This window comes from Buteo buteo, chromosome 12 (assembly GCF_964188355.1).
Source record: "Buteo buteo chromosome 12, bButBut1.hap1.1, whole genome shotgun sequence".
In the NCBI taxonomy this organism is placed as follows: Eukaryota; Metazoa; Chordata; class Aves; order Accipitriformes; family Accipitridae; genus Buteo; species Buteo buteo.
Window position 1 is genome coordinate 7,505,359 of NC_134182.1, and position 142,319 is coordinate 7,647,677.

Sequence of the window (142,319 nt, forward strand, 5' to 3'; positions counted from 1 at the left end):
ACCTCTTTTCTAGTTGACTTTTATCTAACCATTTCCAGGCTTATTTTACAGGCTTAGAAATTGTTATTGTAATATTCTAATTAGTATTAGAAATAATTTGTGTCTGTATTTGGGGAATACATGCAAAGGTCGTACCCCTTATTTTATCCCTTACCAGCTAGATGCTCCTACAAATTCAGCAGAGACTTGCAGAAGAATTTTGGTTCTCTGCTGCCACGTGCTTTGGCCTGTAACGTTTTTAACTTGTAAAATAAATTCAACGTTTGAGTTAAACTACCCTAGGAAAACCGGGGCTATAAAGCCTCTGTGGGTAGGCTGACCAATGTGTCCGGGCAGTGGACAAGTGGGGCCACGGGAAAAAGCCGGTGTTCACAGGGCGTGCTCCACCGGTAATAATACCCAGGCAGCGTTTCGGGAGGGCGCAGCGTGGCGGGAGCAGCGACGCTGGGCTCTCCTCGTGGTTGAGGGCGGGTGTTTCCAGTCCTGAAGTCCACCAACGGCGTGGAGACAAAGCGGCAGCGGCTGGCGCTCCTCGGAGGCGCGGGTTGTTCCCGGGAGAGCCGCTCGGAGCAGCCGCCCGCGGGGCTGCAGGGCCGGGGGGGGGGGCGGCCGCGGCTCGGCCGCCGCGGGGAGCGAAGGGTTACGTGGCGGCGCCGTGACGCCACGGCGTTGCCGGGAGACGGCGCGCTGTTTTCGCGAGGTGCCCAATAGGCGTCGGGGGAGGTGATGTCATGCCGCCCGCCGCTCCTTCTCATTGGCCGGCCCTGGTAGCGGGGCGGGGCCCGGCCCGGCCGGGGCCCGGGGGCGAGGTCCGCGGGAGCGGCCCCCGGCGGCGTGGGGCCCCACACCGCGGGAGGACGGGCTCGGGCTGCGCCGGGGCTTGTGCCGTCGCAGCGGCCGCCTCGCTTGGAAGAAACACATAGCGGGGGGTGGGGGTGTTTAAAGCTGGTCACGGCCGCGGGGAAATGGCCGGGCTGGTCCGTTCCGTGTCGTGTCCCCCCCCCACCCCGGCCCGGTCCCCGCCGCCTCTGCAGGTGGCTCTTCCGAAAGCGAAGCGCTCCCCGAGGCTTGAGCCGGGGGCGGGGAGACTTGGTCCAGCAGGTTTAAAACATGCGAGACACTTCTGGGACATGTTTTAAATATTGATGTATTTCAAAGCGCTGTAGCAAAAAAAAAAAAAGTGTCTTTTGTTTTTCTTTGCTGGAATTAGACAACTATAAAAATAGCTTTCTGACCTTTTTTTAGCTCCCTCCCCCCAACTGCAACAGTATTGTATTAAACAATACTTATTATTGCATAGGAGTTCCCATTTTTTTTAATCAATGCTGTTAAGGTTCCTTCACTGCTTTAGAAAAAGATATGCTTATATACAAATTAGGTCTGAGTTTTGCTCTCCCTTCATCTGGGAACTTCTAATCCTCTTCCCTTTTATCCTTTTTAATTACTGTAAAGATTTTAATACGAGTAGGAAAAACAGATGGAGCTGGTTTTGCTGCAGAGAGCGCCCTGTAACGGTGCTGATTTAGCATACTTTCTTTCCAAGCCTGCCCTGAGCTTCTGAAGTGCTGCTAGCAAAGTACCTGCGTTTGAAATGTGAATCCTGCACTCCGGTTCAGGGAAGGGAAAACTTTTTTTCTTCCCCCCCTCCTCTTAAGCGGGTCTAAAAGATTTATGGGGTTGTTTTTTGGACAGCCCATCCTTAACGTGGTTTCTCTGAGACTTGGCTCTGGCACCTCAGGGTTGTTCTGTGAGGTTTGACTTGGGCACTGTAGCTCAGCTGCTAGGTCCAACTAAGAACAGCAAAAAAAAAAAAACCGAAAAAACAAAAGATACCTTGAGCAGCGATGCTAAATTGGCTAAAAGGGAATTATCGGTAGGACCATCCGTTTGAGGCAGCAGGGAAGGCGGGACTCGCGGATCAGACTCGGGGAGGCTCCAGTGCCGGAGCCTGACCTTGCCCAGCCTCTTTCCCCCGCGCTTCCCTGCTGCCGTCGCGGGAGGAGGTGACCCCCGCGGACGTACACGGATCTCGTACCGCACAGCCCCCACCCCACCCCCGCTGAGTCCCGGGCCCCGGGGGCGCTGACCCCCGCCGCACCGGCCGTGGAAGCTGCACCCCCCGCTCGGCCGGGGCCAGGCGCGGCGCGGCGGCTCCCCGGGGCCGCGCACCCCCCGGCGGGGAGCAGAAGGCGGGCCGTCCCCCGGCGGGAGCCGCGCCGGCCCCTCCCGGGGGTGGGCGGCGGGCGGGGCGCGGCGGCTCCTCCTCGCCGGGCAGGGGTTAGTTTCGGAGCGGAGCCGGGGGCGACGGTAGCGGCGGGAGAGCGGCGCCCGGTGGGAAACAAAGCGGAGGCCGGGCGGCGAGGCCGGGCACCTCCCCGCAACAGGTCTCCCCGCGCGTCCCGGCGCTAGCGCAGGCCCTCCGCCTCCCGGGTCGCCGGTCTCCCGCTCCGGGCGGCGGGGCCGGCACCGGCCGCCCCCATGCGGTTCGGCTCCAAGATGATGCCGGTGAGTCCCGGGGCAAGCAGGGCCGCGAGGGCTCGGCGCGGAGCGGCGGGAGGCGCCCGGGGGCCGCCCCCGGGGTGCGGAAAGTTGGAGCGGGGCAGCGGGAGGGAAAATGGATCCTGCGGACGTGGAGGGGGGCGGGAGGGCGACCCTCCTTCCCCCCGGCCTTCCCCGCCTGCCTCCCTCCCTCTGCCCGGCGTCGGGCTCCGGTGCGGCCGCGCAGGGGCTTCCCCTCCCCCTCCCGGCTTTTTTTTTTTTTTTCCTCCCCTCTCTCCTCCTCTCAGCCTTTCCTTTTCTTCCTTTTTCACGCCGGGATCAACTTGTTAGACGGGCCCGCTGGAGCAGAGCCAGGGCGGGGGAAGGGGGGGGGGGGGCGCGGGGCCCTGGTAGCACCGCGGCGGGGCCGGGGGGGCGGCGGCAGCGGAGGGGGGCTCGCAGCGCCCGGGACCTTCGTCCCGCTCCGGGGGGTGGGGGGGGCAAATATAGGTCTGTCCCGCTGGGACTGCTCGCTCCGCTCCCCGCGGGGTAAACAGGCACCTCCTCTGAATCCTGCTTTTTTAAATAATGGTATGAAGTTCTTAAAGTTGCCTTGAAACGAGCCGTATCTGCTGCTTCTGGGGGGTAGTTTTGTTTTCGAGTGCTCGGACTCAAGGGGAAGATGGTGTCCATGTTGTTTACGGTTTAAAGTGATTAGGAGCTCTGGGGGGTAGGTATTCCCATTGCCGGCTGGGAGAGTTTCAGGAGTTGTTCGAGTCTGTGTGTGTTAAACCTGCCCTGCTCTGGGAGGTGTCTCTGGTTTAACACTGTCAAAAGGGACAGGGAGGACCACCTCCTATCGGTGTTTTAACGTGGATTTTAAAACTGCACCGGTTTTGTCAGCTGAAGTTGGATGAAAGCATAGCACAGCAGCTTTGCTTAGTTTTCAGCACAAAACACATGAAGGTGAAGACATAAAACACTTGGCTTCCTTAAAAAGCATGCCTGCCCCTGAACACCTGGTTTTACCAGCAGGGATGCCCCATGAAATCCATAATCTGTTGTTCCGAGAGACTGGAATATGTACAGAAAATCCCAGCAAGCTTAATACCTGCTTAGTCCGAGTTGAGGGTGCCTTAAAACATTCTCTCCGCCATCCTCCCCCCGGCGATATGGCCTGCCTTACCGCGCTTGATACCGAGTAGCTTTGCACGCATAGGTAGTCCTTTCAACAGCACTCTTCTATTAAAGATTATTTCCAGTTTAACTCTTCCAGGAGCTGACTTGAATCAAGCAAGGAACTGTACTGGGAGGTGAAACTGGGAATCCGTGCTGGAAGGATATGGGTGTTTCGGGGATGCTTGTTTTGCTGTCGGTGTGAGGTTCTTCCTCTGCAATTAGGAGGAAATAATGAGTGATAATTTGATCTCGCAAAACACTAGAGAAGGCTGGGTGACTATTGCTGCAACTAATGAGGGAGGAACAGAAGGAATATGAGCCCAACTACAGATTAAATAGTCAATGTGTTGTGCAACTGTGGTGTTGTCTACCCATGAAAAACTAAGAAAAACAAGCAGTAAATATAATAAGGTGTTAATTCAACCCATGTCAAAACACAGCTAGGTAAGCACCCTCATGTAACAGTGAAATCTCTAAGAGATGCTATTGCTGTCCAGTTCCTTGTCACCGAGTTCAAATAAAGCAGAAAACAAGCAGGAGCAGTCTTATCCCATCAGCATGTGCAGGTGACAAGTTCTAGAGTATGCATTGCCCTGGTGGCTCAGACTTTTCTTTGGCCGATGACTTGACTCATTAGTAATTTTGGTTTTTAACCCATAAATAAAGGGATGGATACAGCATTTTCACATTGTGTTTACTGTTAATAATGAAAGATTTGTGAAGGTTGAATGTGGCTAAAGGAATTAAAAATATGAGTATTAGAACTTTAATTCAGCTTTAAAAAAAAACAAAACCAAAAAAGCTGAGTTTTGGTATAGTCTTCAGAGGGATAAGATTTCCAGCAGTGCAAAAGAGTGTTAACAGAAGTGCTCTGGTCCATTGGCTGTAGGGCACATAAACAGCTACTTGCCACTTTGAAAACATTTTATAGTAATATACTCACATGAATGTGAATATGGAAGTGTGGAAAATGCAGTGACAAAAGTAATTCTTACTATTATTTTTTTTTGAAGTATTTCTACAACTTCATCATTGTCTTCTAGTTAATGTAAAAAAAATAAAGGTAATCTCGCTTATCTTTATAGAAAGAGATTGAAAGAGTTTGGGGTGGGAAGAGGAGGGTTTGAGGAAAGTCAGGAGGGAGCAGGACATCTGACTGCTCTTTTATTTATGCAGTAATGAGGTATTCATGGTCTCGAGTATCTTTATCTGCCTTGTTTGAATGAGTAGTAGGCTGGCCCTAAACCATCTGCAAAATGTTTTGTTTCTGGCCTAACGTTTCTTACAGTGTCTCTTTCTCTTCCCCACCATCCAAATAAAATTGCCTGTATGAGATTTTTAACTCTCTACTCCGGATCCATCTCTCCCCCACTCCAGAAGGTAGCGTGTACAAGGGATTAAACAATACAGGAGGGCTTGTGACCCCAAGCGGGGAATACAGCAAGCGTGAGCCCAGCCAGGAATTCACCTCTGAGCAGCTGCCAGTGAAAAGCTTGGAAACTGCTGTAGCAGCATAACTACTTGTGCTCTTGGTAGACTACCCTGAAATGGGAATGTTTTCCTTGTGGTGATGACAGATAGGAGCTAAACTGCTGCTGTAACCATATGTCAGGACAATGTGATTAGAAGTCTGCATAAGGGTGTAATATGAAGTAATTTGTGTGTAGCTGTACTGATGAAGGTAGTAACAGGGTTAATGCTGGCAAGCTGTGTGAAGTTGTCTCAACTTTCATCTGCGAAGGCTTGTGGGAGTGTGACTGGTACTGTTAAGTAGTGAAAAGGAGCTGGAAACACTTTCTAAAATAGCATATTTTTCTGCAGCATAATTGGTCTCTCTCCCTTATTTTACGTTATTACCCTAAAGAAGAGCGTGTATTGAGAAATAATTTGCATCATTATGCATACTGGGTAAATGGCTTTTCGCAGATAGTAGGAGGTAACACAGATTGAGCTACCCTTTAAAGCCCAAAGAAGTTTTTGGATCAAAACCCCTTGATCTAGATGAGGTCCATTTTGCAATTTGTCTTGCATGCAGTAGTTATTGGGAGCCGCCTTGAAATCAGGATGGATCCAGACATGCAGATATATTGTTATGGTTAGGGACTCACTTGGCAAACTGGAGAGTGCTTAAATTCCTAAATTAGTTTTGCCTTCTATAATCAGAAATGACTTAAATTTCTGAAACTGAAGTCTCCTGATAGGATGTTCTTTTCTAATCAAGTTAAACTAAGCTTTAAGTGTAACCCTGCAACTTTGATACCGTAACGAGTTGTGGTTTCCTTCTAAAGTCTGTTGAATGCCTTGTTCCAAGTGGTCTTCTCTGAGCTGTTATGTCCAGTGAGCACTGGACTTAAAGTACGTATTTTCATTGCAGAATGCTCACTTCTTTGTGGATGTGTGTATGTTTTTAAAATGTATTTTTAACCTTTAAAAAACCCCTACAATTAAAGTTGGTTTGCTTGTTCTGTTAGGCAGTTAATTGGAATTGCCATATGGATTCTGAATTACTGTAGTAGTGGAGTCGTAGCCCATCTTGGGCAATTTTCTTAGGAAACACTTCTTGCAGCTTAACTAAAGAAACTTTAACAGAAATGAATCTCTTGCACTTTGTAAGATGAGCAGCTATAAGTTTATAAACAAACTGATGCCCAGTAGGGTTTAACAGCTTGTTATGATACCAATAAGTGATCTGTAGGATCTCAGCTCCATTTCCTGTAGTCTTTTAATTATTTAAGCTCCGATCAGGTTTATCGGTCACTAACTGTTTTTCTTGTCTGCCTGCATGAATTTCAGTGCATGAATGGGGCTTCAGACTGAGCTCTTCTGAGCACATGCCTCCTGTCTTCACCTGATCAAAGTATTTAGTATCTATTGTGTGTTCTTTTAACTGAATTTCCATTTAATGTTAACCATTTAAAAGTTTTAATACTGTGATTGTATTCAGACATTTTAATGTGGTATTCAGTGTTTAAAGTATTTTGTCTAGAATGCTGAATAAAGCTTAGGTGATTGTTTTGCTGAGCTTTTTTACCACTAAACTTCGCCTACCTCTTGCACTTCTCTTATAGACTGTGACCTGTCATTATGCACAATAGGAAATATTGCCTTGAGGTTCCCAGACTACTGTTGCCCCCCTTCCCCGCCCCTTCATGTTGTTACAAGATCTTTTTTTTTTTCTTTTTTTCTGTCCCATGAATAATTGTTCCAGGAATAGTTTTAAATGCACTTAATTTCTTAAATGACTTTTTTTTTAATACCTTAGCCCTCTGTCTGCAATTTGTGTTATATTATGCTGCGGTATGTTAAATATCTTTCTTTGTGTGGCTTTTATCAGAAATGGAGGAAGGGCAATATTACAAATTCATACCAGATCAAGCTGTGGAGGCCATGGGAATAGCTAATTATGCTGCTTCTGATCTATTCAACAGTTCAGGGTGTGAGTGCCTCGTGGGGCTCCTGCATTTACTGTTTCAAGGGCTGCTATGCAGTGATGAAGTTTGGGGTGGGTGGATAATTCACAGGATTTCTTTTTTTTTTTTTTTCTTTCTTCCTAGTGTTGCCAGATGAGATCTCTGCTTTAATAGCGAGCAGGTCTGCTTTGTGGGATTAATTTACATGCAAGTCAGTTGGAGTTTAAAAGAGGCAGGTATAAAGGTTATTTCAGCAGAATAAACTAGCAGAATGGCAGTGTGCCTAGCATTCCTTTCAAATTATTGATTAAGAAACTGTCTTGAAAATGCTCCATTTGTCTAGCCATTGTCCTTGTTAGTAGTCTGCCTCGGGGACTCTCCTTGCTCTCCCACTGTGCGTGTTATTGAGCTTGTTTAATTATGGGCAGAGTTGTGCCTTGCTGCCGCACAGTTTCTCTGAAGAGGGAGTTGGATAACCCTGGCGAGACTGACTTAAGCTGCCTCCCATAGCTTGGTGGCACAGCTGGAGGAGGACTTCTTGCTGCCCTCTGCGTGGGCCCACTGATAACAAAGGAATCCCCAGATCCTTTTAATCTGTGGGCTGTCGACTTCTTGTGAAGTGTGAAAACTTACTTAATGTTTTGGAAACTGGAAGGTGCTCCTATTCACGAGGTGTAACAAGCAGATAAAACTCTTCTCTTTGCTCTCAGTTTTATTATCTTTAGGCCTGGTTTCTCTCAGCTTAGTCACTTGTGAGTCAGGCTAAGTCTTTTTGATCTTCAGTTCTTAAACAGTTGTATGATACTGTGTATAAAGGTCACTAGAAATCCTGGACATCATGTGAAGTATACTTAATGATCTTAGTCACTGTTGCTTAACTGTTTTAGAGGTTTCAGGCTTTTCTGTGGAACATGAAAGACCTGAAACATTGTCTGAAATGGTGTTAGATTGCTGTAGTTTGGGATAAATGTTCATGGAGGAGGAATGGTGAGTGAATCGGGGACAGAAGAGCAATCATCGCTCTGTCATGATGCTGGACATGTGAAAAGGCAGAAACTAGTCTTCTGCTTGCTTTTGCTATTTGCTTTTTGTTAATCATTAATATTCTGGATCTTGCTGCTGGTGTTCAGAGTTAGTCATGCATGTGTCCTCACCAGTTGTTTCACCATAGTGATGGCATTACGTGGATGTTGAACCTAGTTGTGTCTAAAGGATGAGCCCTTTGGGATTTTGTTGCTGTGGCGTTAATACCAAAAATTTTATTACTGAGATGGTACCATTGTTTCTGTAACAATTTCTTCTATGCTACAGTGATGCTGCTAGGTCTTAATATGATATGATTCTATGACGTGTGCAGTGCCCTAGCTTTTATTGGCATCTATTTTAAAAAGGAGGATTAGGGGAACACTTCTTGCTTTTTTTTTTTTTAATTTTAAATCCTACTCTTACATCTTTATTTAATCCTTTTGCAAAGTAAAGCACCTACATTTTAAAATCAAATGTACTGCAATTATCCCTTGTTCTGCACCGTTCTCTTGATTATGAAATGATTCAGGAAAACCTTTATCTGCAACGTATCTGGGTTATAGTTGTAGTACCCAAACTCAAGTGAAAACACAGACACATTCAATTGCTGACTTGAAAGCTTCTGACTTTCAATATCAAACATCTGGCCTGTAAAATACTAACTGCTACAGATCAGAGCAATTAATAAAGTGAGTGGAAGGTGCAGAGAGGTTAAGCCGTTTGTTAAAGCACATGCAGTGAGTTCAGCCTGGTATTTGGGAGACCTGTAGAGTCAAACCAACTGGTACATTGTGGTGCAGCTGGAATACAAGTTTGTCATATCCAACGTAAGCATTAAATGATCTTGCTTAAAGTAATTACATTGCTTGCACCCCTGCTTCTGTAGGGTTAATCATGAATGGGGAGAGAACCTTAATGGTAGTTTATTCTGTTCCACACTTGAGAACAGTCCCCAGAAGAAGTGCTTATTCATAAATCCTTTACATGTGTGTAAAGGCAGTGTTCCTGTTTCACTGTTTAAGGCATATCTTGGATATAACAAGCAGCATGTGGGTTTTGTTTTTTGTTGAATAATTCAGGAGAGTTTCCTTGTCTTTTGATACTTTTCTTTTGTGAAGCTTAACTGTGTAAGGAGCAATTTAGATCTAAGCTTAGATTACTAGTTTTCCTCTATTGGAATAGAGTGTTAAATCCCATTGTTTGTTTAAATTGAAAGCTAAGGAAGAGTCTCTGGAATCGTGTATTTTTCTAACCTTCAGTTTCCTTCTGTCATTTAAAAGAGGAAAAAATCCATATTTTCTTAGATCTTCTTCAGGTTCTTTTTTTAATGCTGTCATTGTTATTCCATTTGAGCTCTATGCTGCACCAAACCACCAATGTGCTCTGGTACTTCAGCGGAGCAGCGGCCTGCTGGTCTGTGAACATGTTGCAGCCTTGCAGTGTGCAAATAAGGAGCTGGAAGACTACACATAAGCACTGGTGTAGAGTACCCGTCTTGCATTCTCAAGGTGCGGAGGCCTGGCCTTCTGCAAGGTGACTGTCCTCTTTCTGGGTTTCAGTAGCCACTTCAGCAAGACACACAGGGATCTCATCCCCCTATTCCTTAGTTTTGCTGGACAAAGTTGAAGTTGTGCAAATTGGCTGGGCTAGCAAATCACACAGAAATGTACAGGAACGCTCTTACTCCCTGTGGCTGGGGCTCGTAGTCAGTTGTTTCTGTCATACCTGTGCAGTTGTAACGCGGTGGTAATTTCCTTGCTGCTTGAGAGTGTGGCTTGTCTGGTGTGCCTTTTTTTTTTTTTTTTTTTTAAAAGTGTGTGCAAACACCTTTTTTTACCCTCCTCTCCATCCTACATAAGTGTATGCTGCCCTGAATCTACAACCTCACCCAGATCAGTATCTGGGCCATGCAGAGCAGTGATTGATGGCTCCTGCCCTGACTTCCCCAGGAAAGTGAAATCCATTCTTGCCATCTTTGGGCATCCCAGGGCTCGGAAGACCCTCTAGAGGATGGGATTCCCAGAATTTGTTCGAAGTTTTCTGATTTCAGCTGTAGCTAAGACTGTGTGTGTCTCAACATAATGAAGTGTTCAGGAAAAGCTGACGTAGCAGGGAATATGACTGATTTCTGGGTGCAAAAGAGAGAGGGAGGGAGGGAGGTGTCGCTGAGTTGTGAAAGGCAGGGTGTGTAGGGGCCAGGCAAAATACTCCAGACCTCCTTGGAGAATGCCACGAAGCTCTTTAGTGAAACACCAAAAATGACAAAGCCATGGGTCATAAGCCGTGTTTCTGAAGAGCATTTCCTACTTGTCGTGCCGTCCCATAGCCACTTTATCACCAATAGCCATGCTGTGTCTTCCAGCCTTTCGAGAACATGTTTTACTACAAGTAAAGGTCTGTGTGGGGAAGCTATGGAAATGGCACTGTGTGCTTCTTGCCTCTGCATCGTTATTCCTATGCTATTTACGTAGGCCTTGCCCGTGAGGCCTTGCTACAGTGTGGTTTCCAAGTGTTGCACAAAACCATCGTTACTTAGAGTGCTTTTCTTGCAAATAGCATTTAGTGAGGTTGGGTTAGAGAAAAAGTTTTCTACTTCCAGGGAAGCTGAATGAATAGTAACAGGCTGAGGGGGACAATTTCTGGAGTTCTTGGGGCAAAAGAAGCCTGTTGAGAAGCCCGGCATAATATAAATGTTGATTTGATTAAACTCTACTTTGTTTAATTCATTTAAAATAGCTGTGACATCACCTCAGTGACCACCATCTCATACAAGGCCGTCTGTGAAGGTGACAGTCATGACTTTGCTGGTGACAACATGCAGAGCCACCCAGCAAGCCTGCTGCCTCCTTCTGATGAACTGCTCTCCCTTCCTTCACTTCTCAGCTGGCATGTCTATGTAGAGCGCCGTATTGCCTAGAATGAGCTCTGGGGAGTGAGCGGCACTTAAATAAAACCTGTCAGACAGTGATCAACTGTACAATCTGCCACCCTTCTGCAGCTTCTGTTACAGTAGCTGAATGTTTCCTGATGAAAGTTAAAGAATGTAGAGCTCCATGTTACAGGAGCAAAGGTTAGATCAAGCGGGGTGCTTGGTGGGCTAACGGGCTGACTGACGGGGCAAGATTTGTCCTTCCCAGTTCTGCTGTAGTTGTTGTACATATCCCATTATAATGTGGTTGACTAAGAACATCTGACCATCCATCGTTTCCAGTGTTGGAATAGCCCCAGTGGTCCCTTTTAACTTGCAAAGTAACAAAAAAGATCCATCTGCTTTGGTGCGAAAGCTCAATGTGTCTTCTGTGCCAATTGAGTGCGTGTTGTTGTAGTATAGTATTCTTCAGTATCTGCACAGTTACTAATGACTTCCTGTGTGTTTGCAGCCCAGAAGTGGTAGGATAAAACCCCTTCTTTATGGCTTTGAAAAATAACTTCAGCTGTTATCAAATAGATGTGATAACCAGCGCAAAATGCCTGTGCTTGATTGTCTTTGGCATTCTTAAAGGTACACTTCCATTACAACAGGAGTGCGTTCCCACCCAGAACTGGTGGTGAATCGGAAAGAGCTACCCTTCTGCAGAGGTATGGTGTGACATTACACCTAATTAATTTAATAGTAGGATGCTGCTCAAATGGATGGTCTTGTTCCTTTGGTTTCCATCCCCACCCAAAGCCATGTGTCTTTTGTAGCTTCCCCTTAAATTTAGTAAGGAGTTGGGTAACAGCTGGTTGGGAGGAAATGCTATCTACACTAAAGACAAAAAGCAACTAAAAGGCTTATATGGTGGAAGTGATTTGCCATGTGGCTGCATAATCAGACATAATGGAGGGGATTTGAGGAGAGCATGGCTTGCCTCTGTCAGCTCACTGTTTAGGTCAGCTAAGCTGTAGGAGTCAGATGATACCTTATGCTTTCCTTAACCTCCATGTCATCTTGAGAGATGGTAATAGAGGGGAATTTCTCCACCACCTTTGGGTATTCTTGCTCACTGTGAGGATTAAGTTGGACTAATGCAAACATATATTTATCCTGGTGAGATTGAGAAGCTCATATAGCAGGAAGCCTCTGCTTCCTGGAGGCAAGTATATGGGAAGCTGGAGCTGACCTTGAAAGCAGTAAAGCACACAGACTGTTGTGCTACATGGTCTGACATTCCTAGTTTGGGTTTGTTTCTTTTTTGCTTGTCCTGAAGGTAGATGACTGAACAGCATGTTCTAGGGTCACAGCATAGAAGAGATGTCAATCTGTGGTGTGCTAAAAGGCCCCTGAATTTCACATTGTAGTAATGCACTTCAGGATACCAGACTGGTCAGCCTGTATCACAGAACAGCCCAAACAGTATATCCTGTGACTTTCCCCATACTGGAATTACCCATGTGGTTAAACATGCGTCATTGTTTCAGGTGCCAGAAATGGCGTGTCCTCTGACCTACCTGTGCGTGTCATAAGCGTTTTGGTTTGTCATAGATCTGTTTTATGGAGGTAGGACACAGATTTTGGCAGCTGTTTTCCTGGAGGGGTGACTAACATGATGTCAGGAGTAGTACTTTCAAAGGTGTTTGACACTAACCTCTATGAAGTTGCTGGGATTGGAGTAAACCAATGTTCTACGCTTCTTTTTTTTCTGACTTGCTACATGATTTGTTTTGTGTTGTTATTAAATCACAAAGGTTATGCTCTCTTATTCATTTTTTTTAAAAACTGTTTGAGGTAGACACTAACTCACAAACAAAAAAAAAAAAGAGTACTCTTTTCTACTTAAATACTCTGCCTCCCCAAGGGGTGCTCCCAGGAGCACAGCCCCCTGTTGCTAGTAAATAGAAGGTAATAAATTTGCTTGATGTGTGGGTCAGGCACTTGGTTCATGATAAATGTGGATTTGACGTGCATGTTCTGGTGGGCTGAGGTTGAGTGCTTCCTGGTGTGAATGTTGATTGTCTCTTTATTGGTGAGGTTATTATGTTGGCTGGAAAAGCAGAAAATGAGTATTTTTAAACCCAGTAAAGAGTTGGTGTCTTAGGCAGTGGGCGGTGTGGTGTGGGTGGTATAGGTGCCAGTTTACTGTGATAGCCTGTTTTGTTTAGGTGTAGGTTGTGTTTAAATATGCTTTCATCCCTGATGCGGGTGTAACTTTGCTTTTCTCTATGAAGGGTGCTGGCTTGTACAAAATCTTTTTTGATTACCAGGAAAAATACTAGGCTTTCTTTTCATTGTAAGAATACACATGCATCTTAAGGGACAATTTTGAGAGGTGCAATTCTCAAGTGTCCTGACAGGCAGCACTTAGTGTGGCTTTTTATTGGCCTCTAGCTGTCTAGGAGGCTAAGAAAACACTTGCTGCTAATGGGGGGGATGCAAAGCTCTAGAGCAGCAAGAGCAGCTTAGCTTCTTTTTTTATTTTCCTTTATTTAGGTGGGGTGTTTTTTGTTGTTTTGAGGTTTGTTTTTTTTTTTTTTTTCTTAGCACAAAGACTGCCTCTGGGTTTGACGCAAGTACAGAAAATTGAGATGATTCAGGCTTAAGCTTGAGTTCATAACCCCATTCATTATACTTGGATGTTGCTTTGGCTTTAGGCTCTTGTTAGGTGCAGTGTGTGTTGCGATACTGAAGAATGGGAGGAGGACCAGCTGTAAACCCCTGTGGTTATGTTGTATGAGTTAGACTGTTATCCTTTTCCAGAGCGTAGCACCTATTGTAAGAATTATGTGGTACCATTTTTTTATCTGCCTGAAAATAGTATTAATTGCTTTCTCCTTGTGTACCAAGTGTTTATAACTCAGTGCTGAACTCAGAAGATGAGGCAGAGTCTGCCTGAAGGGGCAAGCCTCCAAAGACCCAATTCTCCTTTGCTGACTCCAGGAGGAGGAGGAGCAAGCTCCAAGTAGGACACCAACTGTGCAAGTCCAAACACCATGTGTAGGCTTGCTTTTCTGCCAGTCAACTCGCAGCAGGTTTTGGTGAAGTGTCCAACAGTGCAAAAGTGTGGCTCTAGGGAGCCACGAGGAAGGATCTGGGGAGAAGGGGGAAGAGTACGAGGAGGGGGAAATGTGTGGAGGAGAGGAACTTCACAGGTGGCAATGGGAAGAGATCTGTGAGCATGCTGCCGTGTGGTACAATATGAAGAATATATTCAGGGTTTGTTTACCCTTAATTCCTGCAGTTATTTAACTAAATTGATGCAAATCCAAGTGTGGATTCAGGTCCGAGCAGAATGAGCTGTATGTGATGTGTTGGGAAATGTGGGTGCTCAGTAAAAGGTTGTGGTTTCCTACATATGTTACTGAAACCAATTTAGTTTATGTATCTTAAAACCCAAACAAACTGGCCTGTATCTTTTAGAATGTTTTCTTCTATTTAATGCTGATGTTAGAATAGATACCGGTAGTACAAAAGTGTAAGTGGCTTTAAAAGCCACACTTGATTTGAAACATTCTTGCCTTCAGTGATATGTGGTAGCTCAACCAAGGAGGTGGAGTGTGTTGCACCTGTGCTTAGTGTTCATCCAAAATAGTAAGCTTCATTCGCATAGACCTTTCTGATGTCTGGTTTATGGGAGGATGTTTGCTCTCTTCTTGTGTATGAGGATGACTGAAGAAAAGTGTCAAGTCGGAAAATATAACTTGGGTACAAAGTAAAAGTCTTTGTTCAGAAAGCTGTCTTAATGACCTTGTGCATAATACTCTGCTGAAAGAGGGGGGTTGTAGGTTAGGAAACATCTATTTACCAGTCCTGAGCTACGCTTGACAGATTTCACAAAATCAAAATGGCTAAACTAAGATGATGATGATGATTTTCTATAAGGCTTAGCAGGAAGGTTGTAATTGCATCTTCCTCGTTTGTAAGTCTGAACTGAAGCACTGAGCTCTGTCTTTGAGTTTGTAGTCCATGAAAGTAGGAAGGTTGCAAACCTACATCCGTTAATTTCAGCTGGTAACAATGCTTGGCCAGAACTTGGACTGTTTTCCTTGAAGCTCTTCAGATTCCCCTAATGATGATTCGGATGCATGCCTGATAGTGAGATGTAATGTGGTGTTTGTGCTATAGCATTTGCCCAGTGTAACTAGTGTATACCAAAAGCAGATGGCTTTCATTCTGCTCTCTCTGCATTAAGGATAAGAGGGAGGAAAAAAAGGAAGAGGAGTGGAAAGCTTCCTCTTTGCTGTTTGTAGCTCTTTTTCCCCATACCTCCCAAAGTGCACATAGATGTACATTGTATTTTAAGTCCTGGAAAAAATTGACATTTTTACCAAAGATAAAATACAAATACATAATAAACTTATCTTTAAAATAATCTATGCAAGCAGAAACTACCAGGCCTTTGAGATTAAAGGCTCAGTCTTGTTTTCTTCTGTGATACAATTGAAAGGGAAAAGGGCTGTGCTTTATATAGACTGGGAATAATCTGAACAGTCCCATGGTGCTTCCTACTGTACTCCACCTACCTTGCATCATAACTTCCTTTCTCTTATTTATGGCCAAAAGCCAGTACAATATAAATGGAGTAGTGTGTGCAGTGGGTGAGACGGCAAGAACCTAACTCTATGCATTTGGGTGTGGCCATAGGCAAATACTAAACTTTACTCTGCATTTCTGTTGAACCTAACTTTATTAAACAGCTGAATATGAAAAGGATCGGGGATAGCAATCATCCTGTGTGCCTGTCTTCTAGTAAGTCTATTATCTTTTGCTTACCTTAATCTTTGGGTACAATAAGTGAGGATGCTGCCTCCTGAAGGGCTGTTTTCAGGTTCTGAGGAACTTGATGCGAAAGAATCACTGAATTACTTTATTATCGTGGTATACTTTGCATTAAGCGGAGACTTGTAACTATGCACCAGCTCAGAATGCTGCTTATCAGAACAGGAGAATGTGCTGTTGTGCAGGCTGTCTTCTGTTGTTTAGAAAGTTGCATCAAGTCAGCAAAAATACCATTTTAGCAGCTGATTTCTTTATGGCTATCTGGGAAGGTGCAGCATCAGTGTTCCCACTAGGTAAGATGCAAGACTTCCATTTAAACCTCTTTGTTTGGAGGGGTTGTATATTTATCAGGGAAGACTCATTTGTGATTGAAACCGTAGGTATCAGGTCTGTGGGTGGAAGCAGTTATTTCTCATTTCTGTCATCTGTACCTGAAATCTGATAGTTAATCTATTCATTCTAAAAATTTTATGTTGCTAGTATTTCAGCTAACTAAAATTAACTTCTACAAATATGTTTTAGTTCAGGATGTAAATTAAATTCTTGTAATTATTTTCCATCCCACACAGTGTTTAAAAAAAGCTGTTTCACATAATCGTGAAATACATTTTCTGTATTGATGTATATTGCTGCTGTGTAACCACACTGTGTAGAAAAGTCATTGAAGGGTGTACTATGAGCTCCTTTTTGGAGGCTTGTTTATACAGAACATCGGGTGTACATGCTTTCCATGTTGTAGGAAGATACATTGTCTATGTTGAAACATTTGCAGTGTAATTTAATAGGTATAACTCGGATAACAATAGAGAGAATATTACTGCAAAGCATTGCATAATCAACCTTAAGAATGACTTCCAATGCCTCCTTAAAAATGAGAGCTAAGAAAATTTGTTACACAAGCTAAGACCATTACTTAGCTGTCTTACAGAAATTTAAAAACTCCCAACACTAGTATTGTGTGGTTCAAGGGTATTGAGTTTTGGTCTAAAATGCAGAGAATATGGAAGGTGGTACAGAATTATATTACGAGCTCTAATGCAAAGTAATGAAATAAACGACTATTTCGAGAGACAGTGTGCTTGTTTGGCTACCAAATAATGTTCTTGTCTCTGTCATTGCCTTCTTGTATGCCTCAAGTTTCCCTGTCTATAAAGTAGGAAACGGCTTGCTTGTGTCACAGCTTCCTGGTCATAAGATGCTTTGAAGATGAAAAATGCTGTATGAATAGATGCCACAGTTTGTATTGTATATTATATGCTGTACAGGAAGACTGCATAAAGTTAGGAATTCAGCAAATAGTGAAAACCAGCGTTAAGTTTGTTTGTTTGTGGTTTTTGTTTGTTTGCTTGTTTTAATAAATTCTCTACTTGATTATAATATTTTATAAAGGACTGAGTTTTGCCCTGGAAGATTGTTGTCCGTTGTTGAAATTTGATCATCTGAATTAGATCTTTCACTAGAAACTGTTGGGGGAAAAAAAGTATGTTCATCCTTTGAAGTTGGGTAGTTTCAGGGATTAATGAAGTCCTTGTATTTTAATTTGCATCATGCACAATAATAGAGTTTTCCCCTGAATAATTGCATCCTGAATAATCGAGTATTAGTATTATATTAATTAGAAAATGTCCAATTTAACAGCCTTTTAATACCCAAGAAGTGTGGTACCAGTTTCATAATAAGTAAAGAGTAAAAGAAGTCTGATCCTTACAGAAACACCATCAAAGCTGAAAAGTAAATTGCATTTCTATTTTTCCCCCCCCTTTTAATGACTAATTGAGGTCTTCTGATCTAAAGAGAAGATTGATATCAGGTCTTTGATAAGAAACAATATCTCATTGGATGAATGTAAATTATAAGGCATGTGTTTGCTCAGGTTTGTATTCCAAACAGGTTTGAAAGCTGTTTGGGGGGGGAGGGGGGGTTAGTATAACAAAGCAGGAGCCAAAATGTAGTGTGGTCATAGCCTAGCACTTTTGTAGAACTAGTTATTCTTAAATATTTTACTTTCAGTTGAAGAAAACTTATTTACAGATGTTGAGACCTGTTATGTCGTATTTAATATCAGTGCAATTGTATGAAATGATCCTGTTGGTGAGCTTAGCAACAAATGGATCAGATTTGTGGGCAAACGTAAGGCTATTTGGGACTGACGTGCAGAAGAGAGATGGAGGGTTATAAAGTCGGGTGTGACTTGCTTTAATTGATGCCGCCTTCTCTCCTCCTGTTTGTTTGCTTTTTTGCTACATTCTCTTCCTGTTCCGGGGTGTGTTACAGTCCAGACTTAGTGGCTGTAGTTGGAGGTGATGCATAAGTAACATGGTTTGGAACAAAATTATATATTTCATGCTGAGAGGACTCGAAGTTGTAATTCATACCAATTTGGATTTTCTTAGATCTGTGTCTCAAGTGGCAGGCTTTTTTGAGACATAAAGTCCTTTATGTTTGGTACTCTGTTTTGCCATTCAGTTGTTTATAAGTCATATATCAGAGTCATTCCTTGCAAAAACTATCTCTTGCTTTAGCTCATGTGTCCTTGGTAATCCCTTTGATGCCCTTGGTGCATTCGATCGAACTGCCTCATTTGGTGGCTCCATAACTGCAAACTTTTATTTTCTAAGCTGTAGCAGAGTCAGCTGAAATCTGTGATGTGATTTTAAAAGGAACTGCTTCAGTAGGTACACAACACATCCCTGGTTTCTTGCAAGTATGCCACAGTACTGGAATGCTTTTACATTTTAAAGCTCTTCAGTACCCACAAACAGTGAGTACATCTTGGCAGTGGGGAATGAAGGGGAAATCTTTAGTTTAGAACTTAGGGACCTGACTCCTGTTTAAAAGTGCTCAGCCTGTATGTTGGGCATTCCTAAAACTGAATCTTTAAAAGTCTTTAGAGGAAAAAACCCTCATCCAAGGTTATATGGAATTGTCAGATATTTCAGTATTTGCCTGGATGCTGTCTTTAAAAGTAGTGCAAGGTCTGACTGAGATTTGTCTTCCTCTCTTTTTTTTATCAACTCTTCCACTTACACCTAGCTTGAAACTGAATTTTTTGCATGTTGTTTCTTCTTTTTTCCTTCTATCTTAACTCCTTGATGCCTGTATGTAACTGTCTTAACATCTTTGGTTTCAGGGAGGAGTAAAAGACCGCTTTATGCTCTAGCTTGATGCAATCTACAGGATTCAAACTTCTGAACAAGGCGTCATGAGAGTATTCCTGTTTCCTTTGGTTTTTGCTGCCGCGCAGTGATCAAACAGCAATATAAACTAGCTGGTAGGGTAGTTAATAAATGTTGCATTTGAACCATTCCCAGTGGAAGGATGACTTCTTGGGATCCTAATGTGAGGTGGTGCAAGCAACAGCAGTCACTGATGGATATGAGCAGTGCCAAGAAGCCATAGCGGGCTTCTGGTTCACACCAGCCTTCTTTACCTTTCCCAGCCCTCTCTGGGGAGAGGGACATCTCTGTGATGGATACTCTCTGGTCAGTGCTTGCCCTAGGCTCTGATGCAGCCAAGTGGGGAGCAGGCTACCCCAGGGGACCTCGCAAATGTGCAGGCAGTGGAGCAGGCAGGGCTAGCGCCTTGCCTCTCTCCTGCAAGGTAGTAAATGTGACCACCATTTGGGTGGGAGAGGAGGGACACAGCTACTTAGAGGACTTCTGAATCATCTCAGCATTGTCGTTGCATCTAAAGGGAAGTGGAATGAGGTAACTATGAAGGTCATGTTAATTTTGTAGCCTTTTAGTTCCTTTAGACTTGTAAGACTGTGAGGTATGCTTTTAAGGAACTTGCAGAATTTGGTTGCTTTTTTTCCCCCAGTTCATAGAATACGTGGGATAGAGGTAATGCAGACACTACCAAGTCTCAGAAATGGCCCCCACACACCAGGTTTGAGTGCTCTTGGCTTAATGTATTAGTAATTATCCTAAGCATTGTGGATAGAAATGGCAACTTGTGATCCTTCCTGTGTAGTTGTCTGTATTGGTAAATCCTAAGGATTAACAACTGGATATAAACAGGCACACTGAAGAGTGAACAGCCCTGTTAGGGTCAAATTAGGTCTGCTTTGTGTATCATGCCATGTTTTTTATAATTTTCTCTTAATGCCCATCTGTGAGCTCATATTTTAAAACCAACAAAGGTTACTGCAGATACGCAGCCTGTGCAATTTTAGTGTTGCTCTGAATACAAGGTTGTACTGCATTAAATGTGAAATGTTGATGTGTTTTACATACCTATATAACCCTGCTCTACAGCTATTTGGGAGCCTCTTTTTTATTTTACACTTTTCTGCCCCAATTTTTGTGATGAAGTGATATTCTTACCTCGTTGCACGTGGCATCCCTCACTGTCAGTCTCCTCTAGAAACACTACATCCAAAAGATAGCATGTTCAGTGACAAAAGATTAAAGCTGAGTATCAGAGTTCCTGCTTGGAAAGCTTTGTCTCTTAATTTAGGTCAGTACTTCAGTGCACTATGCTGTAAACAGCGCAATGGTTGCGCCCGTCTTTGCTATGTAATGAGTGGATGTAGTAAGCTGATCCTACCTGACTGCCTGCCACACAGCTCTGGTCCACACAAAGCATACCAGAGAGGGAGCAGCGTTAAAACAAATTCCCTGCCACCCATGGGTGATCAGCTGTGACCCCAGCCTTGATTCAAACTAAAATCCTGAAGTGCTGGGTGTCCTGCTCCATCTGCCTGCCTGCCCTCCACGGGATTCACCAGCTTCCATCGGTCAGTAACTGGAATTTTGTTGCTGCCTTTGCATTTTCCACGTTTTCTCTCCTAATTTCTCCCCTTACAAGCTCCAAGTGTGTGTGTGTGTTTGTTTTTTTGCCATAATGTGACAACGAAATGGTTGGGGCGTCTGAACATTTTCCTAAGGATTACAGACAGTCTTGAGCTCTCTTTCACCAGGCTTTTTTTGCTACGTGAATATGTGTAGAAGGTCTTTAGGAACTTAACAGAAATGTTGTCTTGGGGAGCTGGGCAAAACCAGAGATCAGAAACTGATGCTAAATCTGGTGCAGTGCCAGGGCCCGAAATATTATTTGCAAGTGTTTATACTGCCACAAGTGGGACAAATACTTATACTCTGTATATCAAGACATGCTGCATGTGAATGTTTTTGTAGAAGTTTTTAAAAGAATAAAGACAGCTTCTCTCATAGGGGTGGAGGGGCTCTCAACACTTGAAGAGCCCTGAAAAACCTTTGGAGATGTTAGGGATGTGTGTGCATGGTTCTGTTCTGGGGGAATCTCCAAGACGGGGTTTCTAAAACTGTGAAGAAGATGAGGCTAAATTTCACTTTGCAGTGGTATCAAAAATACTTGTTCCAGAGTATTCACACAGTGTGAACACAGATTGCTGCATGTGACTAGCAGCCATTTGATACTGAAGTTGAGAATAGGTCTCAGAAGAGAATTGACATAAATTTTTAGCTAGGAGCTAAGCTTTGATAGCAGTTTAATATTAATAGCATATAGCGAGGTGGTGTTCAGAGGCAGTAATCATCAATATTTTGTATCAAATAAGGCAACTAATTCTTAAAATGCTCATTTTCTAGTTGTGGCAGGAAAGACATGAGCAGGAATAATGTCTAGCTGTGTGGTGTGTTTGTACAGAATAATAACCAAAGATCAAGGATCATTCTGCAGCTGTGAAGAGGTAGCCAAGTAAAATATCCTTGCTTTCCTGTGAATGGTGTTTGGGGGGAACCTTGTATTCAGACTGAGACTAAGGGCGTAGCAAGTCAACTTGTGCTTCTAAGAAACCTTCCGATAAAATGTGTTATGGAAATGCAAATTATGTTTCCACTTCACTGCCTATGTAGTAAGCTCCAGTCTTTTTTTTTTTTTTTCCAGATATAATTGCCATTGTTTTTCACTGTAAAGAATATTTCTGAATTCTAGATGACTGTTTTTCCTGCTGTGTCAAATGGGTGCAGTATATACGTATAGTAAGGTGGGAGGAGTTCTGGCACATCACCAGAGAGAAGGAAGGAGCAGTAGGACCAGGTTTAAAACCAAACAATTCTCCAGCAATGTAATTTAGTTGAGCAGAGAATTACTTCCATAGTGTCTCACTTGCTTGTACCTTAAAAAGAAGTTTGGTTTTGTTTTGAAATTCTGTATGCACAGTAGTTAAATGATACAATTGTGTTGAAAATAATGCATTTAATGAGAGGATTGTGACTCTGATGTGCAGTCTGGCTTTGTGTTATAAAGTAACTGTGTGCTCTTGCCTTTGTCTTTTCCAGATGTTTCTGACAGTGTACCTCAGTAACAATGAGCAGCACTTCACTGAGGTGCCAGTCACCCCTGAAACGACCTGCAGAGATGTGGTGGAGCTGTGCAAGGAGCCTGGTGAGACTGAGTGCCACCTGGCTGAAGTGTGGTGTGGCTCAGGTAGGTTAGGCTTGCACTTTGTAAATTACTGGGCATTCGCTACTTCTAATAAGGTAGCGCACAGAGACCTTGACAGATGTGGTCCTGTCCCAGAGGGTTTCTGCCTTAGTTTTGTTAATATCTTCATCAGACCTGCTGTGTGATAATGCATCTACGGGAAGGCTCACACATGCAAAAATGAGTTAAAAGAATGGGAATCAAGCATGCAGGATGTTCTTCTGTGTATGCAGCTCTTCTCTGACTCAAATGAGTCTCTGAAGGGTGTGGGGGAGTTGTTTTCTCTTCCTTCTTCTCCCCACAGTGGGATCCCAGTGGCCTGTGTGAGGTTTTTGAAGTAGTAAGTTGTTGTGGTTTAACTCCACCCAGGAACTAAGCACCACACAGCCACTCATTCACTTTCCCCCCACCCAGTGGGATGGGGGAGAGTCAGGGGGAAAAAAGTAAAACTTGTGGGTTGAGATAAGAACAGATTAATAGAACAGAAAGGAAGAAACTAGTAATGATGACAATAACAATAATAAAATGACAATAATAATAATAATAAAATAATTGGAATATACAGAACAAGTGATGCACAATGCAATTGCTCACCACTCACTGACGGATGCCCAGTTAGTTCCTGAGCAGCGATCTCTCCCAGGCCAACTCCCCCCAGTTTATATACTGGGCATGATGTCACATGGTGTGGAATACCCCTTTGGCCAGTTTGGGTCAGCTCTCCTGGCTGTGTCCCCTCCCTACTTCTTGTGCCCCTCCAGCCTTCTCGCTGGCTGGGCATGAGAAGCTGAAAAATCCTTGACTTAGTCTAAACACTACATAGCAACAACTGAAAACATCAGTGTTATCAACATTCTCTCATACTGAACCCAAAACAACACTATACCAGCTACTAGGAAGAAAATTAACTCTATCCCAGCTAAAACCAGGACATAAGTATAGTTCTGTGACCCAGTCAGAATAATTTCTTCAACCCCATAGCCATTTTCACTTGCAGTGACAAAGGAAAACTTCCTTTTTCTGATGACATTGTTTCTGGTTGTGTTAATTGAGTTTGGAAGGTGTGTTACCAGAAGTAGTAGGAGTTACCTGATGTGAAGTGCTTTAAAGAAGGTGTGTGGTGGGTGGGAGAGAGGATGTAGAAACTACTTTTGACCATCCCCTGTCCTTTTAAGCCTGTGGAAGAGGGTGTTATATATGTGGTTTGTTGTGGCTTTTCTTCCTCCTTCTGTGTTCTTGCTGATTTTTGTCTTGAAAGTTCAAATTTCCCTAGCTTGCAGTGCTCCACTGGAACTGGAGAACATGTCAACAACCGAATCAAAAGCTAAAGTATGGCTAACTTTTCATGGCTTAAATGGGAAAGGACTCTTGACTATCTCCTGTCTCTGTGGCACTCATTAGACAGTGGTAACCATCCAGAGGCATAAAATAGATGAATCGGGACACGATTTTAAGTCATGAAAAATAATGATATTGGATCCAACTTTTTTGAGATGCTTCAACAAAATTATAAAGAATCAGATAAGAGCTTATGTTCCTGCCTTCCTCTGCTGTTGGCTCTGGCTCATACCTGTTCAAAGAAGTCTTTGGTGAGCTGGATGTTTGTTTAATAGCATGAGATACCCGAGTTCTCTCTTGACTTTTAGCCCCTTCTGACAGAGATGTAATGTTTCTGATATTTCTAAGTTCAAAAAATGCAACAGAAATTTTTTCTTCTGCTTAGAAAAGTGTCGTGGTTTAACCCCAGCCAGCAACTAAGCACCATGCAGCCGCTCACTCACTCCCCTCGCTGAACTCAAAACATAGCACTGTACCAGCTACTAGGAAGACAGTTAACTCTATCCCAGCTGAAACCAGGACAAAAAGAAAGCATCTTCTCTTTATAAGTGATAGTCAAATAAAATCTCCAATCCAGCAGGGAAAGATCTTTTAGGAAAGTGGGTTTTTTTGTACATCTTTGTCCAACTCTGTCTAAATCAACACACTACCAAAGTCTACAGTGAAAGACAAGTAAAATAAAGGTTTAGGTAAAACTGCTGAATTTATAGTTAGCCTTAGACCCACACCCTGTTGAAGAGCACAGGTTGTGATGGTAAGGGACAGGGTTCTCCTATTGTTACCAAAGTTGGAGCCCTGCTAGAGTGGGCAGCTCCTCTCCTTGTGTTTCCTGAACCTGGATTCTTGATTGGATTTTGAGATGTTGAGGTAGAGTATGCTAGAAAGGTTAGCAAGATTGTCCTGAAGTCAAGGGAGAGCACCTATACCGAGAGCCAACTGAAGTCTGCCAGTCCTTAGTGTCCAAATGGTCTTGCTAAACTGAAAAGTAAACTTCTGGCTGAGTGGGACTGTATAATACATGGAGGTTTATTTGTAAAATCAACTTGTCAGCTTCTCTGGTACTCAAGGAGATGTAAGAAAATAATCTGGATACAGAAACATAAAGTGAAGCAGAGAATTTTTTCTGAGATAGTCTTTGTAAGGACATCATGAGATACCACGAGAACAGTTATCTAAATGTTACTTGCACAGCTATTGTCATAAGACAGAGAAAAAAAAGTATTGTCCATTTATACAGTGAAAACCTTGACAATTGTTTTAGAAACCAAATTATCTTGTTCCCTTCACTGATCCTGTCATACTTACTAATTATTTACTTCCATATACAAACATTGGTGTGTGTATAAAACTGTATATGGTTTCAAATTGTACTTGGTAATAAAAAATGCAGTAGTCTCAAATCATGTAACATTAAAAGACTTGAGTACTGGATGAAGTACGTGCATGTTGTTTTGGATAAAATACATCCTTTCTTAAGCATCTGTATAACATCCAGTAGCAACCATTTGCAAGATATGTTTTCATGCATATCTTGGATTTGGGGTGGGGAGGAGGGGTGGGGAGTGCAGGGATGGAGAGAAATACTTTTAGCTTTTGCCTAATCTCATTTTAGATGTCAGCAAAGTTCACTATCTTGTTTTGCCAAGGTATGCCATGACTTCTATTTTGTTTGTGTTTTACACTGAACAAATTAAACTTTATTTTAAAACAAAGATGGTGCACGGCAGCTAACTTTCTGGGGTAGAAACAAAAGATTTATGTTGGAAAATGACTTCTCAGACTTCAATTACTGAGATCCTTCTTAGATCACTTGTGTGTCTCTCCTTCTGACGCTTGCTCAGGAATTTTAGCTTCTGTTGTCAGACCTTATTAAGTGTACTTTGAAAGATTGCTGCAAGTGTGCTTGAGGCACTCTGCTCCCTGAAGGGGGCAAGTTTACTACTCCCTGTCCTCCCAGTTTTACTTGAAATTTGATGAGTACCAGGGCAAAATTTCTTGATCTTCCTATTATTGCCAGGCTTCTGTTAGGTGACTGCCTTGGCCACCATGGAAAGCAGTCAAAAGGTGTGTGCGTGTATAAAGATTTTTATTTTTTTTTTTTCCTTTGAGACAGGGAATAAAAAAAATGAAGTCCGATTGTTTGTCCTTTCTTCTTGAGCTTTCCAAATGTAGTTTTGTTTGGTATTTGAAATCTCTTTGACCTTCCTTTGAAGTCACTGAGTGGTATTAACAGAATCCTTGTGTAAAGGGCATCTCCCTTGATTATAGAGTTTCAGTTGAAGTATTGCCGAGCTGCTAGAAATCTGTCTTATAAACCTGCTGTATATTCTTTAAGATGGAAATCTGACAGTGGTACTGTTGGGTTTTTGGTTTTTTGCCTTTTTTTTTTTTCTTGAATTAAGGTTTAGTAGATGAAGAGCTTATTTAGCTGTCTAGACAAGTAACCGCCAAGAGACTGCTTTTTCTGTAACAGTGACCTACTTGCTTATTCTGTAAAGCTAATCTCTTTTGACAATGACTCCAGAAATTTTCCTTCCTAGATTGCTTAAGCGCAGCTGCAGGATTTTCATTTAAAGGAACACTTTTATGTTGAAAAGAGCTTTTCACGTGCTGGAAACATATGTTGGTAGCTCCTCGTCTTATGAAACTGAAAACATTTGTACTTAACGCCAACGATTTTTCTCCTGAAATGATTATTCCATATTAAGATAGTGACTTTGAAAGACCCTCCATTGAATATGAATGAACTACTCTCTGATTTCTCCCCTCTCCCCCGTCCCCTCTCCCCTCCAAACATCCAACAAAAGCAATGTCAGGAAAAAACGAAACTGGTGCAAAAGTGGGGGTATTTAATTTCAGTGTTTGTCTGCTTGTCTTATTTCTCAGGCCAGGAACAATATATTCTGTTTGTCTGGCACCCAGTGCAAATGGATCTAACCTGATCGTGAGTCTCAGATGTTGTCATAAGATACTATGACAGTATCCTGACCGCAGAAAGTTGACTGCTATAATGTACTGACCACATATTTGCCATCACTTTTAACATAGGTGTAAAAATATACGGTGAATTGTCTAGATTAACAAAAGCAATTGCTTCTGTGTAAAGATTTAGAGGCCAATAAGTAATTCTAATTATATACTCTCTGTGAATGCTCAGCTATGAAGTGTGTAAAATTTGGAAGAACAGCAATACAGAAAGGGAGGAGTACTGGTAAATGAAGGCAGTAGATAAAGACTCCCACTGGATTTTTGCAATATCAAAAGGCAACAAGTAAGGCTTAAAAATTGGAAATGTGACTGAATCCTGAACTTGGGAACAAGAGCAGGAAAAGGAATTCAGTGGACCTGTGCATGTAACTTTTTAAGAAATCTCATCTTAACTGTCTGAAAAGAATAGCAAATTCTTATTGGAGTTCCTTTTCACTGTCTCTTTCTTTTCTTTGAGCGATGAATCCAAAATAGTTTGGCTTTTCCAGGTTTATCAGAAGCACAGCTTTTGAAACACATGTATTCTGAACTTCATCAAATTTGCGGTCTGAGAGAGTGAGCTGGATCTATGGCTGACAGGACTATAGGAGAACACTTGAAGTGACAGGAGCTGTCATGGCTTGCTGAGGATCAGGCCTGTTGAGTACTGCGTAGGAGCCTCTTCAGGGTACTGAGTGCTTCTGCCCAAGCTTGAATGCAAGGCCTGCAATCTGGCATTTGATTGCAATCCTTAGGAAGCATTAAGAGAAGAATTCTTCTCTGAGAGTTTATCTTTGCATCTCTCTTCTTTCTCATTGGAATAGGAGTAGGAATCAAGGCAGGGGAGCCCTTGAGGAGGGGGCGGGAATGACTGAGAAATAAGTTTGTCTGAGGTTCCACAGAAGTGGAGCAAAAGGTATGCCAGCACATCTCCTGTGGTGGTGAGTGGGTGAGATGATTTGCAAATACAAAACTTAAGGCACTAGAGCTAAAAGCTCTGAATTGCTTGTTTGCTTCCCCTTGGGCTGTGACAGTGCCTCAGCTTCTCCCTTTGGGGACTGACTTTTAAAGGAGTGTATCTACTTTTCAGAGGCGTTGGTTTAATTTCAGAAGCAAGGAGTGGTACAGCGCCTTCCTAAGGGAAAGTTAGAAGTGCTTTGGATGAGGGCAAGGCTTACATGCACACACTGTACCCGAGTAATAAAAGGTGTTCAGGTGAAAGATGGACAGATTTTTTTTTTTTGGTATGTGCCCAAGCTACATAGGTATGTAATAGTCAACTGGCTTTTTACTTTTTCAGAACGTCCCATAGCCGATAATGAACGGATGCTGGATATTTTGCAGCGCTTTGGAATGCAGAGAAGTGAGGTTCGTTTCTTTCTTCGGCATGAACGCTCTCCCTGCCGGCAAGCAGGTAGGTGTTGATCTCAGCTGGTCCATTTGTCTAAGTTTCATTTCATTCCTCAAGGTTAAGGAAACAGCCTGTGTGTGTTATTTATTAATATTGGTAGTCAGTATGGTATTGCAGCCCTCTTTGGTCTGGCCGTTATTTTCTTATGAACAGAGAATGCTAGTAACAGAAAATTTGTTCATTTTAGTAAATACTTCATCCTTCCTTGCCAGATCTGGGGACATTACATCCAAATTGGAACTTTTGCAGGTTTTCTAGAGCTGGTCATCACCAAAGCGTCCATGTGCATCCTGTATTAAATATATTAGCTACAGCTAAATACCTAGAGATCTGTGATGGTCTCTTCTTCTAAATCTAGAAACCAAACTGTTGTCCAGTAACGTAGCTTGTTATTTGGGCTTAGGATGTTTCACCTGGATAGTACGTTTTTACCAGGATGATAAACTTAGCATACTTGGCAAAAGATGGAGTTCTTCGATGTTTCTCCCACAATCTACACATTCATATTAGTTTCAGGAATAGCATTAAATGAACTGCCTAGTTAAGTTCTCTGAGAATGTAATATCTATGCGTTGTAAATCTAAATATGAAACCTACAAAGAAAATGACTTTTTGCTTTTCAAGGTTTTTCTGTGCATCTCATGTTAATCTCTTCAGTAGAATCCTTAACACTTTCACCTTTAAATCAGTTGTCTTCCTCCCCTTTTTCTGTTTTCATCCTTGGTAATTTTCCTTGGTGTTGGAAATACCACATTTGTGTTAAGTGGCATTGTACCCAGTGTGTTTCAAAATGGCTAAATGTATCTTGATGTTTGAAACATGTGATGATGGTAGAATGAGTACATGAAAAGTTAAAGCTGTGCTATCTCTACCTACTAAGGATCTTGCAGTTCAGCTTAGTTGTCACACTGTAATTTTTCAAGTCCAGAGTGCTCATAGTATAAGGATTATTGGCACTTTATTGGCCACGGCATTGCTAAGCAATATGTTTGAGGAAGAGCAAATGAATAGTTAGGAGGTCTGCAGTTAGTCTTGCAAGAATATGCTCTTGAAATAGGTATCAAGTGATACCTAAGAATATCTAAGAAGTGAACAGAGATGGTTTCATCCTGTAGTACATATATGTCCTACAGGAAAATGAGCGAGCTTGGTCTTTGGCATCTGAACACCATTTGTACATAATTTGATGGAAACATTAAAGTAGGATTCTAGTTAAGTAGCATCTTTACTGTCACAATGATTGCCAGGAAAAAAAAAATTGTGCTTTTAAACTTTGTTATGTGCAAACACTCAGCTGTAGATTAAGTGGTGCATCTTTCATGATAGGTGACTAACCTTTAACTGTTGTTATTCATATTCTCTGTGACGCAGTTGACAAAAGCACACCAGAACATCTAGATGCTGGTTTTAAGACACTGCGGTCTAAATGCCTCACTGAATTAACCAGATATTTTTCGTGTCATTTGTAGAGGGGAACATGTTTTTGTGACTATTAATCTGTAATGCAGACTTACTAGGGGCCTGTTGACCATGGGAAAAATATTGAAATAGCATACTGTTGGTTAAGCTTTTTTGTTTGTCTGTTTTTAAATAATCTTATAACGCAAAATAAATGTTGACATTGAACAGCAGTCTCACAAAAATATCTTGTGTCATCAGTCAAGTTTCTCTAAGTGGCAAGAGCATGGGAAGAACAGTTGTTCAGATTCTAAAACAAAATGATTGTACTGTTTCCCCTTTTGTATTGAATGCTATGTCTAAAGGGATAAGAAAAATCCTAAAATACCTTACTGTCTTTGACTATCCTGTATTTCTTCTAGGGACTGGCCAAAGATCTCAAGATCCAGCCTTAAAAAGAAATGGTGTGAAAGTGCCTGGTGATCGAAGAATAGAGAATGGAGTAAGTGCTTGATGCAGCGGCCAGTATAGTGAAAATGGAGGCTTCCCTTCCTTTGAGATATGGGTGCAAATCCTACCCTGGAAACTAAGAGGCTGTTTTGGAGGGATCTCTAATGACTGCTGTAAAACAGACATAAAGCCTCTAACAATTATCACCCTTGACTTTAGTTCTTAAGATGTCTCTGAGATCCATTGGTTGCCATATCTGTGTTTGCTGCTCTGAGATCACCCATACAAATTCAGCATACTTTCCCTTTTCTACTCCCATTGAAAATTTTCTCTTGTTTTCCTTCAGTTCATTAGTAATTTCATGTTCAGTTTTGTGTCAGAGATCCCTTAGTTCCAGATTTCAAGTTGAGACCAGCTAGCGTTTCAGCATTGAATCCACTGTCTGTCATTTTTTTCTTGGTCCAGAAGATATAATTATGGATATAAGATTGAATCTAGGTTCAGGAAACAGATGTGAACAGGTAACTCATGTAATAATAATGCTACCTTTGAGGGTGGTGGGTTTTTTCCCCCACTATATTTAAACTTTCTGTTTTCTTCAACTTGCATTGAAGTGCTTTGAATTGAATTTGAACGGTACACCTACGACCATAGATCAATCCTGCTGTGTGCTGAGCATTCTGGGCTCAGTCAGTCAAAGCTGATTCATGCTGAGCTTAATTATAAAGGGCTCTGAAATGCCTCTTTAAAATGCTGCTGAGATTTTGCTAGAAATATTAATGTTTCAAGAGATGTCAGCTTGTGTGTGTTGCTGGATTGGGCTACACATGTGTATGAGCTTACAACTATTTATTCTTTTACCATGGAAATATGCCATTTCTTTCTAATTATTTTACTGGATACTCAGTTTTTGTTATTATTTTTTTAAAGACCTTTATCATACTTTTCTGCAGTAGCTCTATGGAATTGCACGCTAGCCAAATTAAAAATTCTAGACTTAGCATGCTTTGGATTTTCTTTGACAGGTCAGTGCTCCAAGGATGGATATGACACTGGCTGAACTTCAGGAAATGGCATCACGCCAGCAGCAACAAATTGAGGCTCAACAGCAAATGCTGGCTAACAAGGTGAGTTTGGAATGAGATTGTTTACAGCCAGGAACAAAGGTAGTAAGAGTCACATGAGGTGGAGGGAGGGTTGGGGATTTGTGGTTTTTTTCACCTCTTGTAAACAGAGGGCTCCCTTTCTTTGGCTCCCTCTTTTAAATTTGAAAGTCAACCTATGCAAATATCTAGCAGTAAAACATTAAAATAATGCCAGTGATGTAAGTGACCATATAGCTTACTGAAAGGATAGAGCATTATAACATTAATATATTGTCATTCACCCTGGTGGCTCTGCCAGCCCTATTTGTGTTCTGTGTTGTGACCAGCCATTCACTGGTTTGATCACCGAACAATGCTTTTGTCTCTGGATATAACGCTGTCCTGTAATGATATCTTGCTTTCTCCTGACAGAGTTCAGTGTGCCTGGTTTCCTGGGGCAGCTGTCTGGGAAAGATGGCATGTATGTGATAAAAGTAGCTAAGAGAATGATTTATAAAATGTTTGCTGAACAATAACAGAAAAGCTAATGAAAGCACACAGGGTGCTCCTAAATTATTTAGGGGAAAATATACTCTGAATGACGACTCAGAATGGTGGCATGGATTTCATATTTGACTTAAGTGTTGTTCACACTACTCTTGAAAATACCATAGAAAATGCTGCTTTTTGCAAAAAATCGTTAAATGCAAGCCCATCCTGAAGAGCACTGGCTGTCTGGATGGATGAGTTCCCATGCCTTTCAGAATGTGCTCTACAGGGGAAGAGGGCTGCTCTGGGGCTCTTGGTCTTGCTACTCTTCCTCTGTCATAAGTCCCGTCTCACTCTCCTTTCGAGGTAGCTGAGTTCTAGCACCCGCCCCATGTTTAGCATCGTGTTTGGGTCCCTTGGCTTTCAGTAGGTGTATCTTGGGGGACTGCTTCAAACTATGGCTTTGTAATGGTTCTGAAGCACCTGCAAAGTAGTACTATGGCCTGTCAAAATAGCAAATAAAACTTTATTTCTGTTTTATGGTAAGAACTGGTATGAAGAAGATGCAAATATAAATGTAAGAAATCAGTCAATCAGCAAAGTGATTAGTTTTCACTTGATCTTAAGCAGCACAGTTAATACCTATCCTGCTCAGATTAATTTGTCAAGGTAGAATGTTGCCCTCTTGGTTCCAAATGACAGGTGAGTGTTTCATATAAAAGCGGAGCGTAAACTCTGGTAACTTTTGGCAGTTTCACTCACAGGTGGTAGTAATAGACCTTGGTCTTATAAATAGCAATAACACTGTAGTCACTGCCTATATGAAACCAGATATAGGAACATTATATATATATGTACTATATTACTATAAAGGGAATCGTACAAGATTTAAAAAAAAAATAAATTATGAGTTTGAGACTGGATAGCTACCCGTACAGGTAGGTGTCTGCTGCCTGTGGTTTGCAGAAGAGTAGCCTTGTGGGTGTCCCATGGGAGAGTTTTTCATTTAATATTGTCTCCCTGAAAGGGCATTTAGGAAACTAGGTTTGCTCCAAAGAGAGGCTTTCCATTGCCTCTTTTCTGCCTTCTGAAATCAGATGCAATATTAAAAATAGATTCTGAGGGGGAAAAACACACTTTCTTTTTAGACATGAGCTGTATTATCTATTTTTTGACATTTTCCTGTGTGGGATTGACTCTAAACTAGTGCATACACTGCAGGTGCTGCCTGGCTTTCTCCAGAAGGCAAACTCATGCTTTTGCTCTTCCTTTTTTATTCAAAGTGCACAAGAGGCCCTGTTCTAAATAGCAGTGGTGATTTTTTTCGAGGAAGCGTTGAGTTCTAATGTTAGTAAGCAGTGGTAGTCTTGGCTGTTAGTGGGTGCTTGGGAAAGTCTTAGTAGTTCACCTACCTCTGGAACAACCTATCATGTCCAGAACTAGAAGCCATGTGTAATGGCCAGTGATTTAAAGGAAGTCTCTATAAGTGATGTAGTGGTTTCTTTTAGCTCTAAACTATAGAATTCTATATATAGAAACTGATAGCACACCATTTTACTCTTCTACTCCTGGAGAGGCAGAAGGATCCTCTCCGCTGACATAATGTCTGTTGTATAAATGGGAGCCAGGTCACTGTGAAGGTTTTCCCATGTCTTGAATCATCCTGTGTTGTGATAGCAGTGATCGCTACCAGGAAATTGTAAATTTTGAGAGCTTTGGTATGCAGTGATCCCCCATCTTAAGGAGGTTCTCGCAGAACTAATAAAAATACAAAGAGTGATGAAAATGATCAATAATTTATGGAATGCCTTCTGTATAAAGAATGTCTAATATATTCCAGCATGACTTACAGTTGTTTAAAATGTGACATATAATAGAGATCTGTAAAGTACAAGCAGCATGGAAAAGGTAGAGGGAAAATAATCATTAGCTCTTGCAACTTAAGAGCCAAGTAGTGATTAAATGAAATTGGCAAATGTCATGGAACATGAATGCTAAATCTTCCGTAGGCTTCAAAGGGTTTTGAGCAATTTCATGAAAGAAAAATTTACCAAGGGCTGTTAGACATGGATACCACCTCTGTTTCCATAGGTTCTTGTACTACAGAATGGTTGTACCTGGAGGATTGTGTTGGGACAGAATCAGTACATGTTTGCTGTTCTCTCAGACTTCCCTTGACACTGTGAAGTCAGTATACTGGCCTAAAGCTGATCTGAGCTGCTGTGGCAATTGTTTTTAAGACTGTTTTTGTCAGTACCTTACCATAAGTTCATATAAAAAAAAAAATTAAGAAAAATTCCTTGTCTTGACTGCAGGAACAACGTCTGAAATTCCTGAAACAGCAAGATCAGCGCCAGCAACAGCAAGCTGCTGAACAGGAAAAACTGAAGCGATTAAAGGAAATTGCTGAGAATCAGGAAGCCAAACTTAAGAAAGTGAGAGCACTGAAAGGCCATGTGGAGCAAAAAAGACTCAGCAATGGGAAATTAGGTGAGTTGCTGCTTGGGGAAAGTAGCCTGTGATTTTTCATGAAGTGTGGTTCTTGGAGCTCTAAAATTTTTGGTGATTTCAGTGATTTAGAGGCGGCATTTACAGCATTCCAGGAAATGTTAATCTTAACAATTTCACATCTTGTATTTACCAGGAAAACTCCTGAATTACCTAGAACAAAATATATTTTTCTTACTGTATTTTAAAATATCCCATAAGGGCACCCTGTGTTTTGAGCCTAGCATATCTGCTTTTTAATTACAGTGTAGGTTTTTTCCTTGCTATACCTTTGTGTACCACAGCAACTTTTTCCATCCTTGATGTTAATACCCCACACATTTAGAGTGTTATTTTCTTGGCCTGTAACAAAGCTTGGCCTGATACCCACGTTGCCTCTTACGCAAGAGGTAACTTAATGGCCAAAGTGGCCGAGTATTTTCTTTTTAATTATGGAAATCCGACTAGTGTCTGGCTTGCTACTGTGCTAGTTGGGTGCTTGCAGTTCAGCATGTTGATGCAACAGTAAATATTTATTTCAGACTTCATATCAACATGCATTCTTCTGCCTACCTTTTCACCTTACCTCTGTATTTATTGGGCAGAATTTGTCATTTCCAGCTGGATGCAGATGAAAATATATTGGTTTATTAAGTTAAAATATAAATATATTGTTTTATTCTGAAGCATGATGTTTTACAGATAAAGCAAAAGTGGTTTTGTATGGGGAGAATGCATTTTCTGTTTGGGGGTGTGCACAAAATAAATATCAGCTTAAAGGAGTAGATGAATGGTAGAGTAATACAAGATCTTGGAGCATGCGTATCTGTTTCCTTGTACCCTCCCCAGCAGGTCTGGTTCTTGGTACTTGCTTGAACTCCTACTGATACCCTAAACTTTGTTCCATAGTGCAACAGTTTTGGCAGTGGGAGCAGCTGATTACAGCTGTTTGTAATAGATGCAAAAAGCCCTCTGAGTTTTTGTTTAATATAACAGCTCGAGTGTTTTGTCATTGAGTTCCTATGCTCTAAATTCAGAGTTTTAAATATCATAAATATGCCTTGTGGTTGAGTGAGCTTCTTCCTGTGAAATTCAACATTAAGTGAATTTAGGCTTCTACAGATGAAATTTAGCCTGGTCATGCGGTTTTTGTTTGTCTCCATACTTCAGAAGGTGAAAAATACTCTCTTGCTCCGCTCATCAGTGCTCTAAGTAGACTGAATTTACATAATCTCGCTGGTGTGTTTGCTTTTACAACCGCTTCGCGGAAGAGCTGCTTTGACAGGGACCGTGAGTTGCGGCAGTCGGCTGCAGCCTGTGTGCAGCCCTGCTCCGGAGGCCGGCAGGGTGCTCTCTGTCCCCTTAACTGCTGCCGTGGGAGCAGCCCACGCTCGGCTGTTTCTCAGGGCAGCTATTGTGCTTCTCGTCCTCTCCAGTGGAGGAGATTGAACAGATGAACAGCCTGTTCCAGCAAAAGCAGCGCGAGCTGGTGCTGGCCGTGTCAAAGGTAGAGGAACTCACCAGGCAACTGGAGATGCTGAAGAACGGCCGAATTGATGGTTACCACGACAACCAGTCGGCTGTAGCTGAGCTTGACCGCCTGTATAAGGAGCTACAGGTAATGGAAAGCCAGTTTGTGACCCAGAACTCTAAGGGCTAAAACTTGGTTGGGTTGCTTCTTACTATGTCAGAAAGAAATCCTATTGCTCCTGTTCCTGACAGAGCTGTGTGGCTGCCTGCGTGCTGAGGATGAAGGATTAGTTGTACTGGGTTCAACGTAAACAGGGGAAGGAGCAGGCAGTGTTTATACCTTTCCTCTCTGCAAAATTTGGAGACTAACCAACACTTTCTCTGGAGAAAATAATCTGAGTTTGCCAGCATGACTTGACTTTTTAGAAGGCTTTTCTCTTTGTAACTGTTTCCTGTCCCCTATCCTGAAAGTTAATTTGTTTTGATTTTTGTTGTTTTCCCCTCCTCCCCGCCCCCCCACCCCTGCTTTGTGAATTTATTCAGTTGAGGAACAAACTGAACCAGGAGCAGAATGCCAAGCTGCAGCAACAGAGGGAGTGTTTGAACAAGCGCAACTCGGAGGTGGCAGTCATGGATAAGCGTGTTAATGAGCTGCGAGAGCGCCTGTGGAAGAAAAAGGCAGCTCTGCAACAGAAAGAGAATGTACCAGTAAGTGTGGGATATTTAATAACAAAAAAATTAATTTAATTTGTGGCCTGTACAGTCTGAAGTAAAAACTGGCTTGTGGGGAAGGCTGTTCAGATGCTAGACTTGTTGTTTTTATCCATACGTGGTGGAAGTCTTGTATTATTAAAGTACTTTCATGGTACATTGGTGTTAACTTACTCTTTATGGACAAGAACTCCTCTTACGCTGTCATGTTGGGGTTTTTTTTGCTATTACTACCTCATGTTTATCTCTCTTAAAGATTTTTTTAGAAAACCATTTTTAATACTGGAGTATCATTTTCTACTTGTTTTATCCTCTTTGACTTCTATTTCAAACTTGGATGGGTGGATACTGCAGCATAACATTCTTTAAATTTTCTTCTTTTTTTTTTTTTTTCAAAGGTCTCTTCAGATGGGAATTTACCCCAGCCAGTGGCTTCTGCTCCAAGTCGAGTGGCAGCAGTAGGTCCTTATATCCAGTCCTCTACTATGCCACGTATTGCTTCCAGACCTGAACTTTTGGTGAAACCAGCATTTTCAGATGGGACACAAGCTTTGCAGGTACCTGATGGTCCACTAAAAACACAAACTCTGCCCAACATGAGAGCTGGGAGCAGTTCACAAGCTAAAGCTCCTGCAGGTAATAGCTTATGATTAATATTTCTTCTCTGGAAATGTTTTGTTTTCTTATCTACCATCTCTGTCTTTTTTCTTTTTATTTTGTGGGGTTTTTTGTTTGTTTGTTTGGTTTTTTTCTTTTTAAGCAAAGAATTGAGAAGTTGGTCTTACTATTTTCCTGTCCCAGTGAATATACTTTATAAGCACTGAGGTAATACAACTCAATGTGTTGTAAATTAAGTAATCCTCTTAGTGAGCAATCTGGGTTGTTATACAGTGTAGAATTGTAGGAGGATTTTCCTGTAAACTAGAGATTTATTTATTTATTTATTTAAAAATACTTCTAGAAACTATACAACAGTGTGTGTTTAAGTTCCTAGAGGCAGTTTTAGGACATACATGGTAACCACCTGGTGCCTGGACTTAAAAAGTAGCAAAGCCAAGTTTTCTGATCATGCATTTTGGAAATGACACATGTAAAAGATTAACCAATGTTACAAGAAGTATTAACTAACATTACAAGAAGTATTATAAAGGAGGCAGTTGATTGTAGCACAGAAATAGCAATAAAGTTGCTGACATGTTGATGGTGTAGAAATATGGAGAGACACAAGTCCAACACCTGACACGACGCTTGGCCTCTCTTGGTAGCAGTGTTAATGGAGATTTGCCTGGCTTCTCTCTCTGGCTTTCTTCTACAAGATACTGTTCGGCTCCATGAGAGTAGAAGTCTGGAGAAACTGGAGAGTTGCAAATATCTCTTCTATGCTATTTTGGGAGAAGACTACTTTTCAGCTGAGAGATAAGAGAAACTCTGATCTTCCTGAAAGGAAAAAATGGAGGCTGAGCTTGTAGAATAGCTCTGTTTATTTATTTATTTTTTTTTAATCTCCCTCCCTCCATCTCCAGTTCTGGCAGGTATTATTAAAGTAGCCATGACACAAAACCAGTCCAAGTGTCTCTTGCTGTAGTGGAAAATGGGGAACTGTTTAATTTTATCTGGTTTGCAGATCCTAAAACTCCTGGAGTGGAATTTTAGCTCTAGTCTGTACAGGATTTTAATTTTTGCTATATGAATCTGTGGGGGTATGCTATTTGAACTGGAACTTCACTCATATTTTTTTTTTTAGCATTTGGGCAAAACGACTTGCTTTCCTAGAGAGAGAGTATCCAATGCTTTGTCAGAATGAAGCTTTTCTCCTGCTGCTTATCATTACTATTTGAATTTAATATCACTTATTGTACTAGATGATTTAGAATTTAGTAGAGAGAATTTGGTGAAATATTTAAACTAATAGCAAGTTGCAAGCATTTTTGTAGTTATTTTTGAAGCAGACTGGTGTTCCTCAGGGGTCAATATTGGGGACTGACGCTGTTTAACATCTTTGTTGGTGACGTGGACAGTGTGATTGACTGCACCCTCAGCAAGTTTGCTGATGACACCAAGCTGTGTGGTGCAGTCAACATGCTGGAGGGAAGGGATGCCATCCAGAGGGACCTTGACAGGCTTGAGAGGTGGGCCCGTGCGAACCTCATGAAGTTCAACAAGGCCAAGTGCAAGGTCCTGCACATGGCTCAGGGCAATCCCAAGCATAAATACAGGCTGGGTGGAGAATGGATTGAGAGCAACCCTGAGGAGAAGGACTTGTGGGTGTTAGTTGATGAGAAACTCGACACGACCCAGCAATGTGCCTTTTCAACCCATTTTCAGAAAGCCAACCGTATCCTGGGCTGCATAAAAGGAAGCATGACCAGCAGGTTGAGGGAGGTGATTCTTCCCCTCTACTCTGCTCTTGTGAGACCCCACCTGGAATACTGTGTTCAGCTCTGGGGCCCCCAAGATAAGAAGGACATGGACCTGTTGGAGCGAGTCCAGAGGAGGGCCATGAAGATGATCAGAGGGCTGGAACACCTTTCCTGTGAAGACAGGCTCAGACAGTTGGGGCTGCTCAACCTGGAGAAGAGAAGGCTCTGGGGACACCTTATTGCAGCCTTCCAGTACCTAAAGGGGGCCTACAGGAAAGCTGAAGAGGGACTTTTTACAAGGGCATGTAGTGATAGGACAAGGGGTAATGGCCTTAAATGGAAAGAGGGTAGATTTAGATGAGTTATAAGGAAGAAATTTTTTACTATGAGGGTAGGGAGGCACTGGAGCTGGTTGCCCAGAGAAGTTGTAGATGCCCCATCCCTGGAAGTGTTCAGGGCCAGGTTGGTTGGGGCTTTGAGCAGCTTGGTCTAGTGGAAGGTGTTCCAGCCCATGGCAGGGGGGTTGGAACTAGATGACCTTTAAGGTGCCTTCCAACCCAAACCAGTCTATGATTCTATGGATGTCTACTCCAATAAATGAAGATCAGCTTTAATGCAGTGCCTGTATGCACACTGAACATACAAATGATTTTTCTGCTGTTTTGGATATCAATGGCAGGATCTATTTATGCTTTAAGGCATCATGTTTTTCTTTGCACAATATATCTTTCTCATCCCTTCTTACCATCCTGTTACTTTTAAGTTACTGTAAATGTCCAAGGTAAGTTTCTTACTAACTGGAAAAAAGGCAGTCTAGAGAAGTTTCTTGTCTGAATGCTGTAAATGCAGACATGTGCTAGGAGAAACAGTTTTGCTGCTGCCTTGATAGTTGTTTCTGATCTTGGTTTGCATTCTCTGTTTAAAACAAACGAGCAAAAATCTAAAGTGATACAATTTGTAGCAGTTAACATGTATATACTTGTACACTGTCTAGACCTGACTCTTACAAAAAAACCTGTCTGTAATAAATAAGTCAATAAAAACATTATTTTAGCTTAATCTGTTCCACTTGTTCTCTCCTAGGTTCTGTGGTCCCCAGTGCAAAACCTTCTCCATCTGCCACTGACTGGAGTAGTTCAAATGCAGACAATCATATTAGTCAAGGATCAGCCTTGACTTCAGGAAAAGGAATTGTGACTACTGAAGGACAAGGTATGTTCTTACATGCTTGGCTAATCTTAAAATATGGAGAATCTAGATATGATAGCTGTCTCTTCTAAATGCTTCAGTAAGTATAAAGAATTCATTTGAAAGCACAGAAAAAAGTCAAAGAATATTGTCATATAAGCTTTAGTATGGTGTTGCAGGGATTTATTTGTTTTGAGAGAGACTTGTTTCAGGTGGTGAAGTAGATACTAATGCATTCATACATGCTTCTGTTCAATTTGCAAGATACAGCATTTGGCAGGCCTTTGGGTCCTTAGTGCAGTAGGATGGATACAAAAAGCATTCCCTGCATACACTGTCTTGAATATTGCACAGAACAGGACTCTCATTACAACAATTGTGTTGTCCCTTTTAAAAGTCTTCCTCTCTCTCTCTAACAACAGCTGAAGGAGAAACTTTTTTACGAGACAAAGAGAAGAAAGTGCGTCCATTCTCAATGTTTGATTCTGTGGACCAGTCTGCTGGGCTGGGCACGCTGAGAAAGAACCAGAGTAGTGAAGATCTCCTGCGAGAAGCACAGGTATGCAGGAAACTCGAACTACTGCATTCCATCTGACTGGGATTACTACACAGCTCTTCAAATACTGCTGCCAAGAAGCTCTTTGAAAAGTACCTAGGTCTTCTTTTAAAAGACTGCTCCTAAGGAAAAAAAGTCTTTTAGGCTTTTAATGGCAATGGGTAACTCAAAATTGTTCCCTACAGTCACTGTGATGAAAATCTATGTTTTGACTGAATACATAAAGATGGCTGTGTTACTTGTACTAGCATGTATGCATATAATTTTTTTCCCTGAGATTAAATGTGCAGAGGCCTTTGCATGGGGTGTTTTTAAGTCATTTACACACTTGTTTCACTGTTTAATGCAGCAGTGTCCTTCACATGTTTGATTGCAGCAAGACTTCCCACCTAAATCTTGGCACAAGGGCACGATTTGATCAGGTATGGCTGGAGTAACACTGAAGAACTAGGGATGGCAAGTGCTCTGTTGGAAAACAAGCTTCTTGCCTACAGATGCTACTAAGTGCCTGCACTATCTCTAGAGAAATTACTGTGCCCTGCCATTGTTTGATGTTTTAAACAGAGCTGCTACAGAAAGAATTAAAGAGAATGGGTTCAAAGTGTAAACAACTATGATGGTAAAATGTTTACGAAGTCTCTTCATATTTGCACTGATATTGTAAACAGTATTGCAGCAACAGCAGAAATGCTAGATACTGTGTCGTTCTTTGAGGATCTTTGGTCCTTCACAGCAGAACACTTTTTGCTGTTTAATCTTAATTAACCTTTTTTCTTTTTGTCTTTCAGACAGCCAATAAAAATGTAACAAAGGTACCACCACCTGTCCCCACTAAACCAAAACAGATAAATTTGCCTTACTTTGGTCAAGCCAGTCATCTGCAACCTTCTGATACTAAGCTGGATGGAAACCTGCAGAAGCTGCCTTTGGCTATTGTAACTATGGGGAACAAACAAAAAACAGTAGTACAGCAGCCATCCCATCCTTCTCAGCAGATACAGCAAAGAATTTCTGTACTGCCTGCAGGTCCTTCCTCTAGCCAGGACCAAATTCTTCCCTCCTCCAAACAGGAGAGTCCTCCAGCAGCAGCCGTAAGACCTTTTACCCCTCAGCCGTCCAAAGAGACCTCACTTCCACCATTTCGAAAGCCCCAAACTGTGGCTGCAAGTTCAATTTATAGCATGTACACGCAACAGCAGACTCCTGGGAAGAACTTCCAGCAGGCAGTGCAGAGTGCTTTGACGAGGGCGCAGACCAGAGGACCACACTTCCCAAGCGGTAAGCATGTGGCTCTCTACCTCCCTTCTGTCTTCATAAACCTCAGATGTACTTTCCACCTGGTCTGTGGGTATAAAGCTGTTCCTCAGGGGAATTAAGCAGGTTAGTGCAGCTGTAAGAATCTTGGGTGGATCTTACATGCTGTGTATTAGCGTTAACAGAAAGTGCAAAATATCTGTCTTGCATTTGCAAGATAACTAACGGTAAGCCTGGTTACCAGATTAATTCTGTTCAGTTGATTGTGTTATTCTGCTTCTTTGCCCTACATAGGTGAATCAGGTTACATGTTCTTTTTAGGTTTGTTGATCAAATATTCACACTTTTTTTTTCCCCACCCCTCTTTGAACTGCTCTGCAGTGTATGGCAAGCCTGTGATGGCAGGACCTGGTGTACAGAATCAGCTGCTGCAGACGGAGAATGTCTACTCAAACCTCCAAGGCAAGCCAGGCAGTCCAGAGCCTGAGATGGAAACAACAGCCTCTGCTCATGAGAATCATGAAACAGAGCGAATACCCCGTCCCCTTAGCCCAACCAAATTGCTGCCTTTCTTATCCAATCCGTATCGTAACCAGAGTGATGCTGATCTGGAAGCACTACGGAAAAAGCTGTCCAATGCACCCAGACCACTGAAGAAACGTAGCTCCATTACTGAGCCAGAAGGACCTAATGGCCCCAATATTCAGAAGCTGTTGTATCAGAGGACCACTCTGGCTGCAATGGAGACTATCTCAGCTCCATCACATCCCTCCAAACAGACAGCATCAGCTGCCAGTCCTGAAAGCCCAGCAGAAATCCCAAATCCTTATCTAAGTGCAGAATCGGAAAAAGAAACAGCTGCTTCTATGCCAGAACCAGCCATTGCTGAGGAAGCAGAAAACACACCAGCAGATCAGAGTGAAGCTGCTGTTCCCTCCGTAGCTTTGGACACTGTACCTGAGGGACTATCAGATGGCGATGAACTCACGCAGCCGAAAATGGAAGAGCCAAGCCTAGAAGCTCCACTGCCACTGGAAGTATACATGGAAGAATATCCTCCATACCCACCACCTCCCTATCCATCAGGGGAACCAGAGAGTTTGGGAGAGGACTCATTCAATATGAGGCCTCCTGAAGTTACTGGACAGTTTTCCTTGCCTCCTGTAAGTATTAGCCTACAACTTGGGTGCCCTGTCAATAAGTCATCTCAAGGTCTGCCATAAATCCTGTGCATTGTATTGTAGAACTTAAGCAGATGTGGGAGAACAGTCGCACAAATAGTCTAGAAGTCCCTCTGGGTATCTGTTCTATTTGTGTGATGCCCTTATCTCCAGAGTTAATGACAGTCATGAAAAGTCTCTGTTGTCTCTAGAATAAATGACATGATGAAAAGTCTCAAATGGAATTTGATACACAAATAGTAAAACTCTTCTGGGCTGTATAGAACACTCCTTATAGAAGTCTGCTTACTACATCCAGACTATACTTGCCTCTTCAGAGAAAATAAAGTTAAATTTTTTTTTTTTTTGGAGGCACAGATATGGATTTCACAAGCATTTCCTACTATTCCGATCTGAGATGGAAACTAATTATCTTAATCCTGGATTGCATTTGTTTATCTGAAAGTGCCTTACTTGAAAAATATGGAGAAACAGGCTGCTTTAGTTTCTGCTTTAAAAACTCATTGGTAGACATCAACTGCTTGCATTTCTTCTACTGAAGTGTTTTCTGACTTTTTCTTTGGAACCTGATTTAACATCAGTCAGTTCTCAAGTTGTATCAAAGTGGAGTCTCTTTGGGCTAAGGGTAGGCAGCATTTTACCATCTTGTTTGTTTTGGAAGTTTGTATCTGCATGTGGTATGGTGTTATCTCACTGTTGTAGAACAGACGTGCTTACTGCTTTCAGTTCTTCAAAGACTTTCTTTTAAAACCTATTATGAATAGAATTCTAATAACTTCATACATGAAAGTGTTTTTTTCCTCCATCACTTCAGTGCAGAGGAGTTAAAAGCTTTAAATGTGCTTTTTAACCTTGTAATTTCTGCATGGAATAGTCATTGCATGTTTTCATGCTTTAATTACTTCGTCCTTTCTCCTTTTTAAAGGCAAACTTGAGTGGTAGGATTTCCTAAATTGTAAGAACTTGCTTCTGGTTGGTTTTGTAATAATTCTGCAATGATGAGAAGAAACCGGCCCAACTTCTTGATTTCATATTTAAATACTTGGGTTATGCTGACAGGCTCTTTCTTTAGAAAGCCTGTACTTTTGATATTATGTATAAATCAACAGGCAGGAGAGTATTTTCTGGGAATCTCTTCGTATATATCTTATCTTCACATGTTTGCTCTTGCAAAACATGAGTCATTTCTATTCATCTTTGCTTGGACATCTGTCAGAAATTTACATACCCTTATGAATAGTGTTTATTGCTGCTGCACAGCCAGCTGGGGAGAGTGCTGAGCGAATATATTGTCTAAAGGAAAGAGTACAAACTCAGCTATAGAAATACTTGGTTTCCAGTATCACTGGGAGTATCGAAAGTGTTTCTACACTTGGTTCTATATTCTTTCCAAAATCATTTTCCGTAACAGTTTACGTTCCTGCTAACCTCTGCTAAACTCGGGAAAATGTTAGGATCTTAACATCGGTGCTTAAAAAGTGGTGTACTTCATGGAGCGTAGTATTTGGTTTGTGTAACAGCTTTGAGAGCTAATGCTAAAATGGTCTGAATACAAAAAAAAAATTGCATTTTTTCCTGATTTTCAGGGATTTGGGAGTTTTATTAATATGTTTGATCAAGGTGAATTCTGTATTTGAGTTGATAGTGACCTTGTCTAGAGATAAAGACAGAGATCTTCCATAACATGCCTAAACTACTATATTTGTAATGTGTTTGGGAATTGGTAGAAAATAGTTTAAATTTCATATTAAACACTGCCTTAATTGGCCATTTCTGCTGTCATTCCCAAATAAGCAATCCTGTATTCTTGTTCTTCCCAGAAAAAAATGCCTGTAACTTGTGTTACCTTTTCACAGGGGAAGAGGACGAACTTGCGTAAAACTGGCTCCGAGAGAATTGGGCATGGAATGAGAGTGAAATTCAATCCCCTCGCGCTGCTTCTGGATTCATCTTTAGAGGGGGAGTTTGACCTCGTGCAGAGAATAATTTATGAGGTACAAATGCTAACTTCTAAGAGAAGGAATAGCAATCCTGGTTCAAACTGGGAAGTTGCAGCTTTTCTTGACTGGGGAAGCTAAAATAATAGTGCACAACCTAGATCTGCTCTGGAGGAGATAAGTTGTAGCAGGACGTGGCCACTTGGAGGCTGGTTTTAAAAGTCTGTGAAATCCACACTGGGTATTTGGCATCAAGAGTATAAATTTGCAGGACAACTTTTTGCTCATTTCTTGCGTAGTGTTTCACCCCCTATCTGGCATGTGGGGGATGTGAATTTTACTTACAGTTAAATAGGCAAATACCAGAAATTTGTTTTAAATGCTTTTACTAAGTTGTCAAGATACTATTTCCCTGAACAACTTTAGGTTCTTACTATTAAAAGGAGGCTGCAAGCTTATATGTGAGTCTTCTTGTAAGATTGGTTACTGCTGTAGTTCTCTCCCTGTTGCTCATGTCCTTCATAGAAATATGGCTCAAAATCATATTTCAGAATAAGACAGCTCATTTTTATATGTGAAGAAATGTTTATGGTACAGAGTTTCACAAGAATGTGAATGTCTCCTTTTCTGGCTGAATAGGTTGAAGATCCTAGCATGCCCAACGATGAAGGGATTACTGCACTGCACAACGCTGTATGTGCTGGACACACGGAAATTGTGAAGTTCTTGGTGCAATTTGGTGTGAACGTGAATGCTGCAGATAGTGATGGATGGTAAGGCTTTCTTTAAGTGGTACCTTACAGCTGCTCTCCACAGCAGAGCTGCAGCTTGGGGGGTGCTGCAGGTCCCTCGGAAGGTCCCTCAGTTTGCTCCTGTAGAGCTGGCAATGGCTCTTCCACAGTAGAACAGCAGCAGTCATCTTTGGGGCACCATATGAGAATGTGCCGAGGAGAAAATAGGCAAATTATATTAATGTTCCCTATATGGAAAAAAGTGTGTGTCTGAGGCCTAGTAGGTTGCATACAGTTGTCAGGAAGTTGCTCTCTCTCTTTGAGATACTGAAGACAGCTTATGTGTAACAAGCTGTTTGCTGAAATTCCCGATGTCCTCTCTGTGAGACAGCCTGTAGCTTACATGTGCTCTGGACAGTATCTAGCCCTGCAAACTCTTCTCAGTTCTATGTCTAATACTTGGACAACTTAAAAACAAAACAAAGCAGAAAACCTCAACCTACAAACTAGGCTTGCAACTGATAATGGGTTACAGATCCTTCTTAAGGTAGCTAGGGAGCTTTTTTACAAAAGGCTAGGAGAAGGGGGCAGTGATTTTACTATTATATCTGCCTGTAACAAAAGTGTCTAAGGCCCAAGACTGAATAAAGATGCTTCTTGTCCCTCATCCTCAGTAGTCATCCCAATTACCTGTACTTGTCACCAAGTCATGTCTTGAAGTAATTATCTAGATTGTAAGAGGCATGATGTCAGAAGGATATCTGAGTGGTTTTTTAAATATTGATTTTATTTTTTTTTTATTCTTATTGCCTTAATGAATGTTCTTAAAATGTTAATGGATTATAAAAAGGTAGTGTGATTAGAGATCCGTATGGAAACCCATCTTTAGGGCTCAAGCAGCTCTTGGTAACTCCTGTTATCTGTGAAAAGCAACTGCTCTTGACATCCTAGGTTAAGCATTTCTGGTGGGAAGCCTTCAGCAATGCAGTAGATTGCTGGAGGTCATGCACAGAAGTGGTTTGCCCCTAGGAGTCTGTAAGGACTGCTATGAGCAATAAAAGTAATGTGTCATCTTCTTGGCTTGCAGGACCCCATTACACTGTGCAGCATCTTGTAATAATGTGCAGGTGTGCAAGTTCTTGGTGGAGTCAGGTGCAGCTGTATTTGCAATGACCTACAGTGACATGCAGACGGCTGCAGACAAATGCGAGGAAATGGAAGAAGGCTACACACAGTGCTCCCAGTTCTTATATGGTAGGTGATGACAACTGAGTTCTGGAGTGTGCTAGGGACTCACCTGCCACTTCAGTACGCTTTTGGGTGAGAAGTGGTGAGCTGCATGCTTAGGTTGGTGTGCCCATGCCTTGAGTTTCTCTTGGAAAGAGAGAGGTTTTAGCCAGCTTCTTGTCACAAAATGAGGTCCATTGAGACTAACCTTGTAATACTGAACTTCTAGAGAAGATCTGAGTAACAAAATGTTCCTCTACATTAAAAACCTTGAAATGAGTTAAAAGCATGCATCAACAAATATATCAATGTGAGGTGATGATTAGGTGAACCTTACCACGTAAGTACTTTTTTTACATTAAAACCAAAAGTGGTCTGGGTATCTCAGTAGGAAGTTCATATCTGCTACCTGGTGTCTTTTAAATGAGGAATATTTCCTAATGTGCGCTTTGGAACCAAGAAAGGTATTGCCAAGTTTCTGCCTAAATGAAGGTTAGTAAGCACTGAATTTGACTTTATCTTTCTGGCCTTTTTCTTCTCTTGCATTTAAAAAGAAATCCCATATTAAATTTAGATTTTATTCAAATAGTAAGACTACAGGGAAACTGTCTTTTAAACGGAGAGGATTAATTCCCCCTAGGGTGTGATGAGTATTAGTCACTGAGGTTTTAAATTACTTTCCTGTATGTAGTTCTTGTCCCCTAGGCACCTACCACCAGCTGGAGTGTCATCTATCTGTAAGAGGTTAGAGTAATAGCAATGTAAAAAGCTGTAATACAGCCTTTCTGTTTTTGTGGAACATACAAGAACTGAGCTTCTATAAGCTGCTCAGCCAGTGTATTTCAAAATAGTCTGCCCAGCTTCCTCACTAAGTTGGAAAACTGTATCTCTTGGTGCCAAATATATGGTTTTCCCTATGAAGGGAGGGAGCCTATTTAACTAGCATCAAAACCTGTGGGCTAAGCAAAATTCTGTTTAGTTTTGTATCCAGACTCCAATGGTGGTCATCAACAGAAAATGCCCAAGGAAGATTGTAGGACTAGATTAAAAATAATACTTGTTCAATATTTCTTACTGGTTTTAACTCTAATATGAGTTAAGAGGTAGTATCTTTGTGTTGAATAGGTCTTGAGACATTTCTTTTGGGAATTTGTCTTAATACTTAAAATTCAGGTAAACAGCCCACAAGATCCTGTGGTAAGGAGATCATGGCTTTATTATATAAAGCATTAAGAAATACATTCTTTTTGTTTGTGGGTTTTTTTGGACCCACCATCTTTCTTGTGATCTCACTTTATACTCTGTTTTTTCTTGGGTTTGGGATTTTTTTGTGTGTGTGTTATGAGATACTTTTCAATGGGTCCTGAAAGGACTGTAAGGCTTTGGCTTATTGCCAGCTTTTCAAAATTGAAACCACTGAAACTAAGGTATCTCTTGATACACTGGCTGTTGAGCTATCAAATCTCCATATTGTTCCAGTTGGAATTAATCCTATTGCTAAGACTGTTTCCAATTGCCTATAGTTATAGTAAGAAATTCATTCACTGGCTAAATCTGTCTCTTGCTGTAAAAGAAATCTGGGGATGTGTATCTGTCTGTTTCCAGAACAGATACCACATTAAAACCTGGCCCTCTAAACTTGTCTGTAAGGTGAGAAACCTTGGTGTAATTCATTGATTCACGTAATCCCTTTTTGTTGTAAATGATGCACAATACTGAATATCACCAACAAGTATAGGCAGGTTTAACTAAAACCGCTAGTCCTTTAGCATTGATTAAATTACAAGTCTGATGCTGCTTAATTATGTCATTTTTCACTTTCTAAGGCTTAATGCTTGTGTCTGTAAGAGCTGGTTTGCGCTGTTACCCCCCTGTGACTGTTAACACTTTTTTAGAAGACCAGATCCATTGTATGAATCTTCTCTTTGTCTGCTTTGATGTTCAGTGCTCAGTCTTACCTTCCACATGGGTGCAGTGGAAGTAATTTAATTTTGCATGATGAGCTGGCATGCAGAAAGAACGAACTTGATTTGAGCAGATGCTTCCTTTAGCAGACATGGGTAAGAATTCTATACAATAGGTTGTGATAGGTAAGAGATGGAAAGGGAAATGACAAGTTTTGTAATACGATGTGCAACATACATACTTTTTGCTCCTGCCAGTACCAAAACCAAACAAAAAACCCAGTAGGATTCAGTATTTTAAATTGGAAAAATTACTTAAGAGAAAGTTTCTATAACAGTTAAGATACTTTTTCTGCTTGCTCGTTTGCTGCTTAGAAGCTGAGGAATGTGTACAGAAAGAACAGTATTTCACCTTTGGCTACAGCTCTAAAATGAGCAAATTCTAAATAACATCTGCAAGGTATATGCATGTACTCCAGAACATCTTGGTCCAGAAGCAATTGAACAGAATCATGTTTCTGAAGTCAGTGTTTAAAAAATAATTAAAATGGGGCAGAAATTAAGAACTGCTGGGATAAAAATGTTTTGAGTTAACCAAAAGCATCTGGTGTGTAGCAGACAAATCTTTCAGGTATAGGTCTGAGATGCAACTTGTTTTAAAGTTCTGAACTAAAGTGACATGGGTGGCAAATGACACCTCAAGCATCAAAATGACAATGGTTGTCAACATAAGCAGGTATTGCTATCTCCCTTTGACAGAAAAGAGATTACCGATGAATTAAGAGTACAAACAAGTGTTTCTTGCTCATCACTTAGGAAGTGTGAACACTAGCACAAAAATACAACCTTTTATCCATCTGTGCTCCTCTCCATGTTTCCCTCGTATTTTTTGAACACATGTAAGGAAGGAATCTGTCTGCCATGTGCAAGGGCTAACTTCACAATGCTACCTGTTCCAGGACTGACTTGGAGTAAGCTGATGACAGCAAGGTGCTAAGTGTGATAGGAACTGAGGTTGTTTTTTGGTTTGGTTAGTTTTTCAGTTGTGTGGGTTGGTGTTTTTCGGTGTGGTGTTTTAGGGGTTTTTTTGTGTGGTTTTTTTTGGTTTTTTTTGTTTTTTTTTTTTTTAACTTGTAACTTTTTTATTGAACTGCTCTGTTTTTAATATTGCAGGAGTCCAGGAGAAAATGGGGATAATGAACAAAGGAGTGATTTATGGACTCTGGGATTATGAGGCTCAAAATGATGATGAGCTCTCAATGAAAGAGGGAGACTGCATGACAATCCTGCGCCGGGAAGATGAAGACGAAATTGAGTGGTGGTGGGCACGGCTGAATGACAAGGAAGGCTATGTTCCCCGCAACCTCCTAGGGGTAAGTCCTTGATATTTCCAGAGTAAAAAAAAAAAACCGCACCTCACTATGTAGAGTATACACGGCATTATTCTCATGCATTTAGGTTAAGTGCAATTTCAAAAGTCAAGAGGAAGGAGTTGATGATCTCCATTTATTCACTGGGGGAGTTGGGAACCTTGGCAGAGTAGGTTAACACCTTCTGTTTAGATACCTAACACAGATTTATCTGAACATGACGTGTGCATAAGGTTTTGTTGAGCATGTGAACAGAACAGGGTTTCCCCTCTTTTAAAAAGGGATATACTGGCACAACGGGCTCAAAGAACTGAAACTTCTATGAAGAATTAGTCACGAGTCTTCCCCTGTCTGGGTGTACACAGTGCACCCTGTGATCCAAGATGGTTTCAGAGAGTTTTAAGAAAAATATTGCACAACTCTATAGTTATCTTTTTTCTAGTGTTGAAAAGGAGATCATGTTGCCAAATAAAGGCAGATCTTTTTCTCCTATGCTCTTTAAGTAATATTTAACCATATGTCAAAGGCCTTAAATGAATGGCCTCTCCTTTGCTCATCACCTTCTGTACTACCTCTTTTATTAAAAACAACCGTGTACAAGTAATAGATACTTTCAGTTATGTCCCCATGTTTCTCCTCGTGGTTGAGTTGCTAGAAAACCATAGCAGATGGACACATATAAAAACTCCATTAAGCTTTTTTCTACATATCCAGTTGTCCTGTTGCTGGAGATAAGAGGTTCTGCCAATGCTAAAGATTAACCACTGTGAATTTTAGCTGATTGATGTATGATGCTTGAAAGAGGCTGAACCTCGTTCCTCATGCAGATAATCTTTAAACTGGTTAGATTTTGCAAAGCAACTATATCTAATGCAAAATCAGTTCATTTCTGTATCACTTTCAGGTCAGGCATACCCACAATGTACTGTAAAATTCTCCCTCACATAGTACTTCTGCTCAGTTTTTTTTCCTCTCCAAATGTAAACATTTCCAAATTGAGAGCTGCCATCAGCCCTGCAAAGTAAGGTCCGAAATGGCAGCTGGTTTTTTTTTTTTCCTGCCCCAGGGTGAATTGTGCATGTGTTACTACTTCATAAAGTTTGTGCACTCAGCCTGAGCACAGGTGTGTAAGAACACAAGGAGCATCTGTGCTTCTGTAATAAAAAGCACAAAGCAACACAGCTTAGACTGGGGATCACAACTCATCCTTCTAAGCACCATACAGTCGGAAGAGAATCTTTGGTGAAAACTACCCAAACCCAGTATTAACTGTTATGCTCCTGTGTTTGTTCAGTTGTCCTAATACTGTTACTGAAGTATTATGTGGTTATTCTTAAAAGCAGTTACTGGACTCCTAATATAGCAGCTGAAATCTAGGCTAAGATGTTTAACACAGAGGAAAATGTTTGGTAGTTTAATATATTCTTGTATTAAATTGCATTTTTATCACAGCTCCTTTATCCTTTTGCAGTTAGGTGCACTGAATAAAAACAAGGTTGAAATTATCTGCATCAGTACTCTACCCTTCTTAGTGACTCACTAGCTCCCTAAGCTGTGACAGCTCTAAAACTGAATGCAAATAAGATAACCCTGTCAAAATACTGACTTCTTAATACCAAACAAAATCTATTGAACACTGTCAGGTGTTATGCTACTCTGACTGACTGACTTTTTTTATCTCTGCTAGTGGTGAAATCATAGCAGGCTGAGACAAACCTTGTGGGTGGAGTTGTTGGTCTTCTCTTAATCATTAGCTGACTGTGAAAAAGAAAGCCAGAGTCTGGCTGAAGAGAGAAGAGGGCATCTTTAAGAACTTTAGCTGAAAAAAACTACGATGTAATGTAGACATGCATTACTGTTTAGAGCATGGAGGATTCATCTTTCCTAACTGTACACTTCTATTTTTGTGCCTGTAGCCATGCTTTGCAGAACAGTAGTTGTTCCCAAAAGCACTTTGCAAGTGGGAGCCAAGAGCTTCCCAAGCATCTCGGCACTGCTGTGTGCTGTGTTGAGCTGTGTCCCGTCAGTCGTCACCCTGCAGCTGAGGCTGATGCAGTCTCTGTACCTGTGCGTCCATAGGCAGAATGTGTGACTAGCACACAGCTCAAGGGCCACACGGTGACAGCTACTGATTAATGGCTGGGCCGTTAAATGAATTTAACTGGCCACCCGCTATCCACTAACTAAAGCACAGCTCCTACAGTTCTTACACAGCCAGATGTTTCCAGCTTGCCCAAAGCTATAGCTATGTAAAGGCTAATAGGCACTGAGAGAGAGAAAGCAAAAGAGACTTTAATACCTCTCTATTTCCATTTTTAAAACAGGGAAAAATCCAGTAGTTCACTCAACACAAAAGTCTCCTAACTTAAAGCCACATGCTTTTCCTAGCCCGCCAATCTGGGTAGAGCTTAAGGTACTGAATTAGGTGCTGTGCAATGCTTTCCTTCCATACTGACATGGTTAGTATTTTTTAAGATTGTTTAAGAATGCTAAATTTATATTTGTTAGTGGTCTGGGTGTTTTTTATAACCATGCTTTTGCTACTAGAGATTATGTTAGAATTGTAGCACCAAAGAGAGGTTTTTCTTTCCTCTTTTTTTTGTCTTTTTTTTTTAAAGTAACCTTTTAAAGCACTAAAATTTTAAATCTCATTTCTATTTTACCCTCAGCTGTATCCAAGGATTAAACCTAGACAAAGAAGCTTGGCATGAAATAGTACAGAAGCCAGATTCTTGAAATACTAATCACGGATGACTTACAAAAAAAAAAAATCCATTTTGTGTTGGTTCCAGTATCATGAGACTTATTTCAATGACAATGTAATTTGAAAGCTATGAAGAATGTGCTTTGAAAACAAATGAAGGATTGATGCATTAGCAAATGGATGAGGGCATTCTACAAGATGAAATAATGCTTACAAGCAAATGAAATTCTGCTGCCTTTGGTCTAAGCAAACCATTATGTTCAAGTACCCACTCTGATTTCTTCAAACATGGCAGAAAAGAATTTCCCATTTTTCTGCATTAAATACAAGGACCTTTTCAATTTACCATTGAAGGAATCATCATGAAACAGACAACTTGGCTTTGTCCAAATTTATCCCAAGGCTTTTTCCAGATGGGAGAAATTAAAATAGAGTACGTGCACAGCACCCAAATGCTTATTGCTGGAAGCAGAATCTTTGTTAAAGAAGCTAAACTGAAGTGCATGTGAACGGTGACAACCACATGACCGATCCATTAAGCAATAACTTTTAAAAATGCTGTAGCATCTTAGGAATTCCATGTATTCAAAATATTATGTGCTGTAACAGACAATGTAGTTTTAGATTCCTCTTTTTACAAAGAGCCTCATGTATTTATTGTATTTTGTACTTTGAAAACTAAGTGTAGAAACTTTCTGTAGAACTTGACAACTTACTTACTTGTTTTTACTTGACTGTGATACCATTAAACTTATGTCTCCTCTTAAGCTTTAACTCTGTGTGTTTTAGTGTCAAGTTTTTATTAGACCATCTGAAAATGTGACCAGTAGGACACACTGCTGTTCCATGTTACACTAACATTCAACTACTTTCTGTATGAAATTGAACCCCTCCTCCCCCATTCAAGACAGTCTTTCTGCATTTAAAATTAAGCCAGATCTGTTACTTGCATATAACCTTTGTTAATCTTAAAAGCTAAGGGCCATGCTTAAGAAAAAAAACTTGATACAAGTATTTTCCAAATAAAGCCTTTCCCAGGGAACTATCCTTTATATCAATGGATTTGGGAATAATCATTTGATAATGAGCACTATTTAGAGGATCAAATCCTTCCTTAAGCATATTTATGAAGTGCCTCACTGCCTTACCTTTCAGGCTCATGTTTTCCTATTAGGTAAGTCAAGTCCTTACTGCTTTCTGAAAAGGTGCCTGTAAGTACACATAATTGTTCATAGGAAGGAGGATATAATTCCTCAGGTGGGCACATTTAAGTCAGCTCTAGTAAGAACTCTTGGAAGCAGCAATCTGCTCATGTTCACAGCTTCATGATTTTAACAGGTTGGGTATGGGGTATATAGTATCACTTACTTACCTTTCTTGGAAACCTTTAGTTTTTCAAGCATTAATCTTTTAAAGAATCAGACTATCTAAAATTTTGTTAACTGACACACATCTAGAGTGATGTCAGTGCCTAGTCTGCTCCAGAATGCTGTTTTTGCCTTTAGAGGGGAACATACTCTGTTCCTGACAACAAAAGCTCTGCAGCTTTTCTCTGATGATCTAAGAAAAAAATGCGCTTACTTGCAGAAGGAATAACTTTTTATTTAAATACCTTCTTGTATTGCAAAGGAAGATAAATAAGATACCTGAGAGCATGGGCTTTCTCTTGGAAGCATCTGGTTGCCAACAGCCTCCTGCTATAGGCACATCCATGGTCAGGAGGGAAGGACTTGTCCTTCAGTTTGACCAAACATGTACTTGCTACTCAAATTCTTCAAAGAATATTTAACCAGAATAATGCTGGGCCTTGACAGAAAGCACACAAGGGACCCATAATGTTACCTAAACATCTGTATTCAGGGATATGCAATACCATCCCTTTTCTAGTTTCAGGTATGCAGGGAGCTGTTACTCAACAAGCACTTATTAAACCAAACTGTCTAAGCTATAATGAGCTTTCTTCCAGAAGTCATGTAAAACACCTTAAATACAAAGATTTGTATTTTCAAAAGTTGTACTGAGGATTTATACTAAATTAAAGCTTTTGTACAGAGGATATATAGTAGTAGATAAAGACTGTCAGACCTATTAAAATGAGGTTGCAGTTTCTGCTGAAGTAGAACATTTTCCTTCTTGTAACTGTGTGCAAGATTTGCCATGCATAAGTTAAGGCACATTCTTGTTAAGATATTACTTGTATGTTTGCTTGATTATCTTCACCTGATCCTGCTCTCTTTGAGGTCTCTTGAGCTGATGTCAGTGGCTCAAATGACAGTAAAGCACAGCCACTGTAACAAGAGAGAGAGGAAAATGGCCCAAGGTTAAGTTTAGTAAAAACACCTGTAGCAAGTATGCATGTTCACATTTCTAGCATGAGGAAGAAAGTAAGTCTACTGTTACAGAAGTAATTTTAGGATCTTTCCTGAATGATTTAAATTTGTCTCTCATTTAAGTCAGAAGACTTTTGGGATGATTTGCACATTCCTATGTAGGTCCAGAAGTAAGTTACATTCAGGTAATAAGCAAGTTGAACACGTGTAGGAGGGTAGTTTTCTCCTAACTTAGTTCTTTCTGCAGGACACACGGTACAGAAAGAAGCAAACATGGTCATTACCATGAGTCACTACTGCATTTACGTTTTACCCTGCTGTTGACAGAAAAGGCAGGGAAGAAGCCTGCATACATATCGGCCAAAATTACTGCCAGTAAGTGAAAAGTGGCAGCACATTTGAGGAACCTGGCCTGTCTGTTAGAGAATACAATGTGATGTAGGTACATTTTAAAAAAGGGTAACCTTTCTTAAGACTGCTTATAAATACACAATCTATATAAATCCAGCACATATGTGAATACATATAATCAGTCAGAATGAAGCAGGAGTCTCTACTGTTAACCTCCCCCCAAAAGATGACAACAAACATTTTAGAGCTAAATGAACTTACATTGACGAGGTTCAATTCTATTGTTCCAGTTTTCTCAGTATCCAGTTTTCTAAACATTTCTGTGGTAACAAGAGAGATGACAGACAAGAATGAATATAGGAACTAATTGGAAAGCCCTCCCATTCCTTGTGCTCCAGGATCAAAAAGGAATTTAGTTCCAGAGTCTAAAATTTATGACAACAGTCTACACCCCAAACCAGAAAGGGCCACTCAAGTCATTGCATGCTCATGTGCAAGAATGAGACTGAGCATTTTTAGTGGTTCAGTCTGTAGTAGTAACACTACTTGTCAATCTGTAAGTGTTTAGACTGGTTTTTGTTTTTAAATCAACATTTAGTTGTTTGCATGAAAGACTGCCTGGCTCCAGTTCAGCAGCCTGGCCTAAACAGCTGATTCCTAGATCTAGGAGGAGCGTGCAGACTGGGTTGTCGGAATGATAGCTCAGCTTTGAAGTTGCTTTGGTTCCAGTACAAAGTTTTCTGAATAAATTATCTTGGACTTGAAAACACAAAGCAACAGAGTCTGTCAGGTTATTAAGCGTGTACTCACTGAACAAGGTTTCCAGCCGAATCAAACACCGGACAAAGTTATCAAAGTCAATGATGAGGTCTTCATCAGCAAAACGAGCCACAATGATTTGATGTAACTGGCAGTTCAATTTGAACCCTAGAAATACAACGTCAAGGATTTAAAAAAGAAAAGGAAGAAAAAAAAAAAAAAATGCAAAAAGCTCCAACCAACAAAAACCCCACAACCTTATGCACTGCCAGAAATTCAATTAGCTACTTTTGGTTAAATTCTCAAATGTTAAGAGTATTTACTCCATTTTTTGAAACTCCCAACAACCCCTTCTGTACTTGGAGTGATTCAGAGCTGTGACTGGGTCACGTGTGTTTTTCCTGCTGCATGTGCTCCCACACTTGTACTCCTGTTTCCCAGGGGACACGGCCAATTGCTCCAGCTCGTGGGCCTTCCCTGGGTGATGAGGTGGCTGCCAGACTCAGCCCACTGAGACCCGAGATGAAGCCGTGGCTTTTGTTGGGCAAATGGGTCTCTATTTCCAAAGAGTATCTAAAATTTGGGACAAAAAGAAACACGGCCTCATCTTGCATGGTAACAGGAGGGGAAAGCTCCAGAAAGCCCAAATGCAGACATTAAGATGGCCCCAGAAGATCAGTAAGTAAGATTCTTTTAATGCTCTTGTGAGCATCACCCTTTGGTCAAGCCACTTCCAGTCCCTAGATCACAGCGTCCCAGTTTTACTGGCTTATGCCAAACCCACATGAACCCAGAGAGACTCACTGAAAGACAACAGTATGCTGTTAGAAGGCCGGACTGTTGCAGTTATTTGTGCTTCTCCAAAAGCTGGTCACTAAAGAAACTAACTGCAAACCTGTCACTCCTTTGAGATGCTTTTAGTATGCCTACATGGCAAGACACTGCTACCCAAATACAGGAGCCCAGGCTGAGTATCTATATTAAACAGAGGCCTTTCAGGTCTGGGAATGCAGGATTTTTCAGCTTACAAGTGATATACAGGAGACTTGTGAGCATCTATCAGCTTGAAACTGGTATTATCTTAAAAAAAGACAGACTAATATAAATACCTGCTGTTTCCAGTGCTCTCCTCATCTCATACGAATTCATGGTACCAGATCGATCCACATCGATTTCCCTGTAAATTTTCTGCAGAACACAAAACCCAAAGTCAAAACGTGTCAATAATTCAGAGCATGTTTTGGCTTTCATTGCAAGTCAAGCATTTTGAAATGCAGCCTGCACGTTACTTAGAAGCGTTTGCAACATTGGTCTGAAGGACTATGTATTTATTTCCGAGTTCATCTAAAAGCGGCTTTAGAAAGTAAGTCGTTTTCATTCAGCAGCAGGAGCGGATAAAGGCTCCGGAGGATTCCTTGAATGCCCGTGCAAAATGGCACTATTGCTACCAAAGTGGCAAGACTGACACCAAACTCGCACCATTAAGTGGGAAGGCTAAACATACTTGGGTGCGAGTTAAAACAAAACAGAAACCCCTGCGAGGGTAAGGCAGGAGGAGAGGCAGCCTCTCCTTCAGTCCTTCACCCGAGCACCTGAAGGACAAGCAGTTGCCCCCCCCAGGACTCCAAGGGACAGAACCTGGGGGACCGAGGACACAAACGCATTGTGAGCTGAAGTGAGAGTCCCTGCTTTGGGAAGTGTGATTGTACACACTGTAAGAGACAAAAATTGGTCTGCAGCCACCTCTACATTTGATTGCATATTCTGTCAAAAAGGTTGCGTCTTACCTGGTATTTCTGAATCTTTGTCCAGAGGGTGTGGAACTCCTTCAGTCCCAGTTTACCACTCCCATCGTTCTTTGTTGAGTTAAGGGAATCTCTCTGGAGGGAAGGAAAAGGGGTTTCCCTCCCTGTGCTGGGTTTACTTACATGGGCAGTTGTGACTTAAAACAAATTGCAATTAAGAAAAGGATGGAAAGTCTTCTCTGAAAGACTCATCCTGTTGAATACACACTTGTTGCCCAAGATGTCTTTCTAAATCAGTAAGATGATGGATTCATTTATACCATGATCAGTTCACAAGCTCTTTCTGCTCTTCCTTTGGCAGCTCGCTCTCTCTTTTCAATACATGTATAAAACAGCCAAGATGATGCCGTTTTGTTCTGTGTAGTTGGTTCAACACCTGCAGTTACAGGAGCATGACTCCTAAGTCTGGATTATAAACAGGAAAAGCCACAAACAAGCCTGCTATTTGGAGAACTTAAGTTCTTGCACAAACAGCTAACAAAAGAACCTGGTGATGGCATCAGTCCCAAAAACTGCTAAGGAGTCCCTACAGACTGCCATATTTTACACCAAATTATAGCAGAGCATCAATTTGGGTTGGTAGTTTTCCCTTTTTCTAACTATGCAATTCAACTCCCACTGCACAGAGAAGCTGAACACAACTATTCTTAGACTTGATCCTTCATCCTACACTTTTGCCCTTGTTCTTAGGAGTAAAAGCTCCTAAAATCCAACATACTCTCTACTTCCGGTATCTGTTTCCCCCATTTTCTATTTGCTAAGTCCTCATGGCTTTACGATGCCCTTACCAACTCCAGCCAGATAACAGAGCAGTGAAGCACACCCAGGTGTGCATGTTCAAACTCGGCAGCCAAGGCTATCCACACCATGCTGAGAGCCAGGTGCCTTTTCCCAGCATGAACATCACTTTGTCCCCAGCTAAACCAGAACACACAAACGCTGGGAAGACTTCAAACCAGATCGTCCTGTCTGGTAATGGATTTTCCCTGCTGCCTGGGAGAAGGCATGTGCCGCGGTCAGCAGTAATAGCAAGGGCTACCATTTTTATTCAGGGGAACCAGGGTAAAATGAGCTTCACCTCCGGAGTCATTAGTACATCAGTATGGACCCACCAGTGCAAAGGCAGCTCACCAGCACAGGCAGAAGAATATCATCTAGGCACAGCCTTAAAGGATACATCTAACAGGTCAACCATTATTTTGCATGTCTCAATACTAAAGCCATCAGATTTAATATCTTTGCCTGTAAAGAAAGAGCAAGAGACAGGATTATCACTGCACACTGTACCATAGCACCTTCCTAAATAGCTCATCAGCTCTATAACCAGCGTATACACATCAGCCCTTATTTCCTTGCGTGTCATCGGTGGCTTCCTTTGACGAAGACGCTTAGGGTCAAAGTTAGCTGTGATGTTTTCCCAAGCACACAGCCCAGTTAGCCTAGTTTGTAGGTGTGCTACAGAAGCAACAGGCAGAGATAAAGCTTTCCTGCCCTAATTGTCTGCCTGCAAAGACAAGGGTGGACTTTTGTAGACAACATTGCACTTCTGACCTTTGGAGGTCAGTGGTAGGTAGCTTCATGCAAAGGAAGAACATCAAATCAAGCTTGGTAACCACCATTGCTAACTGGCTGGTGCACACAGACATACAACACAGTCCTGGCTACCTGGCTAAGATTTCACTTTGGAAATTAAAGAGACTCTTACTTCTCCAAGCACTTATTTCTCAAGCACTGTTTAATGGAAAGGAAAACGATACAGAGCCAAGCTCTGAATCACTTCACAGAAGAAGAAGCCCAGAGTTTCTCCTCCTCAGGGACACCCCAGACCATTGGGCTGGGCTACTGTTTGAATCCTGAGTGGTTCAATACTAAAGTAGCACCAATACCTTCTCTTGATTATTATCAAGCATTAATCAAATCCATCCATATTCCCAGCAGCAGACGCTGGGATAAAAGGCCATATGCACCCTGCCAAAGCACACGTCCTGCGAAACACAGCTTTGGTGCAGGCACAGCCCAGGCATTTTTACAGCCCCCTGAAGAAGCAGAGATAGCACGTGGCCACGGCCATACGGAGAGCCAAGCCGCAGGTCTGGGGCAGAGCCTGGGGCTTTCACTCTGCCTGGGTCAATGGTGCGCTCTGTGCTCTCACGGCCACGCTGGAAATCTGCTGGTGGCCAGCTGAAGCCACAGTTGGAGGAAGGTACTTACGTTTAGCCATAATTTTATTCAAGATGTTGCGCAGTTCGAAGGCGGAGATCTCTGCATCCTACAGAAAAGAGAAAAATTTTTCACTGTGAGCTGCAGACGCCGTCTATCTCATAAGCAGCTTCTGACTCCTTTGGGTGAGTTGGCCAAGTTCAAACATCCCTTGGAGTTTGTTTCCCCTGGATGGAAATGCAAGTGATAAGCTCTCCCCACCTCCCATTCCCAGGAGCACCACCAATTCCCAGGCATTAGCACATCGGGGGTGGGGGGCTGTGGGGTCTGCCCGAGCCCCCAGGCAGGTGGGAGCAGCCTGGGGACATGGCCCAGCCCAGCCCTCATCATCTCCCAGAGTGACCCATGCCCCAAGCGCCTGCATCAAATGCTCTGCCCCAAGGACAGAATTAGGGACCCGGGGAGATCAAAGTTGAGCCTGCAGTTCAAAGAGAGCGAAGATTGTTCGGCAGGACACAAATCTGTTCTGTAAGCAGACGGGTAACTACACAGATTTTTGAATGCACAATTGTGCACAAGCTTGAGATCTGACTCGGTGCAAGAATTAAACTTCATCCTGGGGGAGGCATCTCTCTTACTGGTTACATGGGTGAGTGGGTAAGATGTTAACAGAAAAACACTCACACTTCCTGCTAGCTGTCCAAAAAGCTTTTTAAAGCTGGGTTCGATGTCATCTTCACTGATCTCGGTCTAAAGGAGAGAAACAGAGAATATGGAAAGGAGGAACTTTTCTGCCTGAAAATGACTTAATGCATTTCCTTGCCCCTAGTAAAACACAATTTAAATGGCAAAGTTGAAGGTACAGAGTGCTTTTACTTTGATTTTAATCAGTTTTATTGTCAGGGGTGCCTCAAAATGCTGGTGTTGCAAACACTGCAGGAATTAAGAGCTTTTGCTATGGCTTTTACAAAAAAAAAATTTAAAGAAAATTTAAAATTCTTTGTTCCATTAAAAATATCACTATCAAATTCAGAATTTCACTGTTGCTGCTGCTGCTACTACTACTGTTGGACTAGCTGTCTTCATTTAAAGAAAAGAAAGCAAAATGTTAAGTTCTCATCTTGGAAAAAAAAAAAAAAAAAAAAAAGAAAGAAGTCACACAGAGGGGTAGATGCATTAGTAGGCAAAACATCCCCAGCTCCAGGAAGACCAAACATACGGTGAGCCACTACTTACTCATGGAAACAATATCACATGCAAAAACACCCCCCTATGGCTAAAGGGCTGCACTCCTGGATTCCTGGAGTGCAAAAGGAATTTCCTGTGGCTCCAGTTACCCCTACAGAGAGCACCTGATCTTTGCTACCTGGGAAGCCCAAGCTCGCCACTCTGGATAAAGGACAACATGTGTTTCCATTATTGCTTATGATGTTCCCGTTTGCTGGACATTCAACTATGGATATTGAAAGATCTGTTTCCAAAGTGGGACAACAGTTCTTGATTATGCTTATAGAAAAACGCTACCCTGCACACGGAACAGGCACTGCAGCCCCACTTACTTACAACAAAATTATCTCCATTTAAAACATTTAAGTTAAGATATACCTCTTCAAAATTGGCCTCAATTTCATCATCTATGACCCTAGAAAGATAAAGAAATCTATATTAAAACCAAAACAAGTCACTTCTCTGATGCTACAGAACCATACAACAAAAGATTACAGAATAGTAGAAAGGTTTTTGCTTGCTTTGAATTAGGGAACTCAATATGAAAGGTCCCACACCCCTTCCCAAGGCCTTAGCCCAGCTGCTTTTCTAAGATGCAACATGTCTCAATCTTTTCACAGCTTCACAGCTAATGGTGTGGTTTGAGCCAGTTCCATTAAAACCCATTTTATCAAAGGTATCATTTGGTTGAGCAAGTATCTTGAATTTTTTTCCAGCCTGATCTCAAAGGTGTGAGATCAATTGTTGTGATCAGTGTGTTCGCAGACAGCCGAAAGCACACGCATTTCTGTCTCCCAAGCAGGGAACCCCGCCTGCAGCTCTCTGGGGCTTTCTTCTCTCCACAGACCAATCTGTGCTGTGGCACCCAGCTGCCTACAGCCCAATAACTAAAAATATCTGCCCAGGTAGTGCTGGTAATAATAATAACAACAATAATAGTAAAAAAAAAAAAAAAGAATAAATAACAACAACAATAATTTGTTATACTATTATTTTTCTTCCACCATTCCTTCCTGCTAAGTTTACTCAAACTTTCCTCAGTTGCACATGGGGAAACTGGGGACAAACAAGCACAGCTGTGACCCCATCCACGCAGGGCGATTGGGCATTGCCCCTTCCCACTCCCTGCGGGAAGCTGATGTACCCCTGCCCTGAGCTGCTCCATCCTTCCACACCCACGAGAAGGACCAGAGACCACCCATGTGCCCATACCATTCTTACGTGGTTACAAAAAAGCTACATACGTGGAGTTTGCATTTTTTTCAGAGAAGACTCGCAGACAGAAATCCCCATTCTTGTTGGGTTCAAAGGTTGAGGGCACGACAATATATTCTCCTGCAGGGAGCTTGAACCGGTTCAGCACTTCTCGGAGGTTGATAAAGGTGTTCGATTTTTCCCTTGCTTTGTTGGTCAGGAAAAAGTTTTTGCTCAGATGAATATTCGTCTGGCCAGAAAACTTATGAAAAGCAAAGAAAGAGAAAAAAACCCCACAGTTTGCATGTATTTGCATTTACAAATTAAAAGTATAATAGATATGACCATTAGATGTGGATGGACAAAAAAAGGATGTCTGTTCAACAGAGCCAAAAGAGAAGAGAAAGGGGGTGGGTGCTTCCCACCACAGTACTCTTGAGCTGAGGCTGCAAACATATTTTGCAGATAATCCCAATAAATCATTCAGGTCACGCTTACATTTTGCAGATGATGAACAGTGTGTGAAGGCATTTGGCAAACTCTTCTACCAGCTATTTTTCTTTAAAGTGAGATGGCTTACGACCCATGTCCCTCTGGTCCCCAGAGCTGGTACCACCAGGGGACTGCAGCTCAGTTCTGTCTTTGAGGTCTGGCTGACTTAAAGCAGAGAGCCCACTTACAGAGGCCTCCAAGAATAAAATAAATGTTACACATTATAAAAGCATATTCAGAGTGTAACATCTTCCAGAACAAACTCTTCTGCAGAGGGTTTTACAGGTGGGCTAGCTCAGCTCTAGAATCAAACACCAGGAATGTGCATGGTTCAGAAACCTCCCCCTCCCATCCTCCTGGATTTTTAAGGATGCAAAACCCGTCAGACCCGCTGTCACAGTGGGAAATAAAATTCCACCTTTTGGGTAAAAGTCATGGGACTGTAGCTAGAGTCTCTTTTTTTATGGAAATCAGGTTTTTGGACCACTAGGGTGAAAGCTGAGTGGCTGACAGAGTACTGCTAAGGCTTTCAAAAGGTACATAAGAAATTTAATTAACTGGCAGCACCATTTCCTTTCCTGATGAAACCACGTTTTACATAACAGCAGCTGGTTTGAGCGTAGCCTCAGGAGCTGTGAGGTGCCCCGGCTGCTTTGCATGCACCCTCGAAGGTACAACAAGCCCCATAATGAGATTACCCAGGCATTTTGCTCAACCTCATTTGTTCCTCTGAGGAGCAACAGCTCAGAGGCATCTGCAGCCCTGCCTCCTATTGCATAGGCATCACTGTGTTGCCACCCCTCTCTGATCCCTGGGGCATGCTGCTATTAGCTACCTGCAGGTAGAAACAGAGAAAAACCAATAAAGACGGTGCTTAGGGAAAAGAAAATATACACTTCCTTGGAATATTAGTTGTCTGTCAAACATGAACTCTGTGCAAACCTGAGAAAGCAGCTGTGCTCTGGGGGGAAGAGGTGTGGGTCTGGGCTGGGAGAAGACCCGTGGAAGAGCAGCTTTGGTGAGTTTCTGCAGTATAGAGAGCTCTCATCCCAACCCAAGGTGCTCTGAAAACGCAACACGGGCTCAAGGCCCCTTCCAGAATAAATGGCCTCTAACTTTAAGACTCTGCACAGTCAGTATTGTCCTGCAGTGAAGGAGGATCCTCTGAAACATTTCTTCCCACAAGCCATTCAGCCCCAACTCTGCACCTTGACCACCAATGCATGCTACGTACCTCTGGGGGCACCTGCAAGGAGAAAAGGAGAGAGTTATTTGCCTGTTGAATGGCAGCTCCAGGGCTACTTCTTTTCATCTCTACCATGTGGCCTGCTGTGATATTTTTTGTAGGCTCTGTTTCTCTACTATTTCTTCCCACCTTCTCTTTCACCCCCCCCAACCTCTCTGCCATCAGGAGAGGAGGTAGGGGCTAAGCAAGACAATAATGCAGTTTTCTGTTTCCTTATGGACTCCAGGGACCTAGCTTTGCTTTAAACCTTATTTGCCTATGGGGACCAAATTCTTTGACAAGCTTTTCCAAAGCTGGGATATCGAGAAAGCAAGCAGTCACATATATTGCCTACAGTTACAGAGCAACCCATGGGCAAGACCAGTAGTCCTATTTTCCCGGCCAGTTAAGCACTGTTGCTTTGCAGCTCTGAACAAAAAGTCCTGCTTAAGGAGTGACCATAGACATGTCTCTGACCCTTTACTCAGCAGAATGAGTTTTACAGGTGTTTTGGCTGGTTCTGCTGCTGGGCTCACACTCCCCAAGCTAGCGCAGGTGTCCCAGCTAGCGTCACACCCCTACCATTACTGCTCTCATTCTGCCGCTTTTCACCACAGCCTGACCAGTGAAGGTCAGACTGGGTTTCTGCACTTTTAATTTTTGTTTTTTAAATACTTTTTCTGCTCCTCCATTTAGAATCACAGAATATTATAGGTGAGAAGCAGTCTCTGTGGGTCATCTGGTCCAAGCTCCTACTCAAAGCAAGGCCAATATCAATGTTCGATGAGGTTGCTCAGGACCTTGTCCACTCTAAGTTTTATTATCTCCAGGAATGCAGATTTCATCATCTCTCTGGGTATGTGTCCCTGTGATTGACCACTGTTTTCATGGAGGATAATTTTCTAAACATCTAAGTGGACTTTTCCTTGCTGCGGCTGGTGTCAACCCAGCTGAGTTTTGGTAAAAAGCCAGTCTGAGAATTGCACTACCTTATTTACAGGGCGAGTTTTCCTTTTCCTCCCATGCACCTGTACTGCCTTACTTGCCTCATAAATTGCAAAACCGATGGTGTGCATGTCCTCTCCCATCTTCCTCTGCTTCCGCCGGTGCTTCTGAATCAGGCCAATGAGGAAAGTGCAGCCCCTCTCAGGATCATCAGGATCCTCATCTTCTTCCTCCAGCTTGATTAAATACTGTGGATTCGTCCAGAAAGTGTCTGGGAAGTGAATTTATGCAAATTGCTCAGAGGCTTCTTTGAAAGCAACTGTGCTGATGTATATGTCAGCTAGGACAGATGCAGCTCTGACTTCCAAAATCAGCTGCGAGAAGGAAAAACTGACACTGCCCTCCCCAGGCTTTACAACCACAACCAGACCCTCACCAGGGAGCCACATTTCCCAAACGCCTGCATTTTTTGGACGTCAGCCCTGGATATTCCAGGTATATCCTCCTCCTCCATAGGCCACCCCAAACCAGCTCCCAGAATCAGCGCCCAAAGTACAAGTGGACGAGTATGAAGGGTTTCTCCACCACAGCGGTGACCACGTGCTCTTACTTGGGTAATTCCTGCAGCCCCCTGCAGTGGCTCCTCGCCTCCAGTTCCCATCCAGCTTCAGCAGGCTCCACTTCTTGTACCTGTCACTTGCCAGGGTGTCTGGAGTCAGGTTGCAGATCTCCAGGCGGGAGTAATGTCTCAAGAAGTCATTGAACGCCATCCTGCGGGAGGCAATGCCACAGGCAACGTCTCCTTAGGATGGACAGGTTTTCTGTACAACCACCTTATCTATCGTCCCTCTCTCCCACTGCAATTTAGCACTAGGATTTGGGGTGAATTTGCTCACCCATCTTGGAGAATGTACTGGGAGAGGTTACTTTTTGTGAAAAAAGCAGCAGAGAAGACATTCCCTTCAGCCTGAATGGAAACCCAGTGCTACTTACCAAAATTCTCCATCTTCATGCCTCCTGGTCAGCCGCTCCCGCACCTCAGGGTCAACGCCACTCCAGTTTGGGCAGCTGAAAGACAACCCCACATAAATTACAGGGTAAAGGTTAAATCCTAATGTAGCTGGTCTGGCACAATGATTTCACTTGCTTACAGCTCCACGCAATTGCAATACTCCACAGTATCTAGCTGACAGCAGCTCCAGGGCTCTCAAACCACAGCAGCATTAAAATACAGGGACCTGGGATATTCGATACCTCACTTCTTAAATATCCAAGGTGTCGTGGTTTAACCCCAGCCAGCAACTGAGCACCACGCAGCCCCCCACTCACTCCCCGCCCCCCCAGTGGGATGGGGGAGAAAATTGGGAAAAAAAGTAGAACTCATGGGTTGAGATAAGAACAGTTTAATAGAACAGAAAAGAAGAAACTAATAATGATAATGATAACACTAATAAAATGACAACAGTAATAAAAAAAGGATTGGAATGTACAAATGATGCAATTGCTTACCATCTGCCAATCGACACCCACTTAGTCCCCCAGCGGCGATTCCTCCCACCCCCCGGTCCCCCCAGTTTATATACTGGACATGACGTCACATGGTGTGGAATACCCCTTTGGCCAGTTTGGGTCAGCTCTCCTGGCTGTGTCCCCTCCCAACTTCTTATGCCCCTCCAGCCTTCTCGCTGGCTGGGCATGAGAAGCTGAAAAATCCTTGACTTAGTCTAAACACTACTTAGCAATGACTGAAAACATCAGTGTGTTATCAGCATTCTTCTCATACCTAACTCAAAAACATAGCACCATACCAGCTACTAGGAAGACAATTAACTCTATCCCAGCTGAAACCAGGATACAAGGTAAGGATCAAAACCAGTTTTATTTGCAGAAAGTGCTAATGCCTTGACTGAGACGGAGCTTTATTTTAGAAAAAGGAAGACCCAGAACAAATACTGCCCAGCCACAGAACTAAACTCCGTCCTTCATTGTTAACAACAGAAAAGGATTTTTAAAGCCCTTTTAGCAAGAAAGTTTTCTGTAGCTCACCACTGAGCCTAGGATGTTAAAGGAGCAGAAAGTACAGAGAGGCTTGTAGGAACCACCAGCCAAATGACCGCATCTAACGCAAAGGCAGGTGTTTGTATGAAGGGCACTGCGTGCTGTGACGCCTACATGGGAGATGACAGTGGTGGGATGCTTCTTTTAAACAGCTCAGAGCAAACATCACATTCAGATGTGACTTCTAGAGGAATCTGAAGTAGGGAGAAGACAGGTGACAGCAGAAACACGATCATACCCCTGCAGTAAAAGCCTATGGGCTATGCACAAGCCATCGACTCACTTGTCATTCCATTTTCCGGTCCACTCCACTTCCCCCCAGGGATTTCGGATTCTGATCAGCTTCTGCACCGTTCCTCGAAAGTTCACCTGATGGGATCAGAAGCATATGGAGAGTTATCCAGGGATTCAGCACTGTGCTCCCTTTCACCTTTTCTATGGGAGTTAAAGGAGATGACAGAGTAAGTATCTCAGTGCTACACAAACCCTAAAGTGTATATATGCAAACAAGCGCTCATCTGATCCAAAAGCCATGAAGTCAAACTGATTTTGAATGAGGTGCATGCACCCAACCTTGTCCAGAGAAGGTCTATAGCATGCACAAATCAAAGCTCATGATAACCACAATGTCTGTTTCGTGTTGCTAAAAAAATTACCTCTGCCAGGATTTCAAGCAAAGGGAACATAAAGCTGCTACAGGACTGCCTAAAAGCAGGTACAAGGGGATACTTCTCTTGAGTTGTCATTTATGTACAAACTGCCTTTTCATATTCAAATGCATCAATGCATCAGACGGGATACTCAGTCTGGCCACAACCCCTCTGACCACAGGAACGCCCCGCAGTGCGGCAGCCTCAGCCCCTCCTCGCACTGCGCCGAGGCCCTGGCTTGTTATCTGCTGATCTCTGTGCACACTGAGGCCAGGCCAAACAAAGCTGTCTGAGATTCAGTAGGAAGAGCCAATATTTATGGGGAACTTACAGCACTAATTCGAGGAAGGAGCTGGCGCACCTCTAGAGCCCAAAGCCAAGAACACTGCACAGAGCAGCAGCAGCCCAGAGTCCAGAAATGATGCTCCAGTGCCCAAGATGAACTATCCTTACAAAGCCTGCCTATATCTCCAGAGAAAAAGCCTGGCTAAATCATGCCTGTCTGTGAATTAAGGTCAAACTCCCTCTTCACCGCTTTTGCTGTGAGAGGAGAACCAAATGCAATCACATAAACCTGCCTGTTAGCAGCATCCACCTCAGTGCAGCATGTCAGCAGCTCTCTACACCTCACTCTGGAGTTTCAGAAATTATTTCAGAAACAATTGTCAGTGAAGTAACTGAAAGTCCATTACACACGTGGAAGGACGCCATGATCTGCTTCCTTTGTTTTCACTTGTCTTAACTTCGCCAGTGACCTACTCTTGAACAGGCACCTTGCATTTGAACGTCGTGCCCTGCTGAAAGGTGCTGTTTGGCAGGCATTTAAGGGACAATAAATTTTTTTTTTTTTTTTTTTTTTGCCTGGCACGTCTTTCACACATCTTGCTGTGCATTTAAGCTGCAGTACTGCCTGCTACGCAGAAATGCGTTGAGGGGCCCGGTCACCAGCAGAGGGTAGTGTGCCCTCTGCACAGAGCTTCCCACCACCCGCTCGCTGGGAAACAGCAGCGCTTATGGAAAAAGAGGGGCTTGTTGGTCAAACCCCCAAGAGGTCAAGTTTGCGTTTATCCAAAACACACCGACTAATTCAGCATTTCTCCAGAGAAAAGGGGCTCAAAACCTGATTCGGCAAAACGGGCGAGACTGGAGAATTTGCAACATGGAAGACGGATTTGTGGCTGCCACGGCCCAGGCCACGCGCAAAGCCGGCTGCGTTTCACCCCTTCGGGGTGGCGAACGTACCTCCTCCGCCCCGGTGACCGAGTACGCGTGTCCCTTCACCAGCTTCTGGGAAGTGACCGCCTCCGTCTCTGCTGCGCTGGTGATCTGGAGAAGAAAAGAAGCTCGGTGAGCGTGGCTTCCCACGCGGCAGGGGACCCAACGGAGCAAAGCTTCCCCCTCCAACGGAGCTTTAATCTCACTGGGGGGCTCCAGGGGTGGCTTAGCTGCCGCGCAGAGGCAACGAGAGGGATCCGTGTGACAGACGGGGAGAGGGGAAGGCAGCACGTGTGGTGGTGCTGGAGCCCCCGGGGTCCACGTTCGTGGCACGGGGTGCGCACCGGAAGCCCTGCACCACAGCAAAGCTCCCTCCCGGCTCTGAAACACTTCAGTGTGGTGCATCCCCTCTCGTGCATCTCCAAACGCTGTACAAAGGGGATACACACCATGAACTCTGTGTTCTCAAGGGGCCCAGAGGAACGCAGGGGGTGACTGGTCTGAGGCTGCCCAGATGTCACCAGGGATCACACCCAGGTCCAGCAAGCCCCAGCGCTTTGCTTAGAGGTCAAAAGACCCCCTTCAGCTCCACAGCGGGGTGGGATGTTCCCCCTCCTTTCCCCAGCACCGCCACCCAAGGACCTGCCAGGCAGGGGAGCGAGGGAAAAGGCTGCACTTTGGATGCCATTCATGCCTGAAGGCATATCACCCTCTCTCTTTTTCATGGCCATTACAATACTCGGACAGTCTGGCCTATAAACATGGCAGAGAAAATCCACTTCTTGCTAGAAAGTGACTGCTTGACATCTTGCTGTAATAATACTTAACCCTCTATGAAACATATGGTTGTCATTGCCTTCCCACCATTTCAGAAAGTGTGTGATCTTTAAACAAGCATATTTGAAGCTTCAAAAAGAGAGGGTGGGATCAAGCAGGCAGGATTCCTGCTGTTGATTCACGCCCTATTACTGCCCCGCAGTGCACTCTCCATGTAATGCTTAACCTCTGCGTCCCTGTTTCTCTTACAGAAGAGAAGGGAAGATTTTACAGGATTTTTTCAAAGGCTAAACTCATTAATAATCAGTTTACAATATAGAAAGTGTCAGCATTTACCAACAATAGAATATATTTACTCTCCCTCACCCCCAACAAGAGATTTGTATCAATCTGGGGCAAAAACCCAGATGTCAGATTCTTATCTAAATGCAAACAAGTAAAACAGGCCTCCAAAGTGCTGCAAAGTTGCACGCTGACATTAACCAAGTACTTTTCCTGCTGTGAAGCTTCCCTCTCCTGTGACTCTGATTTAACTTGAAAAATGGGAGGAAACATTTGAGTTTGTATTACGAATGGAGTTCTTGTAAACAGTTTACCTTCCCTTTAGACATAACTAAGATGTAATCTCATTTGGGAGCAGGGTGATTATCACAATAACAATACCTAGACTCATTCCAGTAAGGCTAAAAGCGATGCTGAATCCTTGCAGGCAGGGCCAAAGTGCCTCTTTTCCTTCTCATACAGGTTCAGCTTTTGACAACGTGTTTTCCCATAAAGCCTTTTAAAGGCCTGGCAACAGTCCGAGCCTCCCTGCTTCAAGAACAGAGTCCAGATATTTTGGGGACATTTTGGTACAATTTGTGCAACAAACAGGCTACAGCAAGGATGGAGGTTACCACCTCTGAGCATCTGACTGCAGGAGCCATTAGCAGCAGCTTTCTGTCCAAACCTACTCAGCCTGTACCAACCTGCTGCCAAGCTACAGGCTTTCTTAAGAATAAAAACGTACGTCAGGACCCCTAATGAATTCCCTGTATGATTCGCTACCATGAACCTATGAAACAGCAAAAGCTCTAGGTCTTGAGGAAGAAACACAAGGGAGGCAATGATCTTTTACACATGAACTAATGAAGTCTACATTTCAACCTAACCCCCAGAAGAGCATGTGCCTGGGCCACATTCTTAGGTCAAATTCTCCAGACACAAGATAGAGCAGAGAACCATAGGCAGAGGGGACCAGCATCCTTTGTGCACCTCCTGCAGACGGAGCAAGGGTCCACCCTCCAGCTGCCCACATGCGCAGCAAGAGCCCAGTGTCCAGCAATAAGCCCACTAACTCACATCAATGGAGCAGCCAAGGAGAGAGCCTTTCTGAAGTGCCTTCTGAATGATTTTGAAGAGGTTGGGTGGTGCCTTCTGCAGCTCATACCATTCTGCAATTCCACCGGTGAAGTCCTCAAAGCCCTCAGTGGTGGTGCCACCGGAGAGAGACTCATACGATCCATTCAGCCTGCACAAAAGGACACACACACACAACCATCAGGCTCCCTATTTTCCTGTTCTCACACACAATCAGCAGGTTCCCCATTCTCCTCTTCTCTTGGAGAGAGGCACTCAGTTTGCCAACATTTTCCACAGCATTTCTGCTTTCAACAGCACCACACCAGCTACAAATGCGCCCTCCATTCAGCTTTGCTTCTTAGACCTCTGTACTTGCAGAGCTCAGCACAGAGTCTTAGACGATCATGTATACAGGTTGCAGGTTCAGTCATATCAATGACAAAACTCATGAATGCTATTTGAAGAAAAAAATAATATTAACACAATCAAGACCAAACAATTCGCCTCCCTAGTTCCACATAGTCTTTTAATCCCTTTAACAATTATGGATCTGATTTTCAGCTGATCTAAACTAGCTCAGTTTCTTAAGTCAATTGAAATTAGTAATGTTAGATGGCAGAATTCCTCCCTGGCCATCCCCAAACTGGAAATTCAGTTTTGAGCATCTTCACCTTGAACAGAGACCTAGGCACAGGGACTGGTGTGCTTTGCATGCTGAAGCACTGCTGGTGCAAGCCCTCACAGGTGTGAGAGCACGTGAAACAGAGCTTCCCAGACCCCAGGGACAGGAGACAGCACTCTAGCCTTGCCATGAGATGCAAGAGCTATTTTTCCTGGCTAGCAGCAAAGCCAGTCCATTTGGTTACTTGCCTTTAGCACCTGTCAGCAAAGTTGTAAAGGCTAATAATTAGGCTGACATTTTAAATGCATGGTATCCATGCAGTTGAGGATGCTATGGGGAAGCAGAGGCATTGGGAGATTTGAGTGGGGTGAAAGCGTGGCCTCGACTCACTTGGCGTAGGCCTTCTCCAGCAGCGCGCTCCAGAACTCGCTGCCCTCGGCCGAGTGCACGAAGAGCAGCTCCCCGTTCTTGGTGGGCAGCCTGTCGTCCACCACGACGTCCACCCACTCCCCGTACTGCCAGAACTGCGAAGAGAGCACAGACGTGTCGTCACTGCCCCACGCTGTGCACTCAGGTCACCAGGATGTTTATCTGCCAACGCCAATTTCCCAGAGGAAAATCAATCCCCTGCACAGCCAGCTTCGCCCACCCTCTTCGGGGATGCACGTCCTCAGCTGGATCTGCTGATGGAGGAAGGACCACAGAGACAGCCCCTGCTCCCAGCTCTTTGGTTAGTGGTCGTCCTCCTTCCACCACCATCACCCTCTTTGGATGTCACCGTTTTTCTGCCTCACTCTTTGATGTCCCTCAAAGTGCTCCAGGAAACACCACATACATAGACATAGCCAGCTACACCAGCTCCTGGCCAACAGCACTGGGCGGGGGGGGGGGGGGGGAGGCTGTTTTCCACGTACCTGGAAGTGGAAAATTCCTGCATATCTATCCTGGAAGCTCTGGTCTTTGGGAACAACACGGGCCAGAATTTCTTCATTCAGGGTGAGAGAGGCAATAGCGGCCAAGAGCCAACAGTCCCCTGTAAAAATAAAAGAAAGAAAAAAAAGAAACAGTGTCATCTTTATTATTCAAACTTCATTTGTTAGTTTCTGTACTGCACAGGGATTGTGCATTATAGCCAATAATCACCTCAGCTGTGATGAAATGATCCCTCCCATCACTTTACCTCTAAGGCAGATCAAATGGACATACACAAACACCTGCCATTTCCAGGCAAGTGTTGAACTTTCTCAAGAACAAAGTAATTAAAAAAAAAAGAAAAAAGTAAAAGCAGGCTTTTTATGATCTACCAACACAGTTATCACCCATGCTGGGACTATTTGAAGGAAAACTCAACATTCAATTGAGTGTCTACAGATTAGGAAGCAGCATGGGGAAAATGCAAAGAGCAGGGCCTGTGAGTACATGCAGGTACTCAGGGGTGCAGTTCCTCCTCAAAAGGCCAGTGTTTTATCAAGCATAGGCTGTTTTCCTTCCCCTCCTCCACATTTAATAAATGCCCGTTGACTTGCCATCCAGAGACCTATCTGGTGGACAAGCTCCCTTTAAGGTCTCTTGCCAGCTTCCTACCAAATAGGACCGTCTTTCACCTTTTACATCTCTGGAGGGTCTTGCTAGAGGCCTCTCTGTTTAGTCCCACATCTCGTTGTTATAGTAACTCACAGAATTAACTCACAAGGTTGACAAAACTTAACAATTTTGAAATAGTTGATATGAAGAAATCCATTACCTTGGAGACACTGCTATGCGATCATTAAACTTAAGATAAGTAGAGCTAGAATATGTGCTGTATGTATAACCGAGAACGTATTATTCATTAGGAATAGATAACAGTAGATTAGTCAATGCTGGATGAGAATCAAGTAAATACCCTGTCCTTGCCTTACCTTGCTTGATTTTAATACTAAAATCAAGACCCACTTGTGCATAATGACTATGTAAATGTGAGTCCACCTTAGTATAATGAACTGGACAAGAGCATGACATGCTCAGAAGACCTTTTCACTATGTAAGTTTGTGTAGCCTATCACAATTTTTGTTGTATGTCTCACCCTGTAACATAATTGTATAAAAACTTCAACCTTTCTTTCTAAAGGTGTGCAGGTATTTGGAGACCTGGCACCCTATACTGCAGTATAGCAATAAAGACAAATCTCGACTCGATGTGTTGACTGCCTTTTTGCACATCGGGTAAAAGAACCCAGCTTTTGGGACAACATCGTCTCTGGCACTAGTCACCGGAGCGTCGGGAAGGTCTGAAGGCAGGCACTGTTCCCCAGTCCCACACACCTCTTCACCCTTACTGGGATGGGGCCAACATACACCGAGCCTCGTGCCACAGCCCCAGGGCCCAGGCCGTCTGGATAGTATTTTTCCACACCATCTCCTACCAAGCAGAGGGAGGAGAAGACCACAACTGTATAAACATTACCTCTATTTTTTGTAATTATTTTCAGAAACCAGTCTTACTTTAACAGCGTGGTTACCTTTCTGCTCAGCTGTGGGCCTCCTGCAGCTCATTAGCAAAGTGATTAGAGATTTAAAGACCCAGCTGATGCCCCGACTCCCACAGCCCAACACAAAACTCCTTGTTACCATTACCAGATCTGCTGTTGCCTTGCTTTGTGAGCACAGGAAAGCTGGTATTACACATCAGATCCCACAAAACGGTCCTGCAGCATGTGTAGGATTGCAGGTTCAAGAAACATGAACTCGCAGCTGCTAGCAAGTCAGAGGCCAGCAAAGCAGTGGTCTCTATACAGCCAGCTCTCTCCTATAGGAAAAGGGTCACAAGCTCACAGGTGCGAAGCTGGGATTCAAATGGGAGAAAGTCTCAGGGAGAGTTAACTCTAAAGCAGCTCTCAGACCCGAATCCATCGCCACTCAGATAGCAGTAGAAGAACACAGACAACGTGCAACTCCCTCCAGGATGCTCGACGCTTTTCACAGCTCATCCCCAGCAGCAGCTCTACGAATGACATCTGTCCCATGGCCCTTTTCGCATCTCACAAAAGGTAGAAGATGTGAAATTGCAGAGTAATTTCAAAACCTGAGATGCTTTTACTATTTCATAACCTAGAGGGGAAGAACCGAACATGAAACTTTCCCCTCGGCCCTGCCTCCGGCTGCTTGTACTGCAATGGAGAAACTGTCATGTCAGAGAAGTTTTTCAAACAGGAAAGTCACCTTGCTATTCTCCTGTGACAGATTACGAAGCAACGAGGATGTTCCCCTCCCTCCTCTGCGACAGCACGTCCATCTCACACTGCAAAATGGCAACTCGTACAGCCTCCTTCGTGTCCTTCGTGGCATTTGAGACCCTCTTCCCTGGGAGCTCTGCACCCTCCGGTGCCGTGGTGCATTCAGAGGCACCACCAAGCACAGAAAATGTGCTTGCTAGAAAAGAGATTGGGGTCAGAAGATACTAAGAGACATTTTTAGATGGGCTAATCTACAACTAACAGTATGATCCTCTGTCCCCCAGCTGCGTGAGGGCTTTAGCAGTTACCCTTCACAGCAATTTTCTTTACAGAGGACAATGTTAAAGGGGTATGCAAACAAAGCCTTTGGTCAAAAGGCAACAACAGGACTTCAACTTCAGTTCAGCTTACATCTGCGCTCCCCCATATACAGCCTGCCCGCACAAAGTTATTTTTCTGGTTTTGTGTGTTTGGGGTTTTTTTTTGTTGTTTGTTTGTTTGGTTTTTTTTACCAAGGGAGTCTTCAAACAAACCTGACAACATGGTAATCTCCTGGGAGAGACTGCCCAGAGATACCTTCTGTACGGAGGATCCCTGTTTTTATTAAGTCTCTAAAAGAGGTAGTTTCTGAACATGAGTTGGGGTTCTTCAAGTCCAAGGGACAACTACTGGCTAGAGAACAGCCCTGGCACTTTAACTGGGGCTCTTTTGGGGTCAGGCTGAATTAACACCATACTACCTCTCAATTAATATCATAGAGTCTCCACTCCTTCCTCCTTAACTTGTTTTTCTCCCACTGGCACTCATCACACAGCAAGTCAATTCATTAACCCAGACAAAAAAGTCTTTCTGTCGCCTGACTGAGTTAAAAGAGGTCACAGCTTGTGACAGGACTCTTCTGGGTCAAGAGAGCAGTGGGTTGTTATGTATTTGGCAGTAGAAATATTGTATGTCAGAGACATCGTGAGAAAAGGGGATGGATATAAATACACACGTGCACTGGACCAGCACACACCGCAGGAGAGCTGGGCACTCTCCATCAACACCCCAGCACTGCACACAGGTGGACAACCCTTGGCCTCCCCCATAAATATTCCTCTTCTAGCACCCAGGAACCACTGGGTGTTTAAGACCAACAAAATCCTAAAAGGAAAAGAGCAGGGATCTTAATTCTCCCTGTTGTGCCGCTATGTTCCTGCTCCAGCAGGAACAATCATTCACAGTTGGGAAAAGTTAGCAAGCCTTAGCGAGACTTTTAACTTCTAACAAACTGCAAATCTCAAAGAATCCTGAACACTGGGAACAGGCATGAGAAGTCACAAATACACAAACTGATAGGTTAACCGGTCTCATCTCAGCATAGAGGTCACATAACTGATAACCCACAGACAGGTGCCTGTCCAAACAGCAGAACAACCCTGGCACACATCCCACGCTCTGCAAGGCTTTTACAGACAAACATGCACAACTTGGAGTCTCTGGCATCTCAGACCTACACCAGCTAGACTAAAGCCGGTACAGATATGCCTACCCAGACTACTAGGATGCCTTCACATGGTTAGGTAGATCCATGCTCTCATCCAGACTAAATTAGATAAACCCAGAAAGAAAGCAACTCAGCCTGCTCAGTACCGCTGTGCTAGTCCTAAGGCACAGCTGGGTAAAACCATACAGCTCTTGGCCTCTACAACAAAGCTGCAGGCAGAGCTGAAGGCACTTTGTGCATGCTCTATCGGGTGGGTGGACACAGCTGGAGGAACATCCTACACCCTTTGCTCGCAGTCAGCTGTGGAGGTGTTTTTCCTCTCAATTGCTCAACCTGCAGCATAAACCAGAGTTCACGTTGCACAGCCTTACTCAACCAGGCAAACTGGACCACTCCAAGAGAACCCCAAAGCATCTGACATTGGTCTTACCAACCTCAGAAAAACCGTGCTGATTTAACTTAGCAGCCACTCTGGCTCAGAGGGCAGCTGTCCCACCATTCTTCCAAAGAAATATTAGCATATCTATTCCATAAACAAGGCAGGGGCTGGGCAGGCAGAGAGCCACACAGAAAGAGTAAATGAACAACTCAACATGACCAGAGCAGCTCAGGAAGCCTTGGTCAAGAAGCTGCTTAGGCATCTAGATTAAGAGCATACAACCTTTAATGCTATAATACATCTTTGAGTCAGATTTCCCCTGTAGATAAGAAGCTCTGAAGTTCAAGGAGGAGAAACCCCCCAGAGGACCTCTAGGCCCATAAACAGAGTTTATAAAGAATTTCCTTCACTTTCTAGCTGTCCTATCAAGGCAGACATGAAGAGAAAGAAACAACAGACTTTGTTGTAAAATCTCTCTGTTGAACTTTATACTGGTTTCTAAGAAGAATTTGGAGTCAGAGGAATATAGATCTTAACTTGGACAACGCTGGGCAAGATCTTCTTGAGGTTAAAAGGCAGATGCAGCATATACAGGAGATGCACCACCCTTCGGTTTCCACATTTAGAAGTGCTCAACAGTCAGGATATCATCTCTCCCTTTCTGAACAGTCATCACTAAAAGTAGACCTGATAATTCAAAGCCTGGATGAGAACAGCTTGTGATAACACCTGGAGTTTTAGCCTGCACTAAGTAAGCCTGAGGAGGGTCTTTACCAAATAGTCTTAACTATAAGAACGGGTACTTTTGTAATGTTCTTGACAGTGACTTTCCTTTGACAGAGAGGGAAAGTCCAAGAGGAGGCTAACAGACAGGTTACTTATATGAAGAATTTGAAAGGAGTGTTAGCAAGGCTAGGTTAATCATGGAGAATTTTTGTAAATGCACAATACAATAGGCAGAACAAGGTTATCAGAAAAGGGAATATTATCAGGCTGAGTTTATTTATATTAACAAGAAGTACTATTTTTTCCTGTTGTGCTTCCTTTTTGCTGCTACCAATGTTTTACTTATTTCCATCTCTGCATTTACCTAATCTCCAACTATAAACAAGAATGTTACAAGAAGTGTAATTGCAAGGCAAGCATTAATAGCCATAAGGGCTTAAAACTGGTCATTTGGGAGAGCAAAGACAAGCAAAGCATCCTCATGAGGCACCTGGAGGGCTGTAAGCAAAAGGCAGCTCCTCTGGTCCCTGCACAGCCCATGTAAGGGTAAGGGAAAAATGTACATTCAGCCAATCACAGACATGTCATTATTTTAACACACTCATAGCTACAGGTTAACAACTACTGAATGTATTTGTATTAATACCATGGGACTCCAGGAATTTTTCTGGTTAGAAACATGAGGCTGTGGCAACCCACTTACAGTAGAGTGGTTGCCAGGTGGGAAAACCAGGCATCTAATTTTCTAAATTCATTCCATTCAATTCATTATTTTTCCACACGTTTTTATGTAAGGAGGAGACACCAGTGTCTGAACAGCAGAAGAGAGATACCGCGCAGTGTATGCCCCAGTGTTGTGATACCATGGTGACATCCCATCCAAAGAAGGCGGTTAAGGGTGAATAAGCTTCCTCTCCCCAGTGGCTTTGGTTCCTCCCCTCTGCTGTCATGAGTCACCACATCCCATGTGCTGCGGTTCTGAGCCAAATACCATCATTGACTTCAGATCTGATACTGCAGAACTAACTCTAAATACTCTCCCTTAAAAGTTTCTCCTAAAAAGCAACAAAAACAGAATAAAGGATAATCCAAAGCCCAAGGGGTAGAGTTGCGGTGTCCTGAGAACCTAGCGAACTGTCGCCTTGCTGAGGCGACAATCTTTTCTGTGCTGATGATCGGCTGTGCCTTTTATGCATCGTGGTATTGTATAGTCCAGGTCAAAAACGATGAAACAAATGTATACGCTTCATCTGGCCCACAGACCAAAGACTCTTGGGCTAAAAGGAACATCTGTACCACCGCTCATTAGCCAAGCTGTTCGGTTACACATCCCCTGCCACGAAGCCTGTTGCAGCAGCGATAGGTACGTCTGCTTTGGACACCTTATCTGTCCCTGTGGTATTTGAAGATGTTCTGAATGGCTTAGCACAGCAATGAAACTCCACATGGGCACAGGTCTGTTGCTTTTTGACCAAGCCTTTTGGGGAATAAACAGATGACAAAAGCTTCCTACAGAAAAAAGCAACATAATAAAAAGCACAGGTTTCCAAGAGCACCTGACATCTTCCAGTGCAGTCTTTGTGACATCCCAAAATGTGATGTCATTGGGATGGGAAATCGGTGTCGGCACACAAAGTTCAAGTAAATGGAAGCTTACGCAAATGTATCAATACAAATGGTGGTGTCAGATGAGGCAGTTGCCAAAAAAAAAAAAAAAAAAAAGGCATTTGTACACCACATCTGGTACATCTGCTATCTGAAAAGCAGAGATTCAATACAGACAGGCTCTTAGTAACTCAATGACTATACAGAGAAAAGATCAACAGCATCTAATTTTTAATCAACCCCTAAACAGTCACACAATACCAAAATCCTGCCCAGATTCCCAGGAAGACAGTAGGGCGAGTCATAGCAGTAGTTAGCCATGGTGAAAACAGTAATACAAACAAGAACACTAACAACCTCCTATTCAAATGTTGATTCAGGAGGTAAAATAATAGCAGCTGTGAGTCAGTGTGTACCCTTTGGTGGTACCGTATAACCTCATGAGAACATCTGACTGGTCTAAAGACCACTAAGGCAACAAATGCTTTAATCCATTTAAAAAAAAGGTTTGGCATTAGCAACAGCAACTCCACAACATGAAAACCAAGTTACAAATCTTTCATTACAGTGCTCTTGCTGCCACAACATCTGGATAGAAAAGCTAGGAGTCTGCAGAAAGCAGAAAGCGACTAAGTGCCTTCAGAAATGAGCATCTATGCAAAATGCCAGCTGTTGAAATGGCATTACAATAAACAGTCATTTCATGTCGAACTACTCCTTAGCTGTGAAGTCTCACAATAAAAAAAAAAAGAGAAAGAGAGAGAGAGAGAACGCAAATGTCTGGCACGTGTGTTAAGCACTGGGACATGCTCGATGTCAAAGCAGTCATGGTTGGAGACATGATATGGGCAGAGAGGGAACCCACGAAGGAAGCTGGTGACATACCAAGGACTTCACCAATGATGCAACAGAGCCTAATCCATGCCGCAGACGATATTGGGGCATGAGGAGAGCTAAATTAACAATCTAAGTATTTTTTATTGTCAGGGTTTTGGGGTTTTTGTTTGTTTGTTTGGTTGGTTGGTTTTTTTACACAAATTGTATCTAGTTGTTAAAGCACCAACCTGAATAACTCCTGAAAGAAAAAATAAGCACAAAACATGTGAAATAAGCTTCCTTATCCATTATATTTCTGGACATGAAAACACAAATAGTAGCAGCTGGACTAGAAACTAAGAAGCTACAACATGGCTAATATGTTATGCTGATGCAAAGCAAACAGAACTTTGTTCCTTTGCCAACCCCTCTCCAAAAGTGCAACACACAGCACGTATCTGTGATGTTTCCCTACACCAAGAGCTTTTCCTCAACCACGTTATCAGTCTAATCTAAAACACTCTCCCTATAGTTATGGAATAAATAGGAACCTCACTGCTTCCGCTTCAGCTTATTTCCTCTCCCATCCCCACAGCTGCCCTCCTCACCAGCCTCCACACTGGGAGGAGAGGCACACGGAGACACTCGCCTAAAACCCCTTCTGGCAGGCAAGGCAGGAGAGGCTTTGAGACCGGGATGGCTGTGCGTGCACAGCCAGGTTCAGCCACCCGCTTCCCGCTGTCCCCCGGGGCTTCCCTGCAGCTCCCAGGGCCCCTCCGGAGCGGCAGACCCAGGGGCTGCCATTGCACAAACTTAGTGACAGCCATGGCAAAAGCAGAGGGATCACAGGCTGGCCCATCCCTCCCGAAATACCCCAGTTTTTATTTCTTCGAGAGCCAGTGAGCAGCTGGGAATCCCTCCATGTAACTGGTTTTCTCTGTACTGCATCTTTCCAGGTTTCAGGGGGTCCCTCCTGCTCGGCAGCACTCTCTCCCACTGGGGAAAGAAACACCCTGCTATGCACTCAACTGCTTTTCTAAGCAGACTGCTAATGGCAAAAATTAGTCAAGCTACTCCCAGGCACACGGATGCAGACATGAAAGGAACTGGTGGCAACCAGAAAAGCCGTCAGGAAACCAGTCTGTGTCACCCCTGCTCGGTGCACACAGCAAGGCTGTGCTCAGTGGCCACGCACACATCGTCCCTACCTGCAGCTGCTGAGGAAAGGCAAGAAAGATCCGAAAAGAGGTGGTAGGATGCAAAAGAGCGAGTTACAGCCTAGTATAAACTGTGGTGTCCTGCCCGAACGGAAAACTCGGCTTTCTGCCTCCACCTTACCTAAGGCCCCTTGGCAGATGTCTGTGCGAGTGGCTCCACTGGCTATGAACTGGGGGCTGGAACACAGCTCCTGGGAACAAAACAAGCCTTGAATTACAGGTATCCGCAAGTAAGGGAGGGAAGGAGGCCCCACTTGCAGCAAATTTAAACAAGCGATCGACCGCAGCGGACGAAAGCCACAGAGATGGAGCAGGTCAGGAACGAGCGCGGGCACCCGACGCGCTGAGCGCGGCGAGGACGGGAGCTGGTGACCAAAGCTTGTGGGCAGCCACCTCACTTCACAGTACGCGCCGGCAGGTCCACCGCGTTTGTACACACGTGCACACACCGCTCTGCCGTTACCTCCCCGCCACTGACTACGCCAGGGTCTTTCCGAAACGCCCGGGCACCCCGGAGTCCATCTGACCCCACGGCTCCCGTGGGAGGTCTCGTGAAGGAAACCTCCGCGTCGCGGTCAGCTCGTCTCTCTGCTAAGGGAAAGAGCCATCCACGGCGACAGCCCCGAGCGCTACCCAAAGCAAGCGGTTTGTCCGCACGGAGAATTCAGGCCGTGAACGGCTTTTTTGCCTTTTTTTTTGTTTGTTTGTTTGTTTTCCAGATGGAGCCCGTTACCCCACCGGCCCATACCCCGGGCAAAGGGACATCCCAAAAAATGGGCGCAGCGGGATTCTGCAGCCGCCTGCGTGCTGCTCGGGGAGAAACGGGCCTCCGGCGGGGGGGGGGGGGGGAGCGACAGGGAGAAGGGGGAACACAAACAGCACACGCACGGCCCCCGCAGAATTAAATCAACCCCAATTTAAGGCCGGGATGCTACCGGGATGCTACCAGGACAACCCCCCCCCCCCCCTTTAGCCCTCGTACCGTGGGTCTGCGCCAGACGACGCCTTGCGTCTTGTAAGAGCCGGGCCCCAGCTCCCGGTAGCCGAGGGCGGTGGGCCCGGCGGGGAAGGAGGGGTCCTGGAAGAGCCGCCCCTCCTGCAGGCACTCCCGCCGCAGGGCCCCGAACTCCTGGCCCAGGTAAGGGACGGCGCGGTCGTGCCGCCCCGCGCCCAGCGCCGCCGCCCGCTCCTTCGCCACCGCCGCCGCCATCCCCGACATGGCCCCGCCTCGGCCCGGCCCCGCCCGGCCTGACATCCCGCATCCCCCCCCGGCGGCGGGTGTCACCCGTGCGGGCGGTGCTCAGCCCCGCAGCACGCAGCCCTCCTCGCCCCGGTGTGCTCGGGTCCCTCTGCAGCGGGAGTCACCCGCACCCCCTCCCGGTCACTTGCTCTGTTCCCCCCGGGACACGAGTGGAAGCCCGTCTCCTCACAGATGGGCACCTCGTCGGCTTCGCGCCTGCGCCAGCCCTGGCTCCCCTATTGCCACACGCATTCATCAATTAAAAAAAATATTTTTTTTTTTTTAAAAAAAATCAATATTTCCCATGTAAAACCCAGAAGTATCCACGTCCAAACCCGTAAGCTTGGAAAAAAAGTCAAAGCAGGGGAAAAAACTACTATGGCTCAAAACCTAATAGGACACGTATGTACCCTGTAGTCATCCTGTCACGATCTTGAACGCTGCGCGCAACAGAAATCATTTACAGCTCGATTTGCTGGTGGTAACCAAAGCACGTGTTGCTGTCACCGCTGGCATGAACACATCTGCACCCCCCTGTTCAGCCCAAGCCGCACGCAACGAGTTCCCCCCAAAGCACGCACCCCCGCCGGGCGGTGAGGGAAAAGGAGTGTCTCCGTTTTGGCGGTGTGCTGCTGCCAAGGATGGCTGAAATGCTGCTGCTGGCACCCACGTAGTACGGCATTCCTCCAAGGGGGAATTCAAACCATTTGTTTCATATTTTAGGCCTGACTCAGGACGTGCTGGGCGCCAGGCAGCGTTCCCCGGGTGGTGGTGCAGGGGCTGATAGCCCTTAGCGCTGCACCCACCGCCCACGCTGGCTGTCCAGCTGCCTCCGAAGGAGGCACCTCCTTTTGTGGGTCATATCCCAAGACCTGGATGCACTAAACGCTTGTTTGGAGCCATCCTATCTGACTAAAATGAACATTATTGTTTGAAAAACGCCTAAAGAGTCATAAAACACCCAGCTATACCATTTGCTGAGATGTGCTGGGAAGTTTTCCTTGAAAATCACAAATCAGAAGTTTTTCTTCATTGCTGATACATGGTGCCTCAATGCACCGGGAAACACTGTCCATTTGCTTTATGGTTTTGGACTTTAGTCACTTAAGATTCCTCTGCCTATACTCAGCACAGGTCCTACTTACACAGTTAGGTGGGAAGCCATTGCTATTAAGTAGGAAAACAAGATAAGCATTGCCCATTCAATTCACGGTGTAGCAGAGGAGGCCCCCAAAATCTTTTTGAATTTAGATACAAGAGTGGTATGAGCCACACCAGCCAGCGACGTCTGTGTAGATGACGGCCGTGCAAGGGAGCAGTCCTGATGTCACCTGTGAGGTTGTCCAAATCTGGCCAGGCACAGACCAACTTCGCTCTGCTTTGAAGGTGTCTCCTCTTTCTCAGGGGTCAGAGGGGCTCTCCTAATAAAAAGAATAATGGTATTTTTAGCAGAATATCGAGGCGTGTGGGAAATCAATCACACTTGGAGAACTGGAAGTAGATCAAGTAATGTTACGTGCCGTAAGCGCTCTCTGAACAGAGCTGGTACATACTGTGTGCACTTAATTACCAGTATGCCATTAGCCAAGGTCTCCAGCGTGGCTGTGCTGAAGCTCTAGCAGGACACTGTATGTCACCGGAGGATGGTTTTGCTTGACTGTTTTGATTCATGAAGCACTGCTGAATTATCTTGCAGGGAAGAAGGCCATCTGCTGAACCAGGAGATAACAGCCCCCCCACCACCTGGGAGTTTAACTCACAACGAGCTGTGTTCCACCCTGACATGACAGATCCTGTAGCTGTAGAGCGGCTCAAACAGCGTGCATTTGGCTCCACGCAGTGGTTCATATCTGTACAGCTGCCACAGATCAGACTTCTCTGATTTTACAAGAGTCCCAGTAAAAAGAAACCGGTGTCAGTTTGAAGCAGTGGTTTTCACTGGCCCACAAGAGCGGTTTTGGTTTGTGAACTCCTCTAGCCACTTTCCAGTAGATGCAGAAGTTTAAGCTGGGTTGAAATTTGTCATATAATCACTTTGCTTTTCTTAGTCATCTCCCCTCATCCCATAGATGATATTCACAGACCACTCTAGGGTCTGCTGACAGCGTGCCGACAGCCTCTGCTTGGACAACGATCAAGAAGATCAAGTGTGTACAAACATGTTATATGGCCGTTCTCTGCATTCAGAGTTGCCAGAGTTTTCTTAGACTCTCTGCAGTGGGATGGGGGTTGAGGCAGGGCCAAATAGAAAAGGAGAACAACAGAAGGGAGCAAAGCCAGAAGGAAAGCGAGCCAGCAAGGATTCAAGTAGGCGGTGGGAGAGTTACCTGGGACAACACAGAGAATATTTGCCACCATGGCTTGTTAGAGTGCTCCCAACCATATAGGGGCTGCACTGTCCCAGGTGGTTTGATGAGAGACAAGGACATGTTGGCATCATACAGGATTTCACTTATTATGTGGGAGGTTGGCTGTACCAGCAGTCATCTGAACAGCCTACCCACAAAGTCCTCTGCAGCCAGGTAAGTCAACAAGTCAGCTGCTGCCAGCCCAGCAGCAGATGTGGACTTGAGTCCACAGCTGGAGGGAAAGAAGTTCTTTTGAGCACTACACCAGCCAGTCCCTTGGTCTTCTACATGCTCACACAATATGCCCATTTTCTTTTAAGAAAGAGGTAATTGCAATTGTCTGTGAGACCAGTGTAATGCTCCTAGGTAAAACAGCAACCGCAGGAATAGTTACACACTCATGTCCCCCTGAAACTAGGAAATTTCAGAAAGGAAAATAAATTTGACTTTTTCTTAAGCTCTCTGCACAGCTGCAACTGTTCAAAAAAGTCACTAACTCTCACATTTCAAAGCAAAGTGGTTTCAGCTGTTGCTGCAGCATCTCATGCTGGTTGCTGATAAGAAGCATCCAGCTGCCACTAGCAGCCTGGAGTCCCAGGTAGGATGGGCTTCTCCTTCCCTATGCCCACACTCAGCAGTTGTGAGCAGCTCAGTGCTGCTCTGCCTTCCAGCATCCCTCTCGCTCATCTGCCCTCCACTAGACACAGATATTGGGGGAACAACGGGGAGCAGCTGGCCAACCACCCACAATGGGGGAAACGGGGCCACGCGCCTCCCGGGCTCCCGCTCTCCTCCCCAGGAGCTGCCCTGTCCTCACCAGGATGAGGGCGGCTTCCCAGAGGGGGATTGCGGCAGCGGTGGTGGTGTTTCACAAGGAAGGGAATTGCATTCACCTCTGGAGCTGGGATATGGAGAGGGACTGAGCTTTCCGCATCAGCACAAGACTGGCTGCAGCCCCGGCCAACGCAGTGAAAGGTGGCAGAAAGACCTGGGTCATCCTGCAAAACGCAGCTGCCCTTCCCAGCTCCTTACAGTGCTGAAACACCAGCCCTGGATCAGCCCGGTTGTGTCATGGAGCTTCACACCTGGGGTGCAGGTGTTACCGCTGCAGCATGTCACCTTCCTCTTCCTCAGGCACCAACAGTTTTCTGGCTTTTATAAAACAAAGGAGCAGGGTCATGGCTAATTTCAGGTGCGTTTCCCTGTAGGGAACCCACTAGGCTGCAGCTTGTAGCAACCCCTCCCTTCCCAAACATTTAGATAAAATATTGCAACCTCTAAAAGAATAATCTTACAGACAAACATTTAGGACCTCTCATAGCTCACGCTAGCCTGCCTATTAATAGTCGCTGCATTTTCACAGTAGTAGGGGGGGTAGGAGCCCATACATTTAGAACCGGAGAAGGCAGGCTCTCTATACCAAGCTAATCCCTCTTCATGCTGTCGGGTCTACAATACAACTAAGCAGCTTTAATTCTCATTAGCAAAGTGCTGCAGTACAGGAGAGCCATTTCATTTATCTCTAATGCACTACAGCAAAAATGTATCTAGAACTGCTAGGTAATTGGCAGTTATTTTCTTCTAAAGATTTCCACAGATACAGAAGAGTCTCGATTTCAGGCAATTTGCAGACTCTTCTTTGAAACCAAGATGATGCATTTTCCTGGTTTATTTGGTTCTTCCCCATTTCTCTCACCCGCTTGCTATTGTCACAAAAGGGGGAGAGGGGAAGGAAAGCAGGAAGAGCCAGGCAAAAATACGCAAATCCCAGAAGGAACAAAAATCCAAATAATTGTTATAACTTTTTTCTGGTAGCTGTTTCCCTAGTGGTTAATGCCACTTCAGCAGCAGTTTTTGAGAGTCATGGGGAACCCGAAAACTCCCCCCCCCCCCAATATAGCTGTCAGTTGTTGCTGTAGTCAACTATACAGTCATCATCTTTTCCTCTTCTTTATATCCTCTAGATGGTGCTTATGTATCACTTTCTACACAAAATAAATCATGCTGCCGCTAATCAAGTTTGGAAATGGAGTTGAAGTGCTGCAGTACACATCACTAGGAGCAGAGGGTTGTGGTGGACACCCTGGGTGGTTACTGGTCCAAGCCCCCACCAGAGAAAACGGTTGTCCTCAGCCTCTTCCCAAACATGAGATCCAGGACAGAAAAAAAATCCTACGGCACATTTTTCTGGAATTTATGAATATTAAAATCTGATTGTATTTCCTCTGTACCACACCTTAACATGGTGGTAGTGCACAAAGGTTCACCCTTTCTGTGCCCTCTTGTGTCCAGTGGCAACTGGAGTTACAGAGCACACAGGACATCAGGTATATGTCTATAAAAGTACATGGGAAACAAAAGATTCCTGAACAAACTGTCATTTCCTAAATGCCAGAGCACCATGCTTTTCCATGAACAACATTGCCAAAGCTTGCAGCTTACAGCAATCCCAGCAAAATGGGAGCATGCCTCTGGACCACAGGAACAGAGGAAATTTCAGCACAAGAGGCTGGTGCAGGGAGGGAAAGCAAGCAGTGTTCTGCCTCACGAGCAGAGAAAGTGGGTATCTCTGAGTGGGTCTATTTGTCAGGAATAAAATTCATCCTGGAAATTAAAAAAACCCTCCCCTCAATCCTTTATTATTCCACTCTTCACTCTGGTTCAGTACACAGACACGCCTAGAAGTACTGAAATGTAACAGAAATTAAATTCTGGCCACCCTTCTCCTTTACTCAATTTCAACACTATTAATTTAATTTTGGGATAACCAGTATAGTAGCTCCCTCAGCCCAGCCTTCTCTACCTGTGCCCACCTGGAACCAACCAAGTCATTTTTATTTCCTCTTTTGCATTCATGCTCTTCAAATATTTGCAGACAAGCAACGCAGCTAGCCTCTGTTTGGACTCCGTATCTCAACAGGTTTCAGTCCTTAAAAATTCTCTCTTCCCTTCGCCACACCTTCTGTCTAAACTTACCAAGGGGTAATCATCAAACATGCTCTCTGGCAAACAAAGTTAGAGTTTGCCCAGCTCTTAGCTGGACACGCAGTGGGCTTTGCTGGGGAAACCTGTCCATTAAATAGGAAGACAGCAGAGAGCAGCTGTGCTCCGTGGAAAATTGCTCTTGCTTCAGTTCTTGAACCTACAGACATTTGCAGCCACCTTGTCAGGGAGGTGCGCACCCCTGTGTCAGTACAAAATGGGGTTGCCAGGTTAGAAACTTGGAGTTTTTCTACTACAAGGACAGGAACCACTACTTTTTAAGGTCTAAAAAGCCTTCTGTACCCAAAGCTTTCTTTGTTTTTTGCTTGTAAACATTTTATATGCAGGAAACGCCACCAGAAGACCGTAAATACCATGGCTAACTTCTTGCTAGCTGAGATAAGACTCCATTTTTATAGATGGGAAAGGTACAGCGACTTTTGCCCATGGTCACACTGAAGATAGGGAGCAGAGGTTACCAGCTTGCCTTCTATCTGGTGATATAATTTTCCATTTTTAGCCTAGGACATGCTCCTGGATTGTATCCTTGCCCTCTGCAGGTCATATGGCCAAGTGGCCATCTCTAGCTCTGTCAAGTTCACACCTCTTATTCCTAATAAATTAACCCATAAAATCATAACGGCTTTCAGAGTATCAAAGAGAATTTTTTTTTTTTTAAAAGATCACTTAAGCCAGAAGTGGGTTATAGTTTTCAACTTTTTCCTGGCTTTGAAACTCAATGACGTCCCCATAGCCACGTAAGCTGTAGCAGTAGATATGCAGCTCCAGGTTTTGTGGCTACACAACCCTCCAACAGTATAGAGCCTGATCTCAGAAGGAAGGAAAGGAGTTTTAAACCATCTTCATCTGAGTTTTTAAAGCACTGGTTCTCAAGCCTGACTTTCAGCACACTGAATGCACACACTTTACATGTGTAAATAGGCATGTCTGCAAAAACACTGTTTTCCCTCGCTCCTCGTTAAAAGCGTACTTTAAAAAGGGGCAGCAAAAAAGCAAATAATGTGGCAGCAGCACAAGGCAGCGCCCGCAGTCCCAGGTGTGCCGGCTGCGGCCGCTGCCAGCTCCCTGCCCACGTCTCTCGGGTACACCTCGGGTACATATTTGCACTTCTGGTGCCTCCTCCCTCCAGGGCTGTTGGAGTGCATGGGGCAGCCCTCAGCTCCACCCCAGCCTGCTGCCTGCCCAAATTCACCTCCTCTTGCCCAGGAGGCAAAGACAGAGCCCTGCCGCACGCCGGGAGGGTGGGCAGGATGTCCAGGGTGGCAGCGAGGCTGTGCCAAGAAAGAGCGGCCGCGGCCGGGCTGGGATCCAACAGGAATGCCATCAAGTATTTGAAGCAGGACTACGAAGCCCTGAAGCAGCAGTGCCTGCAGGCTGGCACCCTGTTCAAGGATGAGGAGTTCCCAGCCTGTCCTTCCGTACTGGGCTACCGGGACCTGGGACCGTACTCCTTCAAAACGCGGGGAATAATCTGGAAACGCCCCACGGTAAGGGTGCTTTAAAACTGCTTGTTTCCTGGGTTCAGATCTAATCAAAGCTCACCTGAACATCCATGCTAAATCAGTGGTGAGCCTGAATATTCACTATTCCTGTACATTTTGGTTTTCTCTTCTATCTTGCTTTACCTCCATGGTTAGCAGAAGCAAAGTTGAAAAGGGAGTGGGGAAAAAAAGAAACCAACATCTTCTAAGCTCTTTGTAAAGCAAGGACTCCTATAATTGTTTCATGGGGACCTGCTTCCTCCCTGTCCACCCCAGCTCCACAGAGCTACAAGTCCAGGGTGCGATGCAGACATGGGTGCAAAAGCCCCACGGGTATCCAGACAGACCTCAGGGCACCCCAGGAACCATTGACCATCAATTTTAATGGTACCCACACCAACGTCTTGCCACTGTGCACCCTAGGAAATCAGGCTAATACTTAAATAAAATCCTCTGCCTTGCTTCAAGCTACCTATAACAGTTAAAGAGAAACTGACTGGAACTGTTATTACCCAAATATATTGTCATGGTTTAACTCCAGCCAGCAATGAAGCACCACACAGCCGCTCACTCACTCCTCCCCCCTCCCAGTGGGATGGGAAGGAGAATCGGGGAAAAAAAGTAAAATTTGTGAGTTGAGATAAGAATGGTTTAATAACTAAAATATAATAATAACGACAATAATACTACAAATATAACAACAACAATAATAATTGTAATGAAAAGGAATATAACAAAAAGAGAGAAATTAGGGCCAAGAAAAGACAGGTGAGGCACAATGCAATTGCTCACCACCCGCTGACCGATGCCTGAGCAGCGATCGGCTGGTCCTGGCTAACTCCACCCAGTTTATATACTGAGCATGACGTTCTATGGTATGGAATATCCCTTAGGCTAGTTCGGGTCAGCTGTCCTGGCTGTGCTCCTTCCCAGCTTCTTGTGCACCTGCTTGCTGGCAGAGCATGGGAAACTGAAAAATCCTTCACTTAGGATAAGCACTACTTAGCAACAACTAAAACATCAGTGTGTTATCAACATTATTCTCACACTAAATCCAAAACACAGCACTGTACCAGCTACTAGGAAGAAAATTAACCCAGCTGAAACCAGGACATACATATATCCCATAAATGACCTTTCATTTTAAAAAAGTCATTTTCATCAGGAAAAATTAGATGCTGAATTTTTTTTTAAGCACAAAATCAGGGGTTCAGAGATTTTTCCACACTTTCATTTTTCAGTCATTTGTTTCTGTCCCTACTTTGCTCCTCTTTTGTCATTTTGCCCCTCCTTGCAACATCAAGAAAAACTGAAAAACAGAGTAAGGAAGGAAAAACCCCCAAACAGCTTACCCTTCTCTGATGGGGGGAAAGGAGAACAAGAAGAAGGGAAAATTTCAAGGCTTCAATTTTTATTATTTTTTCACCTGAAAATAAAGTAGGAAACAGAAACCTACAGGTTTAATAACTCCAAGTTTCTACCCTGGCAACCCCATTTGTCCATCAGCTCCTCACTCTGGCACCTGGATGTTTCAGCAACATGTACCATGGATGTGCTTCTTGGCTTTGCCTACCCTGGGAGAAGATCAGCCTTAGAAAACTCTTTAAATTAGACTCGGGCTTCTCATGCAAGAACAGCATCGTGCCCATTGCAGGCAGAGACACAGTCACAAGCGTAGGGGGATAAAGAATGAATGACTGAGGGCTGAGACCCAAGAGGGTTAAATGTCCCAGCCCTGCCTGCCAGAGACCCGCTGCGTGGGACCCCTCTGCCCTCCTGGCACTCAGCAGAGACACAAGCAGTTACGGGCACTTAATCCACAAGTACTGGGATCCACTGGCTTATATCCCTATGCATGGGGCAGAGCCCAAGTCCCGCTGCGAAGTGACACAAACCTCTGCTTTGCTCTACTGTGGAGGGACCTGGATCTGAGCTGCTTTTACACATTGTGGATGACTCCTGTCGGAGGTCACAGCCCTGCTCATTTCTTGGACTTTTTCAACCGGCCAACAGGTTTCCATCTACAAACTCTGCCCACGACTGCAGGCTGATGGAATCACTGTTCGCTTGCCTGCCTGCATCTGAAATAGGCAGCAGGACCCAGTGGGCAATTTGGAGGAGACCTGCTGGAGAAATGTCCCCTGCAAAATAAATATCCACTGCTAAGGTCGCCCCCCACGCCCAGGTTGCGACTGCCGGTTTGCAGACAGCGAGTGTTAGACACTCTGCTGTCAAAGACTTATCTTCTGATTTCAACAGTGGATTTATAGAAAGAGAAAAGGTGGAAACGCAGTTGTGCAAAAGGTGTACGTGGCACTTGGCAGTGGCTCGGAAAGGACACGTGTCTACGTGAGTAGTAACTCACATGCAGCTGATTGCCACCGGGTGTGCTGCTTTGGAGGGAGGCGAATAAAACCAACAGAAAACCTTTTCTGTGTGGTAGGAAACCTATTCCTGACTCCTATCCACCGAGACAGCTGCAAGGCAGCTGACAGCTGGATAACCACAGAAGCAAAAAGGACATAGCTGAGATCACACCTATTGCAAGGAGATTCACAAACCTGTTCTTCACGACATACACAAGAAATCCCCGGTTGTCCCTGTCTCCACGGGATGCTCAGAGCTGACAACTGCTGCTCCCTGGGAGAGTCAGCGACTGCTTAAGCCTTCCTCAACCCCTCTTACCAAGTTAGGCTTCCTATAAACTGCCCCTTGCTGCCATCCAGAAGCTCATGCAAAACGCTCAGGAGAAGGGGGAGGCTTTTGTCTCTGGAGAGACGATATTAACTTCCTAATATAGGGCATGAATTGTTGGAGGGCTCAGAGTTGGGGTAGGAGGGACAGTAATTGCCGTAACCTACTTGGCTGGCCCCAAAGGGCAAGGAAGAAAGGGAGGGTCGCTAATAAAAATCTCTGCACGGTTGGCCTTCCAGGAAGCAGGGTCAGGGTGGGGAAACGTCCTCCGTGCCGGTGGCAGTGGCAACTCAGCACAGTTCCAGTGCCAGAGCCAGCAGCAAAAACACATTTGCACTGCTTGAGCCAAAACCACAGCAAGATAAAATAAGATGTAAATGCTGAGGTTGAATTTTCACCCCTGTCCCCACAGCAGCAAAAATTCTTACCAATATCACTGACAGTCTCAAGTAGGAAAGGGCTTCAGGGTTTGCCTCAAAAAAAACCCCATGCAGTCTTCAATTTAATAAGACAACATTGTTCTAACACCACGTTAATCAGAGGACAAAGGATGTATTTTTTAAGAAACATTGAAAGTGTTTAATATTTTTTGAACATTGAAACAAGGAACAAGAAGCAGGAACTTTTCAGATCAGAAAAGGTGATGCATACTTTGAAAATGTGTCTTTTCAGGAGTTATGTGCCAACCCTCAGTTTATAATCGGAGGAGCTACTCGAACGGATGTCTGCCAAGGAGAGCTGGGTACGTACAATGCTTCTGAATTTTGTTTTGGAAGAAGAAAAAAAAAAATGAAGCTTCATTTAAAAATTCCTCATACACAGACCATTTTACTGGCTATGTCCCAGACATGGTATAGAGAGAGGCAGATACCCAAGAAGGGGACTCACACACCAGCGTTGCTGCCTGAGGCAGGGTATATATTGGCTTTTAAGAGCTATGTCAAACTTGAGAGACTCCAAACTGTCTCCTGGAGGTAGGAAGATAATTATCTGTTTGTGGAACAGAAGACTGGCTTGCTTTTCACCTCTTGAAACAGAGCTGGACACCAACCTAATCATGAGAGCACTTGTCCTGAAGCAAGAGAGTGGGTTTCATGCCCATCCCGGCAAGAGTGGCTCCAAAGACTGAGGGGACAAGGGACACCGGGGAGGTTTTACCCTGTAGCCTAGTCATTGGAGATTTTATTTGGGAGGCAGAGCAAGTTCTAGCCTCAGTTTCACACAAAACAAATACACAACAGCCAAGGAGCAGAGCAAGAACTAGTTTAGTACAGGGGCTGGGGCTATGATATGCCATTTCACGCTAAGCAGGATGGCCCGTCTGCTTGCAGGCATGAGTTAGAAACAAAGACCATACCGTAAAAAATGAACGGAGCACGTAAACTTTGTAATACCACCACAACAAGCAAACTGTTCCAGGCCCTTCATGCTGAATGTTCCTTCTGCTTGTACAGTGTTTGGTGTAGAGCTGCGAGCAGGGACAGGAGCGACCAGGCACCAGCCACGCTGTACAAATGCAGCCAAAAAAGGCGGTGTTGCTCAGCTTCCCGAATTAGGGCCTGACGCTGATGAGATGTCTCTCAGACAGCACTCATCCTTTCCTGGAGATCCATCATAGAAAAACTTCCCTACCCGTTTTTCTCCAACGCTTGCCATTGTCTAAACAGAGCTCCTATGCAAGTGGCCAGAAGGGAGCTGTAAGCGGGGCTTTATTCCGCCTTTGAATAGCTGCTGCAGCAGCCGCCTTCCCCGCCTGCCTCGCTGATAAGATCCAGCTCCAGAAGACAGCAGCAGCAACCTCTCCTGACTACATATAGAGGCGAGAAGGCTGAAACTCTTGTAATGAGAATTTGATAGATTAGACGCAGAGAAATCAGCCTTTCTCCCTCCTGCGCTGCTTACGGCAGTACTCCTGACCTTACTGGTCTTCTGGCCCATCCATTGTGCAAATGAGATTCAAACAATTTCTGCAAGTCATTGGCAATAAATAATACCAATGCTGGTCCTGTAAACACAGCACCATTAAAGCAATTGCTAAAAAATTCCCTGGTGCGTGGGCCTGTGCTCCAAATGCTAAAAATAAGATGCCCAATCATACACTTGCTCCAGGATATTTATTCAGTGGATGCTGGAGCAGAGTATGGGGAAATCACTTACTGTATTTTAGGAGAATGGATCAGATAAGTAATAAAAGTGACATTTCTTGTCACCTCCAATTTGGGAAGTTTCTATAATAGCATATAAAAAAAAAAAAGATCATATGCCTGAAGTAAAACCTCATTTTCCTTGGCAGTTTACAAGCTAAAGGACTGAAGACTTTTACTTGCTCATAAACTAGAAGAGGTCAAAGCATTATTTGTGTTAAGCCTAGAAATTGAATGCAAATACCCTGAGCCCCTTTTTATTTCTGTCACCTCCTGAATGTCTCTGTGGAGTCCCAGTCCTTTGTGCTAAATGAGCTTTCATTACAGAGCAATGCCAAAATCCAGCAAATAGTGGTAACAACAGAACTGGATCCAAAACCCTCCTGTGAATCTGAGGACAGTGCCTGGCTCCAGGCTTTCCCAAGCCAGCCTTCAGTGGGCAGTACCCCAAGGGCTAGTCCTGAAAGCTACCCCTAAACCTAGAAGAAAAGTCCCCAGAATCTGATTCTGCTTTTGGTAGGAACTTCCTTTTCTCTTGCTTTCAAAGAAAAGATAAAATAATCAAAGATAATCCAATTTATTTCTGCAAGGCTGCTTACAATCGCTTCTATACACACTGACCCTTCTCAAAAACAAACTTCAGAATATAAGCATGGGAATTCCCTTCTAGTGTTCAGGTATTTGCTTTACATCTCTGAGGCATACTATGCTTTTTTGGTATTTGATCCAATACCTTGAATATCAAAGTCCCCGTTACTAAAGCCCTCATGTAAAACACTTCTATTGAAACAGACCCTGATTACATATTTACATAAGCCACGTATGTGACCCGTTAACAAGTCCTTTAGGGAAATAGAGCCTATTTTTAATAATCTTCTCTGACATGTTTCTTTACTTTTAAAAATAACACTGCAGGTCTGGGTTTATGTGAACAAAAGGAACAAGAAAACGCAGAGTTAGTCTCACTCCATTAAACTTATTTCTTTGACAACAGCGTAAGCCAGATGAATATCAGCTTGGGGAAGTTTGATGGGAACTTGAAAGACTTGAAATATTTTAAACGTTCTTTGAACCATATCTTTTTGATAGCTTAGTAACAACTTGAAATGCAGTCACATAGCCTTAGTTATTAAAGGTGACTTAGGAACTTTTCTTGCAGCTGAATAAGTTAACCCCAGAATTGTTTGCAGAAGTTCTTAAGAAGCAAGTGGCATAAATTTAACTTAAATAATATAAAACATACTCAAACCCTCTCAGTTTAATATTAGCTTTCCAGATCCACACTGTTTATGTTCATGGGGTGTCTTTTGTTCTGAAGGCTCAGAGGGTACTTACTCCAGCACTCCCTTGGCCTGGGCTGTCAGCTGGAGAAGTCCCCTGAAGCCAACGCAGATGCACCAGTTGGCGCCAGCTGAGGAACCCACCCCATGCCTCGTTTGTGCGCATCTTGTCTTACGGGCAGATTTGAGAAGGTTGCGGGTAGATCGGAGAACAAACCAAAGCCTGACACCTCTGATATCTGTTGAGGGAGCCTTTGGAGCTCCTGTAGGCAGGAGAGTGCTTAATAGTACTGGGTTTGTTCACTTATTTTGCTATAGACATTAATATATGGCCCTTCTGATGTTCAGTCCCCTGGGCCCAGGGGTACTGGCGATCCTTGTTCTAGCAGATATATTCCCTAGATCTCAAAAAATACATTCACTGACACCTCTGAGACCCTAAAGAGAAGAAAGCCTGTTCCTTTGCTGGGTGCCCCTTCAGCTTTCTGTAAACATCTGCAGAGCTTAATTCATTTCCATAGAAAACTTTAAGAAGCCTTCTTTAGAAATCTTAAAGCAGGAACAGCCTGCACTACCAGAAATTATAAAGCTAGTGGGTCAGTGCTTCCTTGATGTCTGGGGGGATGGCCCAGGTACTGCAAGCTCTGAAGAAGGGCTTCCAGCAGAGACTAAAGCTGAGAGTCAAATCTGCTTGACAAACCGGGAAGCAAGAGCCACAGGATTGTATTGGATCCCTTCTGAACACCAGGCATTGCTGAAATAGCAACAAGCCAGAGTACAGTCAGGACAGAAATGCCTCTGTATTGTCCGGTTAGATCTTGGAACCAGACACTCGGACTTTTAGCTTGAACTCACCATCACTAGGTCAATGAAGAGTTTAGATGCTCTGCGGCTAGACACTTTCATGGTAGCTAAAAAGAAACTGAACGTGGCTCTGTAGCAACTGAAACTAATCAAATTTCTCATTTATTTTATGGCCTCTGCAAGTGTAGCGTGCTTGGGTAAACACCATCAATATAGAGGAGTCACTCAGCTCCCAGGTCACCAAGGATTCGGTATTCTCCGCAGCAATTCGATTATCTCTGTAAACCAGGAGGCGCCTGCATAGCACTGAGAACACGAGCCATCTCAGTACATCTGTGAGCAGCAAGTGATTTTATTTCAAGTACACTAACAGCCAAAGTAATACTCCAAGATTATGAGTGTATATATATATACACACACACAGAGCTAGGCTTCATGTTTACCTTTCCACCACAAATCCAAGGTCAGAATTGCTTATTTCAAATTAAAAAAATTTAAAAAAAAATTTTAAAAAATTTGCACTTTACCAACATTACAAATGACTTCAGATTCAGGAACCAAGCTGGCTTCTTTTTAGCACATTCAGCAGCAGCAGTAAACACTGTAATTGGCACTTGTCTGAAACTTGTTCATGAAATATGAGACTGAGCAGAAAGCAGTTTATGTGCCGATAGGTGATTTAGCCTTGCAGGGCTAATGTTGAGGACACTTTTTTTAAAATTTATTTTTATAAGCTAAAAGGCCACAACTTCAAACGCATACAATGAGCAGGAATGCTTTTTGATATTGTAATTTTTTTGACTATAACTTGTTGGAAAGACATTCTAATTAAATATTTAATTCATTGGTCAATTGGCCTCCTTTCCTCTTCCTCCAAAAATTCACTTTTTGGAAGGGAATCAAATAGTTTCCTCACAGCTTGAAAGATGACTTATAACCTGTAGCTGAATCAGGACAGGTTTGAGTGGTCCTACATAAACTGCCTTTCTAGGGAGCTTATGCTGTTGCACTATCCTGTAGGTACAACCACAAACAAAACTCTGAAATTTGCTGCTGGCAAAATTATGTTGAACTTTGAAAAAAGGAACATGTACTGTCAACTTGTACTTTTTTAGAACTAGTAATATATTATCCAGGAGTGCTGAGAAAACTTACTAATAGGCCACGATCCCATTATTGTGTACAAGAAGATAAGAGACAACCTGTGCAGTTTAGGCTCCATCCTGGAAGCTCCTTGGTATGGACAGGTTCCTGCATCCTCTTTACGTTGTCTTAGAGCCAATATCACAGGAACCTGAATGTAATGTATTGCTTGTATATAAAGATGCCCCCAAACCATCTGCATCTAGGCACGCCGTGCAAACCTTCATTTTTATCAAGTTACTGCACAGCAGCCAATTCCCAGCTAGTTCCTTTCGGAGAGTAAAGTTGATATTTGTTCAGCCACAAGCTTAGCCAAAGATATTAGGCCCCCAAGTAAGTTTAGAGCTAGGACTCTGCATTGCTCAAGGCAGGCATAGCTATTTTTAAGGCCAAGTTCACCACTGCAATTCTTCCAACACAAGTCTTTCCACACGTGCTTTGAGCAGACTTGCCCCTAATGCTTCCCTGGGAAGCTAGATTGCACGGTGTGTTTGCTGGAGGCAGAAGTACCAATGCCAACATCACTCACTCTCCCAGATGCTGAGAAATTAATTCATACCATAAGATAGCCATAAAGGATTTCATGCTGCATTTAGCATCTTTTGGGGTTAAGATTCTGAAATTGTTTAGTTCTGAGTCAGAGAAGTAAATAACTTAAGAAAACCCCTCTCATTTCATTGATTCTTCTGCCTAATTGTTCATCAAACATACACCATCCTCAGCAAAAGCCCAGAGTAGTTTCACCTTCGCTGGTTGTAGAAACTTGGCCTGGACCAGGAAAGGGAAACCCTTCCAGATGTTGCACATTGGGCAAGCACCAACTCATCACTGCTGTAGACCTTCTCCGGTCTCACTGGGGGTGGAGGGACACAACAGGGACACCAGAACCCCCATCCTGCCACCTTCTCAGAAATAGTATTCTGTACTTCACAGCATGCCAGGAACAGCCAGAGCAGCAAGAAAATCTAGGGTAGCTGAGAAAATGAGGGCTTCAGGTCTAACTTTATACAGCTTTCCATCTTCCTCCTCTGAACAGCCATTCCCCAGACTTATCACCATTATTTCTACCTCCCCAAGCGAAAGCAGAAATTATAACAGCATAAGGCATACATTTGTACCAAGGAAAGCCTCAATGAAATAGATACAAAGCAGATCTGAGTGGTCTCAGTCTCATTTTTTCCTGCATCTACATTTTCTTGGGAAAGGAGGTTCTTAAAGCCTTCCTCCCCGCCCCCCACCTTGTGGTCTCCCAGTTTGGCTTATTTTATACATATGTACCTAAGGCTGGGAGGAACCTTCCAGGCCAGTAAGTCAAGCCCTCTCCCACAGAATGCAAAATAACTTGTAAAACAATTAGGCTGAAGATGAGCTTGAGAAGGTTTTTGCTCATAGTTGCTCCAGAGGCTGAGGCTTTCAGACTCTTTTTTCTATACACACAGCATTTCCAGTTTAAACATCCCACAACCCTTTTATTTTAATTTATCTTCTCTTCTGCAGAGGAAATCTTACCTTTCAAGCAAGAGCTCTTGGCTCAAACAACTTTTCTGCAAAGTAGCATTTAACCTGCGTCACACTGCCTCTTCAAGCTTCACTTGCATAGGATGAGCAGGACAAATTTTTTTAACCTCTTCTCATAAGAAATGCAGGTGGATGGGGAGAAGCAGGTAATTCAGCCATTTTCTACCCCCTTCCAGCTTGAATACCCTTTCCTGAATATGGCAGCTACGATATTGCAGAGCAATCCTGGGGGAAGGCTCAAACAGCACCTCACATGCTAATACTAGGTTTTCCCTCCTCATTGGAAATGCCAGGGCTGGCACACTAGGTAGATCCTGCTTTTGCACCCATAATCCAATCAGGCAGCTCAGGTCCTTACAGGTCATCACACCAGGGGTGCTTCTTTACAGGTGTTTTCAAGTCACTGCTTGCCTAACTGGGAACAGCTGTTTCTTGTTCAGCTCATAGGAGGCATCTGAGTACTTCCCAGGGGGGTACAGGCAGCAGAGAGCACACAGCGCCAGGCAAGTCCCTGCGTCTTACTTTTACAGTTATACTCATCACAGCACTAAATCATAAAGCCTAAGTCAATATAAAGAGTTAACTGCTGCTCTAAGATATTAAATCATGCTACAGATTAAACTCTTTCCTTGGTTTCTCCTTTAGCTTATTTCCACTGAAGCAAGAGCTGTTATGCCAATTCCTTCTGCAGAATATGCACCTGCACAAAGAAACCGTGTCTTGGCACAGATAATCCACAGGGAACCAGGAAAATGTTAGTACCTTCAGAGCAGTTTTGTTTTCCTAGGCTTTCTGCACACCTCAGAAATAACACAGAATCACAGAAGTTCTTCCTGCTGTTTGCAGTATGCAAATACTGTAACAAACCCACGAGTCATTGAGTCTCCCAGGGGCACCACCTTTGGTGTGAGAGAGGCTTCTCCTTCCCCAACCTCCAACCCACAAGAAGCAGGTCACCAACCTGGCACGCAGCCTCCAGGGAGGGCTGGGCATCCTCATCCTTTCCAGGGTAAGGAGTATGCCAGAGAAAGGACTCACCTACTTGCAGAGTTCCCAGGAGACTTCTGCTTCCGTTACACTCATGGGCAAATCTGTAGTAATAAACCTAAGTGCTGATTCTAATTCAGACCTTCAAAGACAGGGCTTAGAAAGAGTAGCCACCCAAATGTTCCTGCTATCCATCGAATCTTCTCCAAAAGACAAGAATAGAAGCCCCACTACCCTTCTATCAACCCAGAACTTTTGCCCTCTTCTGCCCTTCTAAGCCCTTGCTCCTCCCGGGTGGGGTGGTTTGGGTCTAGTTAAAGTACTGCAGGTCATTAACTCTGTGCTGCCCAGCCAGGCTTTGCAACCCACGTACCCCAAATGCCTTCTCTCTCTGGCTATGTTCCCGGTGTCCTGAGGGCATTAACAAGCTTAGATAAAGCAGCCTGCTTTCACAGCTTCATTAAAAAATCAAAATAGCAAAGCCCCAACTAGACCATTGAAATCACCACCATGATCAGCCTCAGAGGCCCCAAGATACCTATTGCGGTCTGGATGAGTGGCAAATGAGCAAAAGAGATAAGTAACTCAACAAAACAAGAATGGATTGCTGAACCAATACTGAGTCTGGCAGGACCCTGCAAAGCACTTGATGCTGGCATTTTAGTCTAGATGGGAGTGTGACATAGTGGTGTAAGGATCAGCTCGGCAAACCCCTATTTATTAATATACTTTTCTGTCTTGTAACGTATGCGGTTTTAGGTGATTGCTGGCTCCTAGCTGCCATTGCATCTCTCACTTTGAATCCAGACATTCTGTACCGTGTTGTTCCCAAGGCTCAGAGTTTCCAGAAGGACTATGCTGGGATCTTTCACTTCCAGGTACCTATATGATCAGGGTATTGAGAATAACAGAGGAAAATGCTCGTATTCAGCTAAAACCAGCTTTTTTTTGTGTTTGGCACAGGCTAAATAGTCAATAATTATGGTGTGTAAGTGAAATTGGTGGGAGAGAGGGAAAGAATAGAAGAACAGAGTTAAATAATGTTAAATGATGCCTGCTCGCTGGCTAGGTTCTGCTGTCTTACAGCTGATAGGGCTCTGGTGAGTTATACAGGTTTTGTAAACTGAGCCAAACCATCACGCCCTGTGAGTCAAGCCAAACTCTGTTGCTGCCAACTGTCAAGAGTGAATTCAGGCTGATGCGGTTCCTGCCCGTTCCCTTCCCTTCCCTCTCCTCCCATCCCCTGGATTTCCTTGCCTGCAGACCCAGTGTGTTGGGACTGAGCCAACCTGCTTTGACTAGAGGTTAGGCTCAGGTGTGAGCAGCAGGGATTCACCCTGCAAAGCTAAAGGGGGTGTTTTGGTGAGGACAGGTGTTACAGAGCACATACTTATCCCTTCCACCAGCTCATCTCAGCAGAGGGGGTTATTGTGTGAATTATCCTCTTTCCTTTCAGGACTGCATCAAATTCTGGAGTAAATGTTTCTAGTGTTCAGGCAAAAAATTAGCATTAGCAATGTTTCACACATTTCCCAGTCTTTTCAGAAGGGATTAGCACTATCAAGTGTTTTCCTTTTGGGTGACCTCTCCTTGCAGCATTTTTACAGGGGCATTGTTGTTTGGTTTTTTTTTTCCCCAGTGGATTAGACCTTAAAAGAGTAGACAAGGAAAGATACTTTAGAGTATCCTGTCTACATGCTAGCTTTCTGGACTGTTCATCATGTAAGCTCTGCATGGAGCACAGACAGTGTTCCAGATGTTATGTGCAACAAGTTGCTGTTAATATTACCTCTCAGCAAAATTTAATACAGGGTTAAGAAGCCTGCTCAGTGCTTCACAGGGCTGGGAAGAGTTTGCCTCTATTAAACTCTATTACAAGGTAGAGGAATCCAACATGGGAATGAAACCTTACAGTGACTTATCCAGGGGGAACTGATGACAGGTGACGGGGTAGGAAGATGGAAGTGTGGAGCTATCATGTGCACACCAGCCCTCATCATGTTTTCCTTTCTTCTTTTCATCAGTTCTGGCAGTACGGGGAGTGGGTGGACGTCGTGGTGGACGACAGGCTGCCCACCAAGAATGGGAAGCTGCTCTTCGTGCACTCGGAGGAAAGCAACGAATTCTGGAGCGCGCTGCTGGAGAAGGCCTACGCCAAGTACGGGGGCTAAGCAGGAGGCAGCGGTCCTGGGTGTGCAGAATCTGACTGCCCACGTGGTTGTGGTGTTAGACACAATGCACTTCACTTAAATGCAGCCTCCATTCCACCCGTTATTTACAGTTCCCTCTAGGTCCATAAAGGGTATTGCCAACTGCTGGGTTCAAGGGGCTTTACTTCTGGTGCCCCAGGTCACACTGATGATCACATGGACTGAGAGATACTAAATTATAAACCTTCTTTCTGCACTGCTAATGCTTACAGGTGGAGATGGCTCCTTATACAGTTCTTGTCATCTCTCCCACAGGTTGAATGGCTCTTATGAAGCTCTTGCAGGAGGGTCCACTATAGAGGCCTTTGAGGATTTTACCGGAGGCATCTCTGAGTCCTATGAGCTGCGGAGGGCTCCTTCAAACCTGTACCAAATCATCCAGAAGGCTCTGAGAGCTGGGTCGCTGCTTGGCTGTTCCATAGATGTAAGAGGCTGCTGCCGCTTTACTCTCCTCACTCCTCTTCTCTGGGCTCTGGTCCATACTGTAACAAAAGCTCAGACCAATGTTGGACATAGGTAGGAAAGTCTGAAGTAAAAGCAAACTACAATTGGTGGGAGACTTTTATTGATTTCTGTTATAAAAACTTTGGATGAGTTTCTAAATAACCAACTCTCACCATGCCTCCCTTTTTACAAGACAGCCTGTGATAATACTGGGGACTGGTCTTCCGGAACTCCGTTTTCATTCTCTAAGTATGTTTTCTCATTCAAATTCTGTGTAATTTCAGCTCCAGACGCTCAACTGCCAGATAAAAAACTCTTTGAGACACTTTATTGTAGCCTGTAGTCCGGTTCTGGCTTTGGTTTTCAGTCCTAAAGATTATTGACACCTGTAATACAAACTCTCTCAAGTTGCAGATGATGTTTGTACATGTTTTGGAAACTTCACACCTTTCACATCCCATTTCATTATCTTGTTTGAAATCCTGCTTCATGGCATATGGGATTGCCAGATTTCAAATTTTGATATTATGGATCTCAACTGAGGCAGGCTAGAGCTTAGTTCACATGAATATGGCTTTGCAGGTGACTGGGTCTGTTACCTGAGCTAGGAATTGGATTTAGATTTAGATTTCATTGTACATTCTTGAATTTCTGCTGTGCTAGGACTGCATATTTAGGGGCATGAAACTGTGGAGGTGAACTTTTGCTGCGGATGTCACCTCTATTTAATATACTTTGCATCAAGAATATTGATATTCATTGTGCATACCACTTTGGATATCTTCCCCCATATTAATTTGCTCGTGAAAGCTGAGCTCATACACAATATGTAGTCCTAAATGTGTATACTTTTATTGCCCCAGATAACTACTGCAGCTGAAATAGAAGCAATCACAAGTCTGAAGCTGGTAAAGGGACACGCTTACTCTGTCACTGGAGCAGAAGAGGTAAGCCAGGCTCTCCAGGGACATCATACAAGCCAGCTGCAGTGCCTTCAATCTTCTGATGTCTTTCTGTGACTGACCAAACAAAAACTTTGCTAACTTATGCACCCTCTTACAGAAAAAAGAAAGTACCTGTGGTACTTACGCAGGACAGAAGCTCTGTTACTGGTAGTTATACAGAGTATACTGTGCAGTCTGCAGCTTATACCAATAGACTGGAATACAAAATGTAAAGGTGGGCCAAGGTGTTACTGAAATGGAAGGTACGGAAAGGAGAAACAGGAGAGGAGGTAGCTATTTCCACACGTGTTCGTACTGCACGAGGTGGGAGCGTGTCCTTTGTCGGTCAGTGCTGATAGGAAAGGAATAAAAACCTCTTTCATGAGCTTGGCCATTAGTCTCACCTTCACAATGGGCCCTAGATACTCCTGCTTCTCTGAAACTGAAATCATTACAGAGGTGTCCATGCCAAATAACCTCTTTCCAACCTTGTTGTGTTGTGCGATGTCTCCTGCTTTCGAGGAGGTAGATATTCTGCTGTTTTGTAGCTGATGTTTTTCCTTGCAGGTTGCTGTCATTATACGAAATGGTGAGTGCTGCAGCTAATGGCTCACTTGGTGGCACAGGATAATGTAAAATAAGGGTGGAAGGCATCTAGGTGTCTTTTACCTATTGCAAATTGTAATGGACTGCATCACTCAAGCACAAATCGTGTTTTATCCTGTCTGAAAAGCAATTGCCCTGTGATGATTGGAATAATGGAAGCTCTCAGGCTCTGTTTGTTGTGGATCTTTTAGGTATATTACCGAGGACGGCCAGAGAAACTAGTGAGGCTTAGAAATCCCTGGGGTGACGTGGAATGGACTGGAGCTTGGAGTGATAAGTAGGTTTTTATATGCCCCTGCTTCTCTGCCTTCAGTGTATTTTGGTATCTTATAAAAATTAAATTGGGGCTATGCAGTTAATCCAATCACAAAGCACATTTAGGAGAGATACTAAATCAGTTGGAATAAAACACTATTAATTTATTAGCAAGGTTAGATATTGATCCGCTCTGCCCAGCAGACATTCTTCCCTGCCTCAGACAGAGCTTTCTAATAAGAGAGAACAGCCCACGTTTTAATCGAGAGCAGCCCAATGCAAGCCGTATCCATGTCATTTTGCAAGATAACTTTTCTCAGATTGATCCTACTGATGGTGCCGGGACCTTAGCAGAATATGCAAGGCAATCCCATTCTGGGGAATTACAGCAGGGATAAACCATTGTGCATCTGCTTCAACTCTAAGGTTGCTCGGCAATAAATCAGACCAGTATTTGCTTTCTACTGGAGAATCTTGAAAAAATGAGGATGTTGACTAAGCTAAGGACCCAGAAGATTGAAAATCTCTCAGAAACTGTCTGGGCTTTAACTATCTTGGAATCTCAGGAGAATGGCAGTGATAACACCTCTTTTATTTTTATATTTAGAATGGCATAAATTTTACTTTCATTTGGGCCACAATATATTTTTTCATGCAACGCACTGAGATTTCAGTTTCCTGTCCTGACTGACTGCAGTCCTGGTGCTGGTGTCGTATCATACTTAAGGGTAGAAAATAGAGATAAACATTACAATTATTTTTACCTTTGTCAGAGCTGCTTTGCTCAGCCCCAAGATAAGGTGCCTCAGGCATGCACACATGCCATATCCTGATTTTGGTACACCTGTTTTACCACGGGACAACCCTGCTGAGGCAGGTGCAGAGCTGCGTTGCCACGTGGGAGCGGATCAGAGCAGAATCCAGCTTGCTGCACATTAACATCAGAATGGGAAAGGAGCAATGCCGTTTATCTGCAGCACATTTTCAAATTCAACCTTTTTGCTTTCTTGTTCTTCTGGGACCCCAACAGTGGAGTTTATATCATTTCCCTAGGGAGACTATCAGGCATCCCAATAGATCTTACAATGGAGAAGCTCTGCCCGACTTTCAGGCTGAGTGTTACCTAATCCAGCCAGTCTGCAATATTTGTACATTCTGGCACCTGGCAGTGATGATTCAGTTTAAGGCTTATTTGTTGCAAATACGGTTGCAGTCTGATTCCAGCCTTGTATAGTCAGGTTGCAGTGTGTACTGCCATTGGGAGGGGCAGAAGGTCTAGTTGTTGAAGAAATACATACTCCCTTATCAGCTGTAACCGAAGAGAGACCCTAACTCTGATCTCATTGTAGAATAAAATACAACAACTGAACAGCTTGCTTTTGTGCTTTGTCTGCAGTGCTCCTGAATGGAATTATGTTGATCCCAAACAAAAACAGGCTCTGGATAAGCAAGTAGATGATGGAGAGTTTTGGTGAGAATTGTTCATTTAGCTTAATCTTTCTGACATTTTATGTGCATGTATGCTCTTTAAGCAGTCCTTTCAGTTGGATGGGGAGAAACTGCCAGCACCAAGGGGGTTAATAATGACATGCATGCTTTGTTAGCCTCTTGTTTATCTCCCTTCCCGTTCAAACATTACCTTTTATTAGAGCTTGCATAACTCAGTGCTTATCCAAAATATAGAGACCAGATGGTAATAAAATTAATGAGGTGGCAAGAATGAACCTCAGCTGCTCTACATTTTGAGGTTTGTTTTTTTGCCTAAATGCTACACACTAATGAAAAAGTTTAGATTACCAGCTTGGGAAGAGTCTGTTTACCCAGACCTAATGGAAAGCCCTTCCCAGTTAGCTGATTATATGGATCAGTACTGAACCCATGTCACTCTGTCCTAGACTGGAAAGATAAATGGCCACTGTCTTCCAGTGCAATCAGCTATACGGGCCATAAGGCACTAAGAAATGAGAGCAGACCTCTGCTTGCGGCATGAAGTGATCAAGGTCTGTCACTCATGCAAACCTACTAAGAATGGTAAAAAACCCCATCAATGATAGAATTAAAGCAAAACATCAAACTGAGACTGTTTTTCTACAGAGTGATGCTTTCGTAAGGGCCAACTCTTACTCCCATTAAATGGCATCTCCTTGCATATTTTGTTCCACCAGTTTTAGTGAATTTACTTATGAAGCATGGTCCACAAGGGAATGCTCACAGCTGGGGTGACAGAAAATGGTGACTGAGCCCATAAAGTGTAACAGCCGTTGAGAACAACTGTCTCCAGGAGATACAGCTCATTCAGGGAGTGGGAAATTTTGTTTCCCAAAAGCCAGTTCCAAGTTTCAAAGTTCAATTAAATGGGGCTTTGGGCAGCTCTGTAGTACTGACGTTTGCTGCCCTGTTGGGAAAGACATTCATCTGCAGTAGCCTCGGCTGTTGCAGGCTGATGGACTAACCCTGGTCTTTTTGTGCACCAGGATGGCATTTTCGGATTTTCAAAGGCAGTTCACCCGCCTTGAGATCTGCAACTTGACTCCCGACACACTGACAAGCAATGAGGTCAATAAATGGGACCTGACCCTGTTTAACGGACAGTGGAGACGGGGTTCAACTGCTGGGGGCTGCCAGAATTACCAAGGTGGAGACCCAGCCAAGTGGGCATTTGGTGAAATACCAAACAAAACTATAAAAAAATAAATCTTGTTAACTGGAGGGGGCTTTGGTGGGAAGGGCTTGGAGGTTCAGCTCTTTCTGTGGGGTTTAGACAGCAAGCAAAAGCTTGGCAGTCTAAATGAAGATCTAATTCACACTTATTTCCTCGTCAGGGATTCCCAGCTCACTAAGCAGTTAATTCATGGCTGTATTCTTTTCTTTCTTTCTCTGTCTGCTTTTCCTGCTTACACGGCTTTTGCTACTGGCTGGAGTAATCCTCCAAAGGGGTGGGTAGGCCAGAAAAGTGTCACAGTTCAGTGACAGTGTTGTTTCCCAGTCATTTTCAGGTTAGACCTCTGGAGAGGCTGCCTGGCATTTGGTCCTCTTGCAACAATAACAGCCTTGGCCAAGGACATTTCCTGGAGATAAATGACTGGCTGGAATTAACAATATCAGCTCCTCCCTGTTGGTCATTATTCCCCAGGAAATAACCTTGGTGCTTTGATTTGCTGTGGCTCCAATTGATATTCAGCATAGCTGTGAAAACATAAAACCATATAATGTAATGGAAAGGGCTGGAAAAACTCCAGGCAAAAGTCCTTCCAAAGAGGTATTCTCTGTAACTCTAGGGACAGCCACCTGGGCTATAATGACAACAAAATCTCCTCCTTTTTGTGTCACCTTGGGAATTCTTAGCGACATACTGGACCAATCCCCAGTTTAAAATCCGGTTGGACAAACCAGATGATGACCATGAAGGGAGTTTGGATGAGCCATGCTGTACTATACTGGTGGGCTTGATGCAGAAGAACCGCAGGAGACAGAAGAAAATGGGAGAAGGTCTGCTTAGTATTGGTTATTCGCTCTATCGGGTAAAGTTTGTTCCTGATTAAAGGCTTTATTCTTTGTTCTGTTATGCTGGAAAAAATTAGCAATGTGCTACCTCTTGACATTCAGCACTAGACTTCAATAAGAACTGGATTTTGCAAGATGATTCAAATCCTTCTCTCATTTCTTCCTGACCCACATAATATGGGAAGATTCAGATAAATTTAGGCTTGGTTTTTGTCCCACTTTAACAGGAGAGCAGTGTAAAACTAGAGGCAATAATTTAGCAACAGTCTCATTGAGAGCCTTCTCTTACAAAATCTGAATGGGGCAGGCTCAGGGTGCCTGGCAATTCCAGATAAGTGTTTCTGATTACAGCCTATCGTTAGTGCTCAGTAGTCACTTTCCTTTTTTTATTATTTTTCCTTTGCATTTGAAAATTGGTTTGATTCATTGTCTGCCATGCTATTGTTCTGGTTCAGTAATTTTGGGTTGGTTTTTTTTTTCTTTCCTAATTCTCCCAGTGTTGCTTCTATCTCTAAAAAATGTAGGGAAAAAACCTACAGTGTCACCTCTAATTTCTGTGATATCAGGGGAGAGAAGCAAATATAAGAATTTCCAACCAGTGTTATCATTCCCAATATCGTATCTGGAGAAAAGCAATTAAATGTTGTGTAGATTCCACTGGATGAAGATCATTAACCAGCACAGGTGGGAGCAGATGGGAATGGCTGACTTCTGCTAATATGTCTTCTGCAGGATGGTTCAAAACTAGGAAAGGTTTTCTCTAGTGCCTACGTGTCTGCATACACAAATGGTTCTCACTGAGCACATTTCTGAGTTGCCATCTGCATGGTGCCAAGCACCCTGGCCTACTGGCATCCTGAATTTGCACATTAAGGATGTTTGCCTGCTCATATCACTGAGTACAACCTCGGAGAAGTTAGCAGAGCTTTTGTGCTTTACATCTGTTTCAGCCCACCTGCCTCCTCTGTGATCTTTTCCACAGTAGGGTAGATTTGGTGGCTCTTAACAAGATGAAGACTTTATTTTGAAAGGCATGGCTGCTAAGTCATCTCAGGCAGACATTCAGCTATGATCCAAGTTACTAGAGTCACACGCTGTTGTAGATTTACATCATTGCAGCTGATGCTGTGGCTGAGGAGGTCCGGTTAGGACAGCATGGATGGTGACCTAAAGCAGATCTCTGTGCAGGAGAAGGTGAAGAGGTGTATGCTCAAGTCTACCTGCCCTGCAAAGCTTTTGTAAGTCACGTAGCTCAAACTGCCTACTGGCAATAACTGTGAGGGTGCCCATCACTGAGCTCCTGGCCTTCTAGTGTGCTCGTTATAAGGAACAAGACCTGAGGTCTCCAGGGGCTATCTCAGGCCTCAGAATCATTTTATGTGCGATAGTTCCAAAAGCTCTTTCGTGACTTGGGAGGACACTGTCTGTGGTCTTCACTGGAAACTGTGCTCTTAAGACAACTAATTGCTTTTGGAAAAGCTACCTTATATTTGGAGGTACAAATGAACATAGCAATTTAGTTAATTGAAATTTGTTACAATTGCCTTACAACAATCTCATCACCTTCAGGCTGGTTGCTAGTGATGGTATATTTTCATCATATTCCAGTAACAGTAGACTAGTAGATTTTAGGTCTGCTGTAATAAATTCTTAGTTTGTTTTTGGTTAGCAAAGTGGGGCTAACTTGTTGACTTTCCTGACCGAACATTTAAAGGCTTACCCAAATATTTCCAACCAATAGTATCATTCACAACGCCATATCAGGAGAGAAGCAATTAAATGTTGCAATTTAATTCCTTTGGATGAAAATCCTGTTTTTTCTTTGGAACAGCTCTAGCACAAGCTAGAACTTTATGTATAACTGATAGTATAATATGTGGTTGTAAATGAAAATGAAAAAAAAGTGTCTCAAGGAGGCTTTATCTGATTTTTTTTTTTCCTAATGATAGATGTGGGTATGTAGCAGCCCTTTAACATCAGCTCTTTCTCTTCCTTTCAGATTCCTGAGGAGGTATGTAGTCTCTGCTGAAGACTTCTACCCTCCAGATGGGGACCTCCTGTTGCAGTGGAGAATTTAGCTACCAGGCAGACTTCTTCCTTACTAATGACAGCTCTTCTGGAGGGCTTTGTTCTTGGATCACTGGACCAATATCTCAAGTTCCGAATAACCAAGGGATTGGGGCACAAGCATTTATTACAGACATCTTAGTCCCAATCTTGACTTCATCTATACTTGTTGAAATCTGGCTTCCACTAAGTTTGTATAACAGAGGTCAGAATTTGTCTATTTAGTACAGGTGAAGGCAGAACGGTGTCTGCACTCTAAAATTGAGAAAATGTAGCTAATGTTTAGAAGAAATGCCAAACTCTGTGGATCCATTCCTTTCATAGTTCTGAGCTGAGGCTCCTGGTACTGAAAAAACCCTGCTCAACATTCCCTAATCCTCCTAGATGTCAATACTGAGGTAAAGAGACTTTTCATTCCTGAGGAAAGAGACCCCAGGGGTGTCTGGCAGTAGGAATAGCCTATATTCATTACTGAGGTCCAGCAGCCTGCACTTCCATTTTTTCCTCGGCTTTTCAGCCCTTTTCTTGTCTCTCAGTAAATGAATATGTGGTCATGTAGCAATTAACTGTGCTCTTTTAACAGCCTTGCAGATGCAAAGGGAAAATGAACTTTATAGATTGAAAAAGATACAGATCTGGATTCTTAATCTTTGCAGTCCCACTTAGCTTAAGATTGAGTGAGGAGGAAGGATGGGGCTGTTGAATAAATAACAAATCCCATTTTACCTTCAGAACAAAAGAGGACACCCTCCTCCCGTATTTTTCTACAGTTTACAACAGAAAAATGGAATGATTATGAAATATTTGGGAACATCTTTGTATGCTTTGATCTTAGACAGCCAGAAACCTTATCTGTATGCAATGTTCCCCACCCTGTGTCAACCACACAGCACTTTTTGTGCATCATTGAATCACGCTTTTTGAAAGATATCCCTGTGGAGCAAAAGTCATGAATAGGAGGTTTATAGCAGAGATGTTATTCTTACACTACTGTTTCTTCTTACATAGGTGTTTTGTTTCATGACCTATGCAATGTTTCACTTGCTTAAGTGTATATTGGTGTTAAGGAAAAGTTAAGTACTATTCTACACATAATCCAAAGGAATATCCTTAGTATTACTAATAGAAGTTGGGTAAATCAGCTAATGTGGCCCCAAAAGCCTCACCCTTGTGACTGCTACTTTGTCTTGTTTACTATTCTTTTCTGTCTGTTTAAAGAAATTAGAGACTACAGTTCCTATGCAATTAGGAGATTTATCCCATACCATAACTTGCTCAAAAATATTCTGAAATTTAAATTTTCCACAAACAGCCTATGAAACCAAAAATTGCTCAATACATGGACAACTTAAGTACAGCAGGTACTAGTTTGACCAGATACGAGCACACATTATGATCTTTTTATTTATTTTATATCACAAATTGTAGAGAGACATGTGAAAAGATAATCTGTATAGAGGAAGATCCTTGCCCCTTCTAATTATCTTCCTGACTGTTTCCCATGACAGAACCCTGTTGGTTATCTTTTATGCCATCACTCGCAGATTTATTATTTTATGCTAAGAAAAACTTGAGATGGCTTTAAAGCACTGAAATTGAAATAGGGTGGCTGGCTTACCAGTGAATTGTCAAATGGTTTCTAACAAAAACACATTTCCCGCAGCTGGAAAATAACACAGATATTCATGTAAACCGTGCTTTCTTCGCAAGGAACCAACCAGCAGCTCGGTCTGATCCTTACATCAACCTGCGTGAAGTCTCCAGCCGCATGAAGTTGCCCCAGGGAGAATACCTCATTGTGCCGTCCACTTTTGAGCCTTACAAAAATGGAGAGTTCTGCCTGCGAGTTTTTTCTGAGAAACAGGCTAAAACGCAGTGCGTATCTTTTCTGTAAAGCATCCTCTTCTGCTGGTGAGGCACATAAAGGAAAAGGTCAGGTGTTGCACCCACATCCTGTGCTCTATCTTTTCCTTTAACCAGCAGAACAGTCCCATTTCTAGGACCTATTTTCTTATGTAGTCTACCATATGTGACACACACATCCTTGGTAGAGAGGTCATGGCTCTTCAGATGTTCTCCACCAAGCACTCAAGTGGTAACTAGATTCCTCAGGTCTGTGAAGCAGAAGTTACCACAATTAAAGAGTGCAGGATTTGGGAGTATGATGATGAGGATATGGTTTTAAAAAGGGTTGTATCAATAGCAGCCATTGAATGAAAAAACAGGAGTCTGGATACAAGACAAGAACAACAGGGCTGGATTTCCCAAGGAAAATATCTTCAAAGAGGTGGGACAGACAGAGGTTGGATGAGGAGCCTGGGAAGCAGGAAACCTGCAGGCCTGTTCTGTGCATTCACTACCACCTTATATTAAAACAGCTTGTTTTGCTAATTATTTTAAAGGCAAATAGTAGATTCATAATTTATGGTTGTTGGTTTTTTTTTTTTTCTTTTTTCCTTAGGGTGATTGGTGATGTGGTGTCTGCAAACCCATATGAGGTAAGTGTCTTACCTTGGCAGATCATTCTTTCTTTTCCTAGCAGACTTTTCCTTCATAATGTGGGGGCAAAACAGGAGCAAGATTTTTATTTCTCCCCTGAGCTGGGGTCACAGTATGTTTTTGTGCTCAGAAGGAATATTTTTTGGTTGTGGGAATTCTTTACATACCTCTGTGTCTTAGTTTCACATGCATTTTCACGTGCCTGGGCCCATGTAGCCCAGAAGCTGCACCCTTGTAGACTGGGCTGGAACACATTAAATTGTCCTTCCATCTAGCACAGGTAGGAGAGGGCTGGGAGGGCACAGAATGATTCTTTCCATAGAAACAAATGATATTCCTGAAGTCTAAGAGAAACTGCAAAAGCAGGCTTCCAAGGAACTGCTGAATTGCTATGGCCATGTGCAGCAACACTTTCATTGCAGCTATTTTATAAAACTATCTTCGTAACAGAAGAAAACTTCTTCATCAGTCTTAGAAAGTATTTACTCCCATATGAAGCCAGCCTCTGGCTGGTCTTGATTTAAGTAGTGCCACTGTTTTGCCATTGTGGCAGAGCAAGTGCTCATTTTCCATTGCTGTAAATAGTCCCCTGTAAAGCTGTTTTACGATATCCACAGCTCGCTTTCTAGAACCACCTTGTAAACCACGCTCTTGGTCATGTCTTTCCTCTAGCCTCATGTTGATAACAAAGATATAGATGATGAGTTCAAGACTCTGTTTCAAAAGCTCTCTGGAGGGGTAAGTGGATTAAAGTGAAAGAAAAAGACTGGGACCTCTCTGTTATGATTATGCAAATATTTGACTTGCTGATTCCTTTTACTGTCTGGTCTTCAAAAAACCAAGCAGTTCTCCTCTTTTATTAACTCACAGCTTCAGTTCAATTTATTTTACAATAGAGCAGTTTTACTACATTGTTCCTTTTATTGGTGCAAAAATGTGATTTGTTCCCTTGGTAATACAGGGCATGGACTAACTTTGAAAATAGGGATGGTGGGAGTGAGGACTGTAAAAATATTATCCCACGGTGAAATAAATTACCTGTGGAGTTAGCGTATAATTCTGACAATTGCCTAGTTGGCCAATTCCTTCCTTTTTGTTTAGAAGCCCCAGGAATCGGAAAACCGTTGGCTTAACTTTCTCTCTATTTATTGTATTTGACAAACCTCAGTATCTGCGAAGCCCTGCCGTACTAGCCTGTGGCTGTCATGTCAGATTTTCTCTTAACGAAGAGGCAGCCACTGACATCAGAGAGGGAAAATATCTTGTTAGTTAGAAAGACCTTTCTGAGTTTTGAGAAGGCAATTTTAGTATTGTTTGGTTGTAGTTTCCATAAGCCTGGAAAATCTCAAATGCTCTTCTGAACCTCTTTAGCTGAGAAAGAAGGTAGTCACCCAATTCAGTCAAACCTGTTAAAAAGTTAACTTTTACTGGGTCACGTCACCATAGCACCTAACAAACCACTTATTTCCCATTTGGAAGGCTAGGAAATATTCATGGTTTCTGAGGATCTCCTCCATGTGATGTCTGATGGTAAATATAAAGTGTTAGAAAAAAATTAAGGGTTTACATGAAAGGAAAATAGTCTCTGGATGTCTGACAGCAAATGAATATAGCTTGTTTCAAATAATTTTTATGTTAACACCTAAAGTATGTTTTGTTTTCTGTCCAGGACTGTGAAGTGACTGCAGTTGAACTTCGAACTATCCTAAATCAGGTTTTGGCGAAGAGTAAGTAACTTTAGGTAGTTCCTATTGAATGGAGCTGAGAGGCACATGCTGAAATGGCAAGACATAAAGTTCCTCTTTGGGCAGATTGAACGTCTGTGCCTGGGTCCATTAGCACACAGATGGGATCTGTGCTAAAAAACCCAGCTCTATCAGCTAAGGGTGATGAAAAACTGAGTTTGTGTCTGCCCCCAGCTGAGTTTCTCCTGGCTTGTTGAACCTGTAATATGGGGGGGGAAAAATACCACCTGGTGCTCCCCTTCCAACATCTGCCAGCTGATTTCCCACAGAGGCACTATATTCCCTGTACCTTCTTGGGAGGACCACCATGGGAAGATATTATTATGCTGCTGCATAACTTCTGTGGACAGATAGAAGCTTACTACCGCCAGAAGCAGTAGCATCCCCTGCCCCTGTGCCAAAAAAGCCATGTTAATCAGCTGAAGGGAAGTAGTGGAAGAAATGGCAGAGCATTTACTTCGCTAACAAGATTTTAAGGTGGCTGACATTTCCAAGGTTTTCTGCAGAAAAATATTTATCTAGAAGTATTTCTGACTTGGGTTTTTACTCCCTTTTTGTACAGGAAATGATATTAAAAGTGATGGATTCAACATTAACACTTGCAGGGAGATGATCAGCCTTTTAGATGTATCCTTTGAATGTCATTTCATCACCTTTAAAGTTTCTGGATCTGCTTTGCAAAACTCCTGGACAAGATGGGCTAAGTTTACACTTCCATTGTTCAGGGACACGGCTGGAGGCATAAAATTCAGCCAAGCAGCGTTATCAGCTCAGGGTGGCAGAAACCTGAACCATTTAATCATCGGCTGCTTCTCTCACCTGCTCTGCATCTCTCAGTGCTTAAACTTTTCCCTAAAAATAGCGAGGAGAAGAAGCAGGGACCTTCTGCCTGGATGCGCCTGTGCAGTTTCGGATGCATACACAGCGTGCTTGGCAGGGGGCAGGTTTTAAGCACAACCTCAACTGCCATCTCTAAGTCAGGTACTGCTGATAGAGCACAGAGCTCAAAGCAGCAGAGACAGGCTGGAGAACATGTTCAGAGGGGGCAGGCTACAAGTGCGTGCTGTGCCTTCCTCCCTTCTGCGTAGCTTGTAGGACACATGGCAGCTAATCAGCTTTGCGTAGCCAAGGGAAAAGGAGAGGTCAGCACATCTGCCCAGTACTCCTTTGACGTGCTGGGAAGGTAGCCAATGCACCGGGAGGGTCAAGAGCCATGCTGCCAGGATTACACTAATGTTGGTCTCATGACATGGTCAGTTGAGGTCAGCAGGGATTAGCTGTGGATCTTGTGGATCACTGGCTGTTAGGAGAAGTGATGCCTTTGCCCTACACTCCACAGTCTCCCAAACCCAACAGGGCAACCCAATAAGTACAGCATCATGGGGGGCAACTCCCTGTTTCTGCATAATTTTCCATAGGAAGGGATGGTCGAGGCCCTGAAGGACACAGGGGAAGGCTGTCTAGCCTACTATCGACTTGCTGTTCACCTCCAGTTCCTGCCTCTGGTTTCTAACACTTGTCTGCTGCGAGGCAAGTCCTTTTTTTCCGTAAGGACTCTAATCTGCTGTTAAATGTACAAAATGCGAGTGGATCTAATTGTGCTTATATATTTAGCAATTCCATGTATCAATCCTCGAGAGTGCAGATAGCCTAGAAAATCTTGGCATGCCTTTAGCTAAGCAAATGGAAAGCTGTGGGCATGTCTGTGTGAGATGGAGATGCATTGCAAATGAGAACTAGTATGGCATTAAGATGACACTGTGGTGGGTGATTTGTTTTTATCAGAACTGGTTGCTCTTCAGTTTTGCTAAGGACAGAGGTATCCTGATTTTTGAACCATGCCTTAACATCCTCGGACCAATGGGACCGGCACCTTGGGACTTGTGGAATTCAAGACACTTTGGATGAAGATTCAGAAGTATTTGGTAACACAGTTATTTCTGACTGTCTCCCCTTCCCTCTCAGCTCTGAAGTACAGATCCAGAACTGAGACAGGGTTAAGCCACCACAGGCAGATATACTTGGAAGCCTTTCTTCTCATGGTTGGAGTTTGTTCCAGGGCTCAGAAACACCTCTGATTTAAAAGGCCACAAGCAGATCCTCATTTGCCTTGGCCCCACCTCTCTTCATAATTTGCAATACCTTATGGAAAGTCAGATTAACCCTCTTTCATTGTTGGCAAGGACAGCTCTCTGCTGCCTGCTGTATTAAAGCTCGTGTGAACATATCTCTGCCATTGCAATATGTTACATAGCCAGCTGAGCACCAGCAAACACAAGAAATGTACTTTTAGGACCTACAAAAACCTGGCTTTGTATTTTTTAAATCTTGTAGAAGTGCTGAATTATTTTTGTGGCACAGGATTTAATATCCCAGGAAGTTCACCCAGAACCAAGCGGTCTGAGGGAAGGTCAAATTTGGACCTGCTTTGTTTGACAACATCCCTTTCAGGCAAGCCTGCTGCTACCATACTTGATGCTGGTCAGCCCAGAGCATCTGTCCTGGAGGTTCATGAAGAGGCATTGTGTTCATGAAACACTGGCTCTGTCCTAGGGCAGGTGCCAGCAAAGCAAGCCCTGAGAGCCAGTTCCAGTCTGAGCTGTAGGTCTGGGTGGCATCTAATTCTGGATAATAAACCTGCTGGCAGTAAGAAGCATCTGTCATCGTGTCTGAAATATTAAGCAAAATGGACGTTGTCTGTTGCAGTGTTTGCCAAATGATAGGATATTTTCCTCAATGGCCTGTCTGCCACCACGTAACATGAAGGCAGGCAGGCTGCCAGCCCATGGGAATGTGTTTCCCAGTCTGCCTTGCTTGCCAGTAGCTACTTGAAACATTTCCCTTGCTCATTAACGTTTCAAAGAGTGAGAGCTTGGGCTGGTGGGGCAGCCCCTGTCCCAGCCATCAGAAACCTGAGGCTGAGTCCGCACAGTACAGTGATGGTGTGGACGCAGCAGAGGTAGGCATGATTGTCCTGGCATTAATCTAGCTACAGGAGCAGGGAGGGTGGCAGGGCACGGGCTGCAGAATGGACTAGCAAACCAAAGTTAAACCCTAGAGGAGTCCTGATGATTTCATTCCGGCTGCTAATGCCTGGTGAGCCTCGTGTTACCATGTCTTCACTACTGCTGTTAGCCAGCTATGGAAGCCAAAGCCTGTGCTCCTAATATCTCATTGCTGTGTGGGCACACATTGAAAAGCCGTCCCTGCATTCCCTCATTCCCCTCTGCTGCAGGCAATCTATAAGAAAGTGGACAGTGACTACTCTGGTACCATCGACTCCCATGAGATGCGAAATGCCCTCAGAGAGGCAGGTGAGTATGCTGCTCGGGGGCACCGTTGGATCACCAAATATTGGAAGAACAGTGGAGCCTTTTAATGACTTTGCTTCCCTCCTGTCGCCTAGATCACAGCGTTGACAGTGCCGTTCTCCCTTCCTGACAGTCACGGACCGCTATGTCCTTTTGCTGTTATATACATCAAAACCCATTCTCTGTTCTGCATTATGAACCACTGATATTTTTGTCCATGCTGTGACCATTGCTTATCCATCTGATTATTACTCGCTCTATTTTTGCCCTCATTATTTCCTAATCTAACTGTCCTCTTTCAGAGCTATGTCCAAATCCTCTTTTTCCTTCACTTCCTCCCACCACCTTTCTTTACACTAGAGAAGGTGCAAGCCTGATCAAGGCATGCCCCAGCCATATCCTCTCTGATGTGTGCTATTCACTTTTGGAGCAGTGCTTGCCCGCTCAGGGGCATCTAGAGGAACACTGGTTTTTGATCTGTCTTGTGCTCGGTGGAGTTTATGTGAATGATCCAGAGACAGAAATAGCACTAATATGGGCCTGAATAGAACCCAATGTGTTATGTGAGCAATTGGCTCTACTGCAATCACTGCTATTCAGCTGCAGTGCCAAGACTCGCTAATTAGGGGTTTATCTGGGGAACGTAGGACTGGTTATGCTGTGAAACAATGTGAAATATGCAGTCTGACAAAATGCTGTGGGAGAGCTTTATGCCTCTCTTCACCCAGCACAATGGGCTTTGGAAAGGACCCACAGCAGAGGTGGGTGATGGAGTCCGACAGACCTCCTGGGAGGAATAGTCCTCAGTCCTTCACCCAGGTCTGCCTGCAGCTGCAGCAGTGCATGGATAAGTCACATCAAAGACAGCATGTTAACCTGCTGTGTCAGTGATTCATGTGCTTCCCATGCCTTCAGGTTTCACGCTCAACGACCAGGTGCAACACAGCATCGTTATCCGCTACGCCTGCAGCAAGCTGACCATTGATTTCGACGGCTTTGTGGCCTGTATGATCCGCTTGGAGACCCTGTTCAGTAAGTGCCTCTGTTCACCAGCCAAGGGAATTCCTGAAAACTTTGGGGTTTCATTAAGTGTTTGGTGTCTTTTAACTGTGAATTTAGCAAACTGCTTGGAAATGTGAGGGTGCCAGAAATATTGTGTCTGTTGGAGAAAGCAGCAGAGAAATAGCAAAAGCCTTTCTGTCTGAATGACCGCGGAGGGTGAGGGACATGTTTTCATAACCTACCATGCTCTTCTGCTTTACAGTCATCTGCACTTTATGATCGGTGCTCTGGCCCCCAAGTTGTCCCAGCTCCTATAAATGGTACCATTTATCATTTACAGTCCTTACTCAGACCTGATTTACAGGTTTGTCCCCAGATCATACCAGATGCTACCGCATCAGATTTTATAGTTGTCCTGCTGCCAACTCTCGGTTTGTTGCTGTAGATCTGACTATTCCGCCCCATGAAGTGGCTTAGAAATTACTTGTAAGAGGAAAGAACAGCTGTAATGTTATCTTGCAGAACCAGTCTAGATTTCCAGTAGATCATGGCAAAAAGCCAGACCTCTACATTTTGTCAGACAGTGATTCTCTACATGCCAAACTCTGTGGTTTATATCCAATTTTTTCCCCCACTTCTACTTTTCAGAAGTGTTCCATCTCCTGGACAAAGACAAGAGTGAAGTCATCCAGCTCTCTCTGGCTGAGGTAAGGCTGGTCAGATTGAAATACCATCTGGTTAAGCTACAGCAATGGACCACAGTAAAATACATTTATTTAAAATCACTATTCTAAGTGGTAAACTCAACAGTGATTCAAATGGAAAGTTTGTTTATGTGCAAAGGTACTTCAGCTCAGAAGGCCTGTCTGAATTAGTAAAATGAACATTTACCTTATATGAGCAAAAAAGTAAAGATACATTCAAAACCCCTAAGGTTGCTTCAGAAGATGCTTACCCAGTGTGTTTCACTATCTACTTTTAAAAGGCAGTGGTCAATTCATTAGAAAACACACAGCAGGGAACTGTTCTTGTCTGGCAGAGAATGTACTGATCAACCTGCCAGAATTAGAAGAGACCTTTTAAGATGCCAGGTCCTTTTTCGCCACGTTGTTTTTAATGCAAATTTCTCCTGATGAAGCTGCAATAAAAGCAATCAGCTTGAGTCTTCCCTTTGCAGAATACAAATATATCTCAGGAAACAGCTGGAAAGGGCCCCAAGAGGTCCATCCAATTAGTCCTCTCAGCTGAAGACTGGTTCAAAGGGAGGAGGATGGCTAGGAAGCCCTGTGACCCTCAGTCACAGTTAGTTAAATCTAGCTGAAATTGTACATCGCATACTCCGACCCTAGAATTTTTCAAAGGTCATGCAGCTTGCCCTGGAGAACTGGTCTTCCCTCGGAAGAGACCTCACTTGCAATGTCTGAGGCTGATGCTAGCAATAAATTTCCCTGAAGTTCCAGAGCAGATGGATCCTACACATACAACTGATTAAAATGCAGCTCCAGCTTTTCCCAGCTTGTTCTCCCAGAGCTGTGGTAGAGTGCCCCGGTGGCATCCTGTGGACCTTACGGATGATCTGACTCCTTGTTCTGTTTCTCCCTCAGTGGCTGTGCTCCACACTGGTTTGATCCACGGTCAATGAATTCAGCAGAGACCTCTGAGACTCTTCTGAACATGGAGCCACTCCTTCAGCTTCTCCTTGTTATGAGAAACTTGGTTTTATTACTGGCAAGTTATTTTAAGCCCACTAAAAATGAAGTGAACTTCTGTCAGTTATAAAATAAATGCACTCTTGAAAAAAAAAAGATAAACAAATAAAACAAACCCAAACCCAACCTCCTGTACTTTTCCTGCACAAAGAGTGTTTCTGTCATGCTGAAATGTCACAAATTTTGACTTGCCATAGATGGGCCCAGGTGGCTTTGGTTTGACTTCTGACTGTGTATCTGTGCTGGTTTTGGGTGGGATAGAGTTAATTTTCTTCATAGTAGCTAGTATGGGGCTATGTTTTGGATTTGTGCTGAAAACAGAGTTTTCCTCACCCCACCCCACCAGCAAGGAGGCTGGGTGGGCACAAGGAGTTGGGAGGGGACACAGCCGGGACAGCTGACCCAAACTGACACAAGGGATATTCCAGACCATACGACATCATGCTCAGCAGATAAAGCTGGGGGAAGAAGAAGGAAGGGGGGACGTTCAGAGTGATGGCGTTTGTCTTCCCAAGTCATGGTTAGGCGTGATGGAGCCCTGCTTTCCTGGAGATGGCTGAACACCTGCCTGCCCAGGGGAAGTGGTGAAGGAATTCCTTGTTTTGCTTTGCTTGCGTGCGCAGCTTTTGCTTTACCTATTAATCTGTCTTTATCTCAACCCAGGAGTTTTCTCACTTTTACCCTTCTGATTCTCTCCCCCATCCCACTGTGAGAGAGGTGAGTGAGCAGCTGCGTGGGGCTTAGTTGCCAGCTGGGGCTAAACCATGACAGCATCAAAGTTCAGCCGTGTTCAAAATCCTGGAAGGGATCTCCATTGCCTGCAACGTCCAGCATATGTTTCACAGAGAGAAACCCATGCTCAGGGCACGGGCAAAATTTGTGCTGCTGCTTTGGCTACCTCCCTTCCCAGCCAATTGTCCACCTCAGCTGTGCCAAGCACCTGCAGAAGCTGGGGGTGAGGAGCTCAGAGGCAGATGATGAGCTGCTGAAAACACAGGGGAATTGGGCATGGACACAGCCCCAAAGATGAACAGGGTATCAGACAAACACAATGGCAATCCTCCATGAGTCTTGGCTCAGCCTTCCAGGGAGAGGAGAGAGGATGGAAGGCCATAGGAAAGTTGCTGCAGTTATTTCAGCTGGGATCTTCTCCTATGAATGCTTGTCCATATGCATATTTCAGTGCCCAAAGATAGGATTTGGAGTTTTAGGAGGTGAGTGACTGGAGCTCAGAAGCTCACAAAGGCAAGCGTGAGGGGAAGAACATAAAAGTCATGTGTAGGGGGTCTAGGAGCTTAAGTGTGTGAGGGACGTGCTGATGTGGATTGTGATTTAAAGAAAAAACTGAAGCTAATAGTCACTGGCTAACGGTGCTGTGCTTTCCTAAGATCTTGTAAAACCTTTGTCCTTTACAAAATCTCCCTGCATTTAATTTCACAGTAATATAAAAAGTAATAGCATAGCAATGTAGGCAAGATAATCTAGCAGTCTTTTTTAGCAATCAGAAAATATTTCTGTAACTCTCAGAAATGATCTGATGAGAATGACATGTCTTTGACACTTCTCCCAGGGAGTGGAAGGAGTGCAGGCAGAGATCTGCATCCCCAAGGCAGACATGGGGCCAAGGCTCCGTCCCCCTCTCTCTTCAGTGCTGTGTTTGAGAGGGGCCTTTCTCCATGCCTGCTTGTTCCTAAGCTCTTCCTTTAAGCAGGAAGAAAGCTGTTGTCTGGTTCCCATCTCCAAACACAGAATGCCTTGTGAAAAATCCCAAGCCTCCGCTTGACACTTCCCAGCATTTCTTCTTGGTGCTGGCTACAGCTGTCCAAGTAAAAGGGATGTGTGACCTGTTGGAGTGCGTGGCTCTGCCTTTCTAATAGATGGTATTCTCTGCTCTCATTTAGAGGTCCTGTCCCAGTAAAAGAGAAACGAATACTTCTTAGTTCAGGTTGCAGGATAAAAACAGCCAGCGGGGGAACTATAGGCTTTCCCCTGCTGTCCTTGTGCATGTATGACTGGTCATGACATGCATGCAGCTGTCTTAGGTTGCCACCAGTTTCTCATGGTAGATATTTGCCTGCTGACCAGCAACAGACATCTATGTACCTCCACCTGCCTGGAAGACAGAGCTACTGGGGGCAAGCTGAGGTCTCCAAAACCTTGAGAATTTTCTGGTGAGTGCTCTGCCTGTTCAGTAAGATGAACGTGTCCTTCCCTGCCCTATGTCTCCTTGCTAACAATGCAGCCGGGTGAGCTAACTGCTTGCAGCTTCAGATTTGCTTTCTGCTCACACGCGCTATTCATGAGTTCATTCCAATTATGATCACAGAGAGGCTTCTCTCCACAGGACTGGGAAAACTCAAATATACGCAGAAATCCATCGCATGCTCCCAGTTCTTCTCCCTTTACATCAGGCAAGATGCCCCCACCACAATAATTCTCATAGTTATCTCAATGACTCTCACCCTCCTGTACAGGCTGGGCAGAGTGCTGCACTCCATCTTCCTTTATCTTTGGGAAGCAGGCAGCTCCGGAGAAGCCACCCCCTCTTTCATTTGTTGTTTGAGCACAGCACTTGCCTATCAGGTCTCAGAGAACAACTGCTCAAAAATAAGCCTTTTCATGGGATTGAATGCACTTCTCACTTTTACTTGACTCATCTGCAAAAAGATGATTAATGTCCACCTTATTTTCCTTCCTTGTGCTGCAAGCTGAACAAATAGCCGCACTCATCAGTTCTTCCAGTTAGTCCTGATGGGGCTAAAATGCCTTTTGACTAAAATGCCTGCAGCAGCTCTTGTGGAAGCAGTGGGGCATGGTGGACTGAGCCAGGGCTTGGGCATCTGGACTCTCTGCACTCTTATACCCTGCATGTTGGCCATGCTTCATTTTCAGAGCTGTGAAGCACTGCAGCTCCTGTTAGATTTGAGTAGCTTAGTCACGAGGAATTATGATGCAGGTAAGTCACAAACGTTCATGAATTTGTGATACATTCCCTGTCACTATGAAAACCATGCTGCATGGCATTCTCAGCAATTTATAAATAAGGTGGGGCAAAAGAGACCCCCATGGAAACTCTGCAGTGGCCCTTCAGATCTTTTCTTTCTCCCTCCACTTTCCCATAGAAATGTTTTCATTTGCACTGCAACCTCATGAACTGAAAACTTGAACTCTGTACATTGCTCCTGTAAAGTGTGGTTCACATTAGACCATGTTCAGAGTTCCAAACTCCTTGTGCACTAATTGTCTCGTGGTTGCCTATGGAGGAACTTCCTATGGGTATAAATCCTACCACATCAGCATCTGACACCAGCTTTGCACCAGAGTAAATGTCTGCATGAGGTGCAAGACAATCACGGGCATTTGGGATTCTGCCTATGAGCTAGGAGGATAAAAAGAATCAACCTCGTACATGCAATTATCTGACACCTGCTCGTCCTCCCAGTATGGGAGATTTACAGAGGGATCTCTCCTTTCCATCACTGGAGGCTAATGATCAGATCCATAGCTTATGAGTAAGCACAGAAGGAGCAGTCCTTTTCAAACTCCTTTTTGTTCTTTACTTCAGAAAATCCCTCTGAACCTGACTCAATGGTATGTTTTAGTTCTTCATTTCCATACAGTTCAGACAACCTGGCAGGCCTGGAAACACTGAGATACTGTGAGCACGTTTTTCCTTTCCATCTTATTGAGGATGCATCCAAAATCCCAGCCTGCTGTTGTTGTTATCCCAGCCTAAGCTTGTAGACTGGAGATTCAAATAAAGTCCATAAAAGCAAATGAGATTCTGGGTGCAAAAGGAACCCAAATTCCAAAGCTTTTGAAGTTTCTCCACCACTAATGATGTCCCCAGCGATAGTTAATCTTAAAGTAGTGCCCTGCTACTGCCTGACAAGCTTGTTGCCATGGTGTCTGTCTCTCTCTGTATAACTGGCACGTACAGCATAAAATCCTCTCTTTCTTTAATAGAGAAAATTACTTCCCTTGTAACTGTTGGCCGCTCATTAACTCCTTCCTCTGTCTTTGAAATCTTTGATGCAGCTCTCACCTGAAGTGCAGGCCCCCATCAGCGCAGCATCACCTGCCTGTGTGGGTTGGCCAGTGTGGTTCTTGGGGAGGGTTGTGTTGGAAGAGAAGGAGCGTGAAGCAGAAAATAATTGGTAGCAATGGATCTGGGAGATGGACTAAAGAAGCACCTGAACAAATGCTGGGATAACAGCCAGGAAAAAGCTGAATGAATCAGCTTTTCATCCATGCAGGAACTGAACAATGTCAGGAACTGGAGAAAACAGTTTCTTCTTTGACTCCTGCTGCTTCCAGGGAAGAAGACATGTGCACTCTCTTCATAATACACAGGGCTGACTTAGAAAAACAAATGCTCTTCACTTATTTGGAAAACTCTGTAAAACATGGCTGGTTTTGTCTATTTGCTCTAAATGTGTAAAAATTACATTGCAGGCTCAAGGGGTGATTAATGTATTTCTTCTAACCCACCTCCTATTCATTCAAAAAAAAACCAACCCCAAACCCCAAACCCAAACCAGTGATGCTTTCTTTAAGTTCAAGCTAGCTGGTCTGCTCCTCGATATAATCCCTCACCAAATTAGGTTTGCCTGGGCTAGTTTAAATGGAGTAGCTTGATCTAGCTCGTATATAGAAGATAACAGTGAGGGACTTCTTCCAACGCCTTAAAGCATTTCAGGCTTCCCTAAATTCCCACATCCTTTTTGAATTCTCTCTTATTCTCCTAACTGCACAGTTGGTCACATTTTTATCTCTGCTGTATGCTTCTTGTCAGCTGATATGGTAAAATGTTTCAGTGTCCCCCTCTGTTGTGTGTAAAAAATCACCGAAGCTGGTTTTAAGGGGAATTTCCATTATCCTCCTCAGTTGTTCACTCCCTGCCAGCCAACACACAAGCCATACCCAGGTAACAGGGCCTTTAGCGGTGCTCCAGACCTGGTACATCACCATCAGTCGCTGAGGTAGAGCAGCAGGAATAGCTACCATCACTGGCAAGGGGAACATCACCCAGGTGCTCTGCTGAGGCCACATACCACTTGGAGCAGCTCACATAACACTGGTATGTGGAGCACAGAGTCCCCAAGAAAACTGCTAGGCTATCCAGGTAGAAAGCACCACAAATCTTTGCAAAGATTTGTCTTCATTGCATTGTAAACACATGAGTACATTAAACACATTTCAATGTAAGTGGATGTTGTGTCTTTACTAAACCCTGTAGCTCTATGGGGACACTACTGAACATCCCACCACGAATGCCGCTGCCCGAGCAGTGGCATCACAGACTACGAAGAGAAAATAAGCAACTGACCTCTGTGCCATTGAGGGCCTGTATTTAGGCACAAAAGCAAAGAAACCACTTTACTACTAGATAACCATAGCTCTCATTGCCTTTAACGCCTCTGAAAGAAGTCAGGCTACTTCTTTATCTCCTGAAGCTTTTAAAGGAAAAAGAGAATAGACCAGGGCAGTGTGACATTGCTTTAATTATAAAATCATCAGTGTTCTCTTTAATAATGAATGGAATCCTTTTACCACAGCTTAGCTACAGATAGCAAAGGATTTGGGATTTCTAGAGATTTTTCATTTCTGTGTCTTATTTTCTCTGCACACCTTAACTATCTAACTAGCCACTACTCCTAGGCCAGTTCTTGGGCACAGCTCTCTGGATATCTGGACTTTAATGTCATCTGTCTTTAATGTCATCCATGTAAGCTTGACCAGAAAAGAAAATCTTTCCTTTTATTTAAAGAGATTCATTTGGTAATTGACATCAGTAAGATATCTGGCACAGTCACTAAGCTAGCTAGCTTAAAACTGTATGTGTTTGTAAAACTGTGTATGTTTTCCCAAGCTGTAATCACACTCTTAGACTGCTGTGTAAATTTACTCAGCACGCGTGCCAAAGCAGGTATGATCTCTTGGGAGTTTAAAGGGGCTTTGTGACCAATGCAGTTTATGGCAAATTGTGTTTTGCTACATTTTAAAAGCTCATCATATTTGCTCATTAATTTGCAGGGAGTTGGAAATGCAGTGCTCATCAAACACAGGATTGATTACTGGCAGTGGCTGGCATTGGGGCAGGCAGTGGGACATGCCGCGGGGTCTCTGTGCTGGAGGGCAGTGGCATCCCCAGGGGCTGTTCCAGCGTGCAGGCTGTGTCACATGAAGGATGCTCCTGTCTGCCTTGGGTGGCATCTTCTGCTGGGGAAGCCTCGCCTAGGAGATGGTAACTGTGAATACAGAAAACTAGGAAAATATTTTCAGTTTCAGAAAGAATCAGCATGGAATTAATTAAACAGAAAAAAAGGAGATTAAAGGAAAAATGAGAAAATGATAAAGTACCAACCTGACCTCTAATTTGTAAAGCACCTTTAGTCAAAATCCTGAGAGAAGGAGCTATCTGAAGTAGCAGTTGTGAACTTAATAATAATGAAGTTGATTCCAGCAGAGAGTGCCAGCCTTCTACATGTTAATTTAATTGGAACTTGTCTCAGTTTTGGGTTAGGATTTTTTTTGTGTGTGTGCTTTTATACATGCTGATAATATTTGAATTTCAGACATGCTGGTCTGGTGCATGAAAGCTTGAATGAGAAATTATCTAACCAGATTTTAGTGTCCAAGCTGACTAGAGCACAAACAATGAACAAGCTTTGTGGAAAAAATAAAATTTCACAGATCATGCCCTGCATTGTATAGTGAAACCAGTAACATGAGTAACAAGAAAAAATCATGACTTAAAAATGATGTGGGTCACGCCAGGGATTTCCTGAACCAAGTGTGTTCAGTCAGAACACACTGGACTGTGTTCTGTCAAGTTAGTAGAAAGGTTAAGTGCAGCCTTCTGAATTAGGACCTTGAGGTTCAGTTCTCTTTGCTAGTGACTTCCAGGGTATCTTTGGGGCATTCACTTAAACTGCCTCTCACCTGCATTTAGACCCTGACTCCAAAGCTGCACTGCTCAGACTTGCCTGTGTTTAGTTGCTGTCTGCCTGTGGAGATACCTCCACTCACAGGTGCTGCAGATTTTGGACCGGAGCTGCTGAGGTCCCTGAAAGCTGTGCTTCTCTAAATGTGCAGAAATATTTAAGTTTTGACAGTTTTCAGGTTTTGGCATCTAGCTCAGACTCAAGGCTAAGCAGGTTCCAAGCACTAGATGTTTCTCTAGGAAAGAGTCCTCTGAGAGACTCAGTCCAAGAGGCATCTCCGAGGATGCCTAAAGCATCTCGGGAGGATCCAGTTCTTTTTGAAACACAGTGATAGCAATGCTTTCATCTGAAATATGTCTATGGAGGAGTTGTTTCCCTGCCACCTTCAGTCTCCTCCCACACATGGTCATGGAGTGGTTTAAGCACTTAGCTAGGATGGGTGTGAGAAGTTCTGCTTCAAGCCCCCCTCCTCTTTCGATGATGCAAGTCAGCATCTCCTGTCCTCAGGAGAGGGTCTACCACCTAGCCCAGGGGTAATATTGGAGGGCAGGTGCCTCTCCATTCTTCCTCTGGAAGTTATGCCAGTATACAAAACAAATTCAAATATTTACATGCCAGGAATACAGAAAGCCTCAGTGAGATGGAGCACTCAGAGGGGCAGAGCTCCTCTATGGAGCAGTGTAGCCTGAGGTCTGACCCTGAAAAGAAATGCTGCTCATGGGTGGGAGCTCAACACAGATGGCTCATTGACAAAGGTCTATGATTCCTGCATCCCAGAGGGTCCCAGTCACCCTGGCACCAACAGACTTAATTTTGCCTGTCCTCATAAGAATCCTTGAGCCAGCTCTGTCCATAGGACTGCCAATATTATTCTAGTTTAAAGGATATCTCTCTTCAGTACCTGATGTCCTATCACCATTCTGCGATGTAATGGAGCTATATAATGGTGATATCCTGTTGTCAGTAGGGATGTACTTTTTTCTTTTAAGACAAGGTGCATTTTAGAAACAGCATGTACATGAGCATGTCTTGAAAAAAACATGCTATTTGTCAAATCAGGATATTGCTTCTCTGAATTCCTACACACAGAACAGATAGCAAATACTATTAGTGTGATTTTTTTTGTTGTTTCAACTTTGCTTTACACTGAATGACCACGTCTAGTTTGGGATTCCTGGAAAAAAAGGTAAGTAAAATACTGTTGGCCAGGTCTCTTTTACTTCATTTAAAAGTAGCTGGCAACATGGTGATGATTGGCTTGAGGATACTTGGTGAGGAAATGTTTTCATCCCTAAATTCAAGATCATTGGATGGATGGATGGATGGAGACAGCTAAATCGGAACTTAGCTAGAAGATGAATGAACCTGGCTGGACCAAAGAGGTTCACTGCATTGACCAAAAAGTGAACAGCATGTTTTGATATTAGTTTTGGTAGGTTGAAGCATTCTGATGTATGTAGTAAATTATGTTCCATGCCACTGGAATGGTCAATAGAGAAATTTGGGAATACAGCTCATTCAGAGACACCATAAAACCAATTATACCACCACCAGGTCTTAAAAGTACCACAGAGCTAGACAAGACTGTGCTGCAACACATCTTCAACCTGCACTCCCTAAACGTTTACATCTAGTTAATTTTCTTAATTGCATAACAGTGCACTTCCTAATTACACTGGGGAACCACTCTTGGATTGTAACGGGGTCTTTATCTATTGCTCAGATTATTCTGGCTGTCGCTTTATCAGCATAGTCCCCGGCCTAATTTTGTGCTAGCCCGTATGTCTATGAGCACAGCCTGCTTGGGGAATGCTTGAAAGATCCTTCAACTGATGCAGCTACATCTCCAAGGACCAGATGGATACCCTTATTCACACTGAGTTACTACTTGAGTAGTGCCATTGAAATCAATGAGACTACTGTGGAGACACTTACTGCTTGATGTAAGGGTTTTGTTAAGAGCTCCTATAAACAACAGCCAGAGGAAGCCATTTGCAGTGCACATCCACAGTTTTATTGGTCCTGCAATACCCAGGAATTAGACTATGTGTTCTTGAGTGCCATCTAATTTGGGGAGTAACTAAGTCCTCATCCACAGATGGCATGCTCCTGAAACAAGGAGCACAATGAGCCCCCAGATTAGCCATTTTCACATGAAGCTGACAGAAATGAGGAACTCATACCCCTAGATACCTGCATTTATCCTGTCATTGTAACTGGCATACACAATGGTATAGGCAGGTATATAACAAAACCATGCAAGAGTAATTACAGTCAAGCAGTAAAAAGATGGACAAACAAAAATCCCAGTGTGAGGAGTCTGGTTTGAAGGAACACCCATCCCAATGTTGCCAAATACATCTGCCAGGCAATAGTGCACTTTTTGTTTTACTTGGCTAAGCCTCTGAGTTTCCACCACTACTGGGAAGTAGCTGGAGTCTGGACCCTTTTTGCCCTATCCCCATATTTTGCTGAAACAAGCCAAATATTCCATAATAATGTTTGCTAGATTTTCTATCTCTTTTCCTCCTTTGTTTTCAAATTTTGTAAAACCTGACTTCTTAGGCAATGGGTTTACCAGGAGCTCTCCAAAAAAATATCTGGTTCACTCCAGGAGAAGAAGATGTTCAATATAACATAGATGTAATACATTTAAACCTGATCAAAGGAAATATATTTTATAAAATGCTAACTAAAATGCAGAGTTTATTGTCACTGGATATTGTTAGTCTACAGCATTTGGCAAGATGAGAAAAGGGATCAGACATCTGAGTGGATAAAAAGGGTAATCAGTGTCTTAACAATTATTGCTAAAACCTCTTTTGGAAAATCATGAAACCTCCCGATTTCAGGCTTTGAGCCGACCTCTAATATTAGAGATTGAGAGCAAACCTGCCATGAAGTTTAAAATATCCCTCCATCTGTGTGGCTACTCTGAAACACTTGATGTTGGACACTTTGAGACAGGATGGTCCACTGGATGGACCACAGGTGACTTCCAGGAGATCAGTGTTTGCTTCACATTATATCAAATAGACGTGTGCTTATTTGCTGTGCAGTTACCACTGGCGTTTTGTACTTCACCCCTCTGCACTGCCAGGAGCCTAATATCAGCTCCTGCTTTTCTGAGCAGAGAGGAGTTGACATGTCACAGAGCAGAAGGGACTTGCGCCCTCTCAGAAAGATTTCACTTCTCCTCCTTCTTCCTTTGCTGCTTTTACTGCATCCTAAATAAATGCAGTTGAGTGGTAAGTTATATGTTTATTCTTTATTTGTAGACTTATAAGGCAATGGAGAGTGTGAAAGGTATTTGCAAAGCACAGCTCTGGCCAATTATTGAATTGGCTAAAATATGTTTGACCAGTAAAAATTACTCTAAAACAGAGGACAACCTATAAAAATGTAATTGTCTTTTTCCACAAAAATAACTTACAATGTGTGGGCTTGAAGGCACTAAGACATGTATTAAAAATATTTCACATAATCCTGGTCTCTGCCAATTGTGAAAAAACTCTTTGGGTCCCTAGGGCTTCCTCAGAAAGCGCAACATGGGCATAATCCATAGCTCTGATTTCCAGATCTGAAGATAATAGTGACTTATAGTCCCCAGATCACCTGAAAACATCCCTTCATAATTCCCCTTTTCTAGCAGCTCTAGAAAATTACTTGTGGGATTGAATAAAAACCCGCTAGAATTTTAAACAGCTGTCCTGATAGAGATCAGTCCCCAAAGGGGAAGCATCTGGGTACCCAAAGGGACAAATATTTCTGTCTGCAGACATGCTTCTTAGTGATGATGATATACAAGCTGTAAATGCTTCCTTTTCATCTAGCCCTTTTAACACAATCACAGCAACACATGGCTTCAGCCTGAATTTTTCACTGTCATCCATTCCAGCAACTAAGATCTGTGAGACAGATCTGCTTCCAAATTCAGTAAGACGTGTACCAGGTGCCGCATCCATAAGCACTGCACAAACAATGAAATCCAGAAATTGCCTTTCAGCACAGCCTGATTAGAACCAGTATAAAACAGCAGCGAGGGCTGGCTGAGCCTCAGGATCTGTCTTACCACTTGCCCTCTGCGATGCACTTCAGACTGCACTGCCAGTGGCTTTCTCCCCATTGTGCTTTCTGAGAGTATAAATGAAGGATGGCAGGCTGTGAGAGCAAAGGATGATTATGCAGTTACTATTAGACTGGGACTTGGGAGATTTGGTTTGGACTCTCAATTGTGTCGCAAATGACTTGCATGATTTTGAGAATGTAATTTCATCTCTCTTGGGGTCTCCATTTCCCATATTTGCTGTCCTTTCTTCAGCAGGTTGGGTCTCCCATCTACACGAACTAGACATAAACTGCTGCTCAGCCTGCATGTCTGCACTAGCACCGTGATACAATCATCATGTCGGGATCTCTCTCTGTGTGGTGGTCTGCTGTACTGGAAGTGCAACACCATGTCAACCATGCAAGTCCTCTTTTAAAAATGAAAAGTTCCTCTGCATGCAGGCTGGCAGAGCCCTGTGTCTTCTGTCATCCACGATATCCCTATGAAATTACACGCTCAGTTTCCAAACAAAAGAATTGTTAACTTTCTCAGTGACACCCATCAACCTGGGCAGATATCCCAGACCATCATGATGAATATGGGTGCCACCAAACAAAATAGGCCCTGATATTTTTTTCAGCCTGGACCCCGAGTAGTATGTTTGCTTTAAGTGAATTTGCAAAGTATAAATGTTTGGGAACTCAGTATATGATTCCCCTGGTAATATAGAAGGGAAATAAAATCTGGACCACACTTTTCAGGCTTTATAGGAGTAACAGGAATAAAAGGCAATAAAACGTGAGTTATCACTGAAGTCACAGATTTCACTCTAATACAAGCAGAGGTCAGATCAGCTAATAAAACAGTTCATTCTTTCCAGTTCAGATTAGGAGGGTGCTTTAATCCTCAAAACATCCTTGTTGAATATACTCACATATGCCAGTGCCTGGGGCTAGCTCTAAAAATAATAAGCATGATTCATTTCAGTTTTGGACATGAGTTGAACTATGAGGATCATGACTCACTACATGGGCAAGAGTCAAGGGGATATTGCCAGTTCATACTCAGATGAAGGAGTTAGTATCACTTATTTTCAAAAGCAATTTCAAGGCCGGAACTGTTTAACCGCAGAGATCCAGCGAGTACTTGTGCGTGGCAGGACTATTGAAAAGATAACGTGCCAGCTCCTTTTGGCAGGGTCTGGACATTTTTAAGCAGAACCTTTCTGGAAGTTTTCTTTCCAGTTCAGTCGCTCACAAGCAGAGGAAAACTTCAGCTTCCCTCAGGCTCTGCCATAACGTGCTGCTGGGTGCTCTTGGCTGGCTGGTGCGTGGTGGCACCGGAGAGATATGGGCTGCCTTGGAGTTCAGAACAAGCTGTATCAGAGGCAAATAAAGGTGAAAGACCCTTACAGGAATGCCTACCCCATTTTTAAAGGTCCTCTGCTGAGAAAGCTGTTTAAGAAACATGGCCAGAATGAGCCAAAGATGTATGAATGATGGAGAGGTGTTGCAAGTATCTCCTCTCCCAGAGAGACTTCTGAGTGCCTCAGTCTGATCTACCTTTGCTGAAATGGTCTCATTTTGGTTGTTGAAAGTCTAATTATCTCTATTTCCTTTTTATATGTGGAATTTATTATGTCCATTTCTATCCTGAATGCAGTATTTTCTGTCTCTAAAGAGACAAGGACAGATTGCAAAAGCTACTGGGTATTGATTTTGTTGACACTGAACTTTAAATTAGAGCCAATTTATGAGCACGTGTAAAGAATGTTGTGAATTTGTTTTAAAAAAGAGCTCCATTGAAACACATCAAAATTGGTAGGTACCGTTTAAAAGAGCAACATAAACCTTATGATAGCCAAATTTTAATACTATAGTGATGCATATCTTTTTCTCTTTAGAAAAAAATCTGTAAAATGGCAGAGGATCAGTGATACCTAAAAAGTCAATTAGAACAAAACATTGCCCCTAGGTTTCCATGTGGCCGTATCCTTTATTTCCAGCTAGAAAGGGGTGCCCCTAATTTTGTATTCAATATAGCCGTGCTGCCAGTGACTTCCACTCATGCCTGCCCACTGGAACGGTCTTACAGAGACGCTTCAGTGCAGAATCAAACTGTCAGCACAACCTGTGCCCCAGCACAGGCTTTGGGTGAGCCCTGGCACGTGGCTGGGGGAGAGGAAGGAAGGACGGAGCCTGTCTGTCCTCTCACCTGCGGCATGGGCAACGCTGGTCCCCCAGCTGGGTCCTCCAGCTCTGCACCCCATGGCAGGGAGACAGAGTCTGAGACACACATCAGCCAAGGTCCTTCTTGGAAGGACCTGTATCCTATGGGGCAAGGTGCCGTGGGGCATGGAGAGGGACAAGCCACCAGAAATTCAGAAATTCAGGGTGAGGGAGTACCAAGGAATATCATTAGACTAACCCTTAGGATTGTAGTATTGTTTTTTATAAGCAGCTGAATGTCACTATGAAAAATGTTTGTATTTCAAAGAATAAACAGAATCTTTTTTATTGCTGATTTGAATCCCTCTCTGTGCCTTTGCAGTGGCCCAAGGCTGACATTTCATGTTCTTATTATATTCATTTCTTAGTCTGTTTTTGTTTTGGGTTGGTTTGGGGCTTTTTTTTTTGCTTATTTCATAAACATTTTGTGTATGTGACCTGAACACTGCAAGATAAAGTTCAGTTGGGAAATTTTAATGAAATCTGGCAGGTTGGGAGAGAAAATCAGGAGGTGTTTGAAGAAAGTGCTTGTATTTCACACTGTGTTGCAGCAGCTGAAATTAAATTCTGATTAATATTGTTCACAAGCAGTAGTGAGTGACTATACTGACCTTTGATTGTCAGTAGCTTTTTAATACATGCCAGAGGTCAAACAAGTAAAAGACAAAGGAGGTATGGCCGGGGGCATGATGGGGAGAAAACAGGGAGAGGGTATTAATGTGTTACATGTGGCATGTACATGCCTGCTATTTAACTACAGTTCATTCCTACTTCATACCCTCAGGCAGCCTGAAGCTAATAACCCTGTCATCTGGAGAGATAACACAACACTGATCATCACAATTTCACTAAATAAGTAATTTTAAGTTAATTATATCGCATCCTAATAAGACCAGCTCTGGTTGACTTCTCGCTTATCTTGGATTACTTTGTCAGGACTGAATATATTAATTTTACAGATAAAGCTGTGCGTGCTGGCACACCAGCTGATGCTGAGTGTCTCTCTGTGTCACCTACTGTCTGCACATCTCTGACCTCCTGAAGTCCTGATGAACAAGACTCATTGGGCAGGGAGGCCAGAGAATTTTTCCCTTCTCATTTAGCACTGCATGATTTCATCCCGCAGCTGCGCACGCCTCCCATTGAGGTGGTTGTTAAATGTCACCTCAGCTATGCCAAGGTATTGCTCCCAATCCAAATGCAAGCGTGGAGCTTGCGACTCAGCTCTCCTACATGTCTGCTCCAAAGCAGCTCCCTCAACCATTTCGATAAGCCCAGACTCTACTGGTTGATAAAGTAGCCCCTTTATTTTGATATCCCAATGATACGAATAGCACTGACAAACTGCAGAGAGGAGGGTTGGAGTAATGGGCAGGTAGCAGAGCAGGCAGAGGAAGATCCTGGAAATCTCTCAACCTGCCTCTGAAACAGCTACTTGAGAAACAGTTCTTCAGAATGCTCTTTTTGCCAGAAAGTGCCTTTGTGTTGAAACAAATCAGGTCTACCGCATTTTCAGTCTCAGATTAGAGCTGAACCAGGATGGGGATATCAATGAATTGATTCAATTTCTTTTCCTCAAAATTTTAATTTGCAGGAAAAATGTTTGAAATCAAAACACTGACATGATTGTAATATAATCTTCAAGCAAAAAACCCTCATGGTCTTGGCTTTTAAACCTTGATTTAGAATAAAGGAGAAGCAGGGATATTCAAAGTAATGGTAATTCTCTTGGGGCAGAAAAAAATTCACTGCCACAAACTGGACACAAATTTCAAGTTTGGAACTAGTTTCAATAGTCTAGCTGAACATTCACCTTAGAGAGCCTCCTGGTCCATGAAAGGTCCAGCCTTCAGAGACTTCTGAGCCAAAGCCACGTGACCTCCTCCAGCCTTGTTCATCTCTGCTCTGCTTCCGAGGATGAAGCACTAGAATCCAGACATCCAGAGTGAGTGAAAGGAACAGGGAACAGAGGTGCAGAGCATTATTGCATTGCCAGCACATCTATGCAGTGTTCTTTTTGATGTCGGGGTGCATCAATGAGTGATAACAAGTGGTGGCTCCTGAATAGTAGGATATGCTAAAGGGAGAATAGCAATGAGACCAAGTCCTGCTTTTGCTGAAACCATTAGCCAATACTTCAAAGAAAATGTGTTCAGGGATTATATGACAGATCAGGACGCCACCTGTGAAGGAGTAGTTTAGTAAGAGCTGGGGAGAGTGATACTTAGCAGGTGAATCTGTGATCACTAAGTGTGCTGCAAATTTTAGTCAACCTGTGTTTGAGAAGATGAAAGGCAGGTAAATGAGAAGCCGCGTTCCTGAGAAGGAAAAAGACAAACCCCTGAAGTCAAGTACAAGAAAGCAAAAAGTTGGGCTGAGAATCCACAGCCGTTAGGTGGGAGCTGAGGAATGTACGTAACAGCACATCATACTCCCACAAGTGGTGTAACCAGGCTGCATGGCTAAGCCTCCTGAGTTAGACAAGCACTTGCCTTCTCTGGGGGAATTACAGAGTGCCACTAAGAAGGATTTTCTCCCTTCAGATCATTAATCACTCTTGCTGATGGGCTCTAAGAGAAACACAAGGTTAACTGATGTTGCCCCCTTTTGCAGAGGTTTTTCTTTGAAGAGAGGGAGTGGCAAAGCTCAGGAGACCCAGTAGTTCAGAAGAAAGTAGTTCAGGAATCACATTCAAGTTCCTCAGGATTTGTATCCTCCCAGCAGTCGTATTTTCACCCTAGGAAAATGAAACATGGCCTGATTTGCAATATTTTATCACTTGTGTAAGAGAACTCCTCTCTCAACAGCTGTTTACTTTATAGTTTTCCCAGTAAAATTTGCATCTATTTAAGATAACTGAGCCTAATGATTTAATTGGCAACTGCTATTAGATGTTCTCAAAAAGTTTGATCTGAATTCAGGGTTGATAGTAGCGGGAATGAATTATAGATTTGAGTCTCTGGTTGAAGGAAATAGGTTTCAGTGTCTGCCCAGAAGGAATTTGGTTATGATTAATGTGAACGGGGCAGTATAACAGTTGATGAGAGCAAAGACTACTTACAGGAGGGAAAATGGTTATTTACCATCAGAATTAAATTGCTATCTTTATTGCCTAGATCAAATATGAAAACTCTGTGTCTTACACAGACAGAGAGACACATGTTGTCCCATGACAAGGAAGTATTGGCAAAAGGAAGTGTTTACTTTTGGGTTTCTTTTTAATAAGACTGACTTTCTCCAGGCAAAGTCACTTTATACTTATTTCACCTCTGTGTATTGCCTTAGTTAAGAGACACATCCACTGAGGCATTGCACGGTTGGCTAAGCCTATGCTGCAATAAAGACTACTTTTACCTTAAGGCTGGGGAAAGATTTTCAAGACAACATCCTTTTACCAAAGCCCCTGAAGCTACGCAAATCAACGAACTCTCAACACTTATATCACATTGATTTTTGAGTTCATGGGAGGCCTGAACAGTCCAGATTGGAAACTGAAAAGGTGCTAGGAGCTGCTCTAACTTGTGTTCTACCCCATGTAATCCCACAGGCTTTCTGCATCAGGAAAAGAATTGAAACAGAGAGATACTGTGACCCTCAGCTCTGACTTCTTCTCTCTAGCTGCTAACATACATTTGGGACATTCGCCAAATGTCTCGTTTACAGAGCGCGTTGAGGAACTACAGGGTCCAGGCTGATGCTTTGTGTCCTGTGCAGTAGGACTGAACAAGAACCATACATTTGCCAAGGGACTAATTTAAAATGTATGGTTTTTCTCAGCCGCTCCACACAGGCACAGTGGTCTTGTCTGTAGCATTACAGAGGGCCTTTCTCATTCTCTCCTCCCTGGGCCACATAGTTTTCATGTGCTTTTATATGTTTCATATGGGATTTTTGCCATATAATCCTCACCTGAGACAGGTCTACTCAAGCAAGCAAAGATAGTTTCAGGCTTGCAGCTTGGATCTGGAGTCTGTATTCAAATCTCTGTGGTCTTAGGATCTGAGGGTAAGACATGCACCACTGTTGGCTCCAGACTGTCGCCGGTGGCTTGATGTAGCACCTTGCAGGGGGACTCAAAGCACCTCACAGTTGATGCCTGTATGTTTAGCTCTTTTCAGCAAAATGGGTTTTCTTTCCCCACTACGTACCAGACTGTTACGTGCAACAGCGCTAGCTAGCCCTGGGTACTCCTTGGGAAGTCCTGCTATGCTGGAGAGAACTGTGGCATGTCACAGAGCCTTGGGTACAGGACTGACTTCAGCCTACCCCCAAGCTAAACAACACGCAGGTGGGGGACGCTGTCTGCTTTAGTGGTTTTGTACAAAATGCTACATGCAGCCTCTCAGGGTGCATGAGCTTGCCTGAAACTAGTGACTGTATTTGGATCTTCTTGTAAGAAAGAGAGGCGGTTGTGGCTAGATTAAGGAAGAAGTGTGTTCCTAAACCTCACTGGAATTTACTTTGGGAGTATTGCTCAGAGGAGATGTCTTGGCTGCTCAGAGGTGGGTGAGTGTTACAAATAAATGGCAGTTAAATTGAGAAGGAGAGAGAAGAGATGAGAAACCGTAAGGAATAATAATCAGAAGTTAAAAATCCCTAAGGAAAATATCAACTAGAGTGTATCTGAAGTACGGCGCAATGTTTAAGGTCAGAATAATTCTATTTTCAAGCCACATCATTGCCAGTATTTGGAATAAAAAGAAGAGGTAATGGAAATAGTCTTGACATTGTCTTTTCATTTGAGACTTGGTATAAATACTTGCAACATCACTGTCATTCAAGTCCTTCCTGTTCAGACTAGACCCATCTTTTTCACATTGTTTCTGTGCTTTTGCCATTTCCACCACTCCAGCCTACTCTGACCTTAAGCAAGTCTCTCCCTGTATCTGTTCCCTTTCTGTAAAATGTGGGTGATAGTACAGCAAGCCTGCAAGGAAAAAATGCCCTAGATGAACATTATCATAGTAGGTGCTGTGAACATAGTTTAAGGAAATATGCTCTAAGACACAACGTGAATTCAGCTTTAAAATGGCTACGATCACAGGTTGATGTAAAATTTCTGTTCCAGTTGCCCTTGGCTTTTTTGGGTGTTTCAGAATCAGATTCCAATGAAGGACACTGCAGCAATACGCAATACAATGTGGCTGAGGGCTTGCACGTGCTGGTTTACATCAGTGCCCTTTAGTATGTAGGGCTGGCTGCCAGTCAAAGGCTCCCTTCATCCAAGCTCAAATTAACTTCATGTTGTTCAGAAATGCCCACTCTGCATGTATCTGCTGCTTCTCCTCTCTTGTTTAAACTAATGAGGACAGAGCCTGCACATCTTGTTAAAAGTTTGCTGTAGTGTTCACAGTCAGATTCTTGGTGAGGCTTGAAAGGAAACCCACCTAAATTAAGGCCAAGCACACAAGCATTTCCATAACAGTTTCAGATATGACCAGGTAACCTGAACTTATTATTATATTTGATAAGAAAAGGGGATCCTGTATTCATAGAGGTACTGGGAATGTCAAAGCATATCCTGGAAACATGAAGGACATGAAAGTGATTGGAACTAGGAGACAGCATGGATTCAGCAAGGGAAACACTGCTTGCCCAAACTGACAACCATCTATGGTGAAATGACTGGCTTGGGAGATGAGGGGAGTGCAGTGGCCGTTGTCCACCTAGACGTGAGGAAGCCTTTGTGCACTGTCTGCCAGAACAGCTTCATGGAGAAGCTGAAGAAGCATGGACTGGCTCAGCAGACAAGGAGGTAGAAGGAAAACCAGCTGAGCGGCTGGTCCCAGAAGGGGCTGACTGGCGGCACCAAGTCTAGTGGGAGGCCAGGAGCCAGCGGTGAACCCCAAGGCAAAAGGCACTGCCAGCAGGTTGAGGGAGACAGTCCTTCCCCTCTGATTTGTGCAGCCCAGGGGTCCCCAGTGCCAGGCAGAGGCGGCCATATTGGAAAGAACTCTCCCCCCGGTGCCCCTCCCACTTTCCGTTGGTCTTAGAATGTTGGTCGTTGGGCTCAGAATGTTGGTTGTTGGGCTTAGAATGTTGGTCGTTGGGCTCGGAACGTTGGTCAGTTGGAGCCCACGGCCGCCAGAGACAGCAGCACGGAGCTGTGCTGGCACGCAGGAGCGCTGGGAGGAGGCAGGATCTGGCCGAGCAGCACCTCGCCGGCACCGGCACCTCGCCTCCCATCCCCGCTGTCGCCGACTGGCCCGCGTCCTCGGTCCACGGCGAGGGTCCTCCTCTCCCGGGCAGGATGGGCCAGGCCAACTGCTGCTGCGGCTCCAGGTGGGCTCTCCCTGTGCCTCGGGGGCACGGCCGGGACCCGCGGCAGCGGCGGCGGCGGCGGCCTTTCTCATGCCCGCCGCTCTCTGCTCTGCAGGGAGGCTCTCACCGACGCCGAGCCGGTGCTGAGCACGGACGTGCGGCTGACCCGGGGCCGCAAGAGGAGCGAGAGACGCCTTCTCCTCCTCCAGGAGGAACTGGTGATCGCCAAGTTGCAGTAAGACCCTCGGAGCCCAGCTGCCTTTCCCCCAGCCCTGGCCCTGGCCCTGGCCCCGGGGCAGGGACACCCCGGCCCCAGCCCCAGGCCCCGGCCCCTTGGTGGGTGCTGGAGGCGCCCATCGCTGTCCGTCCGTCCGTCCGTCCGTCCGTCCCAAGGGCAGGCGGGGGACAGGGCTCTGCCCGGGGGGACCCCCAGGAGGCCACCTCCAGCTCACCGCCTGCCTCTCCTCTCTGCTCTCTGCAGCCGCGGCACCAGCCTGCGCCCACAGCTCCGCCTGGCCCTGGACCAGCTGTGGGTGCTGAGCGGCGGAAAGGAGGCGGCGGGGGACGAGGAAGAGGAGGAAGGCGGCGATGAGGACGGGACCTCCATCCTCCTCGTCTGGCCCAGCGGCTCCTGCGTCGCCACTTTCCCGTGAGTGCCACGGCCGGGCGGGAGACGTTCCCAAGCACGCCCGCGCCATCGTGAGAACGGCCTCTGCCCTGCGTGCAGAGCCTGGGCAGGGAGCGAGCAGCACGCCGGCAGGGAGGGATGGGGGCGTGGGCAGGTCCCGCATCCCCTTTGGGTCCCCAGAAGGGGAGGGCGAGAGCAGCTGCTCTGGCAGGACACGGGGAGCCAGGGCTCGGGCAGCGCCTCCTCCGTCCTGCCCCAGGGGGCTTCGTCCCGCTCCGGCGTCCTTCCTGCCCCGCGGAGCTTCGTCCCGCTCCGTCCTGCCCCGCGGGGCTTCGTCCCGCTCCGGCGTCCTTCCTTCCCCGCGGGGCTTCGTCCCGCTCCGGCGTCCTTCCTGCCCCGCGGGGCTTCGTCCCGCTCCGGCGTCCTTCCTGCCCCGCGGGGCTTCGTCCCGCTCCGGCGTCCTGCCCCACGCGGCAGGGCTGCGCAGGCGCCCGCCTCTGCCCACGGGCTGGGGGGCAGCGGGGCCTGACGCTGGTTCTCCTCTCTTTCTGCAGCTCCCGGGCGCTGAAGGAGCTGTGGGTGGGCACGCTGCTGGGGTAAGCCGCGGGGATGCTGCAGGTGCAGCCGGACGGGGGAACGCAGCTCCCCAGCTGGGGAGAGGTGCCCCCGCGGCTGCCGGCAGCTCTTGCCGCACGAGGGAGAAGAGGCGGCTCGGGGCTCAGCCAGCTCTCTCCCTGCCCCTTCCCGGCGCACAGGACACCCGAGGGAGCCAAGAGAGCCCGGGGGACGGCTGTCCCGTCCGTCAGGCTCCTGGAGAAGGAGCTGGGCCGCCGCCACGCCGTGAGTGCCTGCCCGGTCTGGGCTCTGCCCCCGAGCCCTGGTCCTCCAGCCGAGCGAGCGGCAGAGGCATCGCTGCTCACCTGCCTCCGCTCCTTCTCTCTTGCCCAGCGGAGGACGTTCAGCGCCGGGAGCCTGGAGAGGATGGTGGAGGGCCAGGCCGAGGTGAGAAGGGCCGCCTTTCGCCCGCCTCTGGCACGTGCGGCCAGTGGGGTGAGGGATGGAGGGAAGGGTGGTGCCGCTCGGGGAGCGGAGAGGGCTGGGGAGCCGCCGGGAATGCCGGCACATCCTGGCCGGCGGTGCTGGGGGGAAACCTGCCCCGCGGGGCAGAGAGCCCGGGAGGGCAGAGGGTCCCGGCTCTGCCGCGCTCAGGCTGCCGGTGCCGGCTGGCAGCTCGCCGGGCCGGCGGCCCGTTGCGCCGCGGGGCTGCTCTCTGAGCGCAGCCTGGTTCTTGCAGGCTGGTCCCAAGCAAGGGCCTCCGACGGTCCCGCCGAGCAGCGGAGGGGGACTTTGCCACGCACCGGGTGAGTTTCGGGAAGAACGGTGAGCTCCTGCAAGCGCTGGAGCTGTGCTCACTTGTCCCTCGAGTGTCGCCATGCAGGTTGGGCAGCCCGAGGCAGGACGTCACCTCCAGGAGGAAGGACGTCACCTCCAGGAGGAAGGACGGACGTCACCTCCAGGAGGAAGGACGTCACCTCCAGGAGGAAGAAGGACGTCACCTCCAGGAGGAAGGAAGGACGTCACCTCCAGGAGGAAGAAGGACGTCAGACACCCGCTGGGCAGCGGCCGCTGGACGTGGTTCTGCGGGGACACGGAGCCTCTGCTGCTGCCCACAGCTTGGAGGAGGACAGGGCGAGGGCTGGGCCAGGCTCTCCTCTCCTGGTGGCGTGCCGGCTCTCAGGAGCCTCCCGACTGGAGCTGCTGAGCCGGAGCTCAGAGTTCCAGCTGCTGGCTCCCTGCCCGTCCTGCTGCACCGCTCAGCACCACGCTGCGGGCAGGGCAGGCCCCGGGAGCACTGGCCCGGCGGTCTCCGCTGACGGGCTCTTGCTCGGCTTTCCTTTGCAGCAGGAGGGAGCAGCAGCAGCAGGAGGAGGAAGAGGAGGGGGCTGCCCTGGCCCTTTGCTCGTCGGAGGACCCCGGCCGCTGCCCAGGCGCCAGGGCAGGCGGGCTCCGGCTGCAGCAGGGCGCTCTTTGGCCAGCCCCTGGCAGCCCTCTGCGGGGAGGACGGCTCCCTGCCCCGGCCCATCCAGGTAAGCCAGCCTGGCCGGGGGGGTCCCCAGCCCTCCAGATGCTCCCTAGAGGCAGGCGGTGGGAGCCCTCCCTCCGGCTGCTCCACAGGGCGTCCCCAGGAGCTGCGGGGATGGCGGCTTGGGCTCTTCACCCCCAGCGAGGAGCCCGCTCTGGGGCAGTGCTCTGGCCACC

General features: G+C 44.2%; 4 protein-coding genes across 5 annotated transcripts in view; 3 read left to right on the forward strand and 1 right to left on the reverse strand.

Moving 5' to 3' along the window:
- The first annotated feature begins 2,248 nt into the window (after positions 1-2,248).
- On the forward strand, positions 2,249-53,189 carry TP53BP2 (tumor protein p53 binding protein 2). Its single transcript, XM_075042568.1, has 18 exons — positions 2,249-2,505; positions 22,053-22,200; positions 27,803-27,916; positions 29,734-29,813; positions 30,787-30,888; positions 33,651-33,825; positions 35,259-35,440; positions 35,836-36,000; positions 36,402-36,639; positions 39,447-39,575; positions 39,974-40,110; positions 40,896-41,385; positions 41,743-42,524; positions 44,399-44,536; positions 45,119-45,252; positions 46,298-46,464; positions 49,515-49,714; positions 52,381-53,189. The coding sequence occupies exons 1-18, from the start codon at positions 2,479-2,481 to the stop codon at positions 52,420-52,422; spliced, it is 3,450 nt and encodes a 1,149-aa protein (XP_074898669.1). The 5' UTR covers positions 2,249-2,478; the 3' UTR covers positions 52,423-53,189.
- An 807-nt stretch (positions 53,190-53,996) lies between these two features.
- CAPN2 (calpain 2) lies at positions 53,997-82,229 on the reverse strand. Of its 2 annotated transcripts, XM_075042570.1 has the most exons (21): positions 81,993-82,229; positions 81,132-81,201; positions 72,481-72,599; positions 71,957-72,090; positions 70,945-71,113; positions 68,854-68,937; positions 67,245-67,330; positions 65,897-65,971; positions 65,514-65,674; positions 65,005-65,174; positions 63,968-63,979; positions 62,292-62,503; positions 61,426-61,462; positions 60,505-60,570; positions 59,872-59,929; positions 58,838-58,902; positions 57,643-57,711; positions 56,965-57,043; positions 55,907-56,023; positions 55,358-55,416; positions 53,997-54,703 (listed from the first exon to the last, which is right to left on the reverse strand). In XM_075042570.1, the coding sequence occupies exons 1-21, from the start codon at positions 82,227-82,229 to the stop codon at positions 54,680-54,682; spliced, it is 2,103 nt and encodes a 700-aa protein (XP_074898671.1). In that variant the 3' UTR covers positions 53,997-54,679. The 2 variants fall into 2 exon arrangements, with proteins under 2 accessions (XP_074898671.1, XP_074898670.1); XM_075042569.1 differs by lacking the exon at positions 63,968-63,979 and having other exon boundaries at positions 64,993-65,174.
- A 6,622-nt stretch (positions 82,230-88,851) lies between these two features.
- CAPN8 (calpain 8) lies at positions 88,852-120,069 on the forward strand. The gene is made up of 21 exons (XM_075042015.1): positions 88,852-89,088; positions 92,449-92,518; positions 100,412-100,530; positions 101,677-101,810; positions 102,118-102,286; positions 103,170-103,253; positions 104,048-104,133; positions 105,508-105,582; positions 106,586-106,746; positions 107,457-107,632; positions 109,615-109,626; positions 111,346-111,557; positions 112,144-112,180; positions 112,854-112,919; positions 113,851-113,908; positions 114,489-114,555; positions 115,785-115,851; positions 117,162-117,240; positions 118,153-118,269; positions 118,888-118,946; positions 119,844-120,069. Exons 1-21 carry the CDS (start codon positions 88,852-88,854, stop codon positions 119,865-119,867), a joined length of 2,109 nt encoding a protein of 702 aa, XP_074898116.1. The 3' UTR covers positions 119,868-120,069.
- Positions 120,070-138,792: 18,723 nt separating this feature from the next.
- Positions 138,793-142,319, forward strand: part of LOC142037686 (uncharacterized) — a 6,368-nt gene continuing 2,841 nt past the window's right edge. The window contains exons 1-10 of the mRNA XM_075042167.1: positions 138,793-138,926; positions 139,292-139,453; positions 139,548-139,667; positions 139,914-140,081; positions 140,615-140,656; positions 140,816-140,900; positions 141,009-141,062; positions 141,355-141,421; positions 141,499-141,587; positions 141,953-142,147. Coding sequence (XP_074898268.1) covers positions 138,793-138,926; positions 139,292-139,453; positions 139,548-139,667; positions 139,914-140,081; positions 140,615-140,656; positions 140,816-140,900; positions 141,009-141,062; positions 141,355-141,421; positions 141,499-141,587; positions 141,953-142,147 — 1,116 coding nt within the window. The remainder of the gene's footprint in view (positions 138,927-139,291; positions 139,454-139,547; positions 139,668-139,913; positions 140,082-140,614; positions 140,657-140,815; positions 140,901-141,008; positions 141,063-141,354; positions 141,422-141,498; positions 141,588-141,952; positions 142,148-142,319) is intronic.

Bases quoted from the DNA above. Each gene is read 5' to 3' on its own strand.
- TP53BP2 (XM_075042568.1), top strand. From the start codon at position 2,479: ATGCGGTTCGGCTCCAAGATGATGCCG. The intron at 45,253-46,297 runs GTAAGGCTTTCT...CTTGGCTTGCAG, and splicing joins GCTGCAGATAGTGATGGATG to GACCCCATTACACTGTGCAG. The intron at 49,715-52,380 runs GTAAGTCCTTGA...TTTTACCCTCAG, and splicing joins TTCCCCGCAACCTCCTAGGG to CTGTATCCAAGGATTAAACC.
- CAPN2 (XM_075042570.1), bottom strand. From the start codon at position 82,229: ATGTCGGGGATGGCGGCGGCGGTGGCGAAGGAGCGGGCGGCGGCGCTG. The intron at 56,024-56,964 runs GTATTTATATTA...TTGTATTTCTAG, and splicing joins GAGAGCACTGGAAACAGCAG to GGTTCAAATTGAACTGCCAG. The intron at 54,704-55,357 runs GTAAGTTCATTT...CTCTTGTTACAG, and splicing joins TAGAATTGAACCTCGTCAAT to TGGCTGTGCTTTACTGTCAT.
- CAPN8 (XM_075042015.1), top strand. From the start codon at position 88,852: ATGTCCAGGGTGGCAGCGAGGCTGTGCCAAGAAAGAGCGGCCGCGGCC. The intron at 100,531-101,676 runs GTACCTATATGA...TCTTTTCATCAG, and splicing joins CTGGGATCTTTCACTTCCAG to TTCTGGCAGTACGGGGAGTG. The intron at 103,254-104,047 runs GTAAGCCAGGCT...TGGATCTTTTAG, and splicing joins CTGTCACTGGAGCAGAAGAG to GTATATTACCGAGGACGGCC.